The 144,179-nt window shown below is 46.9% G+C and overlaps 3 protein-coding genes across 5 annotated transcripts in view; 2 read left to right on the plus strand and 1 right to left on the minus strand.

Moving 5' to 3' along the window:
- The first annotated feature begins 4,451 nt into the window (after positions 1–4,451).
- LOC8036473 (epidermal growth factor receptor) lies at positions 4,452–37,313 on the plus strand. 2 transcript variants are annotated; one of them, XM_029980051.4, is made up of 27 exons: positions 4,452–5,219; positions 7,886–8,010; positions 10,101–10,526; positions 11,410–11,767; positions 13,800–13,923; positions 15,140–15,307; positions 16,897–16,953; positions 17,878–18,077; positions 18,454–18,586; positions 19,290–19,359; positions 19,489–19,613; positions 20,101–20,188; positions 20,304–20,405; positions 21,381–21,632; positions 22,245–22,363; positions 22,697–22,832; positions 25,895–26,035; positions 26,155–26,253; positions 26,794–26,979; positions 27,667–27,730; positions 27,811–27,902; positions 28,427–28,502; positions 29,120–29,266; positions 30,375–30,661; positions 32,742–32,949; positions 33,573–33,752; positions 34,460–37,313. In XM_029980051.4, the coding sequence occupies exons 1-27, from the start codon at positions 5,117–5,119 to the stop codon at positions 34,849–34,851; spliced, it is 4,458 nt and encodes a 1,485-aa protein (XP_029835911.2). In that variant the 5' UTR covers positions 4,452–5,116; the 3' UTR covers positions 34,852–37,313. The 2 variants fall into 2 exon arrangements, with proteins under 2 accessions (XP_029835911.2, XP_029835913.2); XM_029980053.4 differs by lacking the exon at positions 16,897–16,953.
- A 14,757-nt stretch (positions 37,314–52,070) lies between these two features.
- LOC8036468 (beta-1,4-mannosyl-glycoprotein 4-beta-N-acetylglucosaminyltransferase) lies at positions 52,071–107,133 on the minus strand. The gene is made up of 3 exons (XM_002411849.4): positions 107,070–107,133; positions 54,712–54,956; positions 52,071–53,698 (listed from the first exon to the last, which is right to left on the minus strand). The coding sequence occupies exons 2-3, from the start codon at positions 54,853–54,855 to the stop codon at positions 52,487–52,489; spliced, it is 1,356 nt and encodes a 451-aa protein (XP_002411894.3). The 5' UTR covers positions 54,856–54,956; positions 107,070–107,133; the 3' UTR covers positions 52,071–52,486.
- Positions 107,134–129,933: 22,800 nt separating this feature from the next.
- The window catches only part of LOC8036469 (COP9 signalosome complex subunit 2), a 20,563-nt gene continuing 6,317 nt past the window's right edge, over positions 129,934–144,179 (plus strand). Inside the window, exons 1-7 of one of the 2 annotated variants that reach the window (XM_002411850.4) lie at positions 129,934–130,072; positions 130,892–131,005; positions 131,679–131,759; positions 132,902–133,027; positions 135,791–135,958; positions 138,627–139,033; positions 144,023–144,120. In XM_002411850.4, coding sequence (XP_002411895.2) covers positions 130,019–130,072; positions 130,892–131,005; positions 131,679–131,759; positions 132,902–133,027; positions 135,791–135,958; positions 138,627–139,033; positions 144,023–144,120 — 1,048 coding nt within the window. In that variant the 5' untranslated portion in view covers positions 129,934–130,018. The remainder of the gene's footprint in view (positions 130,073–130,891; positions 131,006–131,678; positions 131,760–132,901; positions 133,028–135,790; positions 135,959–138,626; positions 139,034–144,022; positions 144,121–144,179) is intronic. The other variant, XM_029980049.3, reaches the window with a different exon arrangement.

Consider the following 144,179-nt stretch of genomic DNA (forward strand, 5'->3'; position numbering starts at 1 on the left):
GAGTCCGACGTCCATCTTTGGTCACGTGATGGCGCTTCCGCCCGTACCGACGAATAGAAGGGGCGGGGGGGGGGGGGGTCGATGACAAAAGGTGGTTGCAATGATTTGTCTGGCGAACAGACGGTTACACGTTACTGAAATAGAGTAATTAAGTGCCGTTACTGGTTACTAACTCAAAAAAGTAACTATGTATGAGTTAGACATTAGTCACTGCAATGTAACGGGAACGCTTTACCTCAACTTGCGCGCGTCTTCTTTTTAATGGTTTATCTAGCGTTTGTTGGGATGGGAACTGGTTTGGCTACTCGTGTTGGTCCGCGTTCCCCTCCAGAAGTAACTGAATACCCTTACTCGTTACTTGTTTAAAGTGTAACGAAGAGCGTTACCCCTTCCTTCTCTCGAAAAATAACCATAAATTGTTGCTTTATGACCCAGGAGCTAGGTATGAATAACGAGTTGCTTCTAAAGCGCTACGTACAACGCATACAAGTCTGCCAGGCGAGCACGTAGCCCCCACCGCACTGTCAGCTAAAGAGCTGACTGAGCATAGCTGCCGGTGTACTTGTAAAGCGGCCACTCTTTCTTTTTGTATGCTCGAAGCAGTGCTATTCGATACAATCGCAGACTTTGATTCGAAGCGCGCGGGCGCTCACGCTGGAAGCTGACTTGGTAATACTCGTTTGCGCATTCAATGCACGCGTGACTGGCTTGACTGATATACTGACCACTAATAATTGGCGCCGACAATTCTTGTTTAACATTTATATGAAGTCTGTTGTTGCTTCTTTATTTTCTTTTTAACTGTTTCTAAAATGTAAGATTAAGTGATAACGCTCTATTTCTCCATTGTGTGTCTGTGTTGAGGAAGAGGAATCGAGAAAACTTACTTCGGTTGAAGTGCACGTGGAGCGAAAGCTCGCGCTGCAGAACTCGAGAATTCTGGATTCGATTCCCCGCCATTGCTCGTTTCCTTCGGATAATCATCGTGCCATACTGTGGCAGCTACTATAAACTATAGTCAGTGTGTTTCGAGAGCGTAGCACCAATACCACCAACCTCTAAAGCAGAAGCTCCAAAAGTTCGTTGAATTATGAAAGCACATAACCTGTGACAGGCACGTAGCCAGGGAAGAGGGGGGGGGGTGGGGGGGGCGGGTTCTTCCCAATATCTTCCATTTTGCTGGGGCTTCCTCTCTCCCTCCCTCTCATACAGCATTTTGTCATAAGCGCTCCCCCCCCCCCCCCCCCCCCCCCCCCGAAACAAAATCCTTGCTACGTGCCTGACCTGATGATCCCCTTGGAAGCAGTATGCTCCATCATCTTCAGAAATAACACGAAAATAGCAAATTTATTATAATTTTCGACGAACTGTCCGGGACAATCGGCCTAGTTGCGAAAGCAGGAGAGGTAGCGCAGCTCCCCTATCGGACGCCAACTCTAGTTCGAGCTTTCGCCGCCGCGTGAAGAGGGCGTGCGCACGCGCCAACCTCTTTCAGAAAGAGAAAAAAAAAGGGTCCATTGTTTTTTTGAGGAACGGTCCTACACCAAAGTACCGCCGCAAGCGTTTCTTCTTACACACCGGGGGCGTTAGCGGGCACTTCTCTTCTGAGAGCGTAGATACGTTGTAGTACAGTACAGGATAACAGAAAACCGCTACCACGACGAGCTATCTCCTCGGTGTCACAACTTTCACGCCTGATCTTTTGTCTCTCGCGTAAGGATTCTTTGACGGAAATACCAGCGTCCGACGCTCTATCTCGGTCTCCCTGACGGTTAGCGTGAGGGGGGTGAGAGATAACGCGACAGATAAGGCCTGCCGTTGTAAACGCGTACTTGTGAAATGGGTTCACGCCGAGGAGCTCTGGCCTTTTTATGATTGCGCGGCGTAGCCCTTATCCTGGCGGTTTGCACACAACCGAGGCTCGAGAACTGTTTCCGTGGGTTGCATGTTTTCTCGCACGTATGCAACTTTGCAAGTGACACCGTTGTTTCGGGGGGAGACCGTGGAGCTACGCTGCCATGGTCTGGACACTTGCTTAAACGTTTCAAAAGTGAATTACATATAAAAAGAAGTTTAAAAAGGAAAATATTTACTATGTGGATCCAAACTTTACTGCAGTCTTTAGCCGAAGTTCTTCCAATTACGAAAAAACAATAACATTACATTACACATAAAGGGGGCAGTTTTTTGTTTTTTTTCTTCTTCTTGCTCGAGGTGAACAGTTATTTCTCTTATTTATGTCTCAACCCCGTCGTGAATAGACAAGGTACCTAAAACAGAACTATGTAGCTTTTTCTAGTGTTGAGTGCGCAGCAAGGACTAACGACATCTAACAAATCTCGAAAGAGAGAGAGAGAGAGCTAAAAATTTGAATAAATTGTTTCGTTATAGTTAAATTTTAATAAATTGTTTCGTTATAGTTAAATTTTAATAAATTGTTTCGTTATAGTTAAATTTTAATAAATTGTTTCGTTATAGTTAAATTTTAATAAATTGTTTCGTTATAATTATACCGAATTCTGTCATACAACGAAGCCGTTTTCCTCCAGATAGCCATGTGTGAACGAGTACCCTTATGAGGAATTTCTCTGTCTTACACTCGAAGATACCATCGCTTAATTAACGATTCAGCTGCTCCGTTGTGTGACAGTTGTTTGCCTTGATGAATTGCCGCTATCCACCAAAAAAAGTAAAAAAAAAAAAAAAAAAACAGCGGAAATAGCATACAACATAACACCGCATTAAAAAGAATGCTCCGCGTCGAATGTGGTAGTTGGTCACGTTTTCCAGCGAAACGGTATCCTCTGCCTGGGGGCGTCTGCGGGGGAGAGTCGTATCGGCGGGAGGGGAGGAGGTAGAAAGGAGGGGGGGTCAGTCGTGTGGGGTCAGGAACCACTTGACCCCGGTTGGAGTTGCACCTGGTACTCTCGGAATTCTGACGATTGCCGTCTTGGCGCGGGAATGGAATTCCCGAGGTCACGGCACGTTTCATGGGTGATGGCGGTGGGAGTTGGGAGCGATGTTTTCGTTTCTGAACTTTCGTTTTGGTTTGATATGAGCGCGAAGAACGGGCGCTGCAAGCATCATGATTTATCGTGTCATTTTATTTGTGAGAAGGGAGGGTGGACGTCTTGATGGGGACATCTTGGGTTAAAACATAAATTGTCGAAGGAAGACCAGAAATTATATATCATGAAATTGTTGCACTTCAGGAGCATTACACAGAAAATGAAGCACTCATACATATCAATGGCGACACGGTGCCAACATTTTCCTTACTTTTTCGAACATCTGATGATGTTCGGGAGATGTCGCGCACGATTTGGACAATTCAAGTCGTTTTTGTAAGAAAGAAACAAATAGTTGCGATGTTCTTATAAGCAATCTGAAACTGAAATAGTCCCAGTAGACGGAACACACATGGGTCTCGCGGACACAAGCGCAGCGAAAGATCACACCGGATTTCAAGATTACGGGGACCATCCTGGGGTGTTCACCCGAAGCTGCGTCTACGTCTGTGCGTAAACCTCTGGAGCGCTCGGGACTCCCGCAACCAGCCCCAACAGCCACTGGAGCATGGTCGCAGTCTCCGCCGGTGCGACCTGCGCCCGAGACCCGCGTCCACTGCACTTCGTCTTGTTTATGAAACGGCCTGCCCGTTGACAAGTGCATTTAGGAGTTATACTGGCTGTGTATTTGTGTGTCTGGATGCAACGGCTTTTGGGTTAAGGGGAATACTGGCGGGCAGTGACTTACCTTGGGAAAGACACAACTTCGCCGTTGGTTGAAAAACTAAGGTTCAACACGTACCGGAAGCTATAAACAAAACGCCATCTCGGAGGCGACCACCTCTGCACTCCCTGACTATCTAATTGCCACATGTTACATGCCGATACGCAACATTATGAATAGAGTGAGGTGTTCCCATCACATTACTTCCTCGTGGAGACATACTGAACGCACATTCCCACACAGAGAGGAAGGCTCTTAAGATTCAGCCTTCGTCGTAAGTGTCCTGCACAACATTGATAAGGACTTCAACACTCGTCTGTACGCCTTTCAAGGAGCACTTTGCCGAAAGCTCCACAAGAAACGCTTGATCCGATCAACTAGACTAATGTGCTCTAGGGAAACGACGGCGAGTCCGTACTAAAAGTTCGCTATAAGTGCTGCTCTTATATCATTCTCGACAACAACAGACTAGCCTCCACTCTGAAAGCTAGTGTCCCTTTTTCTTTTCTTTGGAGATTTGCCGAAGACGCTCGAGAAGGCAGGCATGTTGCCCGTGCAGCTTCTCCACTGAGAAGTGCCGTTAGCCAAGCACCATTCGACATGATAAGCTATCGCTCCTGGAGTTGACCAAATAGCACCTTGGGCTGTGTTTGAAAAGAAGGGCGGGGAAAGGGAGATAGGAGGCTTAGTCCGCGAAGCTATGAACAGCCCTTCACTTTTTTTTTTCTTCTTTCCTTCGAGTGGCCGCCGCGTCGGAGTGCGAAGCCGGCGGCATCATTCGCGCGCCGGGGCGCGTGGTATCCAACAACGCGCGAGTCCGCTGCAGCCAGACGTAACCCAAGACGCAGAGAAGTCCAGTCCATAAACATTATCAGGTACACCTCGGTGCGCGCGCTAAAAACGCCGCTCCCTCCCTTGTTCGTGCTGCAGGCAACGATGGCACGGTGGAGGAGGACGCACAGCTGGCGGCCGTACAGGAGCACGACGACGTGCGTAAGCCTAACGTGGCGGCCAACCAGGTCGTAACCGTCTTCCAGACGACCACGTTTGCGAGAGGCGGTCCTCTAGGTGTACAACACGGCCTCTACTTCTGGAAGTCTGCAAAACCAGTCTGCGTGCTCTTCACTACTGGAAGTCTGCAAGACGAGTCTTCTGAAGGGAGTTCCTCGGAGGGTGGTTTCCAGGAGTAGTCTTGATGAGGTGTCTCCCAGGGTCCTTGACCCGATGAACTGTGTTGTGAAGGTACAATAGCCTCGGGCTGTAAGGTGCAGGAGGAGATTCGAAGTGCCTAGTTAGGATTAGACAAAATAAAATAAAAAGTCCGCTTGGATTTAGAGGAAAAAGAGGTGATGCGGACTTTCGTGGGGAGTGAGGTCGAGTCGCCATGACTTCGAGGACTTTGGTCGTTGTGACCCTTCTAGTCATCTTCGTACTTCTGGTCGGAGCCGTTCGGTCCAAAAAGAACGGCCATGTCAAGAAAGGAAAGAGTGCGTATCATACAATTTTTGTTTCTATCTTGACACTTCGAGCTCTTATTGTTGGTGTGGTTGTGGTGTCTAACTCTGTTGTTTGTGATTGTACGCTGCTGTGTATAGTAGTTTTTTTTTTTTTTTTATTGGATGTATTGAACAACGCAGCTCTCTTGTTTAATACTCTCCCTCGTGTGACATTCTTCGAGCTCACTTTTCTATGTGTATTTCGGTCATGTTATGCCGCCTATAGTGTTTTTATTTGCTTTGTTGAGCTTGCAGTCTTGCCTTACTGGGTTACGTGCTCGTCCCTGCACTCGCAGGGGAGACAAGGTCGGTTTTCAATATCTTTTCACATCTGCGTACAACGAGTTTGCGTTGGTGCAAGGTTGTCTAGCAGTCCGTATTGCTGTCGATTGCGTGCTTTCTTTGATCTTGCATCGAGTGCTTTCTCATCTGCGTGCAAGCTCAAAGAAGCCCTTTATCCTGGCTTTATCTTGTAGTTTTAGAACCGGCGGCGCTCTTTCGCAAGGAGGAGAAAACAACAAAAGAAAAGTCCACCAGCGGTTAGAAGTGTTTATGGGTTCTGCACGTTCGGAGTACCTTATCAGGAGGGAACTGCTTACTTGAAGCGATGCTGTATAGCTTGGTCTCAAGGTCCATCGGGTGATTTATTAAAAATAAAGTTTGCCGCAAAATATTATGAGAGAACAAGCTCGAGTACCTGAAGTACAAAGTGCGCATTTGCCGCCAGTGAAAAAAAGAAAAAAAAAAAAAAGAAAAGAAAATAATTGAAAAAAGAGGCGAAGTATTTTAAGTACTTTTGGAGGCAAGAAAAAAAATCGACATTTGGCGTTTTACGTTTGCACACAACATTCCTTTTTTAAGATAGGTGTTTTCGGGACAAAAGTAATGTCCACAGCTTGTTCTAACTGAAAGTTGTTTTTTTTTTTTCTTCAATGAGCACATGTTCTTTTATTCATGTTTTTGCTAACACTGAAGATGACTTGCGGGATAAAGTATACAAAGAGTTTTTTCGTACTTATAGGACGAACACTGATCCATGTGCCTTTAGGTAAAAACGGATGGGAGGGGCTTCAGTTGTCCCGCCTCCAGCACCAGCTTCCTACCTTCGACAGTGCCTTGCGTTTCGTACACCGCGAGCGCGCGCGCGCAGCCAGCAGCACAACGGAAGGCGCAGAGGGCGCGTGCCGGAGGCCGGGCGTTCTAAAAGACATGCCCCGCCGTTCTCGCTCTCTCAGCGACCATACTTGCTTTAACCACAGCTCGGGCTGGCGACCACATATTCACGCCCTACGGACCTTTTTCGCATAACCTCAAACCAGCCAGTAACTGACGTACCCTTGACCTGGTGCATTTTTAGATTGCCCGCTGACACAGGGTATGCAACCGCCAAGGGTATGGGCGAAGAGGCTTAAAAACAGATGTCGTGTATGAGTTAGTTCCGAGTGCTCCTATTTACTTTGCTGCAATTTCCAAAAATCTATGGTTGTCTGGCTACCACTGCGTGGTCGTCGGATGGATAAATAATTTCAAAAAGCATAAGAACAATAGCAGAAAGTGTGCCATGAGGACAAGGAGCTGCAGCGCGAGTGTGGCTGCAATGTTATCGAGCTTCGCATTTTCCCAAGAATCCTAATTTATGAAATCAGTCGATTGCGAGATTTAATCGCGAGAGATACGTATCAGACTGAACGTCACGTTTAAGCTCACGATCACTTCGTGTACGACAAGAGGACAGATTTTAATTCCCGGTGCAGGTGGTCCAATTAGGTTATCACTGCAAGCCCCATGGTATATGAAAGGTATGAAAAAGTCTACATGCCACCACTCAAGATGGAGCTATCAAATGTCGAGAGCTTACCTGCATATATATAGACTACATTAAATTGCTCATATATGCTTCGCTGTGGAAACTCAATCAAAACACCCCACCATCTTCGTCCTCATTCTTTCGAGGCGGCAAGGTGATGGCCTGTGAGTAGCCAGCTGGATTTAACCGGACAAGCTCCAACCAAGTTATTGCAGCCCACCATAGCCAAGTCTAGCCAAGTTCCCCCCATACCCACACCGTTGCCTACCCAGATAGCTGTGCTGCCAGATGGCGGCGCCTTTAAAGAAAAGGTCTATAGGGTACCTCGACGCGTGCGTGTCCCTGGAACACACCCTGTTTTCTCAAGCTGACTGGCTTCCTATGACTTTTTACTGCAGGGACTAGTAAAAAGTCATTGGAGGCCAGTCAGCTTGAGAAAGCAGGGACTGTCCATGGTCACTGGCAGGATGAGAACAGCAGGGCGTCTCTTTCGGATGCTGTTTGGAAAAGGCACCGCAAAAGACCAGTACCATAGAACTCCCTACCTCCAGGCACTCGCTCGTTGCCTTCTGTCAGGTTTTGGCTGCGCATGCGCGCTTGAGGTTTTGCGAGATACCGGAACGTTATCAAAGGTAGGAAGCTCATGCTGTATGCAGGACAACTTGCAGTGACTTTTTTACATATATAATTAATGGCCTTGTCCTGTAGTCAGTGGCTATTGTCACTGCGGCCTCTTTGCTGCCATAGGCTGCGAAAGAACTGTCACGGCCTACGGTATAGTGAGGCCTATGGCAACGATCGTCCGGGAACGACAGTGTGTGTGACCTGGCGATTCCTATTTCTCGTCCAGTCTGCATCGGGACCAACGGTCGCATGTCGGTTCCGTCGAACCGCGAGCACCACTACCAGAACCTCAGGGACCGGTATACCAACTGCACCTACGTGGACGGGAACCTGGAGCTGACATGGCTTCAGGTATGGCAGTCATCTTTCCGCCACTTTTTGAGTGCAAGGTTCGGAGCAACGGTGTCACTGGGGTCGGGAGGGTGACATGCCATGTGCTGCTCTTTTGGGGGTCTCAGAATTCCATGGTTTTGAATTACTAGATTTTTGTTTTATTTGCGTGAAAATTAAATTTGGAAGCCTACGTTGATCCCGTGCTTGCCGTAGATTCCAGAACGTATTATATACTATATATTTTACAATTCTTTTTATTAATGTAGACATTTCCTATAAAAAGTTAGTGCATTCAAGAAAATAAAATAAAAGAAATGTGTTTATCCCACGGCCGCCCAGGTGTCTTAAACTCACTTGAGTGTGAGGACCAGACAGCCCACCTCCCCAAAACCCACAAAGTGCATATGAATGTTTGAAAGGGTACGTTCCAAGAACATTGTGCGTATGAATGTTCGCCAACGAATGTTCCTAGAATGTTGAGCAGCTTCCTTGTAGGGAACGTTTGCATACAAACGTTCCGAATGGTGTTTTAACGTTCTTTCAACACTCAGAACATCCAAGGAATGTTCGTGCAACATTGGGTGCTACTTGGGAAGGTCGAGGGCCAACGAGGTGGGGGGTTGGGGGGGGGGGGGGGGGGGTATTTTAATATTCTGGGACGAAAAAACAACAAAAAACAATCATGTTTCATGTCGCAGAGCAGCCAACTTTCCCAGCAAATGCCCCAGAGATTTTCTAGAGAAGGGACTGAGCGTTCCCTACATTTTGCAAGCTCGCCATTTTGCCAGGGACATTTTTAAGCTTTGATTTGCATATACCACTTTGGGCCCACACCTGATTATAAGAAAATATGTGTATTTAAAAGGTATTAAGCCCAAGTTCAGGGCTTAATCTTTGGCAGTTTTTCCTGCTGAGCAAAGGTTCGTGCAGCAGAGGTGCCTCCTTGAGCAAAGAGCTTGAGCTTGTAGTCCAGTAGTGCACGGTATTCGTTGCGGTTAGTTGACATCACAAAGAGCCGAGATGCAAACATATAGACATAGCAATCCTCGCTCCAAAAGAAAACAAAAGAGTGAAAAAATGTGTGAACAGGTTATATGAGCAGAGCTTCTTTTCAAGCTGGAATGAATCGACGATATAAAACTATTACTTATGCCACATGTGCTCTCGAGGCATAGGAAAGGGGGCTCGCAGCCACGATACACTTGCGAGCCGCGTCCCAGGTTTTCGCAGGCCGCATGAGACCCGCGGCAAACGTTCCAAGGTGTTTGAGACCCTCTACTAGCCTATCTGAAATTCTAGATTTTTCTTTCTTGAGTGTTAAGTCTGCAGGCCTGCATTAGAGGCCGTTGTAAAAGAAATGCAAGTCACATTTTTCTCCCCATTGGTGCCTCCGGTAGTCGGTAGTAGCACAAACTATAGGAATCTTCTCCCCCTTTTCCTCCATCCCAACAAAAAACAAACAAACACAAGCTTAAGAGAGGAAATTGTACTAATATCTTTCAGGTACTTGAGGCAGAATATGCTTTACCGTGATGTATTATTCTGCACTGCTTGCTTAAAAGGCAAAACTCGTTCTAGAGAATCCAGAGTAAGGATGCTCTTGCCTCAAAAGATGAATACTACTGGATGCTCCAGTGTGCACAGCTTGTCCATGAGTGTCTCTAATTGGAGAGATTTCAGTTTCGCTGTAATAATAATGATTATTTTGGATCGGGTTGGCTATTCCCCTTGTATCGAGTGACGAGTTCATGCTGTGCTTCCAGAGATGATGATGATAAGTGAAGATTAAAAGAAACTTGTGGACTAGTTTGGACTATATGGACTATGGTTTGCACTATATAGACTATAAGAGTAAAGTGCTTCCACTTTACTCCTATAAGGGTAAAGTGGAAGCTCCTCTCACCTCTTTCCAGTTTAACAGAGTTTAACGCTGGAGAGGATTTTGTTTCCTTTCCAGCATTCTTCCTGCTTAAGTGGAAAGAGGTGGGAGGAGCTTCCACTTCACTCTTAACCTAGCTGTTGCCAACCATAGTCCTTGACGGTTGCGGCGTCATTACCAGTGCCATCCAGCGAGTAATTCCTTCCCTGAACGCCCGGCACTTGCGCAGAACAAGAGCCTGGACCTGAGCTTCCTGCGGGACATCCGCGAGGTGACCGGCTACGTGCTCATCTCGCACGTGGACGTCCAGCGCATCCTCCTGCCGAGCCTGATGATTGTGCGCGGCCGCAACCTTTTCAAGCTCAACGTCCACGACGAAGAGTTTGCCCTCATTGTCACCCTGAGCAAGATGGACAACCTGGAGCTGCCCGCACTGCGCGATATCCTGCGTGGCAACGTGGGCTTTTTCAACAACTACAATCTGTGCCACGTGCGGGGTGTCCAGTGGGACGAGATCCTCTCCGGACCACCGGCCCACATGGTCTACGTGTACAATTTCACCCAGCCTGAGCGGACCTGCCCGCCCTGCGACGCGTCCTGCCGCGGGGGTCACTGCTGGGGTGAGGGTCCGCACAACTGCCAGAAGTTCTCCAAGGTGAGTGCGTGCCATCTCTGTGGTCCGTGTACCTGAGGTCACCACTAGGTGTACCGAGCTATTTTTTCGAGTTTGATTACTTGTAGTAGTCAAGGCCTCCAGGATACTTCAGCACGGTTGAGACTCTTTCTCTCTCCCCTTGTGTTCAACAAGAGGAAGGAAAAAGGAATACCCTTTGGTACAAATTTGAGGGACATGACTAATTGGAAATGACATCGCTGGCCTCCTAAGGCGGTGCCTTCTCCGCAGGTGGAGCTTGGGTCGCTAGCATACTGTGAGTGCTTTGCAGTTCCGATGAGGCTTGATGCAAGCACCCCGCTCCGCTCGACGAAATTTCAATAATCTTGGGTCCAAGCTTGTGCCAAGCCTCGTCGAAACCGCCGAGCGCTCGCAGTGCTCTGGTGGCCTTGTTGGAGAGTCAATTGGAGGAATCCTCTCTCTTAGTGCGCACAGGTGGTTGAGCTCCTCCTTGCCTACCTCACTCCTCCTCGCCTACCCCTCTGGTCACATGACCTCCCCGTTAACCAATCCTCGTCGAGCACTCGTCAACCAATAAGTGTCGGGCCTCGCAGCCATACTTTTATCCAGGCTTCACTCTTATCTGGGCTTCACGAAAGGCTGAACACCTAGCCAAAGATTGTTTCATGTTAAAATAAACGAAGGTGACAGGCACTCTACCAGCCTCAACTTGTCGCGGCAAAACGAGCATGACTCTCTCTCTTTTTCCGCTGTTCTGTCACTCTCTTTCTCAATCTTTCTCTTGAGACCACCAATTACGATTTGCCGTACTCTGCTCCGGTCTTTACATTCCTGATCTGGCCCTACACATTCATATTGTATGTGACGATTAAGATGCCGTTTCTCAACCCGTCTCTCCGCACAGGTGAACTGCTCGCCGCAGTGCCACCAGGGGCGCTGCTTCGGGCCGGAGCCCCGGGAGTGCTGCCACCTGTTCTGCGCGGGCGGCTGCGTGGGGCCTAAGCAGAGTGACTGCCTGGCCTGCCAGAACTTCTACGATGACGGGGTGTGCAAGCAGGAGTGCCCGCCCATGATGCGCTACAACCCCAACACCTACTCGTGGGAGGACAACCCGGACGGCAAGTACGCCTACGGGGCCACCTGCGTCCGGGACTGCCCCGAGCACCTGCTGCGGGACAGCGGCGCCTGCGTTCGCAACTGCCCGCCCAACAAGAAGGCCCAGCACGGGGAGTGCGTGCCCTGCGACGGGCCCTGCCCAAAGAGTGAGTCGAGTCGTGACGGAACCTTGTATGTGGAGTGCAAGTTCGCCTGCTTCTTTTTGCAGAAGTTGTGGTGATGTTACAACGCCAAACTCTGATTGGCTCTGGTTGTGGGGTAGTGTGTAGACCTCAAGACAGCTTCCTTATGGTTTGCCCACTATTTTTCAATCGGAGCCAATCAGAGCTCGGCATTTCGACGTCACCACAACCCCTACAAACGAAGCAGACAAACTTGCACTCTGTGTACCGTAATATCCCGAGAAATGCCCCACCCCCGAAAGATAACCCACCCTTATCCTTATCATGATTTGTAAGTTTTTCAAAAACACTGAAAGATAGCCCACTTTTCATAATTGTAGGGCCCTGGCAGACGACGATTTTGGCAGAAATGGTGTTACTTACCCACGGTGAGAGATAAGCGAACATTGCAGACTGGGAACGACGGTCGAATTTGGTTCTTCACTTTTTTCTGCGATCACAAGTTTCGCAGGTCGCAGAACCCAATACTAGCACTTTTCAACCTTTCCTTTTTATTGCACACCGAAAGTTAGACAACTCTTTATTTTCACCCAATTTCCATTTGATTCTAGGTGGGCAATATCTCGGGATATTACGATATCATTTGCAAGGATGGCTTCTGGGTGCTGCCATCTTACTACTGGTGTGTGTAGATTGTCTGATGGTCAAACCACCGACAATTGTGAATGTATACCCCGTTTCACAATAACTTGGCGAACTGTGGAGACTGCGGCCACCGCGACCCAATAAGGGCGCCGGAACAAGACACGCAATAACACTCCATGATCGAGGCTACCAGGGCCTCCTTACTGCCACAGTAACACAGCCCTCCGCTACAAAAAGTAGTTCTAGGCTTCTTTTTCTTTTAACGGCAATTGAACTCGCGCGATTCCATCTACTAAAAAGAGAAGATATGAAGAATAAAGAATAAATAATTACAAATTTAGGAGTTTCAATTATATTTAAACCAAGAAAGTGACTTCACATCCGTATCCGCTCAGTTTTTTGCCTTAAAGTGTCGTGGCCATTGGTGATTGCCAGCGATTGCAGCCGTGTAATTGGAAGTTTCTGCCCAAAACATTCCACTGTGCCCTGTCATTAGCACCCGTCATAGATCCACAGCTAAATTGAGCGTATAGTTGCCTCACGAACTGTTCCCGAAGTGCTTGCCATTCTAGCCAACGGAAATGTTGCTGCAACGGACGTTCATTCGAAGTTGGTTGGTTTTGGAGCAGACGACTCTTGGCTAGCAGATGACAGTCGGTTCCTCCGGGCCTTGCGCCTCGCATTTGGCGTGGTGACATAAATGCTCCCGTAACATCAGGTCACGTGCCTCGCTCTGACGCTTTTATTGGGTGGCGGGGCCCTGGCCTCCACAGTTCGCCAAGTTATTGTGAAACAGAGTACAGTGGCCCCAACAAAGCGTTTTCCATCCAGGGTAGCCACACTAGCTCTCGAAGCGCGGCCGTTTGCAGACGTGCGTAATGTTTGCGAGTACAGCCTCTCGGTGCCGGCCATCTTGCTACCGCTGTGTGTAGATCATCTGATAGTCAAGCATTACTACGGTGTCCGGAACGCATTTCCAACTGATGTGCTCTGCGTCCTATCTCTCCCATGCATTTCGAGCTGAAAATTTCCATTAGGTTCCAATGGAAATTTTCCCATTGGCACCAATTAGGTTTTTAGACAACCAACTGGTCACTGACAGTGGGAACCAATAGGAGCCACTTAGAACCAATTCAGGTTCCAAGCGAAAAAAATAATTCTAATTGCTGGGACTATTTGAACAGTGTGCTTCCAGTTGGAACCTACTAAAACCATTTGATTCCAATTAGACGAGTTAGAATTCCAATTGGATGTAATGAAAATTTTTAGCTGTTTTTTCTTCCAAACGCTCCATTTTTGTTTGTGTTGCGTCAGAAGTGTTTGGGAGAGTTGGTTCCCGCCGACCGTCCAAACGCTGCCTCATCGCAAACTTTCATGCCTTCTTTCAATTCCCACGTTCTCTGTCGCGCAGACTGCCAAGGTGTGAACATTGTCAACTCCATCAACATTGAGTTATTCCGTGGATGCACCATCATCGAGGGCTCCCTCACCATTCTGGACTCGACGTTCAATGGATTCCAGGAGGTCTACGCAGAGTAAGTTCACGCTGCCACCTCCATCCCTATAATCACCAAGAGCTCTAGAAACATATGTGGTGCGGCTTATGTTTTTGCTTCGAGATTCATTGTTCGGCATCCTTATTGACTAGGGCCTCAATCTCATTGACTGCGTAGCGATATTAAAGGGCCGTTCGAGTAGATACTGAGATGGTCTATTTACGGTGATAAAAAAGCCCAAAATTACTCATGGGCGGCCGATTTCTTTAATGAAGCTCTAATCAAAGATTGTGTCACGCCCCCCCCCCCCCCTCCCCTCCTGCACCTCAAGCAAACACCAGGGGGCATTGTGGGACGGCATTTTCCAGAACCGTATATTGGGAGAGTCTGGCCAGTAGGTGTGGCGACAAAGGCGCTGGAGAGGAGAAAATTGAAGGAGAGGTGGGAGTGCCGAAGGAGCGAGTGAGAAAGGAGAAGCAAAGAGGAAACAACTGCCATTTTGACGCAGCACGCTTTCGGTGCAGAGCATTGTTGAGGCTACGCGTTTTCTGCTACGGGCCGACTTCTTTTTCGCCCGAATAAATGTTTGCGGTAATTTGTCCAGAAAACTTTGTTCGTTAAGCTTTTTAACCCATCGAGGAATAACACTGTATCATTTCTTTGCCAGAGCCAGCGAAATAAAAGGAAAGAAGCGAAATTTGGATGTTTATCCTATTCGTTCCATCAAGCGAATGAATGAAAATGGCGGACCTCCCCGCACAGCTGGGAGCAGCGGGGAGTTCATGTGCATGCTCTCGCGCCTCTCGCAGAGCTGATTGGCTCACTCATGAGGGGTGCATTACGGCAACGATATCATGAACTGGTCAAACTCTCCCAATATACGGCTCTGGATTTTTCAAACGATGATTGCTGAATTATGTTTCCTATAGCCAAAGATTTGACGTTTTCGTCAAAACATAACGCAAAGCGCGCCTAAAAAAGCAATAATAGAAACGTTTGGAATCTCGACGCAAGTAACTGTTTTCACTGGTCACAATTTATGGAGGTGGTGAGGACCCCAAGAGAAAATAGTGCCCTTTTAGGATGCTTATGTAGGACACGCCTCACCCTGCGTTGGTGAAGCCATTGGTTACTGTGGGAGGTTAATCTTTCAGAGTGTCATCGTGTTGTCAGAATGAAGCGTTCGTATTCCTTTTACTTTCCCGTGGATTATGCTAACCGTGGTGCCTGTTTTTTCTTTTTTCATTGTTTTCAGCTTTTCGTTTGGACCACGCTACGAAGAAATGGACCCCAGCAAGTTGGAGGTGTTTAGCACGCTGAAAGAAGTCACGGGCTACGTGAACATCCAGGCGTCTCACCCAAACTTCACCTCCCTGTCCTATTTTCGGAACCTCGAGGTCATTGGTGGAAGGACGCTGACCGAGTGAGTTTACCGTTTTAGAGCGCAGCTCTTAGGTGCCCGTTTCCAACTTGAGCGGCGTCGGCGTCGCCGTCGCCGTCGCCGTAACCGCAAGGTGCATCATGGGGAAATTTTCCCGAAGGAACCCGAGGTCCTCCCGAAGGACCTCGGGTTCCTTCGGGAGGACCTCGGGAGGACCTTGGGAGGACCTCGGGAGGACCTCAAAAGGACCTCGGGTTCCTTCGGGAGGACCTCGGGAGGACCTCATGTTTCTTCTGGAGGACCTCGGAAGGACCTCGGGTTCCTTCGGGAGGACCTCGGGTTTTTCGGGAGGACCTAGGGGGGGTCACATGACCCACCCCCCTAGGGGGGGTCACGTTATTCCCCCCTAGGGGGGGATCACGTGACGTCATCGGTGATGATGACGATGCGAATGCTGATGACGTCGTCAGTGACGTCACTGATGACGTCATCGTCACGTGACCCCCCGAGGTCACGTGACCCTCCCCCTTCCGAGGTCAACTGACCCCCCCAGTACCCTTCCCTCCTCCTCCTCAAGTGCTGCGCTTTAGTTCGGCGTTACAGGGAGTTGTAAACGGCTTTTTTTTCTTTTTTGTTGTTAGTATTGTTTACAATTGTATGCTTTTTTCTGCAAAGTTGGCTTTGTGATTTCATAAGGAAAGGCGGCTTCAAGTGATTGTTAGTGTGTGTACTGAGAACTTTTGTGCGTGTCCAAAGAGCAGTGAAGTTTAGAGTGAGTGACCACCAAATGAGCAATGATGGCTCATGTGTTTTCCTGGATGTTGTGCTCATTGAGCAACACTCCGGTGAAGGACTGAGGGCTTCGTGGCTCGCACCAAGATCTTAATTCCATCCCCAGTGTTGTTCTACTCAGCTTTGTTAAACTGCAGTCGTCGCTCTTGCTTTTTTTTGCAAGATTTTCTTTGTTTCTGGTTTCGTTGCCAGTCAAGCTCTGGTGGTATGAAGTAGAATCTTCTCGAACTCCAAAAAATGAGCAAACAGATTTTTATGAAGTGTTTCGCCCTTAAATATACCAGTGGATAAATGACACGAAACCTGTGAAATCGAAGCAAGGAGTTTGTTTAGGACACTGGAAAATATTTGCGAGTGCCTCATGCTTCGGCTCCCAAACGTGCGGAATTTGCTTTCTTCTCATTTGTTCAGTTTGCTGTTTTTGAATCTAGTGTTTCAATCAATAACACTGCCAAAATTCGCTATTATAATTATTATCTCGTATTGTTTTTGTAGATAGGGGCTAATGATATACAGTATCTGTAGGAAACTGATCTGGGAATTTCTTGAACAGTTGAACAAAACGTCTTTGACTTTAGCAGTTAAAGCTCAGCAAGTTGTCTTTTATCAGGCATGAATTAAGTGACAATGGACTCTAAAGGAGTTATATGCTGCTAGCATGTTGCTCAGTAGGCACCTATCACTCTCATCCGCATCAATGAAAGTTCGTCATTACTATCTCTGTTCCCCGTTAACGAAGTGTGTTGAGACGTTTGCTTGCTTTCAAAAGCCTTTGCCAGTTCCGCGACAGTGTCTGTTTCGCTGTGTTGAGACCGTTCCTCGCATTGTTTCGCCCTCAGTGGGATCCACGGTCACTTAATTTCTCATCTTGTGTACGAATCCAAGGGAAATGACAGGTAATAGAAGCATGCAGTCTTTTGCGACTCGTGTGCCCCGTGACCTTGCTGTGTGCCGCTTCGCCTGTCCCTGGTTTTCGCGCTCAGTGCAAGGTGTGCGTGTGGCGTCAGCAAACCCTCCTGCCACCTGTTAGTCTCTTGATTTCGACCTCTCGTGGGTCCGTAGCATAGTGGCTGTCGTGAGTGTGTTTGTGCTTCTGTGGTTCACCCTTTCTCCTTGTTTAGCTTTATGTTGAATGGTCAGATCAGCCTGCATTGTGACACACGAATGATTTTGTTCAGCGAAACAAAAGCTTCGGAAGCTAAGCCATCGATAAGTCAGACATGGTGGATACGAGAGAAGGCTTAATACTTGGTTTTCCTGAAAGTAATAAATTTGCAGAAATTTGACTTTCGAAAATCAGTATGATGTGGAGAGCGCATTTGTATTCTTAACCACATCTAAGCACAAAATTCAGGCTGAGTGGACCATTTAAGCTTTTTCTTTTACATTTGTAACTGTTTGAAGAGTGGCCCGATTTTCTGAATCTAATGAGCATGTCAATGGCTTGACGCGTCATCTGCAAAGTGCTGGCAGGGTCTAAATTTTGTGACAGCATGGTGTTTTGACGAGCACTGCTTCAGCTGTCTCATGAAAATTGTGTTCCTCTCGTGCATTGCAAATTTGAATAACCTCTAGATATACAAGTCTTTTGACTGGTTTAGCATTCCCTTCTAAAATAAGACCAAAGCTAGATGGCAGTTTTGAAATTGGGAAGGCAGTTGAATTGAATGCCACTGATCATAACACTTATTAATCCTGACGTCTAAATTTGACAAAGCTCTATCGCGACCCTACGCACAAGCCGCCAGGGCTTGGGAGATTGATTGATTGATTGAAGACGAACGTGTTAAGCTCATTAACGCCCGCGCTCCCCTCGACAGGTACTTTGCCGCGCTCTACATAGTCAAGAGTTCCCTGAAGTCGCTCAACCTGCGGAGCCTGAACAAGATCCGCTCTGGAAGCGTGGCCATCTTGGAGAACAAGGACCTCTGCTTCGCCGACAGCGTGGACTGGTACCAAGTGATGAAGTCGAGCGCCCACAACATCCTTCTCCAGAGGAACGCCAACCGGACAGACTGTGGTAGGCATCAATCTTACGCCCCGTCATTTTCATGCGGCGTTTTTTTTCAATCGAGTTGCGTCTGTGTCTCGCGTCTACGTCTTATCGTCAAATGTGTTTAAAATTGGACGGCGTCTTGATGGGACCACGTCTGCAACCACTTTGTGGATGCTTTTCAACCACGAGTGTGTGCGGCGTCGGTGTGTTTGTTCACAACCCGTTCTGCAAATTTCTTTTGCATGTTTTTTTTTTGTTTAAAATAACTACAAGCGTGCAGAATATCTATTACTGTCTTCCTGTTTTGTTTTTACACAAGTTGCGTTCACCATTTTATCGCCATTTTTTTTCCGTACGTCTAACGCCGCCGTTTTTCTCTCGCGCGATGCCCGTTTTACAGAGGCCCAGAATCTGGTCTGCCACTCGCAATGTTCGACGAGCGGTTGTTGGGGTCCGGCGCCGAATGAGTGCCTTTCATGCAAGTCGTATCGTCTGGAGGACACGTGCATCGAGAAGTGCGACACCTCCAAAGGGTACGTGACTGCTATGATGCTCCCGGCATTTCACGTAAATGTGCACCGTGCCACGCTTGTGTTGTGCACGACATGGTTTAAGCATGGCGTCTGTGCTTTCTCTGACTTTACTGACACACTTTATGACGCAAAATTTTACCACCTAGGTTAGTTTCGTGTGTGTGGACATCTCACCACGCTAGCATTCTAATTGTGCACTAGAAATGACCTATTTTTCGCGGGCTCAATGTTTCGCGATTTAGGTCAAGCTGAAGTTTTGGAATAATTCGCGGGTTCTAATTTTCGTGACGTGGTGGGATCTCAATATGGCGCCTATTTGTCGCAAATTGTAGGCGATTCACGAAATTCGCAAAAATTGGGTCCTTGCGAAAATTAAGTCATTTACGGTACTTATTTTCGTTTCTGGGCAAGAAAAAACAAAAACGAAAGGAATGGGAGATTGCTTGTTCACTCCAATTCTGTCACTCTATATACTTTGGCGCCACATGACGAACCTTATTTAATTATAATGCGCAAAGCGATGCATAGCTAGTCTTCACAATGTAAAATTACAGTTTTTAATATTTAAGTGTTTTTTCACAAGGGCTTCCACATTTAGACTATAAACCTGGTTTTATATTTGACGGCTTCATTGTGTGTGTTTGTTGTAAGCGGGGTTGCCCTAAGAGCATTGCAGCATGATTGCATTCCTTGTTTACCGCAGGATTTACGACAATGGGAACTACGTCTGTAAACACTGTCACGAGGAGTGCCTGGGAGAATGCTATGGCCCCGTAAGTAGTCCTCTTTTTTCATTGAATAACAAGCACCAAGTTGTTCAGTCGTTTCTCTTTTTTTTTTTTGTGTGTGTGAAATGAGACAACATGGTTTTAATGGTCTTGCATGGTTCTTGGTTTCTTTAGGGTGCCAACAACTGTACCCAGTGCCGCCATGTTCGGGACGGCCCCTACTGTGTCAGGGAGTGCCCGGACACAAAGTACAACCAGTCCGGGGAGTGCATGCCTTGCCACGAGAACTGCATTGGAGGGTACGTGCCTCACACCCCGTTTTCCGTTGGATGCATGGGTGCTAATTGCTGCACTCTTTAAAACGGGTGGTAGCGTGCGCCACCTAGCCTGCTTTACGGTGAACAACGATGTTTACCGTTTAGTTACAGTAAATATTGTTTTCCCAATAATAGAAAAAGTGTCAGCTTGCTAATTTTCATCTCAACTTTTAAGTCGAATTGGTTACATGGATGTCCGGACAGCATGGAGATAGTCTGCTATTGAATGATGCAACTTATAGTCTGCTATTAAGTGATGCAACTTGTCTCTCCACTGTTGGTGGGCTACTTAGTCTTCAGTGTTTTCTTCTCAGTTTTTTTCTTAAATGGCACACTTTTCTACGTGACCTCTGTCACTGCCTCATGCTGAAACGCATAGGGCCGGATGGACAGCATCTCTGATACCTAGAGAGAGCTGGTCAATGTTACGAGCGCATCTTGACTTCAACGTTTCGCTTTCTGTTGTTAGGTGCACCGGTCCGAACAACACTGTGGGGCCCGGGGCTTGCAATTCCTGCGAGAAGGCCATCGTCAGCGCCTACGATCCCAACGTCGTGGTGAGTTCTGCTTTCGTTGCCTCCCATAGTTCTTGCGTGCTCCGCAGCGACGCTTTGCCGACACGAGTGACGGGGCGCCCCTTTTAACTCCTTTTTCGACGTCTGCATTTTTCAGGAGCAGTGTCTGAAGGCAGAGGAACCTTGTCCCGAGAGTTTCTACCACGAATATTTCGGACCACAAGAGGAGGGAGCGCTCAAGTCACTCACCGGGAAATCGGTGAGCCACGGACTCGCGCTTTCGCCGGTGACCCGTTGGTCGGCTCGTTGTAATGCCATCAATTTCCTGGCCGAGTGACGTACAGATGCACAGGTCGCGTATATTCAGTTTTTTAAGAATATTGCCAGCCTTCTGCGAGGTGGCTTCATGGCTTCACTTTTGAGAAGGAGGCGAGGCACTGGAATAACAACGTTATGTTAACGCATATTTGTGCGACGACGGCGCTAATTGGTATGTGCCCCACGGGTGGTCTAACACAAAAGATAAGAGTGAATTTCACTCATTCATTCGTTGCACCGAGTTTGTTATGCACACATAAGAGGCTCGTAATTCGGATGTTAGAGGCTGGCTCGTCTTGCTGCCTCAAATGCGTATTGCAGACAGGGTTCGTAGTCGCCAAGCAGCGAACGGGATGTGCTTCGGTTGGTTGCAAGTTTGTGCGGCCGGTTCCAAAAAGGGCTACTCTGAGCAGGACGTGCCACCGAACAATTGGACGCTTTCGCTGCTTCCCGGTCTGGAAGGGCACTTTGAACGTTCACGCTCGAAATCTGGTCTGACGATTGCGGCCGTGGAGCGCCATAGAGTTGCCACAATTCCACGTAAGATGGCGCCACATGTTGAACCAACCTCTCTTGCTTGCTCGACGACAGCGACTTGTTGCGGTCGTGCGTTTGCAAAACGCGCCCTGCTGTTTTCATTCTGTCAGTCGCCGTGCGGAGAGCAAGTCATCTGCTTGCGCGGTGGTTGCAGCGACGTAAGCACGACTCCAAGCTCCACCTGGCTTTGCTCAAATGGACAGTGGGTAGACCTCGATGCTAGATGCCTCGAGGTCTACCCACTATTCTTTCCGATCGGCCAATAAGAGCTCGGCATTCTGACACCGTTGCAGCCCCCGTGCAAGAAGCAGACAAACTTGCGCTCCGCTTCCGCCGTCGAAACGCACACGCAACGCCACCGTTGCCCGTCGTCTCGCAGGTGTGCCGCAAGTGCCACCAGCGCTGCAAGAACTGCACAGCCTACTCGATCCACGTGTCTGTGTGCGAGTGCCTGCACTACAGCAGCGGGGAGCAGTGCGAGGACCGCTGCCAGCGGGACCACTTCCCGGACGAGGCAAACCGTCGCTGCCTGCGCTGCCACGACGAGTGCCGGGGCTGCACGGGCCCCACCGCCGCACACTGCACCCACTGCCGGAACTTCCGCATCTACGACTCGGAGAACCGCACCACGGTGGGAGCATCTCCCTTCTTCCGAACCCAATCTCTTATCTTGCCATGTTAATTTTGCATTGAATCTTTTAAGTTTCCCACGTTGGCTCCTGTGATGTTGTCGGTTGATTTATTATTGATCTGCCACTTTATGATTACATGTTCAATCTTCGTTATCTTGTCGTTCAGTATTATATACTTAAAAATTTTTGAATATAATGGCTTCTATCAGTTTTTGCCATTTTATATTCGCTCCAGCATGTGAGTGCATGTGAGTATATTGCAACTTGCCTGTAGATTGGCGTAACAACTAAGGTGATGATAATGATAGTAGCAACAACTACGATGACGCTGCAGTAACTGTGATTATGGCGTTAATAATGACCAATGATGACTGATGATTGTATTGTATAATAATGAGGGGGCTGGTAATGATCATAATAGTAATAAGAACTGTGATGACAGTAATAATAACTGATGACGATGAAGGTGATAATGATGACCGTGGTGAGGATGTTGACGATGGCAACAGCAACGACAATGATGAGGATGCTGGTGACGACAAATGATAATGGCTAGTTGCAGTGGGAGAAGTTCTAACAGGATCCCTATTACCTTCCTTTTTGGGTTTCAGTTCAACTGCACCGCAACCTGCCCGCCCGAGAAACCGTACAAGGTGTTTGACGACACGACGACCAAGGATCCACACTGCTCCGACGAAGACCCCAACCAGATGGCGCTGCACGGAAGAACGTGAGGATCCGACATTGTTAAAGCTAGAGGATACTTATCAAGAGGCCTTGACATAACCCTATCATCAATAAAACAATGTTTAACCATTATCCGACATTGTTTAAATTTTCCTAGACAGCAACGGGCAATCCATTCGGTGCGTCGCGTAACATACGTGATGGACCGTGGTTTCCGATGTGCATGGGTGGAGGCGTTCTAAATGCGTTGATTTAGAATGCCTCTGGGAAACGCCAAAGAGACGGTCAGTTTTTTTTTGCAATTGAGCGTGGTCTGCCTTTTTTCTTGTTTGTGTGAACTTGCTGTGACCCCAGAAAACTTCCTCTCACGTTTCAGGGAAGAGGACCACCTGCCTGCCATTCTCGCCAGCGCCGGTGGCTGCATTCTGCTCCTGGGCGTCTTCCTCGCCGTCTTCAGCTACCACTGGGTTCAGCGAGCCAAGACGAAAGAGAACACGATGAAGATGACCATGGTGGGCTTCTATTCCTTCTTACATTCACCAACGGCTTTAAAACACGCAGAGCGTCAAGCTTCTTGCTTTGTGATTCATTCTTCTGCGTCCTTATCAGCTCTGCCGCACTCCCGTTGGTAGGGGAACCGGGCTCGAGCCATAACCTGCATTTTTCAAGTTGTCAGTGACGATTGTTCTGACGGCGTAGTATGTAAGATAACTTGAAGAAACTGTTTTGTCACCACTGTTTGCCAACTGCAAAAGGAGTTTAAAGGGTCACCTGCCTCACGACCGCTGCCTTTGTCTGTCGTGTGTGTGGTTTTTTCTACCTTTGTAGTTTAAGAGGGTATGGGTAAAGCCCTGCATATCCGCGGATTATCCGCCGATATCCGCGAATATCAGCAGTAAACTGGCGAATGCGAATAAAAATTAGACAAATTAGGGCGGATTGCGGATCGGATGCAGATATCAGGGGATGCGGAGGCGGATATACGCAAATCCGGATCTAAATTTTTGCCCGGTGGCATTCGGTTTGTCGACTAAAGTTTCATCTACAGATCGTTTTGTCGACATGCGACGTTTGATCGAAAGGCTTCCCCGTGTTCGTTTCATAGAAAAACTTGAGACGTTTAGTCGCACACAACCCTGCTATTTTCGCAACAAACTTTTGCATCTCGCCTGGATTACAAGGGGGAGGGGGACATGGTTTGGTTAAGCACGCCTTAGTGAATCATGCGCTAGCTTTTAGCAGCTTAGTGAAGAAATGCGTTGTCAACAAAACGTCGCAGGGGCATGTGCCCCCAAAACGTACAGCGTCGACGAACTGTGTGTCCATGAAATGTATGTCCATGAAAAGTTGTCTACGAAACATACTTCCACAAAATGTGTTTCAAAGAAACGATAGAGATCCTAAGAAAGATCAGATTCGCATTGAAGATCGCTTCAGTTAGTGTGTTTCATCTCGTCAAAAATGCTATCTACAGAAAAAGTAAAGAATGCAGGACATCAATTGTCCCGAGAAAGCTAGTACATCGGCAGGGAAAGAGCAGAAAACTTTCTCCGGGCATAGAAAACCTCAAACGTACAAGTCACAAGAAAGTAGAAGAAACCTCCCCCTCTCCACAAACTGTAGTGTGGACATAATTCCCAAAACAAAAGAAATGCCTCGACAGCGAGCGTGACCATGTGGCGCCACGGTTTGCGAAGTTTCGGAATCAACAGTGCACGCACATAGGCAGCCCGTAAACTGCCTGTGTGTTTCTTTTTTATATGCTTAAGAGTCCTAGCCCAAAAGTCTGGTAGTTCATATCCGTCCAACCACGACGCCAGGGCGTCGTAGCCAAACAAATATGAACCTCTCTTAGTTTTTAATTGTTTGACGGAACTAAAATGTCATAACTTAGAATGCCCTTTTTTAACTTTTATGTTTCAAAAGTATGCGTCTGCATAAAATATGTGTTCCAGTCTAAGCTCGTTATAACAGACCTTGGTTTTGACCAAGTTTTTGGTCTGTTGTGAAAAGAATATGTTGTATGCAAATATGAAGTTGAGTCAATGGCGCATAGAGGAAAACCAACCGAACTTCACAAGTCGGTATGTTATATCCAAATGTCTGTTGTAACCAGGTCTGTTATAATGAGCGTAAACTGTTCAAAGCAAAAAAAAAAAAAAAAATGTATATACATATATTTCTTTTTGGTGCAGTTCTGGACAGAATGCCGTGGACTCGTAGGACAATCACACAACTGAGATCATTTTTCCTTTGACGCGCATTGTCTCGGGAAGGCTGATAACTTTTAATATAAATATGATGAAACTGATAATGATAAAATGTCATCCCTTTTGAGTGGTGACCCAAAGATTTCTTTGTACAAAGATAAGCAAACAGCCTAAAAAAAGCTATTCATATTTTTTTTTTCATTCACGCTTGATGTTATGATACACAATGATTGCCTAGATTGTGAGTTGGATATGGTTCCACATTTTGCACATGCAGTTCGAATATGGATATAAAGTATGCGGATGTGGATCGAATACGGATACAATAATGTAAAAAGTTTGCGGATGCAGTATGGATGCAGATACAAAGTCTGCGGATGCGGATCGGATGTGGATAACCAAACTGTTATCCACGCAGGGCTTTAGATATATCCTATTCAGACAGTAAAAAAAAACCTTTTTTTGGGGGGAAAAATGTTTATTAGTTACTGGACTATTGATCCTATTGATACTGTTTTTATTGGCAATCTTTGTTGTGTCATCCATGTGTGATCTGACTTTCCTCTTTCTCTGCCTCTTTCCTCTTTTCTCTTCTCTCTCTCCCTCTCTCTCTGTCTCAAGAATTCGTAAGTGAATTTTCAACTTTCAATTTGTTCTGTTTGTCGAAGCACTCCGCATTGCCTTTCGAATTGTTCATAACTTCAGCTTGGCATTTTCGTGCCTGTTCCGTGAAACCGCTCTTTGAGAAATTACTCCTGTCGTCAACAAGTCGTAGTAGATGGAAAGTAATGTTACAATGGAGAACAAACTCGTAGAAGCACAAATTAAATGTTAGCATGCACATGTTTGAAACTTAGTTTCTATATTTAAAATGTTGAGCATTATTTTTTTGTGTTCAAGGTCAAACTCTAGTATACAGTGCAACCCGCTTATAACGAAAATGGAAAAACCCAAAATTTCAATCGTTATGACCGATTATCGTATCTGGACTAGAAACTGATCATCTCCAGTCTAGAAACTCTAGAAACTGATCGTTATAAGCAGTACATTGTTATATGTGGTATCGTAATGAGTCGGTTGCACTATAATTGGTGGACATCGCTGGTGGGACTAGAAAGGCAAAGGCTCAACTTTTAGTATCCTGATGTAATGTAATGGGAAACTTAAATGCAGTGTAATAATTTTTGTGCTTTAACCAAATATCATAAATGCAATAGATATGTCTTAATGCAATGTTAACTGCGCTTCAACAAGAGCAACTTTGGAAGTTCGCAAACTTCGCAAACATTAGAGCTTGTGAATCTTAGTGACCACTGCATGTCTTCTTCACACCATTAACATTATTTTTTTTTTCTCAACTGCAGCGCATGAGTGGATTCGAAGACAACGAACCCTTGAAACCGACGGACATCAAGCCGAACCTGGCTCAACTTCGGATCGTGAAGGAGGCGGAGCTTCGCAAAGGCGGAATTCTCGGCTACGGAGCGTTTGGAACAGTCTACAAGGTGGGCAGCTTTTGCCGATTTGTGACCACTAGATCTGATCGTCTCCACGAAATTGCACTTCTTTCAAGAACTATTTAATGATAACAATACTAATATTAATAACCATATTTCTCAACTAGGGTGTCTGGGTGCCCGAGGGAGAGAACGTCAGGATACCGGTGGCCATTAAAGTCCTGCGAGAGGGCACTGCTCCGAACACCAACAAGGAGTTTCTGGAGGTGAGTCAGCAAATTCCCTCCGCTATGTTTGTCGGTGGAAAGAATGGCGGGTGAAACTGGATAGCGCCATGTTAGATGGAGTTGTACGAGGCTAGGCAATGCATCTTCTACTACAGACTAACTAATCCTAGGAGCAGAAAGATAGGATAAAACTTTGCCCTTGCATTACTCACATCTGAGCAGTCGATCTGCTGAGTCTGATCACCCCCATGCCAGTTAGCCAATTGAAGATAATGTGGCAGACGACTGCACTCCTATTGCTGCTTTCAGCAGTAAAGTGGATGGAAATGTTATGGCTTGAATGCTCTTCAGCGTTCAGTGGCTAAAGTCCTGCAACCTTCTTTGGAGTTCAGTGGCTAATGCCCCACAATCTTCTCTAGCATTCAGCAGCTAATGTTCCACTCTCTGCTTCAGCATTCTGTGGCTACATCTTCTTTGGCATTCAGCGGCCGATGTTCCCCAATCTTCTTCAGCGTTCCACAGCTAAAGTTTCGCCCCCTTCTTCAGCATTCAGCGGCTGATATGTAATCTGCTTTGTAGGAGGCATACATCATGGCGAGTGTGGACCACCCGAACGTGCTGAAGCTGCTGGCGGTGTGCCTGACGTCGCAGCTGATGCTGGTGACGCAGCTGATGCCGCTGGGCTGCCTCCTCGACTACGTCCGCAACAACAAGGACAAGATAGGCTCCAAGCCTCTCCTCAACTGGTGCACTCAGATAGCCAGGGTGAGCTTGGCTTACATGTGCAGATATTCCTACCTAGCATGTCGTTCCTGATTGTCATAGTTTGTGCCTTCGAAAAATACCTGAAACTCACGTGCAAAATTCGCAAAATATCGAGAATGTGAAAATGAGGTCGTTTACAGTACTTGGTAACTTCATCCTAATAGTTACTTGGCTAATCAAGCAGTTCATTGAATAGTTATTCATCCATTAATTTTTCTGAACGATCCAAACATCTCCCACACTGTATAAATGCCTTGTTCTTCTGTTGGTCAAGGTATTTTTTGGTGGCCTCAATTACTCGGTAACCCAGCAAAGCAGTGAACTATACTTCGTTTCACCTTATCTGCGAGCGAAGCCAAAGCTAGAAGCGCGAGACCAGCGGTTTTTGCGTTTCTCCCCAGCTCGCGCGCTCGAGCAAAGCCTGAATGCGCAGAGCTTTCGTGCTCGCGCTTCCAGCTTTGCCTTCGCTCGCACATAAGGTGAAACGAAGTATAGCCGATCCAGGAAATTAATCTTTCGTACCTACTGCACTATCACTTTCGTTTTAAAAGTGATTAGCATGTCTCAATTCATTGCTTAAGTTAGGGAAGTAAATAAATTAAGCAATACTGTATCGGTTTTTATGGTATCATTGTTAATCAATGCCATCTTGATGCCCAAAACCTCGAACTCTCTTGCCTTTTCTAGGGAATGGCCTACTTAGAAGAGAAACGCATGGTGCACAGAGACCTGGCTCTCCGCAACGTGCTCCGTAAGTATCTCGTGATGCCCAGTAAACAAGTGCAAAGCTCGTGAAACTTTTCACTCATCATGCTTCACATCTTCACGCAGTGCAAACTCCGGGTTGCGTCAAAATCACCGACTTTGGTCTCGCCAAGCTTCTCGACAACAACGAGTTTGAATACAAGGCGGCTGGCGGCAAGGTACATTCTATTGTGATTTGAAACGCTTATTCGTCAAGCCATCGACTCCTGTAAACACTGGGGGTTAGGGTCACCTGCTAGTCACCGAAATGGATATCTGTTGTGAAGAGATAATCTTTTTCTTGTTTCTTCGGTTGTCTATTTGGATAGAAAAGGAATGTGAACCTAATAAATGTGCAGTTTGTAAAAACGACTAGGGCATTTAAACATAAATCGACATCTCCACGCTTCATAAAGCACGAGTTTCGCTCCATGTCCTAAAGCAGGGATTCCATGTATATAAACATGGAGTGTTTGCTGTTATTGAACTTTGAACTTAGTATCTGTTAAGCCAAAGTAAAAAAAAATGTTATTTCATCGTCTCTTTTTTGTAGTGTAGTGATCTTGTATGGCCGTAGCTGTTAATGTGAGCTTATGGCTATGTCCGGAATAGTACTAGTCAGTACTGTAGAGGGCATATGGTTGCAAGATTTTGTTCATTTCCTGGTGAAGTTATTGAATTGTGTGTGCCCCTTTCTTTCCAGATGCCCATCAAGTGGCTTGCTCTTGAGTGCATCCAACACCGCATTTTCACCCACAAGAGTGATGTCTGGGCTTTTGGTGAGTTGCCCTTGTTGTTTTACATTGCACAAGTGAGGTGAATTGCTAAAAAAGGCCATCTTGAGAGACAAAAGCAACTTTTATTTTAATTAATAAAGGGGCAAATTAGCTGTGTTCTTCCATTGCATTCTGTGGCCACTTTAGGCAGCATAATTTTCCCACAAATGATATAAGTGTGTCATAAGGGAAGCTTGTTTTAAAAGGGAAGTTTGTTATAAGGGAAGTTGGCTATAACAGAAGTTTGTTATACCAGATGTATTTTTTTTATCAGAGAACTGGGTTTAAAGGGATTTTGTTTTAAGGGAAGTTTGTTATAGCAGAAGTTTCTTATAAAGGATGTTGGTTATAAGTGAAGTTTGTTTTGAGGTGAGTTTGTTATAGAGGAAGTTTGTTATAAGGGAAGTTTGTTATAGCGGAAGTTTCTTATAAGGGAGTTTATAAGTGAAGTTTGTTCTAAGGGAAATTTGTTATAGAGGAAGTTTGTTATAAGGGAAGTTTGTTACAAGTAGGCTTCACAGTAGTTGGCATTATCATGATATAGTTCTGAGTCGAATATTTAAGAGGCGCAAAGCGAAGAAGGGTTGGAAAATCAATTTTAATTTGGATGTGTGCTGCAGGTGTGACTGTCTGGGAGCTGCTGACGTACGGAATGCGTCCCTACGAGAACGTCTCGGCTCGTGACGTCCCTGATCTGCTGGAGAAGGGAGAGCGGCTCAACCAGCCCTCCATCTGCACAATCGACGTCTACATGATCATGATCAAGTGTGAGTGCTCCTGCCATTTGCGACGTCACGATCGTATTGCAATTTGTGATATTGAGACAGGAGTTGTTGGGGCTTGTGGACGACCATTGGTGGGAGCAAGGCAGCCGAAGGCTTGACCCAGGGTCAGTCTAGCACGATGCACAACATATTGAACTATCTATTATAAGAAAAACAAGTTTGCAGAAGCAGCCACTGGTTCAGCGTTCTGAGAGAATAGGCAGAAATCATTTTCAAGGTTTGAACGCCTTGTCTGGACACTTTCTTTTCATTTGCACGCGTCAGAAATGACTGATCAGAGGATTGCAATCAGGGGATTACAGTTATTTTGAAACATAAAGCAATCAATTGAATTTACTGTATTTTAAAATGAATTTTGAGATCCAAACAAGTTATACTTCAGTATTTCAGAACATTTAGACATAGAAACAAAGAAGCAAACACAGGGCAATGCTTGTTTGATCTCTTAACCAAAGGGTCTTGTAATATCATTCAAATGAAGTATTGTTACACATTAAGAAATAATGAAGTGGTCAATCGCACCATTAAGTTGTACTCATTAAGCTTTTATGTTGGAATTTTTGTTTAAGCTTAGAGTTATCACCATTAAGCCGTTCTCACAATCACACCAATAAACTGTTTTCGTTGAACTACACAAACAAAAGCATATTTTTCACGTGAAATGAATCAGTCAGATGGGATAACCGCCAAGCGGTGAGAAAAGTTGAAACAGTTGCTCACGAGTTTGTGTACATCCAAAAGATTAGGGCACTGCCTGCATGATGAATCGAACAATTGAAAGTAAAAAGGAAAAAGCTTGTTCATGCTGGCAAAGACTGCTAAGCACAGAATCTGTGTTAGGCCTTCCGGAGAAAAAGAGAAGAGCATCTGAATGGCCGCTACAGCCGGCTTTTACAGTCAAACGTTGCAGGACCCTATGAAAATCGGCCGATCAAAACACACTCTGCATTAAAATTGATGTTCCGCATGAGAGGTAAGAGGAGGAGAAAGAAACACCGCGTTTGGGGGGCCGACGAAATGCAGTACGCAAAGACTTCCGCGATAACGTCCCCGCGAGTGCGCCTGACGTCCTCTTTCTCGCCCGCTCCAGGCTGGATGCTGGACGCGGGCTCGCGGCCCTCGTTCAAGGAGCTGGCAGAGGAGTTTGCCAAGATGGCGCGGGATCCCGGGCGCTACCTGGTGGTCTCCGGGGACAAGTTGATGCGGCTGCCCAGCTACACCCCGCAGGACGAGAAGGAGCTCATCCGCAACCTCAGCATGCCCATGGAGGGCCCCGAGGTCATCATGGACGCGGAGGAGTACCTCCAGCCCACCAGGGCACAGCTGCCCTTGGCCATGGCTCCCGTCGACCAGGCCCCGCCGCCCACCCCCATCAAGGTTGGTGACCCGTCTTCCATAATGCTGATAATAATAGTAATAATCTTCATTTTACGGGCTAAATCGAGGAAGATGACATTAAAGGCTCTGGAGAGATAGCCCACCTAAAATCGAGATCAAATTAGGCGAAATTAAGGGTTGGGCCAACTTTTGGTGTACAGCCGAGAAAAGTTTAAAATACTACTACGTTTAGATCACGTTTTTCAGTCAAACTTGTTATCATGGCAAGGGACAATGAAGCAAAGATGACCGTACTTCCTAGTCTGCAATGTTCGCTTATATCCTGCAGTAGCCAACTAGCCGAATTTACGCCGAGGTCATCATTGATCCAAACACTATGATTGCCAGGGGTGGGCCATCTTTTGGTGTTTAGCAAATCTAGCCAAAAATAGAGGTGGGTTACCTTTCGGGCGTGGGATATTACGGTAGTCACTGGTATGCCTCAAAATTGATTCAACATATTAATAGGTGTATCTGAACTAGTAACCAAAATTACGAGCCGCAATGATAATTTTTCTTGACACTGTTGAATTTTGAAATTCGGTCCGAGAGGTGGGGAAGGGCTCTACTGGCAACTCTGAAAATGTGACGTCAAATGTTGTGATTTGGAACTTAGAGATAATAAATATTCTGCTGGAAAGAGTAAAACCCATGGCTATTCTGAAAATGGGTTTAGTTTTTGGTTGTGGCTGTTGCGAAATGTGTGGTTTCTTTAACCATGGCATGAGTTTGCATCATTAAATGTTTATTTCCAGTCTCAACCCACTGAGGAAGGCAAACGTTTTAGCGGTTAGCCTCATTTGTGTCAAATTTGCAGGGCATATTCATAGCTGGGAAAAAGAATCGGATGCAAAGTTTCATGTTCACAAGTTTATCCTTCAAAGGGTTATGTAAAAGTATGTTAAATGAACACTGTGGCCACTGAGAAAGACTATCGTTTAGAAAGGGTAACAATAATGGCCAGTTCTATTGGTGAAACATGCAGTATAACACTCGTGTCATGTGGCTATGGAGAGAAATTGCTGAAATTGTACCAGTTTTAATAGAAATTAAAATTGTAAAAAACATTTTTTACAATCTTTTATGTGTTATGTTGAAGATACTGCAGCTTCTCATGACAAAAAAGACCATGAAAATGCAGAAAGTAAGCTCACAGCACCATTGCTCACAAAATTTCGGTACAGAAACTTAATAAGCTGCTTGCACACATCAATTTATTATTTAGGAATAGTTTTCCTGAACCGAGATTTGATGCCAAAAAGTGAAACCGAGCTAAACGCGTTTGAAAGCACAGAAAGCTTCACTTTAGATGGTGCCGGCATGTCGGAAATAATTTATTTCGGAAAAAAATTCTTACAGGAATGAAACCTTCCGAAAGCGGCAATCAAAATATTTGAAAGCTGGTAAAATTGCTTAATAAAAAAGACTTTACAAAAGAAAAATATTAAGGTGGTGTGTTTTTTTAAGGACTGAGATCTCATCTTGGAGGGAAATGTGATAGAATGGCACGGAGATGGTTACAAAATGTGTAACAGATACTTCAGACTTCAGAGGACAATCCGCACAAAAAAGTGGTAGAGTGAGAAAAAAGAACGAAATTCTGAGTGTGCCCCAACGGGAATCAAATCTATGACCTTAATGATTTTAAGCTTGGCCTTCAATCACTGCACCAATTAGTTGGCAGACGGAAAGCTAGCTGGGCTTGCTTCCATCACGGTGGAGTTTACCAACTGCTAGAAAACGTGCACGCCAATCGCTGGACGCTGGCGTCCAGCGTTCATGGCATTCGGCGTCTGCATTTGAACGGTTTACAGAATGAAACTCGAACTCCATGACATGTTATAGCCAATAAAATTAAGAAAAATTGCAATGACCATCACAGGCCCCAAAGAACGCCGCGGAAATGCCTTCCATGTTTGCCGCCTCCACCCATAGGACCAAGATAAATCGAGCGTTTCTTTACTTTACAATTCGTTCACCATTTTCCATCTGCAACACTATCGACACGAAAAGTGTTTTTGAGCTTCCGAGGAGAAGGAAAGACATTTTGCCGACCCTGTCGTCATCGTCTTCGTCGCAGAAATTCATGGACGACCGTGGGTTCGAAGAGGACCCCAGCGTGGGCTTGCCCAACCCCGCCGAGTTCTTCCCATCGGGGATGATGGTGGGGGCGGTGCACCCGGAGACGATGAATGGCGGCTGCCACGGCAACCACGCCCGCGGCCGGGAGAACAGCCTGAACCAGCGCTACTGCTCCGACCCACTCAAGCTACTGGGAAAGGACGCCGGTGAGGCATCGCAGAAACTCTGCTGTTCTTGAAGGAGGGGGGGGGAAGAGAGAGATAGAGAGAGAGTGTTATGGCTTGCACGCCGAAATTACCCTAGAAGATAGGTGCAACCTTAAGGTGGCGACGTTGGTAAGGAGAGTGTCCGTGCAAGTGCACTTCTAGCGGATAGAGGTCAGTGTGCCCATCTCTACTCCTAGCGTTTACTCCTTTACTGTCAAAGCTAGGAGTAAACTCAGGGTTAACTCCTTTACTGTCAAAGCCCTATTTATTTATTTATTTATGGCCCTATAATAAATGAAATGCAGTTTTTTCGCTAAATTTAGTGGGTAAACTGGATTGCTGACAGGTCACGTGACATCAATTTGTCTGCCAAATGTTTGCGGGGAAACTTAGGGGTCTCGCGAGCAAGCCACGTGACAATAATTATCCCGCTAAACTTGGTGGGAAACTGATTTGGTGTATAGGTCTCGTAACGTCAAGTCACGTGACATAAATTTCCTCGCTAAGTTCAGTGGGGAAACTAAATCGGTGCTTAGGTCACGCGACACGAATTTCCCAACTAAATTTAGTGGGAAATGCACGGCGCATTGTCTAATGACTATACACGCATTTTTGCGTCGCAGAGGAAGGCGACGACGACGCATTCCTGCACAACGCGGCAACACTGCCCAAGGGCGCCAAGCCAGGCGACATGAGGATGTCGCTGCCGGTAGACGAGGACGACTACCTCATGCCCTCACCAAGATCCCGGGGACTTTCCACCACCTACATGGACCTCATTGGCGACAACCGTTACTCCAACGGTGCGCCGGTTTTTGTTGTTTCCTTGGCCCGCTCGTTGGCGAAGGCGCCGAATGTCCGTCCATAATTGTAGCTTAGCTTAGGGTAGCGACCACACTGAGCTGAAAAAGAGAATATGGTTTTCTTGGTGTTGATGTGTCTGGATTCTGGAGAATACATTCATTTGTGCTCTCTGTAAAAGAGAGAAGGTTGTGCTTCCAAACGAGAATATTCGATTAGGCTGTGCTTCTCGGTAAATACTATGGTCGTCTGTAATTAATGATAATTGCACGGCTCGGATTGTAGCACTAGTCGTCGGAATAAGCGACAGCTGTAAACCGGAACACCTTTCTAATTTTTTCGTTAAGGTCTGTTCCCAGATGCACCACAGTGCTACCTCAGTGCTAGTGGTCAGCACTGGGAATAGCACTGACCCAGCTTGTGCAGTGCTGACTGTGCTATATTAGTGATACGGCGCTCATACAGTGCTGCATTAATCCTAAGTTATGTTCAAGTCAATGCTATATCAGCATTGGTCCTAGCGTTGATTTCAGTATTGCGCACGTGGGATTTGGTGTTGGACGTTGCCAATGCATCTTTTGTGAGTGGACTGGGTATAACCATAACTAACATCTAGTGTCAAAGCCGGGCAACTTTTGTGAAAGTTTTGTTGCCGCGGTTTCTTCGGTCAGGATGTGTTCCAAAATTAGAATCCCTCTTTCCGTCGCAGGTTCGGACCAGCTAGACCACTGCAGACCGCAGGACTACAACCACTTTATTCCGGACTTCGTGCCGCAGAGCAATGGCCAGTTGCATGGCGTGGACAATATAGAGTACCACTTGATGAACCGCACGCCAGGGGGTGCCCCGAACCACGACCCCCCGCGCGACCCCAGACACCACTACGTCAACACGTGCCCGCTGGGATCGCCACTGGGCTCGCCGACGGTTGTCCAACCACCACTGCCGCAGCCGCAGCCACAGCCGGGAGGAGTCGCGACCCGGAAACAGAACAGTTCCGACGAGGACACCGACGACCACGAGTATTACAACGACTACGATCGGCTCAAGAGGGAGCTTCAGCCGTTGAACCATCGTAGCCGAAGTGAGACGACGGTCTAGTAATCCCGGTTTGGAAGAAGTCTAGTTTTGTGTCAAGGCGTCGGTGCACACAACCCCGGGTGCGACGGACTCGCCCATGCGGCGATGCGGGAAAATTGTTGGGGCGCCAGATATGCGGACGGTGGAAGGAAGCGATTGCTTGGATTGCGACGGCTGCGGGAGTGGCTTAAGACAGAATCGCAGGAATCCGGTCGCAACCTATCGGCGAATTAAATGCTCGGCGACGATCGGCCTCGCCGGCTTACGAGGTACACGTCGAAATGCGTGCCGACTACCGAATTAGCTTGGCCTCAGCGCGCCACCCGGTAGCCAGCGCCGAAGGAGAACAGACGAATTCGCTGATCATCGCTTTAGTCTAGTTGCTAGCTCGACTCGAGAAGCAGTGCCCGAAATGGGAGTCCCAGAGGGAAAAGAGGATTGTTTCAATCTAAGCAGCTGGAACTCTGCACGAATCAAGTACAAGCAGCGGTCACACCCCAAACACCTTCGCTTCGAGCCAACTTGCCACATCATCCCCCACCTAGAACCCGGTCTCAAATGGTGAATGTCGGCGACGCGTCGGGGTGGACAGACAGTCGGGGTGGACTCGGGAAACTCTGGCTCAGGAGTGCCGATCTTTGGACATTGGCCCCGGAATACCCGGCCCGGCGAAGTGCCGATCTCTTGTCCCCGGCTCGAAAAAATCCGGCCCGGCAAAGTGCCCGTCGTTCGTCGTGGGGTCCAGAATGTCCGGCCCAGGAAAGTGCCGAAGTTTCGGCACGGGAGCGAGCTCCTTGAAAGTGCTTTGTTGATGGACTTCCTCGTTGGGGGGCCTGAAGCGTGGTTCAGGCATTATTTATTATCGCTGAACACCATAGGAAGGACTGTGTTGGACTGAAGCGAGACGACTCTGAGCCTTTCTCGGAGAATGTGGTCTGCTCCCTGAAAGCAGAAGTGTTCAGTGGTGTAAATAGTATACATAGGTGCTTGGTATATGCAGCAGTGTGAATAATGTGCCCGGATATGTTGCCAGCCTTAAAACGGCGAGCGTGCTTCGCTCGATTTTAAGTTGTGCAGGGTCGTCCCGTGTTCAATCTTGCCCTCTTACTCTGCCTTACACTTTTTGCGGTTTTTGTGCCTGCATGGCACATTTTTTGTGGGTTGTGCTTTTTAACTGGCTCGATTATTTTCATGCCTTTTCTCGGTCAGCTTCTCAGTATTAAGACTCTTGCGTGCGTGCCATATAATGATGCAGTGGATACTGCGAATTGAGGACATGTTGGAAACTGCTGAGACGACGGAATGATTCATGTTTTGCTCATAATGAAGTTACATGACCCAGTGAAAAGCTTCAACATTGAGCGAAGAAATAGGTATTGAAAGACTCTTTTCTTTGCAATATATAGAATAAATTATGCTGCGAGCGATCATTTCTTTAAAATATTTTGAAGGTGGCATCTATTTTGTTCATTTCGTTTATTTTGATTATTTTAAGACAATAGAAATTGGGCAATGAAAGTAGCATAGACAAGGTTTTAAGTTGTAGTGCTATATTTGATACGCTTTAGTGGTATGTTAGTGATATTTGATGCCCTTTTGTTAGTTTACACCATTTAAATTCAGCAAACCTGAAAAAGATATTGGAGTAAAAGCAGTGTTGCTTTTCAGTTTGAGCTGGTACTGTAAGAAGTTTGCTTTTGTGTGCTGATGCTTCAGATATTACTTGCCAGCTAGAGAAAAAAGTGGTGGTGATTGTGCCATAGGCAAACAGTTTTGACCAAGTTCACATATTTTTCCTTAATTGTGGTTGGGATCGTCCAAAGTGTGTTTTGCCTTGAAGGGCCTCTGAGAACAAACTCAAGCTAACAGTTCTGCTTGATTCACTCAAGTGGTTGTGATGGTGATTGCATTTCCCTCAAAAAACGATGCTCAGACTGACACTATTTTTAACAATGATCGAGGTTGATGAAAAAGAAGTGACTGCAGCTGCTGCATATCAAGAAAGAACTGACCGATTCTCGATGATGAAGCACTTTTTCGAATTTAATTTATTTTTTAGATTTGTTGCCTAGAGTAGGAGACTCAAATGAAAGCGTCAAGTCTTTGGTTGTTGCAATACTGCATACCGCATATCTATTTTTATAGACCCTCTCATGCCTGTACATACTTCCGATGCATTGTTCACACATTCTGCAGTCTTTTACTCGAGCATAGTCCTTTTTTTCCTCTGTCATAAAGCATGATTACCTAGGTGCATATAACAGCATCATGTATCTATTGTACAAAATACATTGTCTCTACACTATCTACATTTTACACCTTTTTTCTCTCGAGTCTACGTGCTTGTGCCCCGATTTTTACTGAGAGCAATTTGTTGAAGCGTGTCCGTATGACAAATATGCCTTTACTACAAATGAGAAATCATTTTCTTTTTTAAAGAGATGTATTGCTTTACGGTACATTAATAAAACTACTGGACTGAACTGGTTTCTCTTTCTGCTTGCGAGCGTGCATAGCTTCGGCGCTGTAGAGTCTAGGCTCGTCGAACACAGTTGGAACTGAAAGTTTGCGGTGCCTTTCGACGCATTGCCTGGACAGGAGGACCACCCACCACCCAAACGCTGATGCGGCGTTCTTGTTCATTACGTGTCTGCCCTCAATCTCTCTCTGTCGGCATCGAAATGCCAGTGCAGAGGCTTTGATCGTTCTGGGTGGTGTTGAGGGCCCTAGGAGTGCCCCTCCATGCTGGATACGGCAGAGCGAGGGTCTCCTAGTCGGGAGAAGGCAACTTTATCATTGTGTCAACCGTGTGCGTCCATGCCGTGGTGGTCACTCTGCACCCCGTCGCGTTGTCGTTGCCACTTGGCCGGCTGGATGCATGGGTGGGAGGTGGGTGCTAACGGGCTGTATTCTTCATATTGAGTGGTAGCTTGCATCAGCTAGCCTAGATACTGAAAAACCAAAAGTATGATGCTGCCTCTCCTCGCCCTTCTAAGCCAATTTGCTTCCCCTCTGCAATTTTTCGTAATTATCGCCACGCGGTTTTGGATATCGCCAAAATGGGAGGCACTCACTTGATCGAATGACGTTTTAGCCAACGCCCACGTTTCATCGAACGACACTTAAGCGAATAGTCGGACGCCGCGAAGCGGCGTTTTCGGGTGGGCCAAGTGAGTTCATATTATTGTAATGAGCTGCCGCAGACTCGTCGCAAAGCGGCGTAAAGCGCAGCGCGACGGATGGGTTAACGCGCGCCCCCGTTATTCGCTAAAACGTCCATTCGCTCAAATGTCGCCGTTCGCCAAAATGTCATTCGCTCTTGTGATTTTTGATATTTAGAAAACTACGTAGCCCTCTTCAGTATCATATTGGAAGACCCCATGTCAAATATTACGATCTAATTCCGTCTATATATTTAATAAACTGGCCAGCAAACCTTCAAGCGAGTCAAGTCGCCGAAATCTGCCAACTCTAGCGTGCGACGCGAGGCGCAATCGTCAGCGCAGTCAATGCGACGGAGTTGGAGCGGCCAACGTTGAGCCACTACGTCAGAGGCGTGACTACGTCATTCTCACGTTCTGTTTGTTTCTACTTCTCAAAGCGAAATTGAACGATGACGTCATGAGTTTCTCCTCCCGGTGTTGGCTGACCGGGCGTTCACGTGATCACCGTAACGCGGATGCGCTAGTTTGCGCTGCCCTGTGGGCTTATCGGTCTGTTTCTCCGCTCCCCTTCTCTTTCGTCTTCTCCCCTTCCCCCTCTCCCCCGAGGCATCACCGTCCACGCAACGCCACGCGAAGCGACCTGCACTGTTGCCTGCACGTGTCGCGTGTCCTGTCCCTCGCCCCCCTCCCGAACGTCACAAGACCACGTGGTTCAACATGACGTGACCATGACTCTGACCACACGAGACCAATGTTGCCTGACGCAACTGAAGTTTCGGTTTCGGTATCAGCTGATGTTTAAATTAGGATTACACAAATAATATTCCACATTACGCGAATCCGTAGACGTAGAGTTGTTTAGTAGTGCTTTGTGAAATGGAATCACATGTAAGCCTAAATTGTTCGGAATGGACTTCTTCCAAAACCGACGCGCCCCAATGCGGCGAAATACCACGCAATGCACGCTGGGAACTAGTTGGCCACTTAGTTTCGGTTTCGAGTGAGCAGGTTCATCTCATGTTATCACACCGCGACCGAACGCGCTGATTGCGTTTTCGATTATCTGACTTTTTACGAATGCACAATACACTCATTCTCGAGCGATAGAAAACGAAGACCGGGGCACTTTCCTTGGTTCCCTAAACACCGGATATTGTGCGTGCGTATGCAAACGTAGTAAGACGTGGCTTAGTCACCTCACCCCACGAGTGCATCTTTGAGCTCAATGTCAGTAATCCCGTCTAGTACCAGTTAACTACAACTGAAATTTCGTCACCTTGAGCCCTATACACGTATTTTGCTTGCCAAACGTCCGCCTCTTGTTACTTCGTTGGGCGAAAAGCAAGCCGCATCTCACAGAATTATCACAGTTGAGCCCAGCGTTGGAGCATGAACTTTTAAGGAAACGCAATAAATTCGACCTCACTGCTGCACAAAAGTTACTATGATGTCTTCCTCGTGTCATCACATGTCTCACATTCAAATTTTATGCTGATAAAATATTAAGTTTTCGCAAACACTGAGATCGGCTTGCTACGACGGAGGCCCTAACAAGCGTCCCCTGCTCCTCGCTAAGCCTTTTTGGACGAGGTTTCCCTGTCGCCCTGTTGTTCTGTGCCTGAACGGTGTGTCTGAAATTATCTTGGCATACTCAGTCAGGAACAAAGCAAACTCATAACAAATATTATAGCCATTAGCAACCGTCAAATGCGCTTTGAATAATTTCGTTCGTCTGGCGCACCGCATAAAAGTTCATGCCCGTCCGGCGCACTTCCGGCGAACGGTGCGACATTCTACAGACAAGTGCTCGACTTTTGCTTTCTTAAAACGGTTTGCATGTGCGAATGTGTCTATATGATTGCAGGACAGCTTATGCGCATACGCGATGTTGAATATTAGTGGAATGCCCCCAAGCGGGCGGAAACTTCACTTCGTGCAGTGCTGCGGGGCAGTACAGGTAAGAGATCAGAAGTGTGTTCAAATGGAGCTTTTCAATGGCGCCTCCGAGTTTTACCTCGCGTACTCAGGCGTATTAGAAAAACAGTAATCGCAAAAAGCTATATTTCGTCTATGGACGCACGAAACAAACTTCCTGATCAACATTACTAATGTAAAGGCTCGAGCTAGATGTATGCATACTTATTGGTTGCTACAGCTTGCTGATTCGCAGACAAGCAAGATCCCCGAGCTTCGCAGCGCCGAAATTCCCAGCATTGGCTCGTCCACATACCTCGAAACGCTAACAGAAAGGCTCAAGTACTAAAATACAACAAGCATCCATTAAGACATGCTGTACGTCTCGGGCTTGTGCTAAAGCTTCGAGGTCTGTTCATTTACGTTAGTTTAGAGACCACAAATTACGCTCTCTAGACCAGAAAGCATGAGATAACGGCCGTTAATAATGCAGGCTCTGTGTGTGACCTCTAGTCGACGTGTTGATCGAAACCGAAACCACACCACTCTCTTCCCTGGCCAACTTGTTCCCAGAGTGCAACGCGCGCCGTGTTGCATGCCGGGCTTTATGGAAGTAGTCTATTGAGCGGAGTTGCCCTTTAAGAGATAAAAAAATTAACTTTTTTGTTTTTGTTTTTTAGCAAGGGAAAAGCAGGGACTCAAACTGTAACTGTCACCGAAACCGAAAACAGTTTAGGAACAAAATTTGTTTAGTAACCGTAGCCAAAACGAAACCGTTATTTTATAATTTATGAAAACCGTAGGCGTAACCTCAAATTATTTACCAGTAACCGATATTAACCGAAAAATAAAGATATAGTTTTTATCGAGGACTGATCTTCCAATGTCGTGGCCATTTGACAGAGTAATGCATCTGGTAAGGCATTTCCGTTCAATCTAAGTTTAGGATTAGGAATACTTAGTTGGAATCAGTGGTCGAGCTTATAATGAAAAGTCTCTATTCGATAAAGTTCGGCTAGGGTTCGATTGCGATGCACATGTGCGACGGGCTGGCACAGTTGGCTTTAGTTTGGATGATGACGATTAAGTGATCAAGTCAAACATTCCACTTTTAGTAAGGGCAGCACTGTTTGGTTGTTTTGGTAATATAGCAAGAATAAATTAGGCAAATAACTGACTAACTATTTATAAAATAAAACAACCTATTCCGTAAAAACATTTTCTTCAAATGTAGTGAACAAGTGTTGGAGCTTGAAGCGTGTGCAATTTTCGACTAATTAAAGGTACCACTGGCAAAGCCAATTTGTTTTTCTTTTCTTTGGAGGGGAGGGGATTTTTAGGGATTTTTATGACCGATGGTGGGGGAGCGGGGGAAGTTGTCCTATCTTCGCGTGTAGTGGTATCCCGGCTGGCTGGAACAATTAGGTAATCATTCAGTATTTGTTTTCCTTTACTAACAAAAATAAAAGTGATAATTTTGGGGGGAGGGGGGGAGGGCGTTGACCCCACAAATTAACCTCCTGCCTACGTAACTGAGAATTACTAATATACATTGGATATCTGGCTGTTTTCATAGCGTGAGCTACACTGGCCGAGGTTGAGCAGTTTCTCGTGGCTCGCATAATGAGCCGTGCTCCGTGCTGCGCAAGCGCGAGGAGCAGTGACGTCACACGGCGCACAGCTGGCGCGCCGGAGCCGCCGCCGCCGCGGGCTCCGCCGCCACCGCGCGCGCCTCGCCGGTCTGCGCATTCCAGAGGAGTCACGTCCTAGCCGCGGCAGACGCACTGGCGCCGCCGCGTGCCCAGCTGTGCGCCTCCGTTGCGCAGTAGCCAAGTCTCACGCTGCACCGGAGCCGCATGATAGCGCCTCTTATTTTGTGCGCATAAGCTCACGCTACGTATATCCTGGCATAGCCGAGCTAAGCCACCGCAATATTTTTTTATAAAACGGCTGTCTAGCATTTCAATACATGGCATTCCAAGGTAAACTAAACGAGTAATGGCGGAAGTTCCTTTGGCGGAGATAGCTTCCGGTTGACCAGCTTATTGTGAATGTTTCAATGAGCAAGCATGAGCAGCGCATCTTTTAGGCTTTACAGCGAAGATTTTTATGGCTAGGGTCATCTGGATTTTTCGTGTGCGGAAACAGAAAATTCGTCACGGCTTCGTCACGTCACGAGAGCTCAACACCAATGCAGTTTCTCCGCTAAATTTAGCGGGAAATTGACGTCACGTGACATGACGTCACTATGTCGTGACGTCATTTCTGTTGCTGCACGCGAAAAATCCACGAACCCTAGCCATAAACTTGTCGGGAAAATTTTCCCGCTATATTTAGCGGGGAAATTTACATCACGTGACCTCAACACAAATCCAGTTTCCCCGCTAAATTTAGCGGTGAAAATGACGTCACGACTTCGTGTCACGTCACCCAGGAACAAATTCAGCGGCATGAGGAGAGGAGGAGGAGGAGGGGGGAAATTCGCCTTCTCTTTGTCGTCGTTCCAAGCGCTCGCCATGGCCTCCGAGATCGGGATGTCGAAGGCCATGTCCCCGCTTGCGTACCTAGTTTCCTTTCCTTCCGCCGGGTGGCGGTCCCGCCACGCGTGTCTAGTTTCCGCCGGCTCCTCGGGGCGGCGATAGCCCTCGACATGTGTTTGAGTACCGTTCGTCTCAATGAACATCGATCAAGACAATCAATGTGTTCGTACCTTTGTTCGAAACTCTGTGTCACGACCGTGTCGTGTGCTAAACAGCTCCACTGGTGATCCACCTTCACAGAGTGGAATGGCTCATCATTTTTTCTTCTCGACGGAAAATCGGAAAAGATATGTCGAAAACCGAACGTAAGATAGATCGGTGTGTGTTTCTGGACCATACGGCGCCAAGAAAAAGCGCCGCATCTCGTTTTATTTGGCCGCCGTGGCGAAAGTTGCGTGGCCCTTCCCGTCGGCCCAGTGGAAACTTGTGTACACGTGAGACATTCAACGAGATTAGACGTCCACGAATCAACCGAGGCATGGAATCGTTTCGTGCTTTTCGTGCACGGGAGAGCATGTGTGAGAACAGCATCGTTTTTCCAACTCCGCGGTGTCGCCGTTAGTGTTCGAGCTGTCCAGGGCTACGCCTGTCGGACTTGGTACTTGGAGGAGGGTGTGAAGGATTGTGTCACTCGTGCTCGGTCGTGTCTGGAAAAGAGCGAGCGGTGCGTTTTCGACGACGAGTAGAGATATCATGATTGTAACAAAACCGTCGCAATGTGTAGTATGGTTGTGCCGCTCGGTTCCCCAGTTAAAATCAAGCGTCGTGTTTTGGATGAAGAGGAGATGAGATATCGAGATTGTCGGCCTACCGCGCGGATACAGGTGCTGGCGTGGACGTCAAAAGGCTATTTTAGATTCTAGAACCCAGGCGGTAAGGTGAGAAAACTAGTTCCGCGTACGACTTGTTACGATCACGCGAGACATAGCGCATTTACTCGAACTGTTGTGTTTGGGCAGACACACACAAGCGCTGTTGAGTTTGGCGACGTTGGTGAGTAATAAAATCGAAAGGGTGGCACCGATGCTGTTTCACGTCTTGCTCTAATCGTGTCACGGACAGACGTTGCAAGCTGGAAAAAAAAATCTGTCTCTCCAACTTCGAAAATTGACGTGTCTGAAATTAAAGTGGCACCGAACCCCAGGTTCGGTTCCATGCGAAAAACTTGCCCATTGATCTCTATGACAATTGCTGGATCGCGCTTCCCCGCTTCAAGCCCATTGCGCGATTGAGGCCACCGGTCGGCCATCTTACGAGTGCCGCTGAAGCGTTGTCAAGGCGGCGGTCACGTGACCTTTGACTCTGTTTTCACGTGACCTACACACGGTAACCATGGTAACTGTCTAGGCTTGACAGCGCTAGAGCATATCTCGTAAGATGGCCGACGGTGGCCTCATTTTCGGTGCGGGAAGCGCGATCCAGCAATTGTCATAGAGATCAGTGAGCTTGCCCATTCTGAAGGCCTCCGGTCCTCTACTGACACAAACTCAAAATTTACGTTTTTCTTTTCTCTTTTTGTTTTAGTTTCTTCATGGTTTTTTGCGGGAGTTTGTTCAGGAGTCTCACATCAACCGTCTGTTCACAACCTCCGCATGCACAACAATAAAAATTTATATTTTAGGCTTTAAATATTTTATGCAGTACCAATTAAGTTGGACTGTGTTATGAAAACCTGCGTCCAGGCTAAAATAAGAAGCTATATCTGGGCGAATATCAATTAATATCTCTATTTTGCATAAGAATATAAGTGTAATTCGTTCGATCAAGCATCTTCGCTGTCCAGAAAAGTCGGATGTGTGCATCCTTGTTTTCAAAATTAAGCGATCCTAGTGTTGAGCGTGAAATCGGCGCTGGCGTGACAGAGACTGTTCGCGCTCGACTTCCGCGGCTCGCTGCGTCGTTTATTTCGCGGAGATTTGACATAGCTAATTTGCCCAGCCAATTACAAGACTTGAGGAAGCCAGTGGAAGCGGGGAAAGTAACAAGAGACCAATTTAATTGCGGAACACACGAAACATAGCGGCGATGTTGCCCTTTCAAAGCATGCAAACAAAACCCGAACCGGAAATGTTTTTGGCTCCCTGACATGGCAGCCAGAAGTGGCCCGAATGCCATGTATAAAACAAATTACTGGAGAAACCGAAAAAAAAAAAAAAAAAAAGTTTTCTGGAATGTGTAACCGGTAACTGAAACCGTAAAAATTAAGGTAAAAAACCGAAACAAAACCGATATCAACAGGAAACGGTAACCGTAACCGTAACTGAAGCATTATATTTTTCGGTTTGAGTCTGGGAAAAGTGCGGGGGAGAGGGCGCGCGTGCGTCGAGCTTCACCGCTGTGCACTGGTGTGCTAGGAGTAGCCCTTCACGCGGGGGAATATCTAGCCTAGATGAGATCTCCAGAATGTGAGAGATTACATTAGCAGGCGACCTCCTTCATTCGCGATTGTAGGTCAAACCCCCCAAATAAAATAAAAAAAATAAAAAAGTGTCCTTTTATAAAAAAAAAAAGTTGACTTACATATAAATAAATGCAGCAGTCAACTTAGTTTCTGTGCACCAGTAGACCGACGGGGCACCGAAATCATCAGGCGCGATGTCGCTTTCAAAGCACGTGTATGCTTTCACGATTTTTGTTGGGGGTGGCTGTCGTTAGCTTATAGTATCAACACCTTGAGTTTGCTCATACTACTGGGGCTGACAGTTTCATCGATCAAAGCTTTAGGGAAAGCGCTGGTTTCGGCAATATTTTGCAGGAATTAAGACGAATGTTGGGATAAAATGAAAAAAAAAAACAACAACAAGATGATATTGTCTGCCTTGCAAAACACCAAGGTCAACGAATGTCGACCGTATTTTAGTGTCGATTTTGACACCTCGATACCCCAAGCCTTACTTGCCGTTCTGCATTTATTTCAATTTTATTGCGGGTGTTTTCGGGATTTCACTTTCTCTAAGCTGGACATTTGTATCATAGTTAAATATGTTACTGGTAGGGTCAGAATTTCTGAACAGGCCCCCTCTTTGTGGGTGTGCTTGTGAATTTGAAACGTCAAAGCCAGATTTAGGATGGAACATACCCATAACTATCAGGAGTGAAGAAAAATTAATTGACAGTTTCTTTGTCATTAATATATTGAGCAACATATTGCCCGTTGTGTCCTTTGATATAAGTTCCCAACATTTTGCCTGTGACCTTATCGACATAAATATGTTTTACACTTCTTTAATCGAATCTACAGCTCAAAAGTGCCGAATTTCACTGTGCTCTAAAATGATTTACAAGTATTTTTACGTTTTGCAGCTTCCACGATTTCTGAAAAATTTGACTTTGCCCTTAGAAACGGGTTCTAGAAATGGTCACCCGATCTTAGTGGCATATCGGCCGAAAGGCGCCATACCCATCCCTCGAAGCATTTAGCAGTGGCGCTCGCTCCTCGCATTAACTGCTAATGTCATACATATGCGCAGTGGCGTCATTAGGGTCAGCGGCACCCGGGGCGGTGGCCCGCGGCAACCCTACCCCTCCCCCCCCCCCCCCCCCCCCAATTGCATATGCGTGTTCAGTATTATAAGTTAAACAGATAAGCGCCATTGCGTATCAAGACACCAGAGTGAATGATCTAGCGACAGTATATAATCCCAGGATCTCACCACTCAGTGGCGTACCAACTTGTTCTTGAGTGTGTGGGGGGGGGGGGGGGGCAAAGCAGGGACCCCCCCCCCCCCCCCCCCCTTTTGGGCCGGGGGGCGGTGCCCTTGGTATCTCTTGGGCGCTGCCGGTCAGTGTTTGCCCTAACCAGTGGCAGCTGTTTCAGGGGGGGGGGGGGGGGCAATACACATGCCTTGCCCCCCCCCCCCCCCCCCCCCCCCCCGGTTGGTTCGCCCATGTACATCACTGGCTTCAATATTTACCGCTTTAAAAAAAGTGCCTCTGTGATTCCCGGCCACCTAACGTAAAGATCTCCTCGACATTCAAGCGTTGCTGCGTCGAAGCTTTTGTTAATATTCGAGCAGATGTTGCGCCATTGGCCGTCATACAACGCTTGCTTGAAATTACCGGCATAAGTCCCTAGATAAGAGCTTCCTCCAAGTGGCGAGATTCTTTGAAGCGTCGACTGCTTGACGGTGCAGGTTTTAGGAAGCGAATGGACGGCGCACAGCACAGGTTTGAACTGAGTGCCGCCATTTTGTTCCAGCGGAACGTGCTTTGTCATTTGTCAACCACACACGCATCCAGATTTATATATTTAACGTTTTATAGATTGTTAAAACAGTCGGGTAGTGCAGCGCGCGACAACGCAAACGCTCGGAGTTGGTAATAACGTAATCTCGCAAGGGTACGCCGGCGGCGCTGCCGATTGTAGCCGTCCCAGTGTTGCCTCATTTGGCCACGGTGGCGCTGATGATTAACCGATGGTGGCGCTTTCTGGAACCCTGCCCAGAGCCTTATCACCCGGGTAAAAAATGCTGAGTCACTGGGCTGTGGACGCATACGCGGCGTCTGATATCCCACACAGCAGACCTACAGCGCATGCCCAGAAGGCGTTCCGCAGCCCAGCAGACAAAGATGGCAGCGCGCAGAGGGCGGTTTTTGCAAAGGTCTATAGTGGGTACCGTGGTGAGTACACCCCATTTCACACTCTCGATCGGCGATGTCTGTGTTCTCCTTCCACTGGTCCATCGTCTTTTTTTTACGCTGTCTCAATAACTTTTCAACAGAGCCAATTGAGCAGCGCAAAAATCGATCGTCATGGCGATCGTCGTCTTTGCGCGTTTCCCGTCACCTGCTACATTAACCGTGACGCCGCGCTTTTGTCTGTACGCGATTGGTTTAGCCGGTGATAGAGAACGCACATAGACGATGAACCGTCCTGACGCGACGTGTACCGTTGGCTGCGGTAACAAGTAGTGACGTCACTCGAAGCTCCGACTGTCATGATGACGCAGCTGTTTGGAAGCGAACGGCGCGGCGGACAGCGGTAGAATGAACCGAAACACTTCGTCATTCGCGTTGGCTGTCGTTACTCGTAAAAGAAAGCATCGAGGGACTTTGCGTTCTGCTTGCTGTGCGCGCCGCCATTCATTTCCAAAAACCTGCACCGTCACGCAGTCGGCTCTTCAAAGAATGAAGGTAGTTGGGAGCCGCGCGGTCGCACTACGAATGCATCATGCAAAAGCCAGTCTGCAGACGAGGAGTGTTTCCTCCCTGTATGGCAGTCTTGTCGCGTAGGCCATACAAAAACTGTCTACAGACTGCCGAACGGCATCCGTACGCACGAAGCGAACCCACTTAATTCGTATGTACGAAGCGAACCCGCCTAATTCGAACGTGCTTGAGGCGCTCATGTCCGCAGATATTTCTGTTATCATGTCCGCGGAGAAACTCCGTGTCTTTTGTGTGGTGTATGGGGAGTGGGAGCAGGAAGCACGGAGTGGGCCTTCTATCATAGGAACTTCAATAGTAAGCGGTCTCTGGTTCCGATCTCTTTACGTGAGCAATCAAAATTCGATCGTGATTGACGCTAACTTCTGCGCGACTCCTCTTCTCTTCCAGTATCACCCAACACTCTTTCGAACGGAAATGTGTGTTTTGATGCGCAGTCCTGTTACATCTGTGTTTCGGAGAAGCGCACACGTCGCCAAGCCGTGCCCGGTAAGTCTTTGGCCTCTGGGGGTCGGGGAAGTGCTCGCCCCGAACGCTGCATCATTGGTAGCTTCACAGTGCAAGGGCATCCACCCCATAGCGGCTCTTTTTCAGGGGACGATGCAACAATTTTTCTATTTTCAAAAAATACAGCTGTGAGTTATTCTTTGACATTTATGTCATGTGAAAAACGCGTTGCTTGGTTTCTTTAAGCAATGCCCCCCCCCCCCCCCCCCCCAAAAAAAAAAAAAAAAAAATCCGTGAAAAACGAACACCGTTTACCCCAACTCGCACCCAGAGAAAAGGCGGCCACGTAATCTGGAGCCGATTATATTCCCCCAATGTTTAGATATTGATCGCCAAACTTAAAAAAGGACGCACTCTCGGGGATCGCATTAGTGGCAGATAACGGAGCTGTCCTCACAGCCCCGACATCAAGTTTTGCGAAGGAAAGACTGAAAGAAAATGTCCGCTCTTACCCATGGAGTTCCACCACGCGACGAAGACGATTCTCCGTCAGTGGCGTTGCGTTCGAGTATTCTTCGGTCCCACTAGTGCCAGTAAGCCTTTGTAAAGTGAGAAACGTACCTACCCAACATTGTTCCGCAGCCCATTTACAGCTTGAAACAATCGATAGCTGTCTGGAGATATCGCATAAATCGGTTTCTGAACTTATCGAGCTAAGATTTTGTACAATTAAGATGACCAAAGAACGTGCATCAAGGTTATAAACATTTCACTAACAAACTTACTTGAGTAAAAAGTTAAAAATCAGAAACTCGGAATACCTACGACGTCCGTCTGCTAACGAAAGGTGTCCGGTTGGCGCAACAGCCGACAGATGGAGGCAGTGCTCTCCGCGTTGACAGGTGTGACTGTAAGGTGGGGGTCGGTGGCAAATGCACCGACCACTGTTGTCGGCGACTTATTTTGAAGGTTTTTCTCCTCGTTCAAGCCCCTCACCTAGTGTAAAATTGTAGGGAGAGAACGGAGGTCACCGCCGCAGCTTTGCCCGAAAGTGTCGCCGGACCTCTTGCGTCCTGCTGGCCCTCCCCGTAACAGAGAGCAATATCCACTCGCTCGTTGGCAGCCAAGCGCACCACGAAGATTACACCTCAAGACAGCACGGATAAAAGTTGCAGACAAGAAAAGATACGCGGTGACAACCAGGGAGTGCAAAGCAGACGACGACATGTAGCCGTAAATAAATCTCAAAAAGACGAGACAACACGCCTGTCTTGTTTTTTTCTCGTTTTATTTCGATTTTCGCATGTTTTATTTGTAGAATAAAATAATCATGCACTGAGAATTCGCGCAGAAAAAGAGTGCATCGCTTCTGGCTCAGAAGCGTCGTCTGCTATTGCCGAGGTCGAGGTATGCCTGGAACGCATCTTCGAAAAACTGCCTTCTGTTGGCAGCTGTGGAGTCCCTGTACAATGGCGGACTAAGATAGCAACGTCACGGCATACTTTATGCGTTTGGTCAAATTAGACGGTAAAACAGACTCAGCAGGAAAAGGTGATGAGCGGAGTGACGTTGCACTTTCGACGCTGTTTGATCGGCTCGTCGGCTCATAGCTTTCGCCGCACTCCGACGTTCGCTATCTCATGGAAGGACTTGCGTGTTCCACGATATCAGTTGTTCCGCCATTGTGCAGTGGTTCCGACCTCAGTGGTCGGCACGTGACTTTCGAAAGGGGTCTGTTACGCCCATACATCAAAACTGGTCCCGAAGTAACAACAAATAGCGTTCCAAAAAGCCTTGAGGGACCAGCTTTTTGGACGCAGTAAACACCAATCGGAGACGCTTTCCAGGCACCATATATTCGAGGGAAGCGCACACACATCGTCGTGGCCGCCTCTGTGACGTGCCTCCATTTGTCGGCTGTTGCGCCAATCAGGCGTTTTCCATTAGCAGACGAACGCCGTAGGTAGGGATCTGTAGTCTTTGATTTCTAACTTTTTGCTCAGGTAAGTTAGTTCACGGAAGATTTTATAACCTTAGTGCACGTCCTTCGGCGCCTCTTTTACAAAACCTTAGCTCGATACGTTCAGAAACCGCACGATCTCGTTGCATTCACTGCGCGTGATTGTTTAAGCCGGCAATTAGAAACGCACAAAGTCGATGAGTGACACGTGCGACATTGACACGTGGCTCACCTTAAACGATATCTTTTAGTGCGAAAGCATTAACTGGTCTCTTGGAGCGAGCTGACGTCATCAATCTGAAGCGCGAAAACGGCAGATAGTTTCCTTCGGTTCCATTGGCTGGCTCGCGTCGACGGGGCTCCCATTGGCCGCTGCGCTCCTCACTTTCCACGACTGCTCACCCCATGGCGCTGCGTGTCCATCAGTGCGGAGCGTCCAAGGTCACCAGGAGAGCACACGCGCCGACCGGCGACGAAACGTACGCAGCAGACGCAAAAGGGAGTGGACGAGCGGCTTGCATGCTTTCGCATTCACAACTCATAAGAAGTGCTTAAGTCACCACGATTTTTTTTTAAGTTGTGCAACTAACCTTGTCTTTGTGTCAATGCTCCGCCGTTCGTTAAAACTTGGAAGTGCATTCGCTAAATCCTACGCTTTGAGAGAGCTAGACGGTGGCAGGCTTTCATTTCTCGGCCGAGCGTTTAAATATATACGTTTATTTTTCGCTCCGTTGAGCGGGACCTCCACCATTTCTTGCCGAATTGAGAACATTGGAATGCCATTCAGACGTCATAATGACACCGTCATTGTGAATTTTCGTCCATCGGGTATTTTTGTTTGAAGGAGGGCTTGGGTGTATGCTTTCGTTCGAATGTTTCCGTCCATGTTGTCTTGAGCAGAGCGTCGCCGAAAGTGCGTCCCCTGACGGTCTTCGCGGAAATAAGGCGGTTGGTTGCTTTTCGAGACAGAAACGAGTTCAAGCCATACGACTTGTAACTATATACAGAGTGTTTCGGAACATTCTTCATACGGAAACATGTTTGTATAAATAAAACAAAGAACGGGAGTGTATTAAAACTTTTCACCAAGATGTCTTTAGCTGCATTTTTCATACTAAAATTTCATGAGTGTGGTTTTCCGGGAAAAAATGTAAGCCTAAAACAAAATCTTGGATTTTTTCCTATGCACATGGAGGAAAGTGTTTAAAACCGTCTAGTTGACGCTGTTACTCACAAATGGCACCACGCGCGCTCGGATCTGCTGAGTCTGCTTTTGGCTGTTCATTTGAGAGAAGTTCTCACATTTTAGCTTTATGTTGCGATGTCCGTGATTAGCAATGTCAGTCAGACGATTTTTATCGTTTCTCTTTGAGTATGATAATGTAAAAGTTTTATGCAAGTACATAAAGACAGATCTGTGAAAAGTTACGTTGCGCCCCGTTCATTGGTTTATTTATAGGAATTTTGTTTGGCGCTCGAAGACACCCCATGTTAATTATGCTGAACTTGCGCCCCCGTTGTCAGTTTGAGTCCTTAGCGGTCGGTTGCAAAGTAAATGGGTACTGACATCTTGTCTGATCTTTCAGTCAGTTTTTTTTTTCTTTCTCAGCATTTGAGTGTGTTTTGTCCGTAGAAGACATTCAGCGATTCAGTCATCCGAGCATGAAGCAACATTAACCCAGAAAATAAGCGCCACAGTGTAATTATGATGATCATTTAGTAGTTTCGTTAGAATAGTGGTTCCAATCCTCATTTAGCTTTGACAGAGCAAAAACTATTCTACTCCCCAGCCATTGCACTGTGGACATCATAAAGAAGTGCTGCGTCGCTTAGAAACGTATGTTAGAATACTGTGTGACCAAAATATACAGCCACTTTCACCCAACCGGATAATTCATTCATTGGCATGCAGTTATGTGTGCAGGTAAGCGGCGTAAAACTTGCAGCCATGTTGCGGCGTGCAATGTTAACATTGATAAACATGTGAAAAGTCGCGTACATATCTTCGCGCTTTCTTATGAAACTTTCGAAATGACATGATGACACGAAGAAGTTCAATATAAGTTTATTCTTATTTGCCAAACAGAGGAAATCATTCTGCTCTAAAACTTTCGCGTGTCAGTTGCCTCTTTAAAACATACCAGAAGCATCACCGAGACTTACCGTTGCCGCCGGAACCCGTAAAAAGAGTAACAAACAATGAGCAAGGCAGAACGTTTCTACCAGAACTGTTCATTCATATAGCAAGGCTTTTGGCAAGTCCGCAAACTGCATACCAGTTTTTATGCACGTCGCACAAAACGGCACACTTCGTTCACAGGCAGCTGTTGTTTTATGCACAGGCACCGGAGATACTGATACAATCGCGGTTCTTTCAGGATGTCGTTTTGCTGTAATGATGTAAACACACACACACACACACACACACACACACACACACACACACAATGTGCACCGCACTACGTCTATGACGATGTTGAGTTCGCGGGTTTGAGGAGATAGTTAAACTTTGGGTTGTCCATCACGTGAGCTGGCACTGTAACGCCTCTCGAGAGAGCACCAGGTTTCGTCACTTTTTTTCCGTCGAACCACAGTCCCCGCTGCACCAGGACCCTTAGGTACCTGTCCGTTCTCTTCTCTGGAAAGTCGCCCCAGCGGATTCCGTCGTCCTTCTGAGCGGATCTGAGCTTGACGCGGAGTCCCTCCGCTTCAAAACACCAGGAGCAGTGCCAGCCAGCGTTGCTCACGGGATTCTGGCCTAACACCCACTCCTCCAGCGCTCCACCGTAGACGTCTTCTGCTTCCGGCGGAATCTCTTCCCTCCTCAACCGCGACGCGTCATCCTTGAGCACCTTCGACAGAAAGCGGACCGTGCACACGGACAGAACCTGCACGTGTTCTTGGACGTGCAACCAGAAGAAACCGTAGAGGCTCCAACGAAGCCTGAGGAACATGGGTTCTCCGTAACCATCATGCGTCTTGAGGAACGCCAGAGCTCCGGCCCTCGGTATCTCGTCTGCGTCCGTCAGGACAAAGAGGTCGTCATCGCGTAGCCCGGAGATCCTCTTGCGACCATGCTTCCAGAGGAATGTCCTCTGGTAGCCGTCGGCGTACCAGCCATCCTCCCGGCCCTTTTCCGGAAAATGGTCAAGCACCATATGGATGATCTTGTCCTGGTATTCGGCAAGAAACCCTTTCATGAGTTGGGGCAGCAGTCGAAGCGGCTTGGTCTCACCCAGAGCGCTGTAGTTGGACTCGCAGACGATGAAGACATCCACCACAGCGTACAGTTCGTGCAGCCTGATTTCGAGCAAGTCCAGCTCGTGGTTGAAGTTGAGGGCGTTGATGACCCGACGCGGGGGTCTCGCGCGGCGCCGTATCTTCTTATTTGTCCATCGGCGCCTGAAGCGCTTCGAGGAACTCACGGAGTCAGGGAGACTGCAGTCGGCGGCGGACCAACCCCTGAGGCAGGTGCAAGTTTCGCCCGACGTGTTTGGGAAGTCGGTTCCGAGGGAGAAGCAGGTCGTGTTCGAGACGTCCTTAAAGTAGGCGGAGACGTCGCTGTCACCTGTCAACTTGAACTTTGGGGGCCTCTTCGCGTTGTAGTGCTGGAAAGGGTACTTGGGGTCAGGACGGGGCAGGGTCGGTCTCCGGGCCAACTCGAGTGGGACGGTGACCTGGAAGCAAGACGTGCTGAAGTTTGCAGGCTGTATTGAAACAAGAAGATAAACTCCTGCGTTTTCGTGCGTGGCCAGGCTTTTTTTTTTTCTAGGTTTGTGTTTTTGCCCTATTTAAAACCACATTTTGTGTTAAACCACGGTGTGCAAATGTAATCAACAAATTGTCGGTCCGAGTATTTTTTATGTGTATTAAGAGCAATAGAATTTAAGAGCTACGAAATTCCTATTGTTACGAAGGACGTCCTAATTGGAAGTAAGTTATTGCTTGAGAGTTCACTGAGTGTGACACTGAAAATTTACTTTGTAATATATCCTTAGCTCTCGTCTGAATTAGGTAACCGTACATGAACTCGACCGCATCCCTCAGTAAGGATATTCAACATCAATTAAGACAAAGTAATTGAGCAAGGAGAACATTAATGCTACGCAAGTAAATCTTTTAAAGATGTTGGTACCCACACAAAATATTCAATCATAAATTATTTAATTTCACCACCATGTGATCACCCTGTCACAAGAACAGGCTTTGTGCGAGTACGAGGGGGGTTCGGTGGCCGAGTGGGCTGAAACGCACACCCAGCTCGACGCGCGTGGAGCGAAAGCTCGCGCTGCAGAACCCAGGGTTCCTGGGTTCGAGCCCCACCCCTGCCCGTTTCGATCTGGATGAGCATCGTACCGGCGTGCGGTCGTGTACCGCTACTGCGTGAGCACGTTGAAGACCCCAGGTTAGCAGTCGTACTGCACTGGCAAAATTGCTCATCTGCAGTGTAAACCAGTGTCTCCCCTACTGGCAGACCAACCTTACGCTGTATAAATCACTCAAACGTCCAATTTGACTTTTTTTTGTGCGAGTACGTAATCCAACTTACGATTCGGCACTTCAGTGGAACACAGAAAAGGAAGCAATGGCGGCTTCAACTTGAAGCACGCGGATTGCGGACGAAGACTTGGAAGTTGTGAAAGGCATGGGTTTTGCCAAAAAAATATCATAATGACTGTGAGAGTGGCACCTGAAGCGTCTGCTGGCCGGCCTGCACGACGAGCGGCCAGTCTCCATCGTGGCCGGACTGGGTCCTGTGGATGCGGGTGACGAGGAATCCCGTGCAGACCAGGGCGAGTGCCAGGAGGCGGACCCTGCGGTATCCGGGGCCCATGCCGCCTTCTCCGGACCCCGGCCCATCACCGGCTGCAGCGCCCGGCCAGGATCACACCGCCAATCGGGCCCCGAGATCCGCCTGCGTCACCGCCTTGTCCCCTGCGCAGAGTCGTGGACGAGGAAGGGTGTCAACTCGGAGGTTCGTTCCGAATCTCCATTCCCGCTAAGCCCGCCACGCCACCCACTTGACAATGTCAACGTCTTCTCCAAGGAAATATCTTCCTTGGCGCAGAAGTTCGAAGTGCCTCGTGCGTTTCTTTCATAAAGTACTGTCAATTTGCTGTTTTTTTGTTTCTATTTAACACTCTCGCAAGCTAAATCGCCTTGCTTCGGGCAAGCTCACGAAGTAAGAGTATGATGAGCCCCCTTATAACCACTCTACTGAATGAAATTGAAGGGGTTCTGGGGACATCATCGGATGTCGACGGAGCAAAGTGCCGGCCGGGATAAGGCACGCCATCACGTCATGCATGTCGCGTCGCTCTGATTGCCGTCGTCGCCGACGCACCGAGCGCCAGTTAGCCCGATCGTCCGAGCGTGTCAGACTGTATCGCAACCGGCGGTCGCCGCCTTATCTCTGAAAGCATCTACTTCCGGCAAGGACACGTGGACATCAAAGGCACCCCCCTCCCGGAACGCCGACGTGCATCTCACAACTCGCTTCCGCTAAACTGTTGTATTCGATAAATCTACACCTTTTTGACACAGTTAACTCAAACAACACACCGCCTTTTTTTTTTCTTTTTTGCTGCGTTTCACCGAGGGTTTTATTATAGATACGTGATTTCCCCCTCTACTATTCAACTGGTGCAAGGCACAAGTAGATTCCGGGACCAGCGTACCCGAGCATTGTTTTCGGGGGAGCTGAGATGGCTGGGATGGATGTCATAGGCCCCTCTGGGCATGACACTGGATTCTGGTATGCGAAAACCTGACCGGTCCGTAAACATTACACAATAGACCATTTGCTATATTACCCAAGCATCAAGGAGAATGCAGGGATTGGTGTTCCACAAGACACACGCGCTAACCTCAGCAATAGTAAGTTTTCTAAAACAAAAACCTAAAACAAATTGTATCTTGCATGCGCGTTCTTTAACGCTTTATTTTGGTTATTTACTTCGAATCTTTTATACGCGGAAGGCTTAAGCGTGTGGGGCGCGTGGAACACCAATCCCTGCATTCTCCTTGATGCTTGGGTAATATAGCAATAGGCCTATTTCACATAAAACCAACTACTTTATTTTCTATTGTGAAGTTTTGTTTTAAATATAAAATGGCCAACTGAAACATTGGTTTTCGATTACACGTTATTTACACATAAGTGTCACCAGTGCTTCCCAAACGTTTCTACCCTGCAACATCCCCCCTCCCCCCGAAAAAGAAAAAAGAAACATTGCGACATTTTTTTTTTTTGCGATGCCAACAGATTTTCATTTTCAGTGCATAAGGAGTGATGAACAAAATTAACACTGAAGATGGATTCCACAGTAAATATAAAGCAGTTTAAATCAATTAACTAAAAAACACACACACACAAAGAAAAAAAGCATGCGAGCAAGAATGATTGTTTTAATGGCTAAAGTGAGCTGCTATTCCGTCTCTCGAAACGAGGGCGAAATTTGGACACGCAACTCACCGCTCTGGCTCGGTGTTGCACTGCGACCCGTGGGATCCGGACAGAATGGTCCCGGACAAAATGGTCCCGGTCAAAATGGTCCCGGACAAAATGGTCCCGGTCAAAATGGTCCCGGACAAACTGGTCCCATGCCCTAACCCGGGCAAAACGGTCCCAAGCAAATTTTGAGACAGTTGGCTTGTTCTTCGGAAGTTGGTCGATTTTTTGCGCTTGCTACATATTGGACATTGAGAAAATTTTTTTTCTGAATACTTAAAAATGAAACGCTAACCATTTTACAGTTTACATATTCAGTTGAAAATACACTGCATGCCGGTAGTTGAGCCAAGACGAAGAGAAACGTATACTATAACAATAATATAGAAGTACATATATCAAATAATACGTCTGTAATATTTGATTTAATCAAGACGAAAAGAAAGACGTTGTTCCATAACACGCCATCCCAAAAAATATATTTGAGGTTTGTGTTTACAGACGTTTTCTGTAGCCTGTCGTTCTCAGTCGCGTGGGTTGCTTATCTGGTATGTGGGTCGAAAAAAATAATAAAACATTTCAACCTGGAATATGCGAGAAATATAGGGGAGGCAAAACAAGAATGTGTGACAATCACGCCTTTTTCGTGAACAACTTCCAGCGGCGTGGAGACATCAAAACGATGTTTCACCGGATACCGGAAGTGACGACATTCCAGATGGCTGCGACATTGTGGATCACATAATAGTGATACATGATTGCCCTCACGCAACACAAATATGTAATATGTGCATGATGATGTCTGAATCATCATGTGCGTACGTTTTCTTGCAGCGCCATTGCGTTGATTTGAAATTATATAAAATACTGCCGATTTTTCTTATTTTCTTCTCGCACCTACACTACGTTTTACTAAAGTCACAGTGCAGCCAATGCTACGAGCTGATAGGACAAATCAAGCAGTACTGAAAACAAAACGCGCCGATGGCATTCGTCGACTTTTTTGTGCATGTTATTACCGGCTAGTCCAATGAATCGCAGAGTGCATCGCGACGTTGCGCTTTTAGTGTGCGCACGTGTCTTTGCGTGGTGACTTCCAAGCGCCAGCTTTGTACAGTGCTCTGACTAAGGCTAAGAGGAGCCATAGAGCCAAGTGAGCAATAATATAACTTTAATTAACTTTCGGACTTCTTTAGTTATTTCCTCAAATGTATAGAGCAAAAACCTTAAATATATTAAAGTACATATTACACGTGTGTTCAATATACCTTCATAGCAGCAGTTAACTAAAACTTCAAAGAGCGCCCAAAGTGTCGACAAATCGCTTGGGACCATTTTGTCCGGGCTTGAGCTTGGGACCATTATGTCCGGGACCATTTTGACCGGGACCATTTTGTCCGGGGCCATTTTGTCCGGGACCATTTTGTCCGGGACAATTTTTGTCCTACACCCGCGACACGTACTTGGCCTTCATTGACGCAACCGCAAAAAAACCAAGATCACTTTTTTTTTCATCCAGGTTTTTAAGTTTCATGTTTCAATTTTTTTCAAGTTTCAAGTTTTTCAAAAGGGGGTTCGCGAAGCGACCCGAGCAGCTTCGCGAAATCCCGCTCAATCTGTGGGCGGTGACCCCCGCCCCCCCCTTGGTGTCGCGACCCGCAGTTCAGAAAACACTGGTCTAAACCATAGAGCTTCAATTGCTCGAAAATCGATTGTCTCATTGCAACACTTAGTAGACATGGTGATGGTCTCATTGTCACTGGGGTTATGACAAGGGTGACCACCCGTCAAAATTGTTTGTGCGTGTGAGGGGGGGGGGGAGGGTAATCCGGGACCCCCCGTGACTCCCTAACTTTAAGCACTGTTGACAGGGCGAGAACTGTGCCTGACATCCAACATGCGCTCGCTGCCTGCCCGCGTATTTTGTGTGCCCGCGCTCGATGCTGGCAAGACGCTCAATCGTTGGCCAAAATGGAAAGCTCGAGCGGGAGGCAAGATGACTAAAGGACCTCCCTGCCGTTCTAGTCCTGTCAGTAACTATGCGGGCAGAAGTTGAGGGAGAGGAAGAGACGAGAGCGCACGGAGAGAACACCGAACTCTAGCTGGTTCTAAGGATTAGGGAAGGAGATGCAAAACTATATGTAGCTGCTCTTGTCTCCACTGCACCTGTCGAACGGTAAAACAAAGAGGAAAAAAAAGACAAACTTGAGAGGAAGAAAAAAAATTAAAACGCACGTTAGTGCCAGTTGTGTCCTGCTCTGTAAATGGTTCGTTTGAGAGTAAGTTCTGTTAACGGTTCATTTGACAGTAAGTGCCGCAAACGGTTCATTTCAGAGTAAGCAGCGACGTGCTTCGCGCAAAATATACTTTTTTTTTTCTTTTTGCTTTCCATCTTTCTTTTTATCGTTACGTCGGAAACATGAGTTGGGGTACACGGTCGCAAACAAAAGTCAATTGATAACGTTCTAAAAAAAAAAAAAGATAAATAAACGTGAAAGGCCATACAAAAAGGAAAAAAAAAAGCGCTTACGACGAGGGCTTTATATCTCCAACAAGCGTATAGTTTCCCCCGCATGCAAACAAGCTAAGAAATCCTTGGCTATTATTTCCGGATCGCCGCGCAGGTCGCCCATCTTTATCCAAGAAGTAGTCGGTTGTTTTATTTCTATCCCGGAAGAACAGCATTCCAAACAAAGCGGCGGCACGCTTCTCTCCCCCGAGGGTCGTCTCGATCCGCATCGAGAACAAGTTCCTTCTCATTGTTTGTCCACCAACATAACACAGAGGGTTGTGTCGCGAACCTGGTTCCGGTGGGACCAGGTTCGAGGTCGTCGAAACTTTTTAAGTGTCAAGTTCGACAAAACATTCGAGTAAAGTTCGACTCTTATCCGCATTCGCAAAAATAATAAACCAGCTTACGCCATCTCGTGGAGCAAAAAAGTGCAATATTTGTTGGGTATAAATCGACACGCTGCTTACGAACAAGTCTGCCTTTGTCCACAACAGGTGTTGGCCCTGCGCATGCGCAAAAACCGCGATTTGCGTGAAGCGTCTGCCCAATTGCGACGTGCCGACACCAGCGCCACCGCAGGAGTGTGACATCAAGGGCCACCTGTTAAAGTATATTAGTATTTTGACATTACCAGTGATAAAAGTGGCATTTGACTTTTTGTGGCAGGTTCTGTAGCAGGCAAAATATTAGTTTGGAGCAGCTACTGACGCTTTTGGAGCAGATACCAACATCTGTTAGCGGGAAACGGAACAAATGGTCCCGGAACAAATGGTCCCGGAATAAATGGTCCTGGAATAAATGGTCCCGGAACAAATGGTTCCGGAACTAATGGTCCCAAGTACAAACTAGGAAAAAAGGTCCCAGATAAATATTGCCAATATCAATTTCGCGTTTTCGAATAAATCCGATAAAATCCAACAACACTTGCCGGTAAAACATTTTACGGATTCCAATTTATACGAAAAGCTCCGAATTTCGATGCTGCCGGTTGCACGAACTCATCCGGTTTTTATACTTTTCTGGGAAGCTCAGAAATGTTTTGCGCTGATTTTTTTTTAATTTAAACTTTTGTGCTACAAGCGTCAGAAAATAATATATTTTCAGCCCATATAAAAAAGAAAAGTTAGGTAGCTTCTCTACGACAATAATCGAATGGGGCTCGCTTATATAAATATACTGCTGAAAAACACTGCTATATAAAAAAAGATACTCAAAAACAACTGCGAGGCATGTAACCGGGGATTCAGCAGCATAGTCGGGCATAGCCATCCAACTGTATGGGAGGCGATCGACGCCCTACGGGCGGAAGCTTTATCTGTCTCCGTAAAATCTGCTCAGGAGTTTTTACGGAGAAGAAAACAAAAACAGCGCTGGTCCAGATGCAGCGCCGACTGCAGACTCTCCGCCTGCAGTAGGGCCGGGGAGATATAGTTTAACCTAGCTAGTGCAGTTGCTGATCTGGTTAAAGAGACATGGAGGAACACTGACTGTTCATGGAAACCTAATGCACCTATAAAGGAATCGAGCTCCGCTCGTTCTGTGTGCTACCATCACGCGACATGGCGAGATGGAAGTAATTCGAGTTTCAAGGCTCCAACAGAATGACTAAGGGTACTTATTTTTTTGTTTTAAAAGAGCCTACTGATACTATAAATATCCTAAAGCCCCTTAATGAAAATAGTAATAACTCCTATAATATCGTATAAGGTCACTAAATTAACAGTTAGGAGATAACTGTTGGACAGTATTCATTTCCAAAATATTCTGACGATTTTAAAGAAAATTAAGTTCAGTACCCGACCACTTTCTTCGAAGTAACCAGACTCAAAATATAGATGAGATCCTTCATTCCAACAGGAATTCACTGATTGTATAACGGATGAAGTATATTGCATGGTGCATCTTCTAAACGATATTCTTACGGGACCATTTTTTCCCACCTTGGACTTGGGACCATTTATTCCGGGACCATTTATTCCGGGACCATTTATTCCGGGACCATTAGTTCCGGGACCATTTGTTCCGGGACCATTTGTTCCGGGACCATTAGTTCCGGGACCATTTGTTCCTACACCCTCTGTTAGCACATCACTTGAGAATGAAAAAAAAATGTGAGTGCATCTCTAAATGGAGTTCATTTACGATAGGGATCTAGCTTTCCTATTTGATGCTCGAGCATATTATTATAATAATAATAATATGCTCGAGCATGTTATTATTATTATTATTGAGCAATAATATGCTTTTACGCCCTTTATGATAATAATACATAGGGCGTAAAAGAAACAGTATTCTTAAATAAGACTCTAGTCAGAGTATAGGTTTCTTCCACAAGGGGTGTTAAAAATGCTTGAAAAGTGAACCATGGCGCAACGCTTCCTTGGGATAAATCCTCTCTCGCCTCCCCATTTTACATTCGGTAGCTTATTTGGCCTGTAAATGTTTTCTTCTTTCTCTTTCTCTCCTCGTTTTTTTTTTTAATTAGAGATTAACTTACAATTTGGACAAAGAAGGTCGACCTGTACTAAATCCTGAGCATAATTTGCGCTGAGCCAGGCGCTCTCCTATGACAGCCGCTGCTCCTAGCACTCCGGTGCAAAGCGGTGAAGCTCGACGCATGCACGTTAGTGAGAGGCGGCGAAGGTTCTCGCGAGCTGCACTATCAATCAATCTATTTACATCATCATCATTAGATGCCACGGTACTCTGCAGCCTCGGAACGAAGACATGTGGCAGACACGATAATCGAGTGATCTTATCAGGAGTACAATCCTATGGTTCTGTCTCCTCAGAATAACCGCAATCGGCAATCCTACTATCTTGCTGTTTTCTCCGGGACTGTTAGTTCCTCACATCGACGACATCGTCTGGAAATTTAGACGATCTCGTCGATCTAACCAGCGACATCGTGATATCCGTCATCTCCTTGTACGTGTTCTTTCATCGGATAAACCAATCCATGTTCCGTGACTTGCGCTTTTAGTTGGGAAACTCAGTTGGGAAACTCCCATAGAGACAGCTTTGAAAAAGTGGCCCCAATCTGTCTCCGAGCACCGAGCTAATGACGAACATAACGCCACCATTTCTCCCGCAGCGGACACTCGAGGAACTGCACGTGACTTCTATTTTGGCTGTAAGAACAGATACAGCGGAAGAGGTTGCAGGGGTGCCACCCCCGTCTCCCCGGCGGACGCGCCGCGTCGAACTACCGAAGCTAAAATGCACCTAGGTCGGGACGGGCTACCTGAAAGGACCGCTGAGGCATGGTTGTATAAAAACAATATTAAATGTGCCGCAAAACCCTGCAAACTAAAGATTTTAAAAACATAACGCGCCCCTCTTTTTGTACTAAACTCCAATAAATTTCATACAAAAAGAGTCTTTTCCGTTTGTTTTTACGCAAAAACAGACTTTCAAAAAGCTGAAGGTGACCAGAGTACAAACAAACGATAAAGAGTGGCGCTGTTGTCGCATTTTGCTCGGTCTCGGTGGACGCCAGCGGCCCAGGTTTCGACGGCGAGTTTCCCAAGTGAGTGTTTTAGTAACGTTGGTTTGTGGTTGTGTGTGTTCGAGCCCTCGGCGGTACTCTGACCTAAGACGGAACAAACTATGCCGTGAGGAGAGACGCTGTGAAATTTATATTTGTACTATTTTTATTTTCTCCTACTTTTCTGATTATTAGGGTTAACCACATTAAAATATTGTTTGTTTTCTCGGCGCAAGGGTGACGCAATTCTTAGCAAAAATTGCATTTTGGCGCAAGATGTAGCAGACTTTTTGTTGATGGCGCAATTTGGTGCAAATGGCCCAGCACTTCCATCACTGCATCACTAAACGAAATAAAACATTAAAAGCCCATATATTTGATTTTTTTATTACTTGTAAGCAGTGTGTCGAACCGAAAAAAATACGGGTTCGGTTACGGTTCAGGTTCAAGTAAATTTATTTTGTTCCGGTTCAGTTCCGGTTCGATTAATTCGATCCGCGAACCGGTTCGCGAACCGGTTCGGGGCGCTGAACCGGTTCGCGAACCGGTTCGGAAATTATAAATGACAAATTGCAACATCAAAATAAATTACAAATAAAACATCTGAAATCAGCACATACGAAACGGGATACATCGTAGTGTAAGGCTCAGGGATTTCTACCGGGAATGGTTTCTTTATGTGCACTCAAAGGTTACCTCACCGACGTTTACGCATTCGAACTTCATCTAATTGGGTCCGACGCAGTAGCTGTAAAATCCGCGACCTCCTTACAAACCCACTTACAAGTAGAACTCGCTAACTATCCCGCCACCTCGGCGTGTAAGCAATTGAAGGAACAGTGGGGAGAAAATACAGCTTTCTTTATTTGAACTAGCCTTCGGTAACTCAAATTAGACCCTTAAAGAAGTTTTCATTAAACAAGATACGGAATATGAAAAACACTTCGCCGAACGCAACGCCAGAAGGACGTAATAGGATAAATATTAAAATAGAAGAGTTCGCTGTCTCACAAATATGTTAGCTTCTAAGTGCCTATACGAAACCGGATGCATTATTATCAAACTCCACAGCCTTTTCTTTTCTCATTCCGATGGAAGCAAGCTTCAAGAACTCGCGCGTTCTAGAAACGTGTTATGAAATGAGCACACAGCAGCATTTAGGATTTACGAGATTGTAGAAAAAAAAAATCCCGTGACGCAATTTTTTTTTTTTTTTTTTTTTGCACAGCCTTTTAGTTCTCTTTCTTCCGTGCAAGCCGCGACCAGCGCAGTACTGGTTCCTATGTCAAGATTCATGGATGCAGCGTTTGTCAAGATTCGTGGATGCAGCGTTTATATTCCCAAGACTGAGTGGAGAAGAAAAATATGTAAGCGAGGTGTGTGTCAGTTCACGGCACTTAAAGAACAAATGGCATTGATAGCACATTCATTGTCAACAGCGCGTGGCCGAACCGTTTTGACATGAGCCGGTAACCGTTATTTTTTTTCCGGTTCAGTTCCGGTTCGGGTTCATCGCGACAACAATATAACGGTTCGGGTTCGGGTTCAGTTCCGGAAAAAATACCGGTTCGGTTCCGGTTTTCGGTTCGGTTCGGTTCCGGTTCGACACCCTGCTTGTAAGCATTGCTAGTCATTTGATAAAAACAAATGACAAATGGCTGCACAAAGTGCGCTTTTACTTACAGCGGTCGCTGTTGCGTTGTTGAATGATGTGCTTTGGGGGATGTGCTTTTTTTAGTCGACGTGTTTTAAATGTTTGCTTTTAGACGACGTGCTTTAGAATATTTGCTTTAAGCTTATAGTAGAATAGTTGTGGAGGATGTACCTTGAAGATATGTACTTTTGCGTAATTTTTTTACGAGATGTATACCTTTGGCGATGAAATGACTTTGAGATGTGCTTTTTGGTTGAAATATTCTACTACACTTCGTCCCACAAACACCTGCAGTGCTGACAAAGACGTGAGCACGAACGCGTGGCTTTGGAAAGTGCTTCCTATGCACGAGTTCTCGTACAAACGAGAAAGAGAGAGAGAGTAAGATGTTATAAAGGGTACAGCCATCAGCATCCATCAGTCCATCCTTCGTCGAACTTTGCTAAATGGACAAAGGTTCGCCGGAAGAAGTTCGGCAGTTCACGAGATCCCGAAGAAACGAGATCACGAAAGAATGCAGCAACGAATGCCACGTCTTGAGGGACAGCGTTCCATCGTCTGGCATGTGTGTACGGAGGCGACTTGGAGAAACTCGTCGAAGGACGCCCACATGTGAAGATCGGTCGAGTGGTCGGCGGAACGGCGCTCGGCGCGTGACCCTTTCGGCGATCTCGCTTTGGGCGCGTGCAGCGCCCCTCTGATCCCGAGCGATCACGCGTGCTCAGGCCCGTGCCGCGCGTGCGCCCATCATTCTTCTCGCGGGGCTTTGTCTGCCAACATTGTGCGCCGGGCCGGGTCGGGGCGGCTTGGCCCGGCTTCATTAGGGGATGAGAGTGGAGCGCGGATTCAAATTAGGCTTAGCTCTCGACCGGATCGTCCGCTTTTTTCTCTCTTCGCACGTGTCGAATTGTTTGTGCACGAGCTGTCTGGAGGGGTATATGATGAATTCAGCTCTACGTGTTGATGGTTTAAAATCTCGATGCATTTTTTTCGGTGTTTTTTTCAGGCTGTTTTCACGAGCGCCGGTCAGTCGGGAAGTAGTTGAACGCATGAAAGGTGAGTGACCCCTTTGTTTGTGAACACACGTCGGTTGCGTCCGCCAGATGGCGTTACAACGGATGAAGCTTTGCAAACCCCACGCGAAACGCAGTTAGGAGGTACAGTTCGGTGCAAGAAAGGTAAGTGACCGTAGTATAGGTTTCTCGCATCCGTTAGATGGTGCTATACAAGGGACCTGCAGCTTAGCGAAGCCTCGTGTACATATTTGCGTACCCAGCAAAAAACTTGAACAACACATCATTTCAAGTAAGAGGCCAAGCAACCAACTCACGTTTGCAAAAAAAAATAATAATAATATTTAAAAAAAAAAACAAGTAATGCATTTTTTAAGTTTTTTGCACGATACGTATTTCGTTAAACGGGTCAAAACGATTTTCCTACTTCTTCCTCCTTAGCTTTAATCCTCAACTAAAATGCGAATTGTGAAATCACGTGGTCGTGACATTCCTTCGGCACCGGACTTGTCATCCCCCAGTGACAATAAGTTCCGTCAGGGCACTCATTGGCCACGAACGCGAATCCAAATATTCGTCGACGGATTGATTGTTGACGAGCGCATACGTCCGAGTGACGCAGTTCTCGTGTCCAATGCGTGAGCTGGGCTCGGCTGACGTCAGGTTGGCACCGCTGACGCGCTTTTGGAACCGCGGATGTATCATAGTGAAAAGGCGAAGAGCTTTCGAAGGCAAGAAGGTACAAAATAGACCGCTATATTTTCAAATGTTCGTACCGAAAAGCTGGCTTTTGACTTTCTAGCCTCTTTCTTTGGGCCGACTAAATGATATGCGATTAGTAAAGTCCCAATTTAATATCATTCGTCCCAACCCAAAATTCGTTTCATGGCCCCTTTAAGTTACAGTCAGTGACAGCCGAAGAATCACGGGGTGCTTATTAAGTTAATGCTTTTGCTTCGTGAGCGGTACATAAGCGATATATATCGGCTAACGCTGCAACCTGATTGGCTACCTACGAAGTGATTATAATAAAATGCTAAAAATGCCCTACTTTTTTATAAGTTGCCAGTGACTTATAATTATCAATATTCGTATCTTATGTTTCAGTAAATAAATAAAAAAGAAAGAACAACAAAGGAAAAAAATGCACCAGCCATTCCACTCTGAAGGTGGATGACCAGCGAAGCTGTTCAGCACACGACACAGACGGGACACCAAATTTCGAACAAAGGTACGGACACATTTATTGCCTTGATCGGTGGTCAACGTGACAAAAGGTACGCACACACATGTCGAGGACCATCGCCGCCCCGAGGAGCCGGCGGAAGGAGAGGAAACTAGGCACGCAAGCGCTTGGAACGACGACAAAGGGAGGGCGGTGCGAGCCCTCTCTGAGTTTATGTTGACGCACACGAAAAAATCCACGGAACCCTAGCCATAAACAGCTTCGCTGTAAAAAAAAAGGAAAATGTAACCTCAGCTACACACTTCTCGTACACCATATACAAAAGACGCAGCGCTTGCCGCAGGCCTGTTTGGAGCATGTTGGCTTCGTGCAAATGCAGGCTTGGGACAACATGTTTGCGGACAGTGTTCGTACGGCCAGTGTCACGGGACCATCAGACGAGAAACAAACACGCCCCAGGCAGTGTCTGCCAACTGTCTTTTTATTTTAGTTTTTTTTATTCGCGCCTGTCTTTCTCTTTCTCTCATTGTGCACAATAATAACGGATTTTCTTTTTCTTGCATTTCTCTTTTTTTTTTTCTTTCGGAAACCTTCATTCCCGAAATTTAAGTACGATAAAGGCTCCATTTCAAGACGCCTTTCTGGCATGTTTCCTTGCACTCCGTTTATGGGCTTCTTTATACAATTTTCTTTTTACGACCGAACGCCTTGTAGAATGAGCTCACTGATAAAGGTATACGGCCTGCTTTAATGGGTGGACAGAATATCTAGTGTGGCATACATTGCAGAGTTTTTTTCCCCTCTAGCTTCGAAGAGCGTCAGGGTCGGAAGGTCCTACTGGGGGGAGGGGGGGGGGGGGGGGCGCTGTTTCTCCAATTGTGTACGCTTGGACCAACTCCAATTCTCCTTCATAAAAAGCCATCCGTCAATTTGGTAGTTTGGTCGATCTCTCCGTGTCGGTGCGAAACCCCCACCAACGGACGCTATTATAACTCTTACCGCTTCCTCGACGTGAGCCGCACATTTATAATTTATTTCGACCGCTGTGTACAGCCGGCCGAACAACAACTCCAACGAGCCAGGTATCCTTCAACCCAGATCATCCGTTTCTGCGTTTCGCCTCCTTGTTGTTTTACTTTTTTCTTTTCGTTTTGCTTACTCGAACGGAGGGGTTCCTTTAGAAATCCATCTTACGTTCGAAGACCTGTCATTAGCGTGAGAACAAGGCCCGCTTTCTGTTCCGACGCTCGGTCCGCTGCCGACCAGCAAGCCATCGTAATTGCAGGGTGCACGCGGTCCGAGGTGCGTGCGCGCGCGCGTGCATGTAAGGTACTGTTTGCAGAAGCGACGTCGTTCCCGTTTTATTATTACTTTTTTTTTTTTAATGCAGAGCAGTTGTGAATTTCTGCGTGCTACACCAATATCACCTAAGACAGCTACAGGGCGCTATTTGGTCGTAAACAATAAAATAAAAATAACGCCTCGTATATAAACCAATGAACGGAGTGAAACTTGCCCCAAAAATGTTTTTTAGGTGGTGCATTTATAATCCTCTTATTTCGGGGGTGTGGATTTTTGACGAAAAACGCGAGGAAACAAGATCCTGATATTTTTCATTTGCGACGGAAGAAACGTGAAAGAAACCGTCTGGTTGAAGCTGCAATTCACATATCGTGCCACACACATGCTCGGATATGCCTGATTTGCTTTAGGGTGTTAATCTCTAATGGAGGATACCCCTGGATGTACGGTAGTCAAGCGATCTTTTTTGGTATTGCTTTAAAATTAGTGAAAGGTTTCAGCATACTCCCCCCTTTCACACACACACACACACAGACACACACACAAAAACACACACACGCGCACGCACACGCGCACACACACACACACACAGGTAAAAAATGTGATGTTGGTGCCTTATTATCGTAGGATTTTGCACAATCTCGAGGCAGTCGCGATGAAATTCGACGTTTAGCTCTCGTATTCAGGGCACAGTGTAAGCTAGAATTTTTAACAGATTTTTCTAGCGTTCGTCGAGTGTGCCCTTTTAAACATAGTAATTGATCGGTATTTTGTGAAGAAGGTGTCCTATATAGTATTCTTTAGGAGTGTGGGTTTTCTTCTATCGGGGAGGCGGGCGGCTGCTTAAATGTTAGAGTTTTGGAGCATAAAAGTGTGATGAAAAACAAAGCACGGCAATCTGAGCTAGCAATAGATGTTAAAGAGTGAAGTTGATGAGTGCATACCGATTTGAGAGGAAAAAAGTGTCCCAAAAAACAAAATGCAATAGGGGAATTGTGAAGGAAACGACGCAGATTGCTATAACTATGGAAACTGTGTGAGTCAGCCGTCGTTATCGTTCAATAGAGAGATGAAAAGGTTTGTGCGGATGCCGAACTGGGTTCAGTGAAAGGTGATGTTGTGGGAGCTAGTTCACTCCTTTGTAGACCATGCTTGTGGGCTGGGGTCACCCCGTGTCAGTGGGCGTTTCTTGTCTTCTTTGTTGTTTTGTCGCGAAGAGACTAAAGACATTCGAAGGGAGGAGGGCGCCTCGGGCGTAATTTTGGACGAATGTATAAAAGTGACGACGTGAGTACGTGAAATAAAATCAATAGCTGTGTTTTGAGACAGTGTGTGTATTTGGCCCTAATTTATTTTTTCTCTAGTCTAGAGGGTTTTTTTTTTTTTTCGTTAAGGCCTATGGAGTCAATTCACCAGCTAGCTTGTGTACATTCACTTTCTATACAGTTTATAGACCGTGGACTCCAGACCTGATACCTGGCAAGGTGCACGCGCAGTATATCGGCGCTCGCTGGATCGGTCATCTTGGACAAAAACCTCGTTGCGCCGTACGCGCACACAATCAACCATTAGCCGCGTCCGCTTTCTGCTGCCATCGTACCTCAAGAGTCCGCACGACAGAAAGGGGCCAAGGTTCCCAGCGGCGGGGCGCGTTCGAATCCGGCCGAATTCATTCGCCCGATGGCATCGTTCCATGGCGATCTCCTCCGTGATCGTTGTGTGCTTCAATAGTTGGGGTCCGGCATGATGTAACCTGAAGCCCCTTACTCGGTATGCTATCACCGACATTAACCGGCATGCCATCACCGATTCTTTGGTGGATTTTTGGGGAAAGCGTCAGTATGGCTCTTGGGAAACGCAAACGCCACACTCGTCCTCCTTTGGGAAACGCTAACTTTGACCCCTTCATTTTTTTGTTTGTTTTAGATATCTTTTTTGGCTTTCTCTTTTGATTCCTTTATTTCTTGCTGCCTGATTTTGGCCTTGTTATGGGGTCAGTGTTAGCGTTTCCGAAAAGGGGACGCGTGTGGCGTTTCCCAGGGATCATGTTTACGGATTCCGTAAGAGTCCAACAATGGATCTTCCTGCGCTTCTTTTTTCACCCCTTTTCTTTACTCTGCCTGTCAGAGTACGTCGACGCCCTTGGATACTGTCATCCATACCACTCGTGGAAAGAACCGCATCCATACCACTCGTGGAGGGAACCACATCCACCGTTTTAACTGCACACAGACATCACAGTCATGCACCGCTACTACGGAAACCAAGAGCGAAGAACAAGCTGCGACGGCAGAGCGACAACTGAGCACGCCCGCATTCCACGGCGCCGCGGCGCCTCCTCCTCTCTGACTCCGCGCCAAATGCGCGACGCTCCTTTGAAGAAAACGAAAGGGCTCGTTTTCACGACAAACCGGCGGTGTCTGTCAGTTTGTCAGCGCCGGGGAGAGAGGGGGACGTTGACGCGTGCCGACAACCTCTTCCCCTCCTTCTTCCTTTCTCTCCGGCGCTGACAAACGAAAGACAAGCCGGGTTTTCGTCAAAACAGGCGTTCTAATCATAACACACTAAAAAAAGAGGGGAATGCAGGAGAACGGCATATTTATCGTGCGTGATTTGCTCAGTTGGTGAGGGGATCGGTGGTTGAGTGGGCTAGCGCACACCAGCTGGGAGCACGTGTAGCGAAAGATCGCGCTGCAGAATTCAGTGATCCTTGGATCAATCTCCACCCCTAGGGCCCGTTTCGATCTGGATGAGCACCGTATACCGGCGTGCAGTCGCGTATCACTACTAGCTGTTGTACTTTACTGGCTAAAGTGCCCATCTACAGCTAAAAGATAAGTCGCCCGTTGAGGCAGATCGACTCACTTCAGGCTGTATAAACACACACACACACACACACACACACACACAAACACACACACACACACACACACACACACACACACACACACGCACGCACGCACGCACGCACGCAAACACGCCCACGCAAACACGCACACACATTATATATACATATATACACCCACCAATTTAGTTGGTGATAGCCCACGCCAAAAAGTGACGAGAGCCGTTACGGTGCACTTTTGACGCTGTCTGATTGGCTGCATCGGGTCGTATGCGGAGCGCAAATTCGTCTGCTTCGTGCGCAGCGGTTGTCATGACGTCAGAACGCAAAACTCTTATTGGCTCATCAAAAAATAAATAAATAAATAAAAAGTGGGTAGACCTTAAGGCATTTAGCGCTGATGTCTACCCACTATCCTTTCAAACAAAGCCAATCAGAGCTCTGCGTCGTTCATACGTCATCACAACGCCTCCTCAAGAAGCAACGGCTCGGCGTCAATGGGGAGTTTTAGTAGATCGTTTCAATGACTCCGATAACGATATCCGATACACCGCCGAAGCCTGTGACCGCGCATCGGGTCGTTATCGGGTACCGGAATCGGATGTATCGGGACGATCTACTAAGGCCCTCTAATGTGAAACTGAGTATAGTGCTGATTTAAAGCCGCGATGTATCTGCGAACCGGTGTAATAACCTGCCGCTGACTCTAATAAATGTTTAGTCTATTGCTCTTCTGCGAGGGGTCGCTCCGTTCCTTCCCGATCTTTTAGCAGTATCCGGTTTTGATTACTCGACTATGTCGATGTCGTAGGCAAATCCGTTGCGGCGTAACGTCCGTCCGTTTATTTCATCCCTTCTTAGCGACGAGCGCGCGTTCGTTTCGTCAGCGAGCCGTAACCAGGAATTCGTCGGATGTATGTATGTATAATCGGCCGTCGTTTCGATGCGTCGTGGGCCGTGGCCGGATGCATAAAACGGCGAGGTCGTCCAACCGTTGAGCAGCGTCCACGCCGTAGATTGAGGTCATGCGCGTGGTTTGATGAGATTCCGAAAAAGAAGGAGGAAGGGAAGAGCAACAATACTTCCGCATTAACAATATATGCCTTCCTTCCCCGTGCTCTTAGCGGAAGCCTAGATTTAGCCACGCGAGCGCTGTGCGAGTTCGGTTGGACTCGCCCCCAGCTTTCGCGCTCGAGAGGATATCGCTACACCCGATGCCTGGAACCAACACCTCTTAGACAGCTTTCAAAGTCTGCGCGTCACGTGACATGACGTCACGTACCGGAGGCCTGCACGTGCGGTGATTGGATGCGAGTGTCGCGTCAGCCTTCGCGTGGGACTGCGATAGGAAACGAGACCCACGCGAACGCTGACGCGGCACTCGCGCACCAGATCAGCGCCCGTACAGGCCTTCAGGACGTGACGTTATGTCACGTGACGCGCAGGCTTTGTAAGATGTCTAGGAGGTGTTGTTGGAACGCGTCTTCGACTGATCTGTTTCAGCCAATATCGCCTAGAAGACAAGGCCTGCTCATGACGTCATCGCTCGTGAATCCCCGACCCGCCCCAGGCGGAAAACGCCTGGGGCGCCTAGGATGGGGTGCATGGGGCGCCTGGGGCTTTACGAGAGTAGCCGCAAAGTGGCAGACCCTAGCGTCTTGGCGACGATGCTGACGACATCTAGCCGGAAAATGACGTCGTCGATGACGTCAGCTTTCGCTTTGGGTCTGCGTCGTTCTAAGGGAAGAAAGTGTGATCGATCAGCGTTCACCGATTCAGCTTGGCAGCGTTTTTACCAGTGGAAAGAGCTGCAGGCCACTATGCACGAGACCTTCGCGGAATACATTAATTTATCTCCGATAGAAAACATGATTTAAAGAAAAAGCGTCCGCTTAACATCCGCTGAGAAGATTAAAAAACTTTCCAAGTATCGGAGTGTTCGTTTTACGATTACTCGGTTGTTCGTTTTTATTTAATAATCTGAGGATACCCGATCGCGCAACCAGGAATATTGTTGTTGCGCTATGTACTACGTATATATATGTTTTTCGGTTGACCGTTTTACGTGTGTACGCAAATACGCACTCGAGATAGCGTCTGAACGACTCCCGAGCTTTAGATACGCGGTAGCGTAAAGCTCTGGCTATATCGGTTTTCTTCTGTCGTGAACTGCTTTAACATCTCTCGGGGGCCGAAAACACATTTTCTGCGTTTTAAAGGGTCCCTGCAATCACATTTAAGCGTCCACACTCTTTGCGGTTTCCACGTCCCTCGGGGTGCGGGCAAGCCAGCGGGCACGGAGAGGGTAACTAAATATCAGTGCGTCATATTTTAACCGGACGACGCGGAAACCTCCTCCACCTACGTAGGCGACCCGCGGTGCCGAAAGCGCGCGATATGTGACGTCTTTGGTCCTGCGCTTACTACTGGTCAGAGCCGCTAAAAGCTTCTTTTTAGTCGAAATGCAAAATATAAGTGGCGCGAACCGTTTTAATTATGTATAAAATTAGTTTTTGTTCACTATTAATGTCAGAAAAGAAACAAATGCAGTTTAAAAAGTACGGAAACAAGAAATAACCCGTCGACATACCCGCTTCCAAGCGGTGGAAAAGGCGGCGCATAGTAGAAAGGTGTAGTGGGATCAGGCACCAACGAGCGGCGAGCGTAGAAAGATCCCAGATGTACGCGGTGGCGCTGCGGTCGTATGGACTGCAGCATCCGACCAGTTCCGAGCGTTTCCAAGGCCTTCGGCGAGCAACTTTGTCTTGCGGTTTGGCCGTTCCGCGGTATGGCAGCTTGAAGTGGCTCCCGTTCTGAACTGATCTTTACCCCGTGTTTGCTGTCGTTTGTGGCCAATGAAGTGTCATGCCGAATTAGTGTTTAATCGCGCAGCAAATGCAATGCGAGCCGCCCTGGCTGCCCGCTTCATACAGCCTATCCGGAACATGCTTTAGTGGCGCCCTCTCGAGCCGTCGACACGGAGTGCGGCAGCCGTGAGCGCTCGCTGAGCTCACTACCCCTCCTCTAGTTCACGGCCACTCAAGCAACCAAAGACGTCATGGAGGAGGTTATTTTTCGCTTGTTTTTGTAATTTTAATTTGCCTATAACTTTTAAACTAAAGCGAAATTCGAGAAAAGAAAAGTTTTATTAAGTTACTCCGTTTAGTGCGCTCAGGGTCGGAGCAAATTAAAAACCAGTAAAAAAGTCCTTGCAGAGCTCCTTGAAAATCCAACTTCAGATGACTGGCAGTAATGATCCTAATCCCGGAGATGACTAATGGGTCGTTACTTATGAAATGTTAAATAAATTTAGGTGCCCTGTTATATCTATAGACCAACTCGACTCTCTGACGTCACGCCACTGAGGTGGCGCTGCAGTCGGCACTGCGTACGCTCAGATGCAACGGTTTCTGCGCAGGAGCAATGTTCATACCCGGCGTGGGGCAAAAGCGGCCTTGTTTTCAGACAGTGTGTTAGTCTATATGCACCAACTTATGTTTACAAACAAACCGGAGCGCCCCTAGCGGCCGCCACCGGCGCCGCGCATGCGCGGTGGACGGTGGGCAAGAAGCCCGCCGTCGCCCATAAACAAACCATTGAATTGCGTTGTTTTCGGCGTGCTCTTTTTCGCGTTAGAATTGTTGATTCTACGTCCTCCTAACAATGTCTGACTACTTGAGCGGCTTCAGCAAAATTAACGAGGAAAAACTTTGCGCGAATAATGTGACTTGCGGCGATTCATTTCACGTGGACGCCGCAGAATGGGCGCTAAAGCCTGACTCGCACGATGTGATTCTGCTCGCTATTTTCAGTCGCGACGTCGCTCGGGCTGCAAAAGCGTGGACCGTAGCTGAGATGGTGGACGTCGATACTGAAAACCGCAAGTATAATCGGGCATTATAAATCGGTGATGGCCACTGGTAACAATGATCAACATCTTCTTGCATCTACTGTTTACACTTACCCCAACCAACCTTCAAGAGTGTTTTGAGGACTGCGCTCAGTTCTTATCGCAATTACCAGGTCAACGTTTGGTTGACGGGCCGCCGTCGTTTGAACGAGCTGACGACAAAAAGCAGAAAAGTTTGAAAGAGCAGACGACAGTTCGAACGCATGCGCAATGGAGTGCGGGCACGAAGCACCGCGTCCCGCGTCAACAAACCATTGGAATGTCACGTTGTCGGCGTCTATGTGAGTCTGCATACTGTTTTTCGCGTTAGAATTGTCTATTTTACGTCCTCATAGCAATGTCTTACCACTTTAATCGCCTGAGCGAAATTATCAAGGCTCGTTACACCGCTAAACTTTGCGTAAATATTTTAACGTGCGGCGATTCATTCGAGTAACGGCGCAGAATGGACGCCAAAACCATGATGAGATTCTTCTACATATTTTTGGTCGCGACGTCGCTCGTGCTGCAAAAGTGTAGAAGGTAGCGGCGATGATCGGCGTCGATACTGAAATTCGGAAGCGGGAACAGTCCAAGCGTAACAAGTTGGTGATGGCCACTGGTACCAATGATCAACATCTTGTATCTACTCTTTACACCGAGCCTACATAAGTTTTTTGAGGCCTGCAATTACTTCTTATTGCAATCACCGGGTCAACGTTTGGTCTGCGGGCCGCTTTTGTTTGAACGAGCAGACGACAAAAAGCAGGCTCGAAGCAGCAGACGAAAGTTCGAACGATCATGCGGCCGTGTGAATTTAAAGATGCACTGAACACGCGGGTGGCCCGGACAACTTGGCGGTTTTCTCTCGCTCATGTTGGAACAAAACAAATACATCTGCCGGCCACAAAGTGTTGCCCGCACAAGCAATCGTAGTTCGACAGCGTCTGGTTTACCCTTTTCACGGCTACTATCCACGTACTCGGAAGAACGGAGCGGGAAGAAACACATGAAAACTGATCTTCGAACCTTTCCAGTCTCTTTTGGTACAGTCCCCGTCACAGCATTTTGACGAGAACGCATGTTTTTTGTCTGGTTTTTCCGAAAAGAACACAAGAATGCATGCCTCGCACGGCGACTTCTGCCCACCGCCCCAGACCGGAAGTACGACCGACGCGCCACCACCGCGGCGTGACGTAGGAGAGTTGAGTTCGTGTATAGACCTCCATTTCACCGTCATGTCCTGAACGCAGCCAATATCCCACGAAGCAGATCAAGCGTAGCGGAAAAAAAGTGTGTCGTCATGATGGTCGTCATCTTTCTGTGTTTGTCATCATCGCGGCTACGCCAATCACGTTTCGATCCCCCCCCCCCCCCCCTGTGAAAAATGAAAGACGTTTTAGACACCGAATTAGAGCGCAGCTCTTGAGGAGGAGGAGGGGGGGAAGGGCACTGGGGGGAGAATATACCCCTCCTTCATTCTCCTCACCTCCTCATCCTCCCTGCTGCTCCTCCTCCCCTCCTCCCTCCTCTTCCTCCTCCCCTCCTCCCTTAAGCTCCTCCCCTCCTCTCATCTTCCTCCCCCTCCTTTCCTCCTCGTCATCCCGCCTCCTCCCCTTCTCTTCTCCTCCTCCCCCTCCTTCTCCCCTCCTCCCTCATTCCTCCCTCCTCCTCCTTCCCGCGTGTTGCATTATGAGACATTTCCCATAATGCCCCGCGCGCTTACGCCGACGGCGACGCCAACGCCGCCCAAGCCGGAAACGGGCGCCTAAGACCTGCGCTGTAAAAAGTTCCTAGCTACGCCCCCGTCATACTTAACGTAAAACAGAGTGTAGCACCATATGAGATGCGTATAGTATACAACGCATCTCACGTGGACCACAAAAATATCGAGGCGCCGTAACAATTCCGCGGTAATGCCACTGCGACCAGCGCATTCTAGTACGCGCCGCCGTCGACGACATAAGCTCAACCTCGATTGCGCGACGCCTATATATATATCAGACCACTGGAGCGTGTATACACTGGGTCATTACTTCGCTGCCTCCGTTCCCCTCCACGACTGCGTCCATTTTCCTCAATTCGCAATCCCCCACCTGTTCAACTTCCATCTTGAGGCACAGCTGCGCGGCGCTGGTCGGGTTGTTCGCCGCTCAGTCCGAAGGTCAAGTTCGCTAAATCGGACTGTCCTCAATAATTCTACGCTGTAGCACCAACCACTGCCCAAATGCTTAAAAAAAAAGTGCTCTGAGAGGCTTTATAATGGCTCAGATATACAACCCCCTTATTTTTTTCTTCTTATCTCTCATTCGGTTTAAAGCTCGGCCGATCAGCGCGTCGATCCATTAAGCACGCCTGTCCCTTTTTTTCTTTTACAGCCCGGCGCCGTATATCTGATGGGCCTTCACGCGTAAATGCGTCGAGCTTGGGTAACTTGCCGTACTCCATTTCAGCCGACACCCGACGGGCTGCAACGGACGCTACGAGCCATTCCAAGCCAATCCAATGGCCGCGCGATTGTCACGTGGTCTGCGAGAGGGCGCGCAGCGATGCACGGGACGCGACGTCACGTGGTGCCTTTCCGGCGCTGAGATGGCTGGGACGACTGGGATATTGTATCCGCTGAGGTCCATCGTTAATGCGAAGCGGATTATGGAAGACATCAGTTTTGTTTTGTTTTCGTTTTATGTCGCGATAGGGTTAACGTATACTTGAGCGGCTTTGTAGAAGGGCGGCACTTTTCGTGGTATCACGCTTTTGGCACTTGTATGGGTCTGGGCGGTGGACAGGCGGTGTTGTGTTTTGGAGCGCAGTCAGCGGCTTTCCTGTAATGAACCAGCCAGGATTCAAAAGCTGACATAAACACTCTTTAAAAAAAATTAAAAGGCTTAGTAGTTTGTGAAGGACTTCTTTCGACGGCGGCGGTACCACCAGGAGATGCGGTGAACTCAGTCGAATAGGTTTATTATTTTTTTCCTTGTACTCACTGAAAAACAATTTCTAGTTGATAAAAATGGGTTGTTAAAAAGCTGTTGGCTCCGTGGCTCGGAAGTGTTACACCCGGAAAGATAACATAAATGGAATAGGCGTGCAGTGATTGCTCTCGGTTTTCCTGCAAGGATTTCTAATTGCATTTTTGTTATATTTTTGTGCTACTTTATGCTGAAGTCGTTCCGGCAATAAATAAGGGAAAGAATTTTGATATGGCTTTCTTTTATCCTTCGTTATAGTTAAAATGAGGTAAATGTGTTTCTTTTTTTTAATACAAGCTTTTTGTGTGTGTGTTTACTAAGTTATCCTGAATGCATGTCACCACCGATCGTGATCTCATGTCGGGGTGAGAGCTAGATAAAAATAATGTTTGATCAATGTTCAAGATTTTTGTTCAAATGTACTTGAATCGAAAACAAAACCCCCTGTTGAAAAAAAAAACAAAAAAAAAAAAGCAAATTGCATTAAATTTTGAATGACGGGGACTTTCATGGCGGCCTGAGTCACCAACCGCGACGAAATCAAAATAGCTGATTCAAAGTGAATCCGGAGCTCATCCAGTGTCAATCCGATCTTGATGCTGCATCGATATGGCATTGATCGACTACAGATCTCACGTCAGTCCGGTCATATTGAATGGGTTAAAACGGCGCAAAAAGACGAAGGACCAGTAAAAGGAAACATACAGACACAGCGCTGACTTACAACTGAATTTTCACTTCTGCGCCATTCAGCAAGAAAACTTGAAATTAATAAACATCCAAGCAACTATCAGGCGCCCTGTTAGAAAACCGGTGGCTTCGCTGCGTTCCCACAAAAGTTAAGCATTTTCATTTTTTGTTTTTTTACTTTTTAATCAGGTAGGCTCGCTCTTTGCAGATTTTATAGAAAAAATGCACCACCTGTGGGCAACGCTGCATAAAATCGTAGCGCGATAGGATAAGAAACCGATTTTTCCGGTCGATTTAAAGAGGCTGGCTGCTTTTTGAGCCACCCTGTAGTTTTGGTTTGTATGTCCGAAGCCGATCCAGCATTGTTCTAATACTGATTCATCGTTAATCAAGTTTTAATATAGCTACAATCCGGCTTCGGTCCATCTTTTTCCTGTACCGATCCAACATCAGTCCAACGCGAGTCCAGCGTCGTTCCAGCGTCCCTCCAGCGTCTGCTCTGCGGTCGCCTGTCCGCGGGTCACTGCATTTGCACACAATGGGGCGGTCGACCTTGCGACACGCTCGACGCTCGGTCGAGAAACGGAACACTCCCCTCCAAGCAGGCTCTCACTCGCAGCCGCGCTGCTCAAAACAACCGGGCCACGGCGGTGGTCCGGGGATGTGGACGCCGTGGCGAGGGCCGAGCCAAGGTGAGCCGGGCAGGGCAACAGATCCGCCCTGGTGCTCGCTGGAGCGGAACGCGCGTTACGATCGGCACCGCCTTCGCTCGTATTCCAGGTCGCCCCCAACTCGATGATCACGAGCGAGAGATACAGTACGTACCTAAAGCGGAAGGGAACTCTATGGCGCCGGTGTGTGGTCTTCAAGGATTTGCTGATCTCCATGGTTGTCTCCGCACGATCGTAAAGGGCGACCCGTCACGCGAACAAGGAGAAAGTGTTTGTTCCGTGCGGTAAAAACGCAACTTCGACCGCGGTCGTGACAACCAGCGGCCAATCATAGGGGACCCCAACACTTCGGGTATGCGCGTGCGCAAAGCGACGCTACAAGCTGCTCGAGGGTCCCTGAACTTTAGGGCTTTCTTTTTTAAAACTCTCTAATATAGATTAGATTACGCTCCCTCTTTAGTCGGAGCGGGGACAAAAACTTGTGGCAACGCATCCACAAACTCACAAACTAAATAATAATAATAATAATAGCTTTATTTACCATATTATATGACTGTATTGAAATGCGTCGCATTAATGTCACGTGGTTTCCAACTGCCCAGGGATTGGGCCTGGCGGCCCGTCGTTTTGGCGGTAACCCATCGTGGATATCGAGACGTACTATAAACAAACTTATCTTATGTCTAACTGGTTGCATAATTTCCGGCAAGCTCTCAATATTTTTTTTTGTGTGGTTCTTTATGAGTGGCGGGGTTGGGGAAGGTGCAATGTGCAATTCATTAAAAGTCAGCGACGTAATGAAATGAGATTAACCAGTCGGATACAACTGAAAGTGTGCAACTGCGATAAGACAAATCCCGTCGACCCCGCCATTTCAGCCGAACCCTTTCGCGCGCCACTCGACATACGCGAGAACCAAAAAAGTGTAGTACGGCTTCGAGCAAACTGCACACGCGAGAATAACTCCCGAGAAGTCGACCGCGAGAGATAATTTACGTCTCTCCATTGTTCTCCGGACGACGACCCAGAAAAAGCGCCTGTCCACAATCTGCAGGGAGCCGAGTTTAAAAACCTCCGTCTGGCAGGTGGGTGTAGCGGGCCACCACGCAGGCGCGGCCGCGCGCGGTTCGAAGCACAGCGAAAGAGAACAGGAGTTGAAATCGAAGCGAGAGGCCGCCGACTTCCTTTGTTTCGCTGGAAGCAGTCAGACGCCCGTTTCCATTTATCAACCGCTCGTATCTCAAGCTGTCGGCACAACAATGAGCCTTCTGTGGTTGTATTTTTCTTGCACAAAGCGCGGCGGTTTCTGTCGGTGCTGTTTAACATTCAATCCGCTACCGGGTTTTTCGTTTAGCTGCGCACCACTCACTCACTGGTCATTAATGGAGAGCGGCATAGGGCGTATTGTTGAAGCTCGGACGAAACTCCTTCTCTCCCTAAGCAAATTTCTCGCTCCTGCCGTATGACCAGCGATGAGGTCGTAATATATTAACCTTAATAAAGACGAGTCAATCATTCTTTCGTTCTTAGATATAATACAGTACAACTTAAATCCAACATAAACAAATAACAATTGTGCGTCACTTCAAAAGCAGGAAGCAGCCGATACGGAAAAAGAGAAATAAAGAGAGCTGGAAGATAAACATGATAAAAGGTAGACCGATAAAAGTAATTGGAAAAGGGATACATAGAAGTAGAGAGAAATATAAAAGAGAGGAAGATGCCCCTAAAGAAAAAACAAAGATAAATTTAAATATAAATAAAGCAAGGTAGTTATATATTGACATATTAATGTAAGGAGAAATAGAGATAAAGAGAAATAGAGACTTAAAAAGAGACGCATTCCGGTAAAGAGAAACTGAGATGCAGATAAATAGAGATACAAGATAGATAAATATAATGAGAAGCAGATATAAATATAAATAGACAAATATTAAAAAATAGATATAAAAACTGAAAGATGTTTACAATTCTCTGTAATGCGAAATTAGAACGCAGCTTTTGAGGAGGAGGAGGGGCGCGTACGGGGGGGGGTATGCCTCTCCTCCCCCTCCGTACCATCCCCTCCTCCTCTCCACCTCGCCTCCCATCTAGCGGGAAGTTTAACGAAATTTTTCCGCTCAATTTAGCGGGTTAAGTGTCCCCGCTAAATATAGCGGGGAAATTGATGTGGCATGACCCATTCAGTTTCCCTGCTAAATTTAGTGGGGAAACTGTGACGTCCCATAATGCAACGCGCGTTGTTACGCCGACGCCGACGTCGACGCCGCTCAACCCGGAAACGGGCGCCTGAGACCCGCGCTCTAAAAAGAATATAGATTAAAAAATGTATATTGTTTTTCTCCGAAAAACATGGTGCGTGCAGGAGGGCGGTGGCTATGGCCTCCATGAGTAGCCTCAATGACTTCCAGGGCGTGATCGACTCGGCTACTTTACCTATGGAAATCAGTTTCGATTGGAACGCGGCGGAGTATCCAGCTCCGGGACGGGTTACATAAAAGCGGGTGACCTCCGTCAGCGAACAATGCGCGATCTCCACCCGAGCGGAGACATTAACCGACCCGGAGCAGTGACATTAAGCGGCGGAAACCGCCTCCCGTTCGCATTAACCCCGTTTTTAAAGATACAAAGCGAGCTCTTTGTTCTCCCCAGACCCGCGAAAATGAGGTAGCAGTCACGCGTTCGGTGTACCCATTGAAAATAGCCGCGCAGCAACTTGATTGTTTGCGCACACTTCCTATTTTTAGCAGCGATCAAATGAGAAAAAAAAAAAAAAAAAAAAAAAGAAGCCGTTTTCTTCTTTTTTTTTGGATCGGAATGAAGAGAAATGTGACGGCAGGGACGAAGCGTCACGCGACCTCGTGACGTCACGCTGACGTCATGTGAACTGATCACGTGACCAGTTTAGCATTATTTGTACAGTGACGAAAATAAACCCTGGAGAAGGGGAACAAGAGGGACAAAGGACAAACACAAATCTCCAAACACAGCTAGGTGACTGGTGCGCGACCGAAAAAATCCGCCTGGTCCGGGTATCGAACCCGGGACCTCTCCGTTACAGGTGGAGCGCTCTACCAACTGAGCTGACCAGGAGGTAGACGTAAGTAGAGCAAACGGGTTTTATCAGCCGCCACCAGTCTAACACCAACAAGGGTGAAGCTTGCAATTTCAGGTTATGATTATAATGCAATTAAATGCAAAGGTGCAAGCGAGCTGGACAAGAATGACGAAAATAATCCCTGGAGAAGGGGAACAAGAGGGACAAAGGACAAACACAAATCTCCAAACACAGCTAGGTGACTGGTGCGCGACCGAAAAAATCCGCCTGGTCCGGGTATCGAACCCGGGACCTCTCCGTTACAGGTGGAGCGCTCTACCAACTGAGCTGACCAGGAGGTAGACGTAAGTAGAGCAAACGGGTTTTATCAGCCGCCACCAGTCTAACACCAACAAGGGTGAAGCTTGCAATTTCAGGTTATGATTATAATGCAATTAAATGCAAAGGTGCAAGCGAGCTGGACAAGAATGACGAAAATAATCCCTGGAGAAGGGGAACAAGAGGGACAAAGGACAAACACAAATCTCCAAACACAGCAGTGCCGTCATTCTTGTCCAGCTCGCTTGCACCTTTGCATTTAATTGCATTATAATCATAACCTTAAATTGCAAGCTTCACCCTTGTGGGTGTTAGACTGGTGGCGGCTGATAAAACCCGTTTGCTCTACTTACGTCTACCTCCTGGTTAGCTCAGTTGGTAGAGCGCTCCACCTGTAATGGAGAGGTCCCGGGTTCGATACCCGGACCAGGCGGATTTTTTCGGTCGCGCACTAGTCACCTAGCTGTGTTTGGAGATTTGTGTTTGTCCTTTGTCCCTCTTGTTCCCCTTCTCCAGGGATTATTTTCGTCATTCTTGTCCAGCTCGCTTGCACCTTTGCATTTAATTGCATTATAATCAAATTTGTACAGTGTCAGAATTCTGTTCGGCCGCTGTGAAGACTTGTCAATTTTGTTCTTTCTTCTGTAGATTCGAGAAAAAAAACAAGTATGTTCGCACGTTTACTTCCCTTATCGGGGAGTGGGGAACTCGAAATGATTGACGTTAGATATAAAAGACGATGAGTGGATGCATGGCAGTTAAAGGGATGCTGAACCGAAATCTGGATTCCACAAAACACGCGGCAAATGCGTGCAACGGGATGCTACAAACACCAAAACATCACTCATACAGCGATATCTCGAACGGATGACCGTATTTTCCATAAAAAAAAAGGAAAAATAACACATTTGTGAGTGGCATGCCAATTCTTGGAATGATCGCCTTCGGGCCGCGAGCCAGACAACACAAAACATACATAAATAAATACATAATAAATTGTCGTCGTTGTTTTCCTTGGTGGTTCCCATTATAAGCATCCTCATGGGTTATAAGGGCCGATCGTTTTTGCATGAGTTGGTCTCGTAGCTCGACCGTGAAAGAGTTTGGCCGTGCATCCATGCATACCTTCCAACGGGCACTAGCGTGTCATGTATCCGCGTTTTATTATGCCGTTTCCCGGTGCCTGCAGTTCGCGCGGATTCTCCAAGGATGCCTCGCAAATCCGGTTTTCTTCTTTTTGGACGGAATGTAAAACTAGGAAATGTATGGGGTCGCATAAATCGCGGGTCGTGCCGCCAACGGCCCGCCTGTCTTGCGCGGAGATAAGCACGTCCACGCGCTCCTGAACTTGACCTCAAACAAGGCGAGTTAGGAACTACTTTTTTTGTTTTGTTTGTTTAGCATCATGCTAACCTTGAAAAAAAAAAGCATTTAAAATAATGACAGCGACCTTCATATTCAAAGCCCCAAAATTGATGGAATGCCGTGTTTTGGGAGCAATTATTTACATATGTTTAGAAGACGTTAATCGGTCCGTTTCGGGAATGTGAAGAACACATTGTTTATAATTTTCTCCGCTAAATTTGGCGTGCGAAAAGAGAATCGGTGTTTAGGCCACGTGATGTCAATTTTTATCGCTAAAGTTAACAAGAATACTGAATTTGCGTCAATATTGCCGCGTTAAATTTGGCGGGGAAACTCAAATGGTCTATACGTCACGCGACGTCAGTTTTCTAGTCAAATTTTGGTGGGGAAATCGAGCTGGTGAATAGGTCACGTGACGGGAGATCACGCGACGTCAATTTTCCTGCTAGATTTGGCGGGAAAACTGCACAAACGGACAGACAAATGTTTAGATCTATGCTTAGAAAAACAAGGTATTCACATTATATAGACGCTTTCAGCGCACGCCGAATTGAGCCGCCATAGCCGACCTTCTCTTGTCTTACCGAGATGCCCAGCCACTGAAGCGGGCCTTGACAAGCCTTCACAAAGGCCTATGCTAGGGAGAAGGACACAGTAACACTTAAAATGGCAATAACCTGTCCTGCTGTGGAGCTAACGGGATAAAGTGGAGCTAACGGAATAAGAGGGGACAAAAACTGAAGGGGGGACAAAGGACAGACACGAAACTCCAAAATCAGCTAGGTGACTGGTGCGTGACCCGAAAAATCCGCCTGGTTCTGGTATCGAACCAGAGACCTCTGCATTTACCCTTGGGCCCCTTCTCCAGGGATCGTTATTATCATTCTTGTCCCGTTCGTTTGCACCTTTGCATTAATCATAAGTACACCGTGGTTGGAAAATATGAAGTGCCTTTTCATAACTCTTTGTCGTTATATTTTTCTTTGTCCCCCTTTCTCTCTCTCTCTCTGTATGGAACTTGCAGGGTTCACGGGTGTTTTTCAAGCTCGAGCATACGAATGCTACCTGCATATGCACCGGCGATGCATGAGATCCCTGCGAAACAGAATCGTAAAAAGATGAACATTAATATCGACCTCTTCCTAGAGATGGCATATTCGCTCGTGTAGCGGAAGCTCTCGGAGCGTACCTACTCAGCACACAGGACCGGGCTTGCTCGAATGGGTTGACCGTTCGAGGAAACAAGGCGGTGTAGGAACACGGGTTACGTGATGACCCTCTTAGAACGCGTCGCAACTTGTCTTACGTTCCGCCCGAACGTTGAAGAGAAATTGCGCGTGTTGACTGTACAAACTAACCTCAGATGACCTGCCACAAATAGCGAACTTTGCGGCTGTCGTATAAGGCGTGAAACAGTTAGATTTTGGGACACGACCGGACGCTTCCGTTACACGGATCGGTATTTATAGAAGTGGTACTATTAAAGATGAACAAGCAGCAGTGAAACCGCGGACAGTTGGACTTTTCCAACTCGGACGGTTCCAGAGAACTGCAATAAAAAAACGAAGAAGAAAAACTAACCTTTTAAGTTTGCTTGAGCATGAAGTTATATATCTAGAGATTTATTCTTAAAAGTTATATGCGATCCATATACGACGGAGGCGCCTCTATACAACCGGGTGCAGACACCTTCCTCCCTGCGGGTCGCCCGGAAGGTAATAAGAAAATATTCATCCTTCTCTCGACCTGTGCCACCAGTGCGATAATCTGTATTTGGTTATCTCCACCTTCCCCATGTCTATTTTTCCCTCACTCTCCCTAAATCCCAGTGCAGTTTGTTAGATTAGTCCACTCTTCAGTTACTGCAGGGTGAAGCTCCTTAGTAGCAAGGGCTCAGCCGTCTCCTTTCCTCGCCACAAGCTCCAAATCTAGCCTTACATGTCCGCAACACTCCCGTCCTCGCCTCGAACAACGGGGAGTCCCCCTAGAGTTGTCGAAGATGGGCTCCTTAGTAATGCCCCTCTTAAACGATATGTAAATTTCCAAGGCCGATTTTGTCTGCGTGCCTGCTTCCCATACTTCCCCTCTCAGTGTCTTTAACTCTCTTCTTAACCTTTATATTTTTATCCGTCTTCCTGCTACTTCCCATATATTTAGATCTAAGTTTCCTATTCCGCTTTCTGCATTCTGTATTGACGCTTCTCATGTGTAAATAGAACTCTTCGTGCACCCATCGTGCCGCATCTATTTCTCTTAGCCTATCCTCAAATTCTGTCTTACTGCTAGCTTCCCTGCCCTCAATTGAGAAGCATCCCTCATCGCCCTGTACACCTTGGTTCGGTGTTTTACCGATGTGCTCCCGGAGCCAATCCACCCACTCCTCGCTGTTTTATTTCTAGCCTTGTCTGGACGTCCAGTTTTATGCACAAAACTGCATTTGCAAAAGTCAGGCTCGGAACCAGAACTCCTCTCCAGATTTCCCTCACCAACCTCATACCAGGGCCTCTAAGCTCGACAAACACAAAGTTGGGGCCGAAGTTGACGGAGCGCACTGATTGGCCCATCCCGACGATGACTTCGCGCTTTTTTCGCCGATGTCCAATCGGCGCGCTCCACGAACTGTCGGCTCCAACTTTGTGTTGGACGAATTTAGGACCCCTGGTATTTTCTGCGTTTCTGTAGCCCTTATCACTTATACCTTTTGCATGTTCACCGAGGTATTCTATGCCCTCGTTAATCTCGTATGCGACGGCGGCATCACCTAGCGGATAAGACGTGAAGGAGAGAAGAGGGAGCTACCGCCGTACACCGCCTATCCAAGTGCGCAGCGAAAAAACTGGCGTGGCCTAGCGGCCGGCACGTGAAACGCGGTTGCGAATAGCGTCAGCAGAAGTCCGCACATAGGGGACGGAGATATCGTGCTGCGAAGAAAGGTCCGCAGGGTTACTGTGTTACCCACGTGCCTCGCGACCTCATCTACACGGAGTCGTACTAGTCCGTTCACCGCTAAGCTGGCAGTGCGGTGGAAGCTCTACGTGCTCGTTGGACCAATCGTACGTTTACCTTTCCTCGCGTGATCTCGCTGCTGCCCATACCCAGAAAAAGAAAGATCGGGGTCGGGTGATCTAAGGGAGGCTGTCGGGTTGATCGGCGAGTAAACGTGTATAGCTGCCATTCCACTGTCAGCTTAGGAGCGAGCATACACGCGAAGCGCGGCCGCGTGGGGGGCTGGTTCGAGAAGAGAAGAAAAGAAAGTACACGGCCTCGGAGAATCTTATTCGGAGTCGGTTCTTTACGAGCATGTCCCGCGGGGAAACGCTGGAGATTCGCGGACGCTTTTCGGTCACGATTCCTCGCGAATCGGGAAGGGCTCGCTGGGAGGGTCGTTGTACCTTGGCGATTACGCTCGTCGCTCTATAGAGTCTTGAAGCCTGCCGCCGCTTCTCTGTTTCATAGCCGTTCTCCGTTAGCTCATGCCAGTAACCCGCGGAAAAAAAGCTGAAAGAATAGGGAGTTTTAGTAGACCGTATTTCCCCCTCCGCTAGCCCTCCGCTACGAAGAAACCACCATTGCGCCTGCGCGCCGATGGCCTTGGCTGTAGAGTTCCGGGTAGCGGAGGGGCTTAGCGGAGCGGGAAACACGGTCTACTAAAACTCGCTATTGATGACTCGTATTTTTATGGAAAACTTGGGCACGCGGCAATCGAACCACGGATATTGTGGTGACTCGTGTTGGCGGACTGTCGTTTGTATGTTGTATGTGCAGTGTGAACCCGGCTTTACGCAGAAACCCGAAAAACAACATTTTTGGCACTACCGAGATTTTTTTGGGGTTTTCTTTTTGTTTTGGCGGCATCGCAACAATTATTTTATTCGATAAGTGCGGTCTATTTATCTGGATATATATTTTTTTATTTAGATACCACATAAGATGATGAAAAGGCCCCGTAATACATGCCTCAACATTCTTAAAGTTTCTAATAGTATATTTAAAATATATTTGGAGACTCTAGACCCTGACGGGTGGACAGGGTAGACAACATAGTCCAACTTGAAATGAATTCCGTCGTTCTTATCTAAAGACAGTTTCAAGGAAGATCGTTGTCAATTGGCTGAGGCGACCTATAGCCCAGTGAAATAACCCTGATAACGCTCTTTCTTGAGACTATCTTATATAAGACCGACTGATTTTATTTCGAGCAAATTGGCCCGGTTGTCGATCTCGTCTATTAATCCCCACCTGTGCCAGTTTTAATCTACACGGCGCTCGGTCGTATATCACTACTCCGGAATCCATGCTGATTACCCCAGAATAGCAATCGTGCTGCCCTAGCGTAATTTCTTCTCTGCAGTGTGGGACATGTCGCCATGCTCTAAAAGACAAGCTTGTCATGCCTGAATATCTAACCTGTAATTAGTTGGGAGATATCAATTCATTTAGGGCGGATATTTTTTTAGATGGTTCTTGAGCATGAAGACAATCTTGCTAGTCTAGAGTTTACCACTGGTCGTTGAACGATCGGTATCGATTCAGCTCATAGTGCCGTCGCCTCTACTTTTAGACTGGTCTTTGTCACGTAGATATAAATCAGCACGTTGACGTAAATAGGCGAGATAATAACAAGAAAAAGAAACGCAAATATGATACGGCGTAGAAATGAAATTAGTGGGTCCTGTTTACAAGTTTCAGTGGGGCGTGACGGGGATAAATCCGGTGTGTGTCTTGTTAGATAATTAGGTTCGTGTTAACCGTTCCAACACATCCTGCGCAGGACACGATGTCACCCGCGAGAGTATTAAAACACATAAAAAAAACACTAGAAAAGTCCGCACGCGTGAAGCTCGTTACAGTTTGAAGAAGGCAAACAAGAAAAGCGAAGGAGAGAGAGAAAAAAGAAAACCACAACAGCTGATGTGGATGGACTATTTACAACGTCGTGAGCTGCTTTGGAAGGAACTGTTTTGACTTTGCGTTTCCGGCTACCGGATGCACGCATTCCGCTGCCGTAAGTGCGCGTGCACGTTCATTTTTTTTTTTTTTTTCAATCTACTTTAAAAGGATGTAGGTCTAGCTCGTTTGTAGTATAGAGACTCCCGCGTGCTGTTTATACAAAGCACGCGCTCGAATCACGCCACGACGAGTGCATAAGGGGAGGCACGTGCCAGTTTTTGAACGGCGCGGTAACTGCACGTGCTCAAAAGACCATTAACGAGAGCCCATCAGGCAAGGTTGGTACTCAGCCCCTCAACACCTTCAGACTGAGTCCAACACACCGCCCCTTTTTCAATATATATATATATATATATATATATATATATATATATATATATATATATATATATATTGCAAAGCGTAGATGAATCTTTACCACCCCCTAGATTGACAATCCTGGCTAAAACCACGATTGGACGACGTCATGTTTTGGGGCGTGGCTTCCAGCACGAAGTGCGTCATTGGACCCCAAATCACGCTGAACGCTTTTGCAAGCACTCGCGTCTAATACGTGCTTCTAGTGCACGCCTAAAATATAGCTAGTTCACGCAGAAGATACTATACACCCTTCCAGCGCTTTAAAAAAAAAAGGCTTAGTCAATGAGCTGTGTATGCACGCGCGGCGTCTGACATTTCGCAAAAAAGGGACTTACTGCGCATGCTCCGAAGGCGCTCTACAGCCAAGTAAAACAAGATGGCGGCGTGCAGAAGGAGTGGTCCATGGATAAGCGAGAAAGTTTGTTATGGGCCAGGGCCGTTTATATATCCGAGAAATAATGGCCGATGGGCGGAGCTTGCGGCCCGCTAGAACAGGCCGACATCGCGATAACACAAAGTGGGATGTTATCTTGTCAAGAGAGGGCCATAGTTTGTTATACGCCATAAACACGAGGCCACGGAGGGGGTATACTATTTCGAGATCAGCAAGACTTGTAATTGTTAGGCTAGAAGTTGGTTCATGGTGCTGTGTAAACTTATATGCGTAAACACGGATGAGGAACGCGAAGGAGTGGACAATTGGACCAACGCTTGTTCTTGTTCGCCCCTTCGTGTTCGTTCTATATATGTTTTCGCGTACATGTTTACTCATTTCCAGGTTGTCAGACTGGTTGCTAGACTGTTGGCATGTTGACGAGACTAACGAAATCTTTCAGTGTAAACGGCTCAGTAAAGGGCCCATTTTCGCCCCGACGCAAGACGAACTTAAAAACAGACATGGTTTAAATGAGGTCTATCGGAATAAACGAGATTTAACTTGTATCCTTTGCAGCAATTGTGCTATGGGCGAAAGGAACATCAAAATGCATTTACGATATTTTCTCGCAGGAGTTGTGTCGGCACCAAGAGGAACCTCTTCCGGTAAAACTGTCCATTCAGCTTTGTCAGGAAGTCATCTTACACCTTGTGCGGGCGGAGCGCTAAAGAGCCAATATGCTTCCAAAGGGAGTCATCGACAGTTTGAATTCGCACCCCCTAAGAGTGGATACGTTACGATTCTGTTCTTGTCACTCTGCCGGTTTTTTTTTATTCACCTGTTGCAGAAAAGCCGCAGTTTACTTTTAAAAAGAAGTTCCAAGTACAAGTAAAACGTTGTTCGAAAACTCAAAGGGAGTGTACTTTGAGTCAACGTCAATTGACTCAAAAGTACACTACCTTTGGGTTGTATGTTTATACAGCCTAGAACTTGGTCTGCCTCAACGGGCGACGAGTCTCCCAGCTGTAGATGAGAAATTTAGCCAGTGCAGTACAACCGCTAGCCTGGGGTCTTTAACGTGCACCGCGCAGTAGTGGTACACTACCGCACGCCGATCGTGATTGAAACGAGCAGGGGCGGAAATTAAGGTCAGGATCCTGGGTTCTGCAGCGCGAGCGTTCGCTCCACGGGCTCCGAGCTGGTGTGCGTTAGCCCACTCGGCCACCGATCCCCACCTCAACGCCCCTCGTCGACTCTATGCATGCGTTTAAGAACCCCTGACGACGAAACATTGTTGTGTCGACGCTGCATGCACGAACGAGCGAAACCTCGCCGTTTTGTCTTTTCGTTGCTTACTTAGCTTTGCGAGGAAGCGGATAAGAACGAGGCTCTCGACGCTTTCCTCGTGTTACACGTACGCGCGCACACACTCACACATACATACAATCGCATCGAGGAAAAATAACCAAGTCCGCGCGTCGCGCCGAGTCACGGCTGAGCAACGAATGCACAAGGAACGGGCTCCTTCGCCGTGTAGCGAGACATAAAAAAACGCAACTCCAAAAACAAAAAAAAAAAAAAACAACAACAACGGGACGAAAATCTCGAGAGAGAAAGAAAGCCATTACTTTCGGCCGAAGGAGCGAATCTGGAACAGGAAAAACAATAACACCACCACCACCACCCATGACAACGGACGAAAAGCGAAACACAGAATAGCAAAATGGAAAGAAAAAAGAAATCGCTTTCATTTTGTTGTTGATACACATCGCGCCGTTCGCGGGGCGTGGAGCACATGGCTTAGTGTCGGGCACGCAGCTGATATTTAAAAATAAAAATAAAAACAAATAAACGAAGCTCTACTTCGTTCACTGCTAAGCTGACACTGCGATGGAAGCTACAGACCTGTTGGACTAGTCGCACTCCTCTCTTTCTCACCACGTGATCAGGCTCCCGCCGATGCCCACGCGCAGTGAGAGTGGTCACGTGACGAAAGGGAGGTAGTTAATTGGCCCGGCGTGAGCTTAGCTTCCACGGCGCTGTCAAGTTGGGGGTGAACGGCTGCGGCCCAACCGGGCTCGCCCCGATTGGTATGCTCGCCGAGTCGGCTGCGCGTTCTGGATGGTTCTGGCCATGCCGGCTCTGTTCGCGAGCGTTGGCCCTCTGTGAGAAGTAGATCACCCGAGTCGAAGGAGGGATTCCCCCTTTCGCCGCGCTGGGCAGACAACACAATCATCAACTTAGAAACAGCCCCACCCGTATGTAGAGTATACTGTACTACATCCGTGCGAGCGAGGAGTTGGTGGTATAGTTCGACTGACCCGGCTGGGACTCGCTGTGCCGTATTTTGTTTGTTCCGTGTCCGTTGTTTGCTGTCGGTGGCCGACTTCAATCCCCATCCCTGCCCGTTTCGATCCGGCGTGCGGTCGTGTATCACTACTGCGTAATGCACGTTAAAAGACTGCAGGTTAGTAAGGGTTACTGCACTGGCACAATTTTTGATTCTACAGCCGTCAGCCAGTGTCTCCCCTTCTCAAAGGCAGACCGACCTTACGCAGTATGGGCGACGTGAGCGATCGAAAGCGTCGCTGTGGTCGGCCCACCACAATTGGCCGAACGCTGACTATGACGTCAGCAAAGGATGTCTCATCGACGGAAGTAAGAGGAATGTAAGAACTTCAATTGTGACGGTCTTGGCGGTGTTGCTTTGAGAGCGCTACGATTTCAGAGTTTTACCATGCTCATTACAAACACCATCGAACTTGTTGTTCACAAGGTAATGACGTCACGAAAGGTAACCAAACGAGGGCGCCACCGAAACATCTCGCCGCTAATAAACACGAACGCCAGATTTGTTCTTTTAGCTCGGAGCACGTGGAGCAAAACTTTGCCCCCCCCCCCCCCCCCCCCCCCCTTTGCCCTTCCCGTTTTGGATGAGTGTTAATACCGGCGTGCGGTTGAGGATCACAACTGCGTAATGCACGTTGAAACCTCAGGCAAGCTAAATTTAGCCGGACTGACTAAACTTCTCATCGACAGCGGAGAGTCCAGACGCCCATTATTGGGGCCGACTAACTTCCGGCTGTATAAACACACACGCAATCACAAGAACTTCAAAAGTTTTAGGATAAAAAAGGTTCCCCTACAGGGCCTGGCTAATGGGAGCGTATTAATGAAGTTAGTAGTCTATTGCAATCCGTGCTTTTTACACAGGCCATTGACAAAGACTAAGACAAACTGATGATAAAGATAAAGAGAGTTGCGTTGGTGTGTGAAGCTACTGCCAGTGGTGGTTGGTGCTTTCGCCGATAGTTCTCTTCAAGCAAGCCTCTAAGCAAAACCAGCTTGCAAAAAAAAAAAAAAAAGTATATATATATTGAGTATTACGTATGCATATTCGAATATTTAGCGGGGACGAATGTGATAAAACATTGGCTATAGGTGGTGCAAGTAGCCGCCCGATTCGAAAGGAAAAGCTGTAGTCATTCATTGATCCATCCATCCGGCTACTATCAAACTCAACGAGGTAGAGGGGCTTAGAGCGATAAACCGGGGTTCCGGTCTGCACTCGAAAGTGACCCCCATAAGGAGGCTGCCATTGTACGCAAATTTGACCACACGTCACATGACCAAACCAAATACGTGACGTCACAGGAAAGATGGCAGCGCCCATGCAGCGGCTGGCCCCAGCTGGGCCGGAGCTTGTCGGATACTTTGTTGGTTGTCGTTCGTCTCGGCGAGTTGATTTCAGACGCGGAAGCCGTCATATGAGGCCGGTCGAAAGCGAGTTCAGAGTTCAACGTGGTGTTTGACGTAGGTATAACGTGAAAATACGGAGGAACGGTGTGCATTTCGCTGGTGACCGACCGGGATATTGCCACGGAAGAGAGAATCTGACCTACGTTGCTCGGACCTCGGATTGATTCGGATACCGCTAGGATAAAATTTAAGGCGACGTTTCTGTGCTCTCGTTGACCATCGGAATCTTCGAGGTTTTCAGTGAAGCGTGTGCAATATATTTGGATACACAGTTTAGCGACGAAAATTGCGTGAGTAGTGCTTGGCGGTGTGCAATCGTGGTGCAGCTTCGATCAAATGACCGAGGGCTTACTTCGGTTGTGCGGCGCACCGGAAGGCTGCCTTGAAGCTGGTAGTTCCCGTGCCGTGCTGAATGATGCTGTGCTGCTTACAAATTGTTCCGGCGTAGAAGTGCACTTTCACGGAGCACAGGTGTGCGGCGCACCGAAGAGCTGCCTTCAAGCTGGTAGTTCCTGTGCCATGCTTTAGGTGATGCTGTGCTGCTTCCGAAATTGTTCCGGCGTAGACGTGCACTTTCACGGAGCACAGGTGTTGCAGTTGGTATTGATCCCGCTGGTCTGTCGCACGTTTCGTCAACACAAACGTTTCATCCACACTCGTTACGCGAATTGCAAGCTGTCCGGACATTGCATCGAGCGTGTTACGTACCCAGCTCACGCCGCTTTGTGGCAACAGTCTGCAGTGGCTCATTACCAGAAAAGTGGTCCCACATCCATTTCAGTTCAGTTCGTCCACGGCAGTCGCCAAACCCCGAAGGAGAGGATTTATTCGGACAGAATGCCACTAAAGCAATGCAGCTTCTTCAGTGGTCAGGATAGATTCTCTTCTGCGAGTTTTGTTATACTGTCACGGATCCTTGTTCCAGTCCTATCTTCTATCAATATTCACTATTCTGGGACACTGCAGGTCATGCTCAGCAGTAATCGTATGTTCTGGTGGAGGTGCTGGGCACCCATAGCCCTTCACTCTGTGTGAACCCGGCGGCTCTTCAGCCGAGTTACTCGATAATGGGACACGGCTGGCGGACTATCCTGCCTCTTACACCCCCGTCGAGCCGTGAGCAAAGTCCTGACCCAATCCTGGCAGAACAACCGCAAGACGACCGAATACCACAAAAAGTAACCTCGGAAATACACCACGAAGCACCTGAAATCCGAGCCAGTTGCTGCTACCAGGAAAAACCACCGGAATTCGGTCTCCTGTCAGAAAATCCGAAGCTGACTAAGCCAACAATGATAAACCTGTAGCAGCAAACCATGTCCCCTCCCACCATTGTTTGCATGCCCGTCGCAAATCACACTCCGACGCTTTTTCACGCAAACTGTATGAAGACGTCAAGGACTGGATTGAACAATATGACAGTGTCGCCCGCCACATTGGGTGGACAGACAACCAGCTCCTGCAGAACCTATACTTCTCGTGGAAGAAACTGCCGGCGCTGGTCTGAGAACCATGGATCCTCCTTAACGTCATGGGAAGTTTGCAAGATCGAGCTGAAGCGCGCATTTGTCAGCCAACATCAACAAGAGAGAGCCGCATTCTTGATTCTGTCCAGGACACTGCCCCAACGAGAGCGCCACCGCACTCGTGGAGGATGTTTTGCGCTTGATCGAGCGCCCACGCCCACGCCGACTTTGATGCTACAGAAGACAAGAACCTAAGAATCCCATGCCCCTCACGGGAGGGACAACACCTTCGGCAGCCTTGTCCGCAACCCCCAACAACAGTCGAAGTGTTCATATCACCGAGGCTTCCAACATGGAATGTGCACTGCATGCCCGAGCCTGCCACTATGAACAACTTCCCGGTGTCTCGACACTCGAGTTGTCCAGCTACTACTTCGACGCCAGCCTCCCAGGCATCCACGACATCATCCACGACGTTGTCTGGGAGGAGATCAGGAAGCTACTTCCTGCCATCAGTTGCCTGGCTTTTATTTTGATTGCCGAGATTGTTTAGGAACAAGTTTGACAGGTATTTCAACCGAGACTTCTGCGAGCGAAGCGGCATCTGACAAACCAAGGGCAACTTACGCCACAATGGCACGACGACCGCCACCAAATGCCTCTTAGTATTCAATGCCAATTCAATGAGACACTCTAACGCCGAAGCATTCCCGACATCGTGTGTAGGTCTGTGCTCAACAAAGTACACCGAGGAAAACGTAGGTGATGCGAGTGTGCGACCGAAAACCACTTTGCTTCCACTGCATGAAGCCGACCATGTCTACCAAAGCAGCCCGTACCAATGAATTGGTCTGCGATGGTTCGTGCCAAACGACCCTCGATTACGTCTCGAGGAGCGACCACGGGAGATTAAGGATTACCTTCGGCGACCTTTGTCCCTGATGCCGAAGGTGCTGAATCGAAGATTCTGAATCCCTGATTACCCCGAAGCTCCTCATGTCCATCACCTCAACAAGAGGTAAGCACGACAAAGCAGGTGAGCGGCGATGCAGTGACAGTGGATTTGGTGTTGGTGGTCGTCCAAGGACAATACCTAAAAATTTGCTGACAATTTTCTGTGTCCACTCCACGAAGCACACAATTTCCAACTTTGAGGGAGAATGCCCCTGAGTGACTTGAAGGAATAGAATGGTTGGTTGCTCTCAAAAGTGAACTGCAAGCATCACCAGACTTGGATAGCAAACAAAAATTGTTGCCAGCTATCAAGTCAACGGTACAGCAAAAGGCACAGCCACGTAAGCAATACATGCCCGAGCTTGCTGCATTGATGCCGAAAACTACCAGGAAAATTTTCGGATTAGAAGCCACCCCTGCAGCTTCAGTGCATCAGACGTCAGTGGCCGCACATGACGTATGATTACAAGACAGCATCAGTCGGTCAAAGTTGCCACTCGACCAAACTGAACACCGACGTGCCAGGAGCGTCATCCGACAACAAGGTCCACAGGTACTACAACTGAACGCCTGACACGAGACTGTCGCAGAAAGAACTCGTTATGGAACCATTTACTAAGAATCAATAATTATGTATTCAAGTGGAAATAAACATATTTGATACACTAACCAGATAAACACATTTCCGCTTGCCTTCATGCCTCGAGAGTCTACACACCGAGAATTGTGTCCACTGCACGCTCTGGACCTTACGAGGACACTCGCATCTCTGACCCTTCAATATTAATTAAGGGGTCATACCAGACTGGCAGACTTCTTGCAAGGGGCTGCACTCGTTCAACCTTTCCTGAACATGTGGTGCATCCGAAAACCAACTCCAGAGATGTGAAAATGTTATTTATTAATTTATTCCTTCCAGGGGCCTTCGTAGGCATTGCAGAGAGGATACTTAAAACTACACACATGATAATAGCATTAAAGCACACTGCTGTAACTTGTTAAATGGAAAAACAAACACACCTCTGAGCATATAGTTTAATAGTATGTGTTGATGCATTGTTATATAGCATGACACTTCCTATATGTATGACACAATAGACCCTTTGCAGAACCTTATCAAGCAACACAACTGTCACCATTTTTTTCGGCGTAAAGCACACGAATGGGCCCCAGTTCACGTCGAACGCTAATGCAGCATTCGAGTCCAATACGTGCTGAGCCGAATTCACAGGGATGGCGGACATAACATTCTTGTCGAACAAATGCCCAAAGTCTGAAAGCTTGGGGTAATTACAATAGTAGCTACTGTAACTTGTTTCATCAGAATTTGGCAGACGGCAAAGGCTACCGTCTCGGTGAGTCAATACAGACATTGGAGAGAGGCACATGAGAGCATATCACCAGAGTGCTTGTCTGCACAGATTTGTCACACACCTTCGCTCCGTCTCTCTGATTGGCTCGAGGGGGCTGTGGCGGTTGGCCTTTTCCAAGTAACGGTGATGCGAAGTATAGACAGCCCACACTTTTAAAAAGAGTCTATTGAAGAGACCGAAAGGAATGGCAGTCAACATTTTTCAACAAGACTGCTCTCCAGGCAAGGGATGAACACAAATATGAATCATCTTACCCAGGTAATTAGAACAATTAAATAATTGACCGACTAATACAATGCACTCTTGATGGAAAAAAGCATAGCTGCAATAAATCCTACAAAACAGAAAAAATGCGCAGTTAATCTATGCATGCACCAAAACAGTTGTTCTTATAGCAAGTCGAATAGCTTTGAAGCAGGTGCCTGCAACGATTTATTCTTCCCCATACTCAGTAAAACGCCATCCTCGTAGCTGAAAATAAGGGTGCACTTCGCACCCACACACACACAAAAAAAAAAGGAAGAAAAGCGATCGAATGTAGAATCGTGGATTAGCACAAAAGAATCGCAGGAGCTTCCTCGCTAAAAGTTGCTATGGTTGTTCGGTGACGGAGGGCTGAAACAACTTCCCTTAGGCCCTAACGCGACGTATACATTTCGCGTAGATTCTCAGATATTTCAACGTTCAAACAAAGCTAAGAGAATGCGAAAATTTCATGTTAAAAACACTCAAAGTTCTATCGGTCCTCGGACACATCCCGGAATCCGAGCACCGGTACGGCGATGCTGTCTCACAGGCGTTAATATCCAGATGATCCAGAGCGATCTTGCGCAAAAACGGTATAAAGTCTCATTCCTTCATATTTTCACATTATACCTGCGTCAGCGAGCACGAAGAAGCCCGAAGTCGTCGGAAAGCAGCTGCACATCACGGCTACCGCTCACCGAACAAACTCGCATCCGCCAGCTCTGGGCGCTGCCATCTTACCTCTGACGTCATGGCTCTTGGGAGGTCACGTGACGAGTGGTCACATTTGCGTAAATTATGGCGGCAACCGGGGGGGTGCCACTTCCGAACTTCCGGTTTATCACTCTAAGCCCCTCTACCTCGTTGATCAAACTGTATGACAGATCTGACATCTACAATGTTTTTTTTTTCTTTCTTCTTTTTAACGTGCATCACGGGACACAGAACAGGCGATCACCAGTTCTCTCCGCTTTCCTTTAGAACGGAAAGGCTGCCATAAGAACTATGAATAGAGTTAAAATAACTGACTAAAAAAACTGCTATAACCGCTAAAAGTCTGTGTCTTCCACCAGCCGCAGTCGCCCTGCTCACAGATCATACCAGAGACAGAGTGTTCGCTACGGGCATGACGAAAAAATTACCTGCCGTTTCGCCTTAAGCATATGTTCGAATTAAGCGGATTTGCTTCTCACAGGCTTCGAACATATCTGCAGGGAAGTTTCGTACGACGAATTGTGACAGGACGGGAATACAAGGAAGAACCTCAGACATTTTTTTCAGACTGTCTTTTGTAGGATGCATCAGCGGCGTGACGGCGACTTTAGAAATAAAAGGCGCAAAAGCGTCAAGCGTGTGCTGTCTACGTTTGCTTGGATTAGACGCCATTGCTGCCGTTCACCGAACTAGGACAACCAGAGAAGCCCATTGAGGCTGACTATAACTTCCGACTGTATAGATATACAGGTCATATTATTATTATTATTATTATTATTATTATTATAATAACTTTTTGCAACCGCCGGGATGTTATTGTGCGGAACGTCTGCTCTGTCGAACAGCCGATCCTAAATTAATCATCATTGCACGTAGTAGCAAAACTTTAAAAAAAAGCGTTCAAATGTATCTATGGGAGATAATCTCCCTCGGTTCTGCCTATTGCGAGATGGGTACACAAGGTGAAAGGCGGTCGGTCAAGTCGCTTTTGCAAGCGACTCGAGAACCTAGACACGCAAAACAAACTGCACAACAAAAACAAAAATAAAACAGTACGTCATTTTTTTTTACAGGCTTCGCATACATTAGTTGTAGTTTTCTTTTGTGTAAAAAAAACTTTTTTTCAGCGGACAATCGCTGGCGGCTTACAAAATGCAATCAATAGCGTCATATACAAATGCGAAGAAAGGCTACCCCTCGGTCGTGGAGAAGCGATTCCCAGAAAACAGAGGTTCTCACGGCCGTGTCATGCGTGCAGGGGCACAGACTTTCTCACGAACGACTTTTGAGAAAGCTACTTTTTTTCTTTTTATCTGACAGCTGGTATGCTACGGGAAGCGCTCTAAACAAATAAAAGAAAAGAAAAAAATGTCCAACTGAAGGGTTATTCTTGTTTGTTGGAACTTTCTAACGTACAGGCTGTTAGGGAGAAATGAGAACCGTGTTTTTCTCGCTGCAAAAATCAACTACGCACCGCCGATTGCTCAAGCATCGCCCAAACGTAGTGCTAGCAGTTCGGACTCAGACGCCAAAAGTGTCAGAACTCAACGTTAATTGATTCAAAAGTTCTAGGTGATTATTGGAAAATTTTAATGTAAAAAAATAGCTGCCTGCTAACTAGACGCTAAAAATAGCGTCTGTTACCTCGGAATGGGTCCCATTTTCCAATTGGAAATCTCTGAAAGAATTTATTTAATATTTGAATTAAACAGGAGCATAATGCTACGAAACTCTGGCATTTGGTCTTCAACCCCTGGCGCTCGGTTCAGGAAGAGTGTGCGCGGTCAGCCATAGATAGTGGTATCTTTTTTGCGACGAGCAATGCAGGGCTTTTCGTTTCTCCCCAAACATCCAGTAGGATCAACACCTTCACGATGGCAAGGCTGAATCCGTTACGTCATCTAATGAGGGCCTGCGTTGGACACGTAGTGGACAGGAGTACTGCTACGTTAGCGCTTGGCTCAAACCCGCGTTCAATGAGTTCAAACACGAGCCCCGTGCCAGAACAGTGGCAAAGCGCCGGTGTCCAACACGTGTGTCCCGCGTTGGCCCACGGTTGGTGACGTCAGAAACATTCAACACTACGGCCTTGTTATGTAGGTGTTGGTAGGATGCATTTCTGTTGGGGTAACTAGGTTCGAAGCATGTGTGTCTTATATGTAGGGTTCCGCATTTTCGGTTTCTATTTTTTCAAAATTCGGCGTACTTTTTTCGGTTTTTATTTTAAAATTCATTTTTCGGTTTTTTTCGGCGTATATTCATGCCCACAAAAGTTCATGGGCTTTTTTCGGTGAATATAAAATAAACACCAACGGACACCGGAGCAGATGCTCATTGTAGCTCTGAGTTTTGTGATCACTCAAAGAATACCGGCACGGATACATTGAAAAAGAAATGGACACTTTATTTGGCAAATGTGTGCAACTGTAAAGGAAAAAAAAAACAAAAAAAAAAAACAACAACATAGAAGTACGAACAAGTCAGAAATGAAGCCTATGCCCAAAAAACATGGAACTTCCCCTTCTGTACATCATGATTAGGTGATCTTATTATAGTACACACACACGTGTACTTTCCGAGGTTCTCCTCGTTGATCCGCACTCTTTCTTTCCTGTTAATATGACCCTGAGCTTCGAGAATGCCCTCTCCAAGCTAACACTGGACACTGGCAGGCTGTGGAGATAAAGCGATGCCTGAATCAAAATCGGCCAATCAACTAATTGTGACCGCCAAAAGAGACACGGTGCGATGTTTTCAAGCACAACACAACATGCAGAGCTTGCATCAAGTCAGTCTTCCTTACAACGAGTTTGAAAACACGCTCGTACATGGCCAAGTCATGGGGCATTTCGGACTTCACGTTACGATCGATGATGCGCACATTAAACCAAAACGTCGTGATGGCATCCGTGTATCCCATCTTTTCGGACACGTTTCAATAGGCACTGTCGTTCCACTTTTTCGCCACGGCTCTGCAGTACGACTGGGAGGTCAAAGTGACCTTTTCCGGTTAAAACTGAATTTTAGAAAAGAGATTCGACGTACGTTTGTCAGTTTTTATCGGTTTAAATCGAAAATGCCGAACCTAAAAACTGACCTTTTTCGGTTAAAACCGAATTTTCGAAAATGGATTCGGCGTACTTTTATCGGTTTTTATCGGTTAAAACCGAAAACTCCGAACCCTACAAGTTATATGTCTATGATACTAAGATGGCGATCGCAGACGGTTTTTCTGCTAACGCGAGCGAAAGAACGCGGTTCGTCTGCTACCACTAATCTTTCTATATTTGCCGGATGCGCATCCTCGCTTGGTGCAGGGCGAGTGTGGCCAACAGAAGCTCCGTATCGGCCATCTCCAAGATACCTCAAAAATGGCCGTTACAAAAAAAAAAAAAAAAAAAAAAAAGGTCGAGAAGGTCGACTCGATACATCCAAGATGGCCGCCCGGTGGCCGCATTCGCAGAGCGTGGAAGCGCGGTCCAGCATTTATCATAGAGATCAGTGTCTGCTTCGAAGCGTCATTCGCAGACGGAACTAAAACGAGAAAACACCGTATACGTCGTCTGCTAACAAACCGGGGGAAAAGAAAAAAGGAAAGAAAAAACGATCGTCTGCTAGGAACCGAGCGACGCGGTCAAGTGAGATCGCTATCTGTGCGTTGGTGAGACGTTCTCATCAAAAATATCGCCCGATTGTTAACTCGCGGACCGGTCGAAATGTCTCATTGGCTGATTACAAGCAAGCTGTGGCGCCACGTCCAATCAGCAGCCGAGAACGATCTCTTTCTCACTTGGACCAGAACCCCTGGAGCGTCTACTTCCCCGCAAAACAGTTGGGGCAGCCAATTGCTGCAGTCCATGGTGGGAACTCGGCAGAAAAGCCAGTCAGACCCAAAAACAACAATCTGTGACGTGTGCGGTAATTAGCGTAGATATGATTTTAGTCAGACTTCATTTTCTATAGGACGAGACACTATTAAAACATATAATATTGTACTTGATTAATATTTACAGAAACGCTGGAAAGACGAAATTAATGTGCACTCCCCAATTGCAAAAAATGATTTAAAATATACAAATAAAATTTTTAAATAACAAAAACATAACTGTTTTTTTTTACACCGATCATTGGCAACAATAAACTTGGTTAATTAAAATCTCCATCGGATGACGGGGATCGGGTTTTTGTTTTGATTTATTTCATTTATGAATTGGAAAAAAAACGTGTGTGTATGTGTGTAGGGAGGGGGGGGGGGGGGCAAATGAAAACTTTGCAGAACATCACTTTTCTTTTTTTCGTAGACGGAAAATTATAAGATTCCCGCTTTCTAGCCGATATTCGTAAATTTAATTAGCCATTTTGCGTTCCTTTCAGCATCCCTGACTACTAAAAAACAAAACGACACGCAAACTTTTTTGTGAATTTTTTTAAAGGATTTGAAGTCATCCCGATGTAACGGAGAGAGCAGTGTTTTACTTTCCTGCGCTGCTCTAACTTCCAATGGACGCAAAGGTCCCCGAGATATCGCACTCAAACCCCGGAGCACAATAAGAAAGAGAAATTTTACTCGATAATTTTTCAGTGTCCCGCGTGTAAGTAAGTCTAATTCCTTGGAAATTGCATTTGCCAATTTCAGGGATATGACTGTCACTCGAGAAATGTAATTGCCGATCACCGACAACTATATTTTCGGCGTGGAGGGAGGTCTAGGGATTACGAGGTGTACTTTTTTTCTTCTTCGTTGCCCTGTGTAACCTTCAGATATCCTATCCCCAAGTTTTGTGTCGGGGGGGGGGGGGGGGGGGGGGGGGGGGGGCGAAACCGAAAGTACCGACTCGAGCACACCGTGATCCGCTGCATAATAAGAGGAGATTGGAAGACTAGTGGAAACTATATCTAGGGAGAATTTATGACGTACAACTAGGCTAGGTGGCGCAAGCTGCCGGCCAACACAGAGGGTGCAGCCGTTAGCATCCATCCATCCATCGTAAGACGCAAAGTTCGCACCGCGGTACCGCAAAATGTACGACTGGCCTAGTCTCAAGAGCAGTTCCGATCAGTCAGCTAGAATGCTACGGCCGTTTTCCTTCTTTGCTTCGAAAATATCAAACATTCGTAGCGAATATTAGTAAAGTTGCCGGTCGAAAAGCGAGCTTGCCACGATGAACGCAGGCCAAGCGCAGTCTGAGAACAATCACCCCCGTTTATCTTCTGAGAAGAACTACAATCTTGGTGGTGTGCAATGTACGCTGCAGAAGCTCTGTGGAAGCTAATCGTAAACTCGCGCTGACCAGGGACGGACTAAACTATGACGGCCATCGAACGCCACCTTCGGCACCACGACGCGCTTGAGTGAGCAGGGAGTCAATAATCTTCGTACGCGATCGCCGAGAAGCACTTCCGAACTACGGCCGCTAAAAGCATAACATAACAAGTAGAAATCGTCCGATGGGACGGCTGAAAACGCAGCAGAGAAATACTGCTGAAGAAGTGGCAGCACGAACAAGTAACCTCCTAGAAGTGGAGTACGAAGATGACAACAGGGCGCCATGTTGCTTGACAAACAGTCGGTCCGCTGAACGCCCGCTGAGAAGCTGGGGTTAGCATTAGGGAGTTTTCGTAGACCGCGTTTCCCCCTCCGCTAAGCCCTCCGTAACGAAGAAGCCGCTACTGCGCCTGCGCGCCGATGGCCGTGACTGTAGGGTTCCGGGTATCGAAGCCGGTTGCGGAGAGCATTGCGGGAAGGGCGAAAACCATCTACGAAAACTTCCCATTTTTAATAGGGAGTTTTCGTAGACCGCGGTGCCCCCTCCGCTAAGCGTTCCGCAACGAAGAAGTTGCTACTGCGCCTGCGCGCCGATAGCCTTGACTGTGGAGTTCCCGCTAACGTAGCGGGTTGCGGAGGGCCTTGCGGGACGGCGAAAACGATCTACGAAAACTCCCTAATATCGGTTTTAGCGTGAATAGCGTTTTACCAAAAAGGCCTGTTCACACATACGACTTTGCCTAAGCACCTGCTGACGGGAGCGTTCTCCACATTTGTATAGCACCGTCAAAACTGTTGCTCGTGGCAGACAGTAAGTATCTCACGACACGTTTTCTTCGGAACCTTATTCTCAGATATTTAGGTCTTAATTTTACGGTGTTTTTATTAGAAAACATATACGGGTGAATACGTGTGCTACATCCAAAAGAACGATCGAGCTTGAATAAAATCATATTTATTCGGCTGGATTTTGCGTTGGCGCCATTGGCATGGGCAATACTAATTTGTCTTACGACAAAAGTTGCAAACAAGTGTTCCTTCGATAAACGTGGGAACCTTAAAATCAATGAACTCCCGAAAGTAGTTGCTGGGAAGCTCGTATTCATCCCGTCCTATCTATCAACCTACCCCGCGGCTGCGTGGCGTGGTAAAGGGTGTAATATAGAAGCTTCAACTGTCCGCCCCCCTCTTCTATGAAATCTCTATGGTTCACAGCTGTCACTGTTAGAACCCTCCCCTCTTTCCTCTAAGACAGAAGTCTCAAACGCGCGGCCCGAAGTTCCGGTTCCGGTTCCCATGTAACGAGCGCCAGAAATGACATGCACCATAATGATCGCATCTCGCCGATTCATTTTCGCTCGAAAAATATAGCTCCGCTCTTTTAGAGTATTCACATGGTTTTACACATCTGTGTTCGTTCGCCCTTTGTTTCGCTTGATTTGTTGCTTCCCAACTTTTTGTAATGTGCAACGATTCCGCTCTATAGGCTACAAGCACGACCTCGTTGTTGAAGGATGCATTTGGACTGCGCGATCTCTCGAACAGAAGGAGCAACTCCCAAAGATAAGGTTACGAGCTCAAAATTTTCTCCTTACAAAAAAAAAAATGTTATCAATAAAGCACAGGCATTTCTTCATGGTATTGGAATAAAAATCGTTAGGGAAGCAAGACATGTCAAACTAAATGTTTGTTGTTTGGGCAACACGATGACCTTGATTAATTCCCGAGTGAATTGAACAACGGGAATGGCAGTGTATCTGTTCTATTAAAAATGCGGGCAAGTTGGCTGGGCAGTGTCATTTTAATTCTTGCTGCCACATGAGGCCAGGCCCAAAGTTTCATATAAGCAAATCAAATCTAAAGATGTCACCGGAAACCTCAGTTTACAAAAAGCAGAAAGCACGAGGTCTCTTCTCTTTTTAATATTTTGCCCCCCCCCCCCCCCCCCCCCCCCTCCATCTAAAGTTGGCCCTCGGCCTTTCCAGCGTGGGCTATCTGGCTCCCACGCTCAAATGAGTTTCAGATCACTGCTCTAAAGTAGCATACAGTATGGCTCAAACTAGAAACCGGAACAGTTGCTTTTGTCGTGATTTACTGTCCTGATGAATCTCGACGAGATAAGCGGTAAGAGTCCTTTTGTTAATGGCCCGATCTTTGAAACAAAACGGGGGTGACATTTTTTTTTTTTTTCAAGACCATTGACCCTGTGCTCTGTCCAAACTGGAATGTAAAATAGTTTTTTTTTTTTTTTAATTGGTACATCGGAATTCGGACTCTAACGTAAAAACCCGAACTGACTAAAACTTTACCAGCGGGTGTTTTTCGGAGTTGTTCGGATTTATCCGAAAACACGGAACTCTAGTCATACCTAACATAATGAAACGTAAGCAAACGCTCCTGTGTTGGTTTCTTCATGTTTTTTTTTTCAGAAACAACAAAACAAACGCGACGCGGAAATAGAAGTGTTGTCCAAATGTATCACTAAGCTATGTCTGCAATGTTCCCAATGCATAGGGAGCAAGGTACACAGCACGATACTGTTAGAGCAGATACGAAACTTTCTTTAAAGGAACCATGAAATAAGTTTTTAACCTCTTCCCCCATAGCTTTCCTCTTCAAGTCAAAAGCGAAATAAGAAATCACGCGGTCCAAGCCTCCACTGTTTTCTTTGAGCACACCATGAAACTCGTCATTCGCAAGCGATGATAGGTGCCCGCCATGGCACTCACTGGCCGCAAACGCGAATCCAAGTATATTCGTCGGCGCCAGTTGATAGCCTTTCGATTTTAAGAAAAAAAAAATAAACGGCGATGTCCTATTTGTGCAAACAATGTTGCTCAGTATACGTACTAACTACATCAGCTGCCAACTAACCAATGCGCAAGGCAACGAAATATTTCGGTTACCGTGAACAGTCACTCACAGATTTTGGGTATCTGCGCATATTTACTTTAAAGATTCAGCAAGTTTAGTGGTCTTACTCTAAAATTATCACCTGACCCAGTGGCGCAACCAGGCATGTTTTTTTTTTTTTTTTTTTTTTTTTGGGGGGGGGGGGGGGGGGGCTCAGTTCCCCCTCTTCTCCTTTTTGAATACGCCAGTGTTCTGAACAATATCAAGATGTAATCCAGTGGTGGGCAATACTATACTATGCAAGCTACACTTATTACCTTATAGTTGTAACGCACACGCGTAACTATCTAGAACAACACATTTAAACCATGTATAGAAACCGTAGGAGTATGACAAGACATATAAACGTCCCAAACAAAATTGTCAGCTCGAAAGTACATAACATGTACGGCTACACGGGCTCTACAACTACAGACCACAAATACTACCATAAGTAAGATGCACATGAGTGTGCATAATAACCTCCGGCTACAAGCAGCATGTAAGGCGAATATCTTTATATTCATAACTATAGACCGACACACTGTTTACAAGCAAGCCCGCGTTTGCCCACACCAGGTGTGGGCACTGCGCAAGCGCAGAAACCAGATTCCCGTGAGGCGGAGCTCCTGCGCATGCGCCGTGGCGACAACAGCGCCACCGCTGAGGTGTGACGTCACGACCGCGTGTTGGTCTATATTTTTACTCTCTTAGTACACATTTTTGATACCCTTTAATATACGTTTTCGCAGCGCACAACTATAAACGGCCAGCACACATCAATGCGCTATCAGTCAGCTTACAACCGTATATAAGATTCGACACCGTAAAGGGCAGAAGCTACTTGAATAAATAGAAATACAGGATCATATACGTATTTTTCGGGAACAATAGTCCTCAAGCTATGCACGCTTAAAAGTTAAAATATTACGCGGTCCGGACTACCTCGGATATACGGACCATACAAGAATTCATTTTCTTTTTCCTAGCTCGTTAACTACGTGAATACGGGATTAATCTCTAGAATGACGTTAGCTTTTAAGGACTATACACCAGCGCGTAGTTCCGACGTCCCGCTACGGTACCGCTGTTGTCGGCGCGTCGCATGCTCAGACGGTTCACTTCACTCAGACAGTTCACTTATTTGTAAACGGCGTTATAGTTTATACACCGGACGCACTATCAACGCAACTGCGTAGGTATACATTAAAAAAGAAAAAAAGCATAACGAAGTTGAGCGGAATTTGTTATAAGAGGAGTTGGGAAAATCACGCCTTACCCGAAACTCGACGCGGAGACGGGAGCGACGAAGTCCGTCCATCGAGAGCGCATTCTCGGCTTCTGGCCAGAAAGCCCGCCTGGTTCGGAGCGTTATTTACTCACCCTTTCCTTCTGCGTCCAACCCTCTCCTCCCCTCGTTTTCTTTTTTCTCTCCTCCTCCTCCTCGCCGGAGACCTTTCCCACGGCAAAATGGCGGCGACCGGTGTTGTCCGATTTTTGGTGAGTTGTTGCTCCCGTCGTGATACCAAGTTGGGCTCGTTTGAGTGGGCACACACCAAATATATCTTGCGCTCGTTTCTTTTTTTTATATGTTCGGTGGCTTTCCGGTTTACATTTAATTGGGTTACCTTAATCTTTAGTTATTTTTAACCCCATTGCAGTATTTCTTTTTCAACCGCGTCGCTGTTTTTTATGCTTTTGTCACATGTCATATGCTTTTCAAACGTAATTTATTGCTATTAGAAATCAGAACTAGCACATGTTTCAACTAATGTTTTGACAATCATTGCCGCCATTTTATTTTTATTTATTCCGTTTATTTTTTCGGACCTTGTCGGAATTAGAGGCGCCAGTGCAAAAGGTAAGAAGCCCGATAAAGCAATGGTTTCTGACAGTTCACGTAAGTGCCTACATTAATTAACCAAAAAAGAAATGCATTCAGCTCAAAGTTACAAACTCAAACATAGTAATCGGCCTCTTTCTGTTGACATAAAAATATATAAATAACGAGAAAACAAACAGCGCAAAATACACGAGATATGTGGCCGTAAACATATAACGGCATATATAACACAGAATGTATGACCACAGACATACAACGGAAAGCATATTGTACAGCATCAAGAAGAGAAACTTCACACACAATTTGACATTTACAATACAATATATATAGTTCACATTTTATGGAATGATATCGCTGCCTACCAATAATGCTCTATTTTTTAAATATTGTAACTGATTGTGTATAGTTTATATCACGTGTGCTACGAATTAAGTTAATTATTTTATAGTGTGAACTCTGTTTTCCGCAATTAGTCCGGGTATGAGGTGTCCTTCGTGCAACATGATGCCACCCACACCACGATGTTTCTGTTTCGCAGGCATTAACGCAGAACTTTCTTTTATAAATCAGTTGTAGTAATTTCAAATAACACACTCGATTTGCTTTCAAAATATTCTATAACACTACTGCACTTATTACTTATTACTATACTGTATTATGGCGGCTTTCGCGAACGAGGGGGCGCTTCTCTAGTTATCAACATCATTATCGTTTGTCACGTTTGTAAGCGACCCCGTAAATCGGCTCGCGAACATAATGAGCTCAGAGTTTGTACAGAGGTGACCAAAATACGTGCATAAAGGGTACAAAATTTTATTGAGAAAACCTACCAGAGTAAAAAGGTAGAAATGAAAAACTTGAAATTTCTACTTAAGATCTTGGACAACTCGCTTCACGCGCTGTTTGGGTAACGCGAGGCAAAGCCTGATTTACGCCTTGTGTTTATTTGGTCAAGTGAGAATTGTAATAGGACATTTTACCAAAGCTTGAAACCGTGGCACGCGCAGTCGTGGTAACAAACACTTTTGACGCTGAGGGGTCGAAGCGCTTGGGGTGTGGTGTGCTGTTCTTTATTCCAGTACAACAGGCTGGGTGATCAAAATGAATATCCATCGCTTTACCCCATTACAACATTTACCACGGCGAATAAGGTGCATTTTTTTTTTGTTATAAAGATTCGGACAGAAAAGACCTGAAGAAGGAATGTCTCATAAAATTGAAGATAGAAAAGCGAAATTTGAGAACCTCTCGCGTGTGTAGCAAACATATCAGTGGAAGCGACTCCGTGTATCCTGTTGGTTCCAATGAGTTTTGTGTGTGCTGGTCTCTAGCTAGTTCCAAGTTGATTCCTTTCTTAATTTTGTAAAACAGTTAACAAACATTTCCTTACAATTACTGGCAGGAAAAAGCGGTGGCTGGCTTCCGGAGTCGTTTCAATTACATTCATGCTTATTCACCCGGTCGACGCAAAACATGCGAGACCCCCTCGCGATTGAAGTCTAAAATCTAGTAAGTCGGTGACACTTTAGCGTCCCAAAAAATGAGGAATACATCTGCTATGAATTACTACCGTTTGTATGTTTAATTTTTCCGAACCCAAATACGCATAACGCGTGATGCGCTTCTCAGCGCGCGGTTTTAAATTTGTAAACAATGCTTAGTAAAAATTGGACAGAGCCAAATTAATCTATCACCTGAATTTCCCGTTCATGTCCGACAATTTAAGAATTTATGAAAAGTTCTGCTTTTCTCTCGAGCAGACGTCACGATTTGGCACTATTCCTTCCCACGTATTCGATTGGGGAGGAGCTAAGTGTCAGTTGCTCACGAGCATTTGCTCGGCAGCAACTGTCGAGTCACACTTGGATAGAAGCGTTGGTATACCGGCAAGCTCACTGTAGCTAAAACAAGTGTGCGGCGCTTTGCAACACAACTGTTCGCGCGTGCACAGCTAAGAAGACAACACGTCATTTGTTCTGGTGCTTACAAAACCTTTTTCTACAGCGGCTTTCACTGATCCAAAGAACATTCAGCCTTTCCACTCTGGTGAAGAAGGAAGACCAGCGAAGCTGTACTATGGTCAGACGACCTTAAGGACGATTTCTCGGACAACCTCAAGGACGACTTCTAGGGCGACCTCGAAGAAGACCTCAAGGACGACTGCTAGGACAACCCTTAGAAGGACCTCGAGGACAACCTCAAGGACAACGTCTAGGACGACCTCAAGGACGACTTGTAGGACGAACTCGAGGACGGCATCTAGGACGACGCCTAGAGAAATTCAGCCTTCCCACTCTGGTAAAACCAGAATGGAAAGGCTGGAAAGGTTGCCGCCACCTATGAGCGAGGCCGGTAAACCGGTTGTCTGGTTACCGCCGTCGCTCATAGATGGCGGTAGCTGTCCAGAGTTTTGTGTCGACATTTGTTTGGTACCGGAGACGATCCCGGGGAGTCTAGCCCTTAACAGCTCCACTGTAAAAAAAAAAAAAAAAGAATCGGAGAGATTGTGAATAGCCCTGACGCACGCCGTGCAAGCTGTAATGTGAAGCACCTAGCTTGTTTTTGAACATTTGAAAGTTTTTTAAATATAAAAAGCAACTTCGAGGCGCTATTGTTCATTAGAAAGATCACTCACAAAAATATCGTACACGTTTCTTAATAAATATACCGTCTTTCATTGGCATAGATGAGAACTAACATAGCCACTCCGTGCTTTGAGACAGCATCGTCTGCTCGAATCCTACCAGCTCCGTCACAGCAGGGCGCCCGCGAGGTGGCGTCACCTAAACATCTCGTCGCCAATAACGGACAAATTACAATGTTTTTCTGTTCTGTGAATTTCCCCCTTACCTTTTCTAATGACTTAATTTTCCGTATCGTCTTCGTTGAATCGCTTACTCACTACACTTTTCTCTTAAAGGACCAATGCAACAATATTTGTACTTTGCGCAAATACCGCTTAAAACGGATCCCTAACGTTAATGACCTATGAAACACGCGTTCGTTTTTAACCCCACGCAATAGAAGTTCCAGAAAAAAATTTAAGAAAAACGAGCAGCGTTCACCCCCTCAACTCGCAGCCATAACAAGCGGCCACGTGATCTGGAGCCGATTATATGCCGCCAGTGTTGATCATAGCCACGCGCTGGGGTTGGCAAAGCGCAGGACACGCGCTGAGTTCCAGGCATTGTTATGGCTCGGCTGTTGTCGTCGTTGCAGCGATTGGACACGGGTCAAAACCCGAATGCTTCTCGAGCTAGCAATTGTCACGAGCCCAAGTCGAGTGCCCACGCAATGCTCGGGTCCAATCTATGAACCGCATTCAAATATCGTCACTTGGGTGTACTGGGACCCCCGAGTTACGTCATCAAATTTTGCAAAGGAGAGATTGAATGAAAAGGATCGCTTTTGTCCTTGAAATTACACCGCAACAAAGGAGTTTCTTGGCCAATGGCGTTGCGTGTGAGTATCCTTGAGTCCCAGGTGTGCCAGTAAGCTCGTGTATAGAGAGATACATTCCAATTGAATATCGTTGCACAGCTCCTTTAAGACTTTGGGACCTTTGCTTAAATGTACATTACGCGAACACCCATGTGTTCCAGAATAAGTGTCCTCGAAGATTGATAAATCCGTGCCAAAAATTCATCAAGGGAAGTCACATCATTTGTAAACGTCTGCTTAGATTTAAAATTTTCCCAGCTCCAAACTCAGCCTACTCGAAATTCAGCATCGTGTGCCAATATACCTGATTTTATACTAAACTCTCCTGCACCTAGTTTATTAATTGATTTTCTTACGAGGACTAAGTGACCATTGGTTTATTTATTTTTCTGTAAAGGGAGCTGTGTATGCCGTTCAGTGGAAAAAAAAAAAACGCAGAAACAATATATATCAGGGTCTACAGCAAGGCCAACTTTGAATCAATTTAAAGCGAACTTGCAACGTTTTTGGACCGTATACATGCCGAAATTCGCCAATTGAACTATTTAAACAAACCGGTCCCTTTTTAAAGACAAGGTGAATTGTTTAGTCAATAGATACACACCTTTACGCATCATGTCTTGCAGTCATCGTTCGCCTTGGGTCAGTGTTTCATTAAAACGTGTTTTAAACAAACAAGAAAGCCGATATTTTGCAGATCCAAGCAGTGATATGCAATACCACTGACCTAGTTATTATCATATTGCACCTTTGTTTAAAAACAAAGGTAGGGCATTTAAGCACGTTTTCTTCGATAACACAATTATTTCGCTAGCAATAGAAAATGTCAAAAGGCTCTGGAGTGTAATTGGTCATTCCAAAGAGAAAACAATATCTCTAAGTGATTACTACGGTGTGGAGGATTTACCAATTCGAATTCTGTTCAGTTTTGATTCTAGTTTTTTCCCAAGTAATTTTTAAATACTGTATGCCCTATCTTTGTATTCCTGACATTAGCGATATGATTTGATGAATCCTTTGTATATCGACTGTGTTGGTGTGTTGCACATCAAAAACAAATGGTATTAACATAATGCTACAGGAAGATTCATTGGTTAATCCTTAGGAAATGCGTTAACATGACCCTTGTAAACGCGACACACGCCCCCGTTTGGGAAACGCCAAAGCTGACTCCTTCACTTTTATCTTTTGACTGTTTTCCTTTTTTCCTCTATTTTTTGCTGTCTCTTTTTGGCATCGTTACGCGGTCACTGTTAGCGTTTCCCAACGAAGGATGTGTGGCGTTTCCCAAGGGTAATGTTAACGGATTCTCTAAGTGTCCACCAATGTATCTTCCTGTACTCCTTTTTTCGCCCCTTTTCTGTACTCTGCCTGTCAGAGCACGTCGACGCCCTTGGATACTGTCATCCATACCACTCGTGGGAAGAACCCAATCTATACCACTCGGGGAAGGTACCGCATTCACATCACTCGTGGAGGGAACCGCATCCATCGTTTTACCTGCACACGCACATCACAGCCTCCGCACCGCTACCACGGAAACCCAGAGCGAGGAACAACCGGCAACGGCAGAGCGGCAACTGAGCACGGCCGCGTTCCACCACGCCGCGGCGCAACACCTCCTAGATAACAAAGCCGTAGTGCTGAATGACATGGCGTCATCAGAGAAGGCTAACGCTGGGCAGAGGTAGACACGACTTTTGCGTCATTGTTCGCGCTCAAACTTGACTCCAAGCCGAGTGCTGACGCAGCACTCGTTTCCAATCTGTGTCCAGCGTTGACCTTTCAAAGGCTGGCGAGAGCACGCCGTTCGGGCGGCGCTTCTCGGGCGTGTGCCGGCAATGTACATGCACAATTTTTGCCCGAGCTCCAAGAGGTCGGGCAGCTTGTGTGCCAGACTGTATTCGGTATCGTCATACCTGAATCGGGAAAGGGAACCAAACGAAGGAATACTCGCCGACAGCGGTAGAGGGAACTATGTAGGAGGGGTAGTAAGATCAGACACTGATGTGAGCCATGCATTGCTGTAAAGCGGCGAGTGTGGAAAAGTCCCGGATGTACGCAGCGGCGCTGCGGTAGCATGGGCTGGAGGGTCCTAGCTTGGCGGTTTGGCAGCGCGAACTGCCTTCCGTTCAGATATTCCCTGTGTTTTCTGTCTCTTATGTCAATTAAAGTGCAATGCCGAATCGACTAGGACGAGAACGACAACGACGACGACAATGCCAGTAACGCATCGAATGCTATACGATCACGGTGGAAGAAACACATTTAGGTGATGCTATTAGCCGCTCTTCCCGCGGGCTGCGAGCGAACAGATCGTGTTCGGAGCTAGCCTCGAACCAGGAGTAGTTAATTTCGCTCCTTTGCGGAGGGTATTGTGGTATGGGGTCCCTCCTCAGCAGCCACGGTGTCGGCGGCGAAGCGTGCTCGCCTTTTTCGCGGTGTGGTGGTGTGTGGCCAGTGGCTGGCATCGTGTCTTGCTTTGGTGCTGTGTCGATCAAAGATGCCACCATCGTGCATGAAGGTGAGCCTTAACCAAAATAACTCCATCTTCCTCTACGGGGAGGATATTGTAACAGCGCAACTTCATCACCATCAACATCCAGACTATAATTACCATCCACAACAGCGCACCGCCGGCACAGGTGGTGCATGGCTCATGCTAGAGCTCGCGGGGCAGATTTGCTCCAGGGCTCGGCCAGTAAAGCCTGTGCTTTTCATCTTTATTTTGTCTTTCTTACAATATATATATATATATATATATATATATATATATATTGTGATGCCACTTGTCTTATACCCACGTCTCAGAGTCCAAATATATGTTACTGGTGCATACAATGTGCCTATTGTATTATAAAATATTCGACGAAGTTAACAAAGCTCATGCGCGACCCAGGCAAACGAAGACGCCAGTTGCCGGTGCTTAGTGTTAGCGTGCAGAGGGTCACGTGGCTCGCCGCTGGGGCGGTTTTGGTTGCCGGTGCCGCCGGCAAGGGCTCGCCGACGATTCACCACGCGAATTCGCCATAAGAGGTGTTGCGCGACGCCTCCTTCTCTCTGCCTCCGCGCCAGCTGTGCGCATGACTGACGAAAACGAAAGGGCTCGTTTTGACGAAAACGCGGTGGTGTCTGTCAGTTTGTCAGTGCAGAGGGGAGAGGGCGAGGCTTACGCGTGCTGACGTCAGCGCTTCGGACCAATGGGAGCGTCGCACGCGTCACCCTCTCCCCCTCCTTCTCTCCCCGGCGCCGACAAACGAAAGACACCGCCGGCTTTTCGTCAAAACAAACGTTTTAATGCTAACGCATAAAAAAAATAAATACTGAGCTGTACCCTTCCGTAATTCTGTCTAAGCTTTTATTTGCAGTTTCTAGGTTCTTAGATGTACCCGGCGACTGGAAGGTGATGAATCAAATCAGGTGATGAGCACTGTCCCCTTAATTAGAGACCAATTTCATTAACCAGTGTTTCTTTCAAACTTTTCGAGCATATCGTTTATTCTATAGTCTCGTTAATTTCCTCAAAGCCAATTCATTTTGTTGTTACCTCATATCATCACGGTTTTTGTAAAACTTAGTGCTGTGAAACGCAACTTTTTTCATTTACACAATAACTTCTTCCTGCTTTAGACAATGTTTTTTTTTTTTTTTGTCAACTGCATAATTTTTATTGTTTCTCACCAACTGTATTTTCTAACGTTAAGAAAATTAGACATTGACCGGAACATCATCGGGTGTCAGGTGGATTGATCATTTTGTATCAATAGAACCCAATTTGTAACAGCGAACGACTTCAAATCCTCACCTTTTGCAGTTGTCTTTAGTGTGCCGCAATGCTCTGTTCTTGGCCCCCTGCTTTTTCTCTTATGCATAAATATTCTACCTAACTCTCTCACTTCATCCATTAAGTGGTTTGGCGACGATTGTGTAATTTTACGTGTCTGTACCTCTAGTACTGATAGTTACTTACCTCAATCTTACCTAAACAAAATTTCCGATTGGTGTAGCTAATTTAAAACGCGTCTTAATAATAACCCTAAATTATTGCGAATTTCGCGTCAATCCTGTCAATGGTAACATTTGTACCTACTACATTGCAGGTTATTCCCTAGAGGAGGTAACATGCCTAGACATTAATTTAACCGCCGACCTCTCCTGCCAAACACGCATCAATTATATAATTATCAACTTTAATTACGTACTTGATTATTTACGCTGTAACATTTTTATGGCGCCTTCACCTTTAAAATTTTTACTCTACAAGACTCTTGTCCATTCTCAACTTGAATATGCATCATCATATATGCGATCCATGTCTTGAGGTTTTTACTAGTAAAGAAGCAATACCAAATCGCTGTGCACGTTTAATTTTTTCCAACTACTCTGGTTTATAAAGCGTACCATCAATGAAAACTAACCTAAATCCTCCTCACCTTGTCCTACGAAGAAAAGTTTCACGACTAGTTCTATTTCACAAAATTCACCATTCCACCATTCAGTCACGAAAAAGTTAGCTTTCTGAGCCGTCATACTTCTGTTCTCGTGCAGACCACTGCCATAAAGTAGATGTCCTTCTTTGTCGCACTAACCAGTTTTTTTGTTTTTTTTTCATTCAATTATACCCAAGATGAGCGCTAACGAAACCACCTGCCCACCTCAATCCCCACAATCACCAACACGTGTTTTTAAACTCGCCATTCCAGATTATTGTTTCTTTTCACTCCTACCGTAATACCCCGAGAGACGGCCCACCCCCCGAAAGAAAACCCACCCCTATTCTTGGCTTGATTTGCAATTTGTTTCTTCTTAAACACCGTTAAGATAGCCAACCTCCAATAGTAGAACTGCTGCGCCATTTGTTCCAAACTGCGTCAGAATGAATAACCCTGCGACATGCTGCTCCAAAAACTGTATTTGTGCACAATTTGCGCCATGTCTGCGCCAAAAAGGAACTGATCTCGAAAAGAAAACTGAAGCTGTCTGCCACGTAGCATTCTTGGCGATGGCAGTGAAAATTAAGTACAGTTGATGTTCTTTCAAAAGCCCGGGGAATGTGCGAAGAGTAGGGTCGCTCGAATATTCGAATTATCGAATAGTAGTTTCAAATAAAACGCTATTTGATATTCGCTTAAATGTACTGCGATATTCGTACCTTTCGGAGTGTTGACGCGGCGGATCAGCCCCCTTGAGTGCGCTTCTTCCCAAGCACCGGTGCACTGAGGAGAAGCGGTACCCGCGGAGCTTACACCGCAATCTTGCGACTCGCTTCGCCGCAGCGCAGCCGCGCACTTAGGCGAAAAACACACCTTCAAAGTATCATGCACGCGCGCGCCTCAAAGAAAAAGGAAAAGATTGATAATTGATATTTACATTGCAGTAAAATCTTCCAAATTTAACTGTGGCTATTATGCACGGGTATATGTTAGGCAGGGATGTTTTAACAACCTGTGTTAATTATTTATGCTTGTTTTTTTTTCAGAATCGAAGAAAATGTTTTTATTTATCAAGAAGATTTATAAATCCCCTCAATTAGGTATGACTGGGCTACTTCGTAGGTTTAATTTTATGTCAAGTCTGTCACTTACTTGCCATCCCAATGGAGGTATTGGCATTTCTGAGGCCACAATCTATAAATATAGCTAGATTAAATTTAACAGAGCTCATAAGTGAGCAACTAAAAGCTTGGGAACAACCTTCGCGAGTTTAGCGGAATTTTCGTTTTAGCATGATGTAACAGTAGTTGAAGACTTGGATAAAGGCGCAGCAACTTCTCAATATTCGATTCAAAATATTCGGCCAAAACCACTATTCACTGTGTATTTGCTTTGAACCCAAAATTCATTATTTGCACATGCCTAACGAAGAGTTAGGTGCTCACATCAATCCCAATGAATAGCTAGCGCTACAAGTTGTGACTGGTTAGAGTAGCTAGGTGCTCCGCTTTGCTGCTCTATGAACAGTTGCAGGTTGAATAAGAAGCAGGGCAGTGTGAAACACTACAAGAGTGTCAGTTTGATGTTGACTGTCACGTCACCACGACACAAACCCTACAAAGTAGCCAAAACAGATTTTTATATCAAACACAGACTGAAGACGCTATCGGTATTCCTAATAGGTTAATGCAGACATTGCAAACTTACCGGCGTATGATTGTTAAATAAAAACATAAATAAACATCTGTAGCTCCAGGTTCCCTGTAGGCATAACACTCTAAACGGTCTTCCATTACTCCAACAACTGCAGTTTTTTTTTTTCCACAGGATAATTTTCAAAGAGATCACACCTGAATTTTTCGAATATGAAAGCTCACAACTGTCTGCTCCAAAAGTAAGAATTTCTGCTCCAAAACCCTTTTTTTTTTTCTGCTACATATCATCAATTATCAGTTCCACTGATCTTCTAGCAATCGTAGTGTTCGGATAAATTATGGCTTCGGCGTAAATGCGGCTAGTTAGCTATGGCGGAATATAGGCGAACATTGCTGACTGGGAAGTGCAGTCATCTTTGCTTCGTTACCCCTCGCCGCAATAAGAGGTTTAGCAGGGACACATGCATAACCTAAACGCACTTGTTCAACTTTTTTCGATTGAACACCGAAAGTTAGTCCACCCCCAATTTTCACCCGATTTTCTCTTGATCTTAGGTGAGCTGTCTCTTGGGAAATTAACCTACATTTGTCTTTCCTTCGTTGTATTTTGCCGGTTTCATGTATTTTCGTCTCCTCTCTGTAATGCTCTCTAAGTCTTCGAGGTAATAAAAGAAAAAAAGGTTAGAAAGAAGGCTTAGAGAACATTCATTTGACGCCTTACGGTCGGAGTTCTTGCGTCATTAAACGCCCAATCACACTGGGTGTGACGTCACGAACATAGGCTTGTGTAAACCGCTTTAAGAATTAAAAAATAAGTTTCGTTCTATTTTTATGCCAACAACAAACGCTCTCGCTGCTCTATTATTTCCAGCCTATCCTTTTTTTTTTGCCTTTTTTTGGCAGTCAGGGGGACTGGATGCTTATGATATGTGCCCTGGATACAGGGAGGACCGGTGTGTGCATCGCAGCGCAGATCATCCTTCTTGTCTCATTACTATCCTGTTTCGGACGGTGGCATTGATCCCGTTCTATCACCGCGTAGCGGGGAGGCGTGCAGCCCGCGTATTCACGTTCGCGAGCTCGAAGAAACAAAACGGACACACGCGCGCAAAAGGATATTAAAACGAGCGCACGACTAGGGACAAGAAACGGAGAACGAGAAAATAAAATAAACAAAAAGGTAAGGTGGTATACGTACAAGCCTGGGAATGGGTCCTAAGCGCAGTCCTAAATAAAGTGTTTTTTTTTTCCTTCTCTTTTGATTTAGCCAGATGTGACCGCTTTAAAAAGACGCACCCGTTCTGAGAAAGCGGACGCGAATAATTGACAAAAAGCAAGAAAACAAAATAGGCGAAGGAGTGTTAGTTATATTTGTTGAGGGTATTTGGATATCGAGCCGGGGAGGAAAAGGGGGGGGGGGGGGGGGGGGAGGGGGTGGCGGGGGTTGTCAATTATTTTGATTGATGTTGACATTTAAGTGACAGCTGAGTGGGAACAAGGTCAAGCCAGAGGTAGAAACTAAACTTCGACGTTCATTCTGAGCCTGTTTTGACACCTTCCTTGGATTTTTTTCGTAGCATTTCTTTTGCAATTGTGGCCATGGACGCTTTTATCGACCAGACGTCGCGCGTGTTTGATCACTTTGCCCAACGCTAATCACTGCATTCGGCGTCAATTATTCTGTGCTACGTTGTCAAGTTCTGCAGCCCCGCACCGCTTCTTCGAGAACATGTTCCGACGGAGCAAGCGGCGGAAGTACGCTGGCCTTGACAACTTAGCATAAAATAGTTTATCCCACCAAGTGGTGCAACCTTGGAGGGAGCACGCGATATGATTCAAGTTGACTATAAAAATATATATAAACAAAACGTATAAGACACGAAGAATAACACATTCACTTTTGCTCCAGGACGGGTACTTTCTCAGGACGGCCGATATCTTGACCCGGCTGAAGCTCAGTTTTGCTGAAGATTTGCCAGTCTAATGCAGTTCTTAAAAGTCTCCCACCGGTGGCAGCGGGTTTCTGTTGTGGCCACATACGTGTGTTCAGGCTGTATAAACGTAGACACACCAATTTTAATTTCTAATGGTTCATTTCGGTGGGAAGTCTCAGCGTGCCTTGAAACTCCAATACGGTCTATAGGCACCGCAGCTCGTCTGCACGATTGTGACAAAGTATTTAAATAAGAAAAAAAAATGCACATATTAGTTGTATGCTATTCATTATCGTAAAAAGACCAACAGCCACCGCCCGTAGCGTCATGTCCCGAGCATCTTGTGCGCCATGGCATGCTCATGAAAGGTTTCTGCGTTTTATACGTTTGCTCATGTTTTGGACTAGCGCTCGCCACCCTGGCAGGGGCCGCAACCAGTTGTTGCTTGAAATTCCTCGAACATTCTTGTTTCTTAGAGGATGGGGAGTAGCTACAATGTTTGAAACCAATGTCCTCAGCCTGTTAAATATCTTCTCATTAAAGCTCCAACAAGAAAACACAATGCTTCTTCAGAAGAGAAACTTGGCAAGGAGCATTTTGGAAGTGTATAGCAAAGCAACCTGCGTTTCTCGAAGCTCCTCGACAGGAAGTTAATATCAGCAGATGCATGGGTGGATCTAGGAGGGTGGGGGAAACGTTTTCCTAATAAAAAATCGACATACACCAGCTTTTTTTTTTTTTTTTTCTTAAGGAAGAAATTATTAGTTTGTGGTAACATAACAAATATGAGACCAACAAAACAGATCTGGGCAACGTTTCGCCCAGGGTTACGGACGAGGCCTCCGAAGATGTCATCCTCGCATCAGGATCCGCAGCTTCTTTTCGTCAGTGACTTGAGGGTCGGCGCGAGCGACCAGGGGCAGGACATCCTCGGCGAAATTGGTGATTGTTTCGTTTGCGACCTGGGTTTTCATTCAAAGAAGGTCCTCGGCCCTCTCTCCTCGATATTGGTTGATAAATGCAGTCTTGGGTAGTAACGCGTTACTGTAACTTCGTTACTTTTTTGGTAACTTGTAACTGTAACGAGTTACTTTTTAAAAATGTAACTTGTAACTGTAGTTCTATTACTTTTTTTTTAGGTAACGATCAAAGTAACGACGTTACTTTTGTCGTTACTTTCCAGTGTTTTATGAATAATATATCACTGAACGAGTGCAATTTAGCAATTCCTTGCACTTTCAAAATCGTCTATTCCGACATTTCAAGTGTCAAGTTGGCCCTGCACTAAGTTGTGAATACGTTCCTTCTTGCGAGTCACGACCCGAATATAGCCACGTGTAGATTTTATGACAAAATATCTAGCTATCTTTACGCACGCGCTTGTACTTAGTGACTGAACACTTAATCTTAGTGTCTTGAAGCATTACTGATGTTGTGTTTTTTCTTTTTTTCTCTGCAAACGCATTTTAATCGGGTGAATCAACCGTGAAACAACAATACACGGGAAGGACACTGTCCATGTCTCGTATTTTGATTAGCGCCACTACTCCGCAATACGTATGTTTCCTTATTTTGATTTGCGCCACTAGTCTGGCATGGAAGCTTTCAAACACCAACCTCGAAAAGCAACTGCTGCTAAGTTAAAATATGAAGTAAAAAGCGTACTTTTCTTAATTTTATGCAATAAAACGTTGTGTGGAGCGTTTTCTAATTTTTCTAAATTTGTTTTTGTTTTATAGAAAAGTAACTGAAAAGTAACGTCGTTACTTTTTAAAAGTAACTGTAACGAGTTACTCTTTTCTTGCGGTAACTGTAACGGTAACTTCGCTACTTTTTTCTAAAAGTAACTTACCCATGACTGGATAAATGTCCCTCTCAGCGCATCACTGCAGGCGGTCTACAAGGTTAAGAAAGTTTCGCGATTTTCGAACAAGTGCCTGGCCGTTCCTTCGAGCGCGAAGTAAAGACTCTGTAGGCGCTGTTCTTCCGTCTATCCGCTGTGCTGGGCCACACTCTCGCATTGCTGTAGCCAGTCCATTGTCAGTCCTCGACATCTTCATAAGGCTCACTATGGAAGGACGCGGGCGTATACAAGCAGCGACGGGTAGAACAACGACGGGTGGAGTGGTCATCGTCGCTGTCTACTTCTTTGGTTTCTGCGGCAGGGGTCCGAGTTCCGGGGGTAGGCCTTGGTTGCGGCGACTTGATCGGGCGTCGGTGTCTTCTGCGAAGGGTAGCCTTCCGGGGCTGAACACTTCACTTGGCTGTGATGTCTTCGTAGGTGTGCGCTTCACGGGCATAGAAAGCGATACCCCGCACCTCCACCAAAGTGGCACGAACGACAAGTGATGAGGTGACGAAAACTGAAGTAAACTAAACGTTTAATGAAGCAAACTTGTGCCCAAAACAAGAAAAGAAAAAGTAAACAGAAGATAACAATAGAGCGTCGCAATCTTCGAAGTCGGCGTAACAGCGGGATCGAACGCTGGGTGGTGACTGACTATCTCAGTCACCACCCGTCACTATCTCGAAGATTCGGCGAAGAAGGCTCCAACGTCGCGTGCTCGAGGCGAGAATGAACACGCACTTTCTAGGACAACAAAAGCAGGAATAAATGATAGAAGTTATGTCCGGAGCAAGAATAAACGAGAACCTTATAGAAGTCCATGACCGAGCGTTGCTTTCTCGGCCCTGCTCGCGGTAATATTTTCCTCATCGTGGCGTCCCTTATAGGTCGCTGGAGTCGCGAATATATCGCCAACCGTTGTTGAGGAAACGCGCAAGACACGTGCCACGAGCGGGTGCACCGCCGCCATTTGCTTCCTAGGGCGTCTCGAGACACGGGCCTCGTGCAGTTGCGCATTTGACGTTACTTGCAAGACAAACGCAGACGCATCGAAGGGCCTTAGTCGCATCAAGATCGCTATGGAGCATCATTGTACTAAAGCGTTACTCGCCAGTATAAGCGTGTATGCATGGCGATGTGCATGCCATCCACTTATCAATCCCGCTTATCTCCACATATCTCTTACGATGGTATCGTTGTCTTTGTGTATTTAAGGACATAAAATTTAAGTTTAAAGATATAGCTTTATGGGGCGTCACTTTGCAGATATTTCGTCCTTGTCAGATGTCATCGCCGCGTGCGCAAAAAAAAAAAAAAAAAGAAAAAAAAGCTTTTTTTTTTTTTTGTTTATGGCCCGAGGTCAAGGAAGTCGGGTTTTCCTGTTGGTCGTGCAGCTTGGGGATAAAAGAAAGGGGAGCCCGGCATCCCGCCAGTAACGGCGCGACGAAAGGAGAACCTTCCGTGTCGTCTGCTTGAAAGACTTGTTTTCAAACATCACTCGCGTTGTGCGAAATCCCACTTTGGCAGTATCCAGTCGTTACGGGTAATGTTGAATGGTTTTAGAGACTTCCACCGCGCTTACCCGCTTGCTTCATCGATCACCGAGCACTGGCGGAGGTCGTGAGTGGCGTCCACGATGCCAACCACGACGGCTATGAGAATTAGCTACGCAGCACCTCCGCCCTCGGTACGTGACGGTAACATTCCGCGGCCCACATTGCGCTACTGTGCTACAGCTATCGATTATATTTTTTTTGCACATTGTGTGTGTGTGTGGGGGGGGGGGGGGGCCGAAAAACACGACTCTTTTAATGCCGCTAAGCTTCGCCGCCCCATGTGGTGGCGGTGCGACGATGTGCGCTTGTTTCGCCGGTGTGCGGATGGTAAGATCTCGGAATTCAAGAAACGTCTCTATAAAGCTACAGGTCACCAACGAGTTTTGTTCGGCTCACCTTGAATGGAGAGGTAAAAGAGAAACTGATAATTTGATGAATTAAAATAGCGACCATACAGGGAGCTTGGCGCTACTTTCCAGTGACTTTACGTTTGATTCAAAGACATTACATAAATCAAAAGATAAGACAGAAAAACAAAACTTCTCTATTACTGATGTCAGCTTAGGCCTAGCGTTCGGAAAGCCAAGTAATCACACTATAGGCACCTGTGGCATTTATTTGAGGGAATAAAACTTGTCGAGTGGTTATCGTTTATACCCATTCCTATATTTCAACCTTCCCGTTTCTGCCCGGCTCAAGACGACCTTCACGTTTCAGCTTTTCTCATTTCGCCCTATCCCGAAAAAACCTTCCCGCTTGGACCATTGTTTGTTATCAGCTGGGTCGGTTCAATCGTCCAATGTCTGTCCTCCTTGGTGACCTAATGTTTCCCTCTTATCAACAGCCTTGGAGATTTGATCACCGGCAGTGTTTGTGGTGTCTGCATTACTGCAAACGAGCATAGCAGTTATCGTTGTCACCGGCGCAGGATATCTTCGTTCGTGCTTCACTATTTTGATGACACCTGGATGGATCACCATTTTTCCATCCAGCTGTGGAACCACCACGGAAGCCCAGGTCCACGGACCGACAACCACATGGGGCACTGGCAACGTAAGAAAAATGCAATTTCAGGTGCGGCTTACCCGAACCTTAACAACTTCACCGAGCTGATCGAGCGGAATGAGGCCTTTACAAGGATATCTTTGCAGCAGCTTGCAAATGGTGGTGTCTTGGGGCCAGGGGGCACAAGTGGGTCAGCAAGGACCGCAAACTACTATCAGAATTGGTGTGTCGCCTTTTTGATGGCATGATTTCCTTGTTCTACTTCCTCACTAAGGCGAAGGTTTTCTGATCTATGATTCACTATGGGCACGGGAATTCAGTGTTTGAAATTGTACCAAAATAAAGTCGCAATCACATGCCTGTCAACCTGTCTGATTTATCGCGCTCCACAATATTGTGTTGTCCCAGTGCTAATTATTTACTCTTTCTTCATCCATCACTTGAACCAATACGCTCTTCTCCCAACCACACAATATCTAGTTCACTGTTAGTGAGTTTTGGAATAACATACCCAAGTGACTCCATTATTGTACGGAGCGCGACACTGTTAGTGCGAACAAGCGATGGTCGATTTTTGCTGTCTAGCTCATAGAATAAAAAGGCTGCCATCAAAATTATTGGTGTCTTTATAAGGTGCTCCCTTGGGCCACATACGGTCAAGGATCCGACCGATTCCGAGCGTTCCGAAGGCCTTTGGCGATAGCTTTTTGCGGTTTGGCTTTTTGGCGGTATGGCAGCGCGAAGTGGCTCCCGTTCTGAACTGATCTTTACCCCGGGTTTGCTGTCGTTTGTGGCTAATGAAGTGTCATCCCGAATTAGTGTTCAATCGCGCAGCAAACGCAACGCGAGCCGGCCTGGCTGCCCGCTTCATACAGCCTATCCAGAACATGCTTTAGTGGCGCCCTCTCGAGCCGTCGACACGGAGTGCGGCAGCCGCGAGCGCTCGCTGATCTCACTACCACTCCTCTAGTTCACGGCCACTCAAGCAACCAAGGACGTCATGAAGGACGTTATTTTTTTTGCTTGTTTTTGTAATTTTAATTTGCCTATAATTTTTATAATAAAGTGAAATCGGAGAAACGAAACGTTTAATGAAGTTACTACGTTAATTCAGGGAGGGGGGGGGGGGGGGCGATGTGGTGTATAAAACGGGAAAGGGGGTTAAATGGCTATGCGAAATGTTATTCTCCAGGCAGGGAAAAGACTCGCATAGCCAAAGGGGAGAGGGAGGGAAAGATGTGGATTGAGATGGGTTGAATAAAATATTTTGGCAGTTACTAGGGGAAAGCACCAATCAAATCATTTGTAGGGTAGAGGGAAGGGGAGGGGGGGAGAGGGGCAAAGCGTTGCTAACACACGGCTAAAACATGCTTCAAAATAAACGTTCGATAATGCGCTCAGGTTCGGTGCAAATTAAAAAAAAAAGAGTAAAAATGTCCTTGCAGGGCCCCTTTCAAGGGATACTACATCCACCAGGTGCTCTTTGCTAATCGTTTAATTCGTTTTAAAATTCATATATATATGTGTTCAAAAGAGCAGTATCACATGGAACATACCAATATCTTCTTAAGAAAGTCTCGAAAAGGAATTTTAAAACGAATTAAACGATTAGCAAAGAGCACCTGGTGGATGTCGCTAACGCCTCGTTTGTAATGCTCGTCTAGGAACCTTGACAGCTAGTGACGGAGGTTGTCTCGTCTCCGGCCACGACAAGAAAAGGGGGGAAGGAGGAGCTCCCCTCTTCCCGAAAATTCCTTTTGTGTGTCGCAGAAGTCGCTATTGTCCCCCTAGAAGATTATAGAAGATTAACCCGTCACTCAAAATTCGTACAAAAGCAGCCGCTTCGGTGGCTGGAACGACTAGGCCATCCTCTCGACGTCAGCCTCGCCGTAGCTTTGCTCGTCTTGAGACGACCTACGTCACGATTGCGTTGGATGTCACGTGCTCTAAGCTGGGCCTTCTCCGAGCGCTTGCCAGAGTGGGCCGTTTATAACGAAAAATACAGCCACCAGGATCAAAATACAAACGTGCGATTGTCATTTACGGATATTGTGGATCATATTCAACCTATTTTTGAACACGACGGGAATATTTCAAATTTCGTTGAAGTATCCCTTTAAGTGGTAAAATCTAGTGCCTACTAATACCATTTCGAAGGAAAATTCGAAAAAGCGCCAACGTCGCGTTTGCGATAACAGTGTTGTGCAATGTATACGTACATAGACCGTTTCGCGGTTGCACGTTTTGGGGACCATCTTGAAAAAAAAAGGTTTTAAGTGGTTGAAATAAGAATATATTGCGTTGAAGCTTGTTTGAAAAGGTTGTATATGTTTGGAATACGTTGACGTGCAAAGACGTATCAAAATATATTCTTAAGCAGTGAAGGTTCGCAGGCAAATGTTAGGACGGTGGAACGATTTGGCTCCATCGTCCTAACCCTGGGAACGGGTTGCAACGGGACGAGTTCAAATGGAAAGGGCGTTTAGGGAATGGGTCGAAACTGGACGGGTTCAAGCGGGAATGGGTTGTTTTGGGTCACACCCAACTTGTCAGCAAGAAAGACAATCTCATGTTCGTTCTACCACAGGACGAAAACGTTCATTGCGCATCAAGCACGCTGTGGAAGAGTGGATTATTTTGGGAAAATAACGGGGTTGGTGGTTGAACTTCCGAAGTTTCCCTTCAGTCTATGGCGACATGTATAGGGTGGTCCCAGTCACCAGGCCCGATCTAAGATGGACCGTAAAAATCGACGCCTGCACGTAGCAACTAAACTTTTCGTCAAAGGTGTAATTCACAGATTGTTTTTTTTTCTTGTAAAATTACAAAGCTTAGCTCTCGTTCTGTAAAAACAAATAAGGCCAAGAAACTTGCCAGGATCTACGGCGGGCAGCAACGCAGACTACAGGGGTCCAGTACGCGCGCGGTGTGTTCGGTGTTCGTATTGATAGATGGCGCCATCTCCTTATCGCGACTAAAGCCCCTGTATACGGAAAAGTAGCGACATCCTTTGAAGAATGCCGCCTGCTATCTTGGAGCAATCCAGGCGGCGCTACCGTCGACGCGCGAGCGCGAAAGAGCAAAAGATAGCAATAAAAGTGTGCATGAGGGACGAGAAGGGAGAAGGAATGCCTATTCTGTCGGAGTGCAGTGCATGCTATGAGCTCATGCCGCCAATCAAATAACGCCGACAGTGCAACGTCACGGCTTTCATTGCCTTTCTTTGAGCACATTCTTCGCGGCTGGCAGACCGTGACAGTGCGCTTTTAGCCTGTGTCCATGTACTTCCGTGTCTTCAAGCCTTTGACTGCGCTCTGACTCAAGTATAGGAAGGCCGTCTGCTATCTTGGAGCGTTCCAGGCGGCGCTACAGTCGACGCACGGGTGCGAAAAAGCAAAACATAAAGATAAAAGGTGTGCGCGTCAGAGGAGGAGGGGGAAGATGTCGCTACCTTTCTTATTGAGGGGCCTTAATCGCGACGGCTCGCTACCACCGTGGTTTATTAAAATGCATATAATCTTTTTGAAATGTACCTTTGGTTAAAAAAATAAATGCAAACAATAAAAGCAAAACTTAAGTAGAAAAAAAAAAAAAAAACGCGTCTGCATAACTGGCGGCGCTTTTGCTGCAAACGAGTTTCTTCTGCGTGTCGTCTGCTATCTTTCGCTGGTCGGCTCCCGACGCCATCTATCAATACGAACGCCAAACATACCCCGCTACTGGACTTGGTCGTCTCGGTCGCCGCCCGCCGTAGACCCTGGCAAGTTTCTTGGTCCTATTTTTTTATTACACGAGAACTACGCTTTGTAATTTTACAAGAAAAAACCGACCTGTGAATTACACCTTTGACGAAACGTTTCGATGGCTGCGTGCAGGCGTCGATTTTACGATCCATTTTACAGGGTGATTCAAGGAGAGGCCACGCTATTTAAATCGACCGCAAAATTCGGTTTCTTAATTTATCGCGCTACGACTTTGTGCAGCGTTGCCCACAGATGGTGCATTTTTTTTTTTTGTAAAATTTGCAAAGAGCGAACTTACCTGAGGAAAAAGTAAAGAAAGAAAAAGGCGTAGCTCCTATGGAAACCCAGCGACGCCACCGGTCTTCAAACAACACGTCGCCGTTTCGCACGGGAGACAAAAGATGGCGCAACGAACGCCGCCAACGAACGAGCATACGGCGCCGAGAGTAGGCGTCTTTAGCAGACGGTAGTTTCGACTCAAAAGCGGCGCGCGTTTCGCAGGCGGCGACAGTCGCAGAAACAAAAACAGACGCGGTAACAACAAGGAACTGCAGTTCCTTGTCTGCTAAAGACGCCGACTCTCGGCGTCGTATGCTCGTTCGTTGGCGGCAGTTGGCGTCACGACCGCTTGCGCCATTTCTTGCCTCCCGTGCGAAACGGCGCCGCGTTGTTTGAAGACCGGTGGCTTCGCTGAGTTTCCGTAGGAGCTAAGCCTTTTTCTTTCTTTACCTTTTCTTCAGAAAAAATCGCTCTTTGCAAATTTTACAAAAAAAAAAAAAAAAAAAAAGCATTATTTGTGGGCAACGCTGCACAAAGTCGTTAGAAACCGAATTTTTGTTCGATATAACTGGCCTCTCCCCCTGAACCACCCCTTACATCGAGCCTCGTGACCTTCAGGAACATTAAACATCAGAATACGTGCTTTCTGCGGCGTAATCACAACAACCCGGTTGTTCTATAGCTGATGGTCTTCGCCACTGATCTCAATGACAATTGCTGGATCGCGCTTGCCGCTCCCGCAAGTGAAGCCACCGGACGCAACCCCGCTGGGATACGATTTCCCGTTTTGCTAGCCTTTTGCTGCGGTTTTCCAGGGTGCTGTAGACACGTTTTCTACTCGTTCGTCGTCATTCGCCGAGGAAGTTTTTTGAGACTTGCCGTTGTGAACACGTGGAAAATTTTACGAAAGTGCAGTGTCGCAGGAAAAAGGCACAACGCGTCGAAAGGAAGGGCTGGCGGCGTGTTCAAAGCTTCCTTGGCACGTCGAAGTGCCGTGTCTCTGTGCCTTCGCGCGCTTGAATACCGACCAAGAACCGACGCCGTGTGAATGTGTTTAGCGAGTGCAATGTGCGTGAAGCCGTATCAAAAGGTACAACTCGTCGAAAACGTGTCGCCGGTGTCGCGGCGTGATCAAAGCTTCCTTGGCACGCCGAGTGATGCATCTTTGTGCCTTCGCACGCTTTGATACCGGTCAAGAATTGACGCCGCGCCAAAGTTCTGAACGTGTGTCGCGCGTAGATGCCTTTAGATCATTTATATATATCGGCCATGGAGTTCTGGATCGTCCAGCTGTTCCGGTGAGTTGCTATCAATAAAAGGGGGTGATCTGTACGTGTTCTTATGTACTATATTAACCATGGATGTGTCCCAAATCTACTCTAATAGATTCCGTGGGAGCACGAATAGGGCAACGTTGTGGAGCCAGGGGGGTTTTCGAAAGCAAAAGTACAAGACGGCGAGAATGAAAATCTTTGAAGCGCGGCCGATATGGTCGTGTGCAATCTGTTGACCAATTACAATTTGGCGAGCCGCGCTCAAACGTCAAGTGCAATTAAGTAGGTTGATAATAAGCCAGCACTGATCAGTGATGAGGAGCTGTTGTGCACGGTATTGTGTAAATCGTCTAAGGACGAAAAAAAGACGTACCTTCCCCCCATCTTCCGTCGCTAGTGGACGCTGGATTAAGCTCGTTCCTAAACCGCGAGGGGAAAAGACGCTGATCCAGAGGCACGAACAGCTTCACGCACGTTGCACTCGCTAAACACATACACACGGCGTCGGTTCTTGGTCGGTATCCAAGCGTGCGAAGGCACAGAGACACGGCACTTCGGCGTGCCAAGGAAGCTTTGAACACGCCGCCAGCCCTTCCTTTCGACGCGTTGTGCCTTTTTCCTGCGACACTGCACTTTCGTAAAATTTTCCATGTGTTCACAACGGCAAGTCTCAACAATACACAGAGTCTTCAAAAAACTTCTTCGGCGAATGACGACGAACGAGTAGAAAACGTGTCTACAGCACGCTGGAAAACCGCAGCAAAGGCTAGCAAAAACGGCAAATCGTATCCCAAGCGAGTGAAGTCCGGTGGCTTCACTTGCGCTGCAGCGAACAAGCGGGGAAGCGCGATCCAGCAATTGTCATAGAGATCAGTGGTCTTCGCGAAGATCGAATAAAATGTTATTTATGGCTTAAACTTGAAGCTAAAGGTTTTCTTTGTTTTATTGTGCTTCAGATCAGATATGCGGGTTTCAGATTAATTCAAAAATGGCGCGCTCCAATTAGTTATTTTTATTTTAACTTAATTTACAGTATGCTACGTCTAGATTTATTTGAAATAATTAGTATAATGTTTACTTTCTGATTTGGCGGTCGTTGCAGTGGCGGCGTTTTACAGAATTCGACGTGAAAGTTGTCGCACATTTCGGTTCCCGTAAGCTTCGACTTTCCGCCGCGACGAAGCGCGTCGAGCGTCAGGTTTTATACGTCACAGTGAACATGTCGGACGGAGAGGATGATTTTATGTGCGACGATGAAGAGGATTACGATTTGGTAGGTCTTGCTCGCCGTCTCGACGCGAAATTTCGACGCAAGATCACAGAAACGCATATCGGGCCGTCGATCCAAAGTGACGACGCGAAGCGTTCGCAACGGCGTAAGCAGAAAGAAAGCGTTGACTCGTTAGGCTTAGCGGCTTTGCCGGCGACTCCACAATCTCCCACGGCATTCTTCGTGTGTTTACAGTAGGAGGGACAGTTGCGACTAATTGGATATGTCCCCGTCGCGTCGGTTTTTTGTCCGTATTTCGGAACAGAGACCTCAATTTTGGTTTCAAACGAACTCCGGAAAGGTCCATTCACCCTTTTTTTGTTTCCCATTTGCGCGTCCTTTTTGAAACACGTGCGGGTTGTGAACTTTAAAATAAGTGTCCGTGGTGTTGCTAATCGTCGAGCCATTTATGGCCAAATTCCCTTGTCGCTCTGGGGCGCGTTAACGACTTTAAATGGGTCCTTGGTTACGGTACGGCGAGTTTAACGCGCTTTGGGTGGAGCGATTAGTATTCGGGTACGACGATGATGCTTATCGTGTTTTGACAGCGCACTGCCCTTGAGTGTGGAGATTCGTTGTCAGCTGAAGATCGTTCCGTGTCGTACTTTTCTTATGAAGATTGCCGCGTTTGAAGAAAGCGTTTTAAAATGTCACGTTTGACGACGAGTTTGCTAACGAGGTTTCACCGATTGGGGGAACTAACGTCGACGATCCCTTAGATCCCCTAAAACCTTTGTTAACTGTTTGCGAATTTCTTTTTCTTGTGGATATTTGAGTTGGGTTACTTTGTTCTGATCAAATCTCAATCGCTTTGTTGTGCAGGAATATTCCGAAGATAGCAATTCCGAACCGGACGTAGACTTAGAAAACCAGTATTACAATTCCAAAGCGCTGAAGGAAGATGACCCCACTGCAGCACTTGCCAGTTTCCAAAAGGTAAGCCGCACACATTAACACACTTTCTTTTTGTCCAACATAATTTCCTCCTGTTACAAACATGTCTATTGGTCCAATTCATGTCCCCAGGAATTTTGTTTACAAGGTGCCTCTATGCCTAGGAAATGCTTTTCGACGTCCTAATTCCTCTGATTTCACAATGTTTGTCTATATTTGGCATCAACTATTTTGCGCTGCATTATCAAGCCTATCTCCACACTGCTGCGGGAGCATGTGGTTTTGTCTTGCATCTCATTTGCACGCAGTCTCCTATGAATGAGGTGTTGGACAACTGTGGAAGCTAGGCTAGCCTTCACAATGTACCCTAAAATAGTTGACGCTGCCTCGACGGCTCCGACGCAAACCACTGGCCTCTGGTTGCCCAGTTGGTGGGTTCGAATTCCGACAACCCACAACCTGACGGAGACCCCCAGATCGCAGAAATTAATTCGCAGTCTTTCGCTGGGGCTTGCCAAATGCCCCCTTAGCTTGTTTGGCACACAAGGCCCTCACACCTGTTTCATTTGAGAGTAGGATCATGTTACCTGGTGATTCGTAGTTGCCCTGCTCTGTTGCGACTTCGTGTCTGTTCCATACGTTTGGCCGAATGCAGTGTTCTACGTTTACGTGGAATTCGATTTCCTTTGACACGATTTTGTTGTTTCTTCACCAGGTTCTAGACTTGGAAGCGGGTGACAAGGGAGAATGGGGTTTCAAAGCTCTAAAACAGATGATCAAAATAAACTTCAAGCTGGTGAGTGACGTTTTCTACTTCCCCTTCAAGGGTCACTGATAGGGTATCTATGCTTGCCGAGGTTTTCATTTGAACGCGACTTGTTAGAGCTCGACTACCGAGAACACACTTTGTGGCTTAAAATTTATTTTCTTTCCACCTGAGAACCGCCGGACAAGAATTGGCCGGATTTAGGTGTGCTCGCTCTGTTTTCCATGGTCACGTTTTGTTCAAACTAGTGTACCAACTTTATTAAAAGTTGTGGGTCATCTAAGGCACATATTCAATATTAAAAATAACAAGAAATACGAAACCAATTTTTTTGTGGCTTCCAAAAAGGTGCATATAAGTTTCCGGCGTCACTGCGCGTGCGCAACCTTCCCTAGCCCGTCGCCAGGCTGCGCAGCATGCGAAGATCTGTATTCCAATGTGTCGCCATTGTACTACCGTAAAATACCGGGCAAGCACCCACTCAATATTTAGAGATAATCGCAAAATAATGGGGATGGGCACTTGTCCGGTCACCAATTTTACCTATAAATGTACTGCGCATATTTCCTAAGATCGTAAAAATTTGGGTGTGGGCGCTTAATGTAGAATGGGCGGATGCGCGGTATTTGACGGTACGTCATTCTCAATATGGAGACGTACCGTACCGCTGGTTGGACGACGCGGTGACGGCTCATGGCAGGCCAACGCTGCGACGAACATGGGAATGCTACTTCGAAACTGTCGTCGGCGGTACCGGTCAATCTATCTTCAAGCGCAGCACAGAGTGGAATGGATGAAGTGCGCGCAGGACAAACGGTGCACGCAACGTTGACGTCGTCGTCGTCTGCTTTGCTTGCCGGAGGAGCGTAGGGATGGAAATGAACTAATAGTGAGCGTAGCCCTCCTCTTCCACATTTCCCCCTCTCCTCAATACACTAGTCTGCCATGAATCTCCGTGCTCATGTTCCAATTTCTGAGCAGTTGAGTTTTTTTGGCTTTACTGAGAAGGTGTGCTACTCTGCAGCAAAATATTGAATGGGTAGTGCCCTGACACAATATTTAATTGCCTAATAAAAAATACAAAAATGAATTTCTTGGGTGTGTCAGTGTCCCTTTTATATGACGGACATTTGGGTCGACGGTGCCAGCAATTTGTTTCTCTCACTCTGAAGAGCAAATACGAAGAAATGATGGCCCGCTACAAGCAGCTGCTCACGTACATCAAGAGCGCCGTCACCAGGAATTACTCGGAGAAGTCCATCAACTCCATCTTGGACTACATATCCACGTCCAAACAGGCAAGTGAACGTTTTTCTTATTCTTCGCAAAGGAAAACAATCCTTTGTCCAGAGTGAAATCGGTTGAAAGGGTCATTTGTGAAACTTCAGACGGAGCTAAGACCGGGGTCTTTCCGAAAGTGTCTTCATTTTAGGCGTGATTTCATCTTTGGTGCGCTTTGTTCAGATGTGGATTCTTGAGTTGTTTTATTGATTTGTCGTATTCTAAGGTAGTTATTGTGTGAGCAATATGTTCAGTGATGTGCTCCGGCACTCGTCTTTTTACCTACCTAGGCTAACAACTCTTTCTGAATGCCCTGGCTTTCCTTTTTTAAGCATGCTATTTATTACCTCTAAATTTGGAATATTTTTTAAGGAAGCGGCAAATGACGGTGATGTCAAAACCAATATTCTAATTTTCTTGCGTTTACCAGTGGTGGATTTTGTAGGCAGGTACGAGCAGGCACTCTAGAAAACATAATATTTCGAATATCTTTGTTTGTTTTGCTAAAGTGAGCTTCCTTAGCATTCATTTCCCATCATCAAACCTGATGTACCCTTTAGCAGGTTTTACTGCCCGATTAGCAACATCTATTGTAAATTTTTGTACTGTTGCCTGCAGAGCGTTTCTGTGTAAGAACAAGTTATTAAAGTTGAAGGACTTTTTCAAAAGGATAATTATTTTGACCCATTATTTGGATTGTGAGCTTGACTCTATCTATTGATGATCCGTACCAATTTTGAGGAAAAACAGCAACCATCCAAATTTCGCTGGAGCCCTTTCTGACTGCACCAGGGATTCTTCAAACTGTACTCAATGACTTACGCAAGTTACGCGAGCTCAAACTGCACCTCAGTTTGAAAAAGAAAGTTTTAGAACTCGAGGACCCCGGTTTGTACGGACTCCCGCTGTGTTGCATTACTTCGAGCCAAGCTGTTTTAGTTTGCTCGCCTGTGTCTGTAAATATGTATTGTCTAATATTTCTTGTAAGTCAAGATACACAATAATGGCTGCTACTATGGAAGTTACTTTTATTTTGCCTTAAAGTGACACCAAACACTGAAGAAACTTTTAACATAGAGTGCTTCAATAGAACGGAATTGCTCCCAAATTTTTTTTAAGTACCTGACCTGCTAACTTATGTCACAAAATACCACCCTGCTCGAAATAAAAAGAAGAAAAAAAAAATAAAAGAGAAAGAACATTTGCATTTTAAGACTCGTTTTGAGTGGGGAGTTGTTCTCCATAGCGCGCTTGCTTCTATTTGGCACCTCTCATCTCAGAATAGAAGCACCCAATGGCAGCAGCTCGTGATACTCAAAAGAATCAACCTAAATATTGAGAAAGAATGTATTTTTTTTTTGTCGGGCGAGTTTTTTTTATATGCATCTTCTATCCAAACCCTTCTTATAAAAACTAAACAGAAAAGCTTTTGTTTGGCGTCTCTAAGTTGTAGCAGCCAAAAGGGGAAGATGACGAGTGTTAAAGGGTACCCAGCCCTTGCGAGAAAGAAGAGCTTGAACAATATTTCCACGGCAGTAGTCAGCAAAAGGGCACTCATATTTAATCACGTCCGGGTGTTATCAAGCTTTATTTGGTCGTAAAAGAATTCATATAAACTGATCTATCGAAACTTTTAACAAAGATGTCTTTTGGGTAGTACATTTATCGTACCCAAATTTTATAAATGTAGGTTTCAGAAAAAAAAAAAATTAAACACTTCCCCTCCCCTTTTTTTATGCAGGGGGGAAAAAACAAAACAAAAACTGTCTGGTTAAAACGCTGCTGCTCGCAGACGGTGCGACACGCTCGCAGACGGTGCCACACGCTCGGCTCTGTCGGATCTGCTCTTGGGTGCTCATCTCAAATAAGCGTTAACTTATTTGCTTTATGTCGTACTGTCTGTGAGCAGCAGCATCAACCAGAAGGTTTTTGCCACTTTCCTGTCCACAAGCAGGAAAAATCAGTTTTTGTAGTCCTGATTTTTTCTGGAACCTACATTTATACAGTTATGACCAATGCACACCCATTCGGATCAGTGGTGGAGTGGGCTAGTGCACACCAGCTCAGAGCACGTGGAGCGAAAGCTCACGCTGCAGTACCCAGGGATGCTGGGCTCAATCCCCACCCCTGCCCGTTTCGATCTGGATGAGCATCGTACCAGCGTGCAGTCGTGTATCACTACTGCGTGGTGCACGTTGACCCCAGGCTAGCGGTTGTATCGCACTGGCTAAATTGCTGATCTACGGCTGAGACACCAGACGCTCTCTGAGGCAGACTAACTTCCGGCTGTATAAACATACACACAGCAATTTGCTTGCTTACTTCCGTTCATTGGAGTAGACACGTTTGCAAGTGCGGTGTCAGGGCGCTGCGACCTTGCTCGGTTGGGGTGCGCTTGGACGCGTCACAATCTGATTACGAAGGCTTGCTGAGGTGCCGTATTCGGATTTGACGCGTCCAAGTGCACCCCAATGAACAAGATGGTGGTGCCGTGAAGCCAAACTTGCAAACATGTATATACACAATATTTTTTAGGCCTGAATTTTGCTTGAGAACATTTCGTACACATGTCATCTGGTTCATCACTGCCATGGGAGCATCGCTCGACCTCCTCTTTCTCGCACGGGCTTTGGTGTCTTTTTGTACCTGTCGTTGTCCCCTACTCTTGGCCGCCACAGTGGCATTGCAGCATGCAAGATCCCTCCTTCCCAGGGACGTAGCGACTCTCTTGTAGCTGCCGTGACTTGATGATTCTGTCACCCTCCGGTGACTGACACCAGATGGAGCTGCTGCAGGAGTTCTACGAGACCACCCTGGACGCCCTGAAGGATGCCAAGAATGACCGGCTGTGGTTCAAGACCAACACCAAGCTGGGCAAGCTCTACTTTGACCGCAGTGAGTTCAACAAGCTGGCCAAGATCCTCAAGCAGCTGCACCAGTCCTGCCAGGTGGGTGTTCCCAAGGCAATGGTGCCTGCAGTCCGATTTCGGCCACCAAGAGAGCGAGAGCGAAGTCTAATTTGCGTGCCGCGTTCGTAGACGATTCGTCTGGTAATGCGAGCTAGCAACGCAATTTGTCTGCTTCAAAGCGCCATTCGCAGATGGAAAGAAAACTAGAAAACGTCCGTCTGCAAACAGATCGTAAAAGAAAAAGTTGGTCGTCTGCTACTAACCGAGCGCTGTGGCGAAGTGAGATTGGACGCGGGCTGAAATTTCGATCGTCTGTTAGTTCACGTTGGAAGCCATTGGCAGCTCGCGCTTCGTTTGCAATTCTTGAGTTGTTCTGCCACCGTGCACAAGATGACATAGACTAGTGGATGATGAAGGACAAGCACATTGGAGACCGCAGGACCACCCTCACCATTTTTTTGTTGTTGAGACGTTCTTGCCAAAATGTTGTTCAGTTGTGAATGTGTGAACGGGTAAACGGCTTAGGTGTTTCCCAAGCCGTGGTGCTGCGGCTTGGGAAACGCCCAAGCCGCGGCACCACGTCCAATCAGCAGTCGAGAAGGCTCTTGCTCTCACGTTGACAAAGATCTGACCCCTGGAGCGTACCCCGTCTGGTGTGTTTAGCGCATCCAACGCGGTCCTTCGATTTTCGCCCGATGACGTCAAAGAAGGGTCGTGCTGTCACCCCTGTGATCCTGGCGGTGTCACGGCTGTGATGGTGTACGTGGCAGGTGCCTGTCTGCTGCAGATTGCTTTTCGGTTGGACAGCCCGGGGAAGCTTCAGCATCTAAGAGTTGGGTCGTCACTACCGGAGCAAAGCTCACGCACATTCATACTAAAGTCGCTGGATCCTGGGAAGGTGGCGCCATTGCCCTCCCTGCCTGCGGGATGAACTCGTGCAGATGCTAACAATACAAACAACCATCACCTTGCAAGGCGATCGGCCGATCGGGCTTCGTTGCCTTGGCGGTCGCTGGCTCGGTACCTACTTTCACATCTGGGAAGCTGCGAAAGGGTCGTTTTGATCTGGTCGTGCCGAGATCGCTATGGAGTGTAATCGTAGTGAAGGCGTTTTTCGGCAAAGAAAGAGTCTTGGCACTGTGTACGCAGTCAGCTTAGCGATTGTGTTTATGACGTTTACCTTACAATGATTTTTTAACGATGCCAACCACTGTGCCGTACGTGGTGGCGATGTGAAGATTTGCGCTTGCTTTGTCGGTGTGTGAATAACGAAATATGGTGTGCAAGAGATGTCTTGATAAAGCAACCTGGGATTTGGATCGGCTCACTGAGAATGGAGACGTCAGGGAAAAACTGCTCATTCCATGCTTTGAAATGGCGACCATACAGGGATCTTGGCACTACTTTTCCCAGGACCCAATGACTTTAGTTCATACGGGACTCAACGGATTTACCCGCACCTCCTGCACCAGCTGCACTTTCTGCACACCTAGGTATTCCATTTACGAGCGCAACCCATCTCAAAACACAACTGGAAGAACATTGCGCCGCACCTTTTCTGCGTTGGTGCATTCGGACCGAACAAACGCACCGTTTGCTGGAACTTGTACGGCCGACCGTTAGGATTGCAGCGTCCGTCGGCACGACGTGTGGGCTCGTATGATGCAATTCATTGCCACTTGGGGGCGCTTCCGATGTATGGGCCAGATAGGACAGTAAATACACTGGTTGAAGACGCACTCCTGGCACCATACAAAAGCCCCTCTGGGCAAAAAAAGTAACATTCTTTGAAGAGTGCCTTTTGTGCCATCTTGGAACTTTGGTCATTAAGTAAGTGTATTTCAAGTGTGCTATTTTAGTAGTCTATTTTTTTGCATGCGCCACAGTTTCGGTACTTAGTGCACAGCGAGCAGAACTGGCAAATATTGTGACTCGAAACGGCAACTTCGTGAGCTTTAGGTGCTCTCTCGTGGACTGTTTTAATGTTTTTGGAGGACGGAAAATTACTTCTTCCAATTTCAGATAAAGCATGAGGCAAAGTAGCAACAATGATTCCAAAGTGCCATTCACGCTCTTGCAACCGAGTAGGATGGAGAGAGACAAGACCGGTTTTTAAGCCTCTTGCGATGTCTTAGGACCAGCTCCGCAGCAGCGCATCCGGTCCTAAGACGTCGCAAGAGGCTTAAAACCGGTCTTGTTCCTCTCCGTCCTACTCAATTGCAAGTGTGTGAACGGGTCTTAAGGGCCAAGGTGGCCGACATGTTGTTACTTTGAAGTGTAGCTTGTTTGGTGACTGTCTGGGACAATCGCAATGATGGGCAAGTGCGGGAGATCAAGAAGTGGAGGTAAAAGAGTGTGCTTGGCTTAGGAGGAGGACAAGGAATGAGTGGAGGGATGGTGTCTGGCAGACAGGCGATGGGGTGGACGACCCGTAGAATGGCGGGCTGTTGTGTGTGGAGCTTCATATGAAGATCGTGACTGTACCTCGCTCGTGCCGTAGGCCCTTTAGCGGCATGTCGGCAGATTTGCTGAGCGTGTCGATTCCATAGTCTCTTTCTTAATGGTGGCCTCCTCGCAGACGAACGATAGCGCTGATGTTCAAAGACTGGCAGACTGTTGTGCGTTCAGCTTCGTGTCGATTGCGACCATTCCTTGCTTGGACGTTTCGATTCCATCATCCCTCTCTTTGACGATGGCTTTCTTGCAGACGGATGACGGGGCGGACGATCTGAAGAAGGGCACCCAGCTGCTGGAGATCTACGCCCTGGAGATCCAGATGTACACGGCCCAGAAGAACAACAAGAAGCTGAAGAAGCTGTACGAGCAATCGCTGCACATCAAGTCGGCCATCCCGCACCCGCTCATCATGGGTGTCATCCGGGAGTGCGGGGGCAAGATGCACCTTCGGGAGGGGGAGTATGAGAAGGCCCACACGGACTTCTTTGAGGCCTTCAAGAACTACGACGAGTCCGGCAGTCCGAGGCGGACGACCTGCCTCAAGTACCTGGTGCTGGCCAACATGCTCATGAAGTCAGGCATCAACCCCTTCGACTCGCAGGAGGCCAAGCCGTACAAGAACGACCCCGAGATCCTGGCCATGACCAATCTCGTCAGGTGGGTGTGCCTGGAGGGCCTTGGAGGCCCCTGTCAGGTTGGCATGCTTAAAGGCCTTAACGTCTCTAAGACCTTAAAGACTAAGTCCTCAGAGGTCTTGTCAGCATGGCATGTTTGAGAGCCTTACTATCTTGGAGACCTTAGAGGCCTGAAGGCCAGACCCCAGAGGCCATAAAGCCTTTAAGATATCCAAGGCCTTGTCATGTGAACATGCTTAAGGGGGGACGCGGGGATCGAATCACAAAATATGTGAAAAAAATTGGTTTTTAGAAATTCAAAGTTTCGGCATACTCGGGTCTTTATGTACGCGATCGCAAAGTTTCTTATCTAAAAACGAACTACATATATCCTTTATGATCAATTATATCAGCGCAGGTAGCAAAAAAATGATCTCAAAAACGCGAGAAATGCGCATGTTTCAAGCCCTCGTATCTCCGAAATGCGGCGACTGGGCGCGGCCATTTTGGCATTGATGGAAAGCGCGTTTCGCAATCGTTCCCTTTCCCGCGACGGCGCTCTTCTCTTGAAAGAAGTAAACACACAAAAAAGAAAAGAGCGAAGCACGGGGAGACGTGAACGGCGCGCTACAATTGGCTCTCTCTGGGTACGTGCTGTGTCGTGCTTCGTAATTGGCTCGCGCCGCGGTTGCCCCTAGCAACCGCTCCCGCCGCGTTCGCTTTTTGGTTCTCGGCGGTGGTCTCGGAATCGCACGCGAGTTTCGGGTTTGCTCGATCGCAGTGTTGACTTCCGTTAATTCCGACTTTGACTTGCAATCATGGACGGGCGCTCGTTCAAAAAGAAGTATTGGACTACACATCGGTTCGGAAACCGCAAGCGGAAGTCTCCGATGGCAAAGAAACGCCGGATAGTAGTTGCTCCTTCAACGCCCGTAAGTGAGCCCTTTGTTGGAGCGCCGCTAGATGCTGCCTCCGAGATCGCGTGTCCAGTCACTGGCACTGCGGATGCCACGGGTATGCTGGGTGTAGCAGACTCAACGAACAGCGATCGAACTGTTCAAATTCACTTGCAACCACAGTTTTTGTCGCCGGAAATATCCCGCAAGCGCACCGCGGTGGTTCGCGAGTCACTCAGTTCAGTGACCGCAACGGAACGAAAGATGCTGCTTACCGGCCAGGGCAAAAATGCTGTGGGACCAGAGCTACCCGCGAGACCAGAGTCAGCTGATGAAGAATTTATTTTGGTTCAGATCTCGGCAATCAGTGCTCTGTTGAAAAACACGCCGTGCCAACAGTGCTCGCGACCTGGGTTGACCATCGAGCAAGGCACAAGGCTCGGTTTAGCCTCCAAAATGATCCTCACATGCCCCACATGCGGTCCCGTCGAGAGCGAAGGGTCATCGCCACGAAGAGAAGAAGGCAGAACGTTTGAAGTGAACCTGAGGTCCATCCAAGCCATCAAAAGTATTGGGAAAGGTTCTACAGCTCTCACAGACTTCTGGTCTATTATGAATGTGTCTCATAGAGGAATGCACCATAAGACATTCCAGGGCCACCTCAAGGCAAGCTTCAAGCCCGCTTCAGAGGCAGCTGCAGCAAGTGTATTTGATGATGCTGTGGCAGCTGTATGCAAGGTCTACACAGACATGGATCCCATATTCACAAAAAATGTTACCGTGGTCTACGACGGTACGTGGATGACTTGCGGTCACACCTCACACGTCAGTGTAGGAACTGTCATAGAATTTTTCACGGGTTTGGTCATAGACTCCGTCGTCCTCTGTAACTTGTGCCTTGGGTGCACGCTGGGCCAGAACGAAGAGCATGTCTGCCAAAAGAACACGGATGTGAAGTCAGGAAGAATGGAGGTCGAAGCTGCGCTGCTGTTGTTTCGCCGTTCCCTGGCCAAGAACGATCTTAGGTATACAAACATTGTTTGTGATGGGGACAGCCGCACCTTCTCGGCCCTCAGCGAGGATGCTACGTACGGGTTCATCCCATTCACAAAAGAAGATTGTGTGAATCACGTTCAAAAGAGAATGGGATGTGCTTTGCGAGCTCTCGTCACCAAAGCCAAGAAGGGAGAGCCGCTTGGCGGAAGAGGGGGTCTCACTCAGGACCTCATCAAGCGACTCACAAGCTACTATGGGATGGCTCTGCGGAACAACTCGGACGTAAAAGAAATGCAAAGGGCAGTGATGGCGACGTTCTACCACATCACGTCCACGGATGAAGAGCCGCATCACGACCTCTGTCCTCCCGGTGCCCTCAGCTGGTGCAGGCACCGAGCAGCAGAAGCTGAAGAGCGACCTTAACCAGTACACAAGTACAAGCTTGCAAGCCACGTTGCCGCCGCACTCCTACCCGTCTACCAGCGCCTTTCGGAACCTCAACTCCTCGAACGGTGCAAGGGAGGGAAGGCCCAGAACGCAGCTGAGAGCCTTCATTCTGTCATTTGGTCTATCCTACCCAAGGAGGAGCATGCCTCCTTGATAGCAGCAGAGACTGCTGTCAGCGAGACAATCTGCCGCTTCAACTCTGGTAACCTGCGCGCCTATGAAGAGTTGTGCTACTCTCTCGGGATCCAACCAGGAGCACTGGCACTCCGCAGGGCCCTGGAGAAAGACGTCTCAAGGCAAAAGAAGGCTTCACGAGCTCTCCAAGCCAAAGGACAGAGGGCCAAGAAGAGCCACGCTCAAAAGGACACTAAAGACTATAACCCTGGAGGCTTTTAGGGCGTACAATAGAACTTTGAACATTGAACCTTTTTTTCTCAAAACGGTAAATTTGGCTATCCATTCGGCTTGTGGAGCTAATATCTTGGGAACCACTTGGATTATTTGGGTTCTATTTGTTTTGTATAACTCTTCTGGCCATTGCATACATCATGACATTCTCAGTTTTCTAAAATAATGTTCAGAAATTTTGTAAAGCCATCTTCAGAAAGTGCCACGTGTGCATTCATCGAGCCTAGTGGACAACAGTGTTAGTTAAAAATAACAATGAAAAAAAAAATTTAAAAAAGCAGGAATGTCATGATGTGTAGCATGCATTTGGGCATGCACTCAAAGTCCAAGCAACTCCGTATTATGTTTTGGAAAACCTGGAGGCCCTCCACTAACTTTCAAAAAGTAAAATATTGGAAATAAAATGTTAGCAGGGATATCCCAAAGAAAACTTGTCTGTTTTATAGCATAAGCATTGTTACTATCTGTGCAAAGTTTGATATAAATCCACCCACAAACAAAAAAGTTATTGCCCATCCCCACCTCCTCCCTTAATGGTTGGCGTATATCGTAGGTTTTCTGCAGGGAATATTTCTTGGCACCTAAATTAGCAAGGGGAGCAAATTAAAGGTTGGAGAGGATATGGGAAAGGAGGAAGAATTATAAAGGGGAAAGTGCAAAGAGCACGTTTGTCTTTAAATGGGGCGTCAGGATCTTCGTTTTGAATTCCGCATGTGTTAATATTTGGGGCAGGTAATAGGCATGGGAGGGGTGTTTTTTTGCCAAACATTTAATATCTTGAACTTCCTTCCCCCCTCCTCCTCCTCCTGTGGAAACACCTACATTTGCCCCTTTGGGCATGGTTCTAGACCTTAACATCTTTTAGACCTTAGGCTCTTACCTGCTAATGACGGGTGTTACTTCTGCTGTCCGCCAGGAACCAAAATGCCCGACAACGAGTCTGGCTCGTGCTTTGGTTTCGGAGCTTGCTTTGTGCACTCTCCAGCAGATGGCAGCACTTGCGCTCTCACTTTGCCCCCTTCAGGTTATCTTTGTTGTTTGAAGTTTCATCAAGAGACAACTATGTTTCCAGGAAAAGACAAATTCAATGTCTGCAGGCATGGGGAAAGATAACGTCGCCATATTACCGCAGTGCGAAGTTCTGCTTTAGCTGAACACGAAATACAAAAACGTTTGATTGAAAGTGATGAGTGGTGTACCATTTCCATTGGCACGTCGTACCACCTCTTTGATGACTGGGGAACTCTATTTAAACTTGCTTCTCCGAGCACGTTGATGCAAAGCGGTGAAGCTTTGCGCATGGCTGCCAGTGCGAAGCGATGAAGCTTGATGCGAGAGCGCCAGCGCAAGGGGAGCTTGACAAGAGCGACGCAGCTGCTTTGGAAATCGGGGATGTCGCCAGACTCCTATTAGGGGGATCGAACTATAGGGGGCACTCTGGCCAGCTTGTTTCACGGAGCTTGGTATTTACTCGGTGCATGACCCGTGGAATAGATTCTAGAATTTATCTTCCTCGATAGAGCATGAGTCACAGTGTAACGAAAAAAAGTGCTAACTATAAACGGGGCAACGTTGGCGGGACGCAACGAGCAGAATCTTTCCCGAAAGCAGTCCGAGCTGGATGCAAGTTTCACCCACTTCAGCTCTTGTGCTGGGCAGATGCATAGTGCATGCTGCGTCGTTTGTGCACGCAGGATTGGCTAGTAAAGAGGCTCTCCTCGGGCAACGGGAGAACACAAGCCCTTGCCGTACGCCGACGCAACAATCGACTGGCCGACGCCACGTCAGCATTGTGACGTAGCTGAACGCTGATGTGGTGACGAAGCCGAACGCCGAAGCAGCCTTCAGCTACGTTAGCCAAGCGTTGCGTCATCGTTGTTCCCATGGGTGTGGTTCTAAAGTTAGTTGGGTGCAGTGGTTGGATCTCCTCCCGAGTACCGCTCCGACACGGTTACGTCAAATCAAACAAACACTTACCCTACCGTGTGCACCTTCCGCTTTTCTGCTCTCGGACTTAAAAAATCCCCCTTTTTCCATGATTATCTCGACACTTTGGTGGCTGCTTTCTCCTTATTTTACGGTGCCCTCTCCTACTTTCCCCGCTTAGCATGGGCATCATTCCGTTTCAATTGACCCACAATTATTTTGTGGAAGGCTGCCTAGTAAGGCTCGATTTGAGAATACTCTCTAACCGTGTTTTCGAGGTCTTTTAAACAAACTAAAGTGTTTTGGAGTCGATAACCACCAGGAGTGATGTTCAGGACGTTCCTTGCATCCCGTTTCAGTGCCTACCAAAACAACGACATTAGTGAGTTCGAGCTGATTCTCAAGACGAATCGGAGGAACATCATGGACGACCCCTTCATCAGGGAACACATTGAAGGTGCGTGCGTCGCCGAGCTTCCTCCACTTGGGTGGAGTTGACTCACGGGCACGTTTTCT

The sequence above is a fragment of the Ixodes scapularis genome, unplaced genomic scaffold, assembly GCF_016920785.2.
Source record: "Ixodes scapularis isolate PalLabHiFi unplaced genomic scaffold, ASM1692078v2 PGA_scaffold11__112_contigs__length_91849675, whole genome shotgun sequence".
NCBI lineage: Eukaryota > Metazoa > Arthropoda > Arachnida > Ixodida > Ixodidae > Ixodes > Ixodes scapularis.

What these genes read in the sequence shown, in the direction of transcription:
- LOC8036473 (XM_029980051.4), top strand. Translation starts at nt 5,117, where the DNA reads ATGACTTCGAGGACTTTGGTCGTTGTGACCCTTCTAGTCATCTTCGTA. An exon ending in CCTACGATCCCAACGTCGTG is followed by an intron (nt 20,189 to 20,303) that starts GTGAGTTCTGCT and finishes TGCATTTTTCAG; the next exon opens with GAGCAGTGTCTGAAGGCAGA. An exon ending in GGCTCTCCGCAACGTGCTCC is followed by an intron (nt 27,731 to 27,810) that starts GTAAGTATCTCG and finishes ATCTTCACGCAG; the next exon opens with TGCAAACTCCGGGTTGCGTC.
- LOC8036468 (XM_002411849.4), bottom strand. Translation starts at nt 54,855, where the DNA reads ATGGGCCCCGGATACCGCAGGGTCCGCCTCCTGGCACTCGCCCTGGTC. An exon ending in CCGGCCAGCAGACGCTTCAG is followed by an intron (nt 53,699 to 54,711) that starts GTGCCACTCTCA and finishes TCTTGCTTCCAG; the next exon opens with GTCACCGTCCCACTCGAGTT.